The sequence below is a fragment of the Mandrillus leucophaeus genome, unplaced genomic scaffold (genome assembly GCF_000951045.1).
Source record: "Mandrillus leucophaeus isolate KB7577 unplaced genomic scaffold, Mleu.le_1.0 Scaffold465, whole genome shotgun sequence".
Taxonomy (NCBI): domain Eukaryota; kingdom Metazoa; phylum Chordata; class Mammalia; order Primates; family Cercopithecidae; genus Mandrillus; species Mandrillus leucophaeus.
In genome coordinates this window covers 2645970-2785954 of record NW_012104976.1, presented here as the reverse complement: position 1 = coordinate 2785954, position 139985 = coordinate 2645970, and the positions used below count along the sequence as shown (strand labels likewise).

Genomic DNA, 139985 nt, shown 5'->3' with positions numbered 1-139985 from the left:
GGGTTCAAGCAATTCTCCTGTCTCAGCCTCCTGAGTAGCTGGGACTACAGGTGCCTGCCACCACGTCCAGCTAATTTTTGTGTTTTCAGTAGAGATTGGATTTCACCTTGTTGGTCAGGCTGGTCTCGAACTCCTGACCTCAGGTGATCCACCCGCCTTGGCCTCCCAAAGTGCCAGGATTACAGGCATGAGCTACCATACCTGGTCAATTTTTTTTTTTTTTTTTTTTGAGACTGAGTCTCACATTGTCACCTAGGCTGAAGTACAGTGGCACGATCTTGGCTCAACATAACTTCTGCCTCCTGGGTTCAAGTGATTCTTTGTGACTCAGACTCCTGAATAACTGGAATTACTGGCACACACCATCACGCCCAGCTAATTTTTGTATTTTTAGTAGGGATGGGGTTTTGCCATGTTGGCCAGGCTGGTCTTGAACTCCTGACCTCAAGTGATCTGTCCACCTCGGCCTCCTAAAGTGTTGAGATTACAGGCATGAGTCACTGTACCAGGCCATAAAATTTCTACTTTTACTGAATATATCCTGCACATATAGAAGGAAAAGAGAAACAAACACAAAAGTGAAAACAGGTTCTAGAAAAGTAATAAAAGAAAAAATCTGGCCAAGCATGGTAGCTCATGCCTATAATCCCAACACTTTGGGTGGCCGAGGCAGGAGGATCAAGTGAGGTCAGGAGTTCAAGAGCATCCTGGGCAATAGGGCAAGATCCTATGTCTACAAAAAGAGAAAAGAAAAAGAAAAAATTCCTAGCTACCCTGTCATATTAGGGAAGACAGATTGATGAAAAAGAAATACAGGCCAAACAATACAGATTGTTTACTAGCTACCATTCAATTGGGGGGAAAAAAAGATTATAAGATTATTATAAGATTATAAAAAAAGTTACAACAAAGCAAAAATGAGTCTATTTCTTGACTTCGACCTTATCAGGATGACAAACGAACTACCAGAACAACACATTTTGAGAAACAAGGGAAGGTATATAGTTACCATCAGAACAGAACCTAGAGGTTGTCAAATAAAGGTTGGTATTCTGACAGACTTTACAGTTTTGGATAAGAACTATTCCTGGCTTCATTTTGTGTGCCCGTTTTTGTTTTCCTTTTTTTTTGCCTATCTTCCCTCCTAATTTATCTTGGGAAACTGCCTTAAATACTTGTTTGAACAAGGTGAAATATATAAAAATAAACACAGAGAGAAATCAAAGCAAGTTCACTGGCAGTCTGTCATTATCAGTGGTGTGGGGGAATTATATTGGGAATACGATTAACATACAACAGTAGAATATACATTTAAAGAATAATGTAAGTGAAAAAAGTAAAGCAAAATTGTGCAACTCTTTGGGCATCACACATGCTTAAGTCTTGGATTACTAATCATTTACATCTTGTAAAGTTGGTATCATCAATAATCTATAAGTGAAAGAAAAAAGAATTTATAAATTATAATTTTAGTTTTTTTGGAGGGACAGAATTTTGGATTTTCTCAATAAAAATGGGACAGAACAGAAACTGAAATGGAAAATGAATTCCATACCAAAAGTATTATTTTGATAAGTAAGATACAGATATAGGTAAGTAGTAAGATACAGATAGATCTTAGAATCTTTTTAAAAGAATTTTCTCTTGGGATAATTTTTAAAAATCCAAAGTTAATATTGTTTTTACCTCCAGCAAGCTCTTCTAGACTTGGTACATGAAAAGAAAACTCAGCACAAGTCATTTTCTTTCTTCTTTAGGTGTGAGGTTGGACAAATAGAGTTACTCTTGGTTAATTATCACAAGAGTCCACAGTGCACCAAGTATGAACTGCTTCTGTTTTGGAAATGAACCTTTAGCATTCAAACATATAAACAGAACAAAAGGGCATTTAGGTTTCTATCTTCACAAAAAGGCAAACACAGCTTCTAGTATTTAATATTCCAAGTGAGAAACAGACAAGTGACCTTTTAATACTTATACTTTATTTTATTTTAATTTAAAATTTAAAACTAATTTTTTAATAGAAACACGATCTTGCTATGTTGCCTAAGCTGATCCTGAATTCCTGGTCTCAAGCGATCCTCCCACCTCTGCCTCCCAAAATGCTGGGATTACAAGTGTGAGTTACTGCTCCCAGCCAATTCATTTTCTTTTTTAAAATCATATAGCTGGAGTGAACATCCAATTTTCTAATGGTTGGTCTAAGGAATATAGGTCTTGAAGCAAAAGGTACTTATTAGGAGTTTATGGATAAGTGTTTTTAAATGGTTGTAGATAATAGTACATATAGGATTTGTACAGTACATATAGGATCGCAAGTATTTCTATAATAGATATGTGTTTTCTATTCTATATTTCACATTTAGGCCAAAAATTAAATGAGCTCCTTAGACTATCATTTTGTCAAAATAAAATTTAAATTACAAATACGAATGGAAACTTTTATGGAATGATTAGCCTTTGAAATTCAAATTTTTATTTTCATTTACAAATAAATATACTTTCGTGGTAAACAGATTTAATGTTCAATTCTGATAATCTACCCAATTATAATTTGATAGTTAAATATATGCTTTTCTATCATTGCAACTAAAAAATAAAATATATGCCAAGTATACTTTGTAACAAATAAGTACACATACACAGAGATTAGTATCTTACCTTAAGTGTTCAGTGATGAAGTGTGCAACCAGAGGGAGATAAAATGAAGGCAGGGAAAAATACAAGTAATATGAGGTAGACAGGTATCCTACTCCAGGCCAATCACAACAGGGAACACAGACAAGACTCTTAAGGGTGTTTCTAAGAGTACTGCAGGAGTTCTCATTAAAATTGTTAATAGAACACTTCATTAATCTGAGTGGCCTCTGCCCTTAACATGCCTATTTAGCAAGTGGAAAGGTGATCTTCAGTCATCTGAAATATTCTTCTAAATTTTTTTTTCTAATTTTCCAAAGATTCGTAGGTTGTTTAGAAACTGGGTTTCTAGTTCCAGTACTTTTCAACAACATATCCTCTATAACCATTCTATTACATACATTTAGGATGTTACATTTACTTCAGTACTTTATCAAATACCAGCTTTTATTGTTCTTGATTTAATATATGTAATCTAATCTCCCAAATATATATAACTGTTTATAAAGCGTCCCAAATCTCTTTTTTTTTTTGAGATGGAGTCTCGCTCTGTCACCCAGGCTGGAGTGCACTATGGCACCATCTTGGCTCACTGCAACCTCCGCCTCCCAGGTTCAAGTGATTCTCCTGTCTCAGTCTCCCTAGTGGCTGGGATTACAGGCGTGTGCCATCACGCCCGACTAATTTTTTGTATTTTAGTAGAGACGGGGTTTCACCATGTTGCCCAGGCTGGTCTCAAACTCCTGAGCTCAAGCAATCCACTTGCCTCGGACTCCCAAAGTGCTAGGATTACAGGCGTGAGCCACCACGCCCGGCCCCCGAATCTTACATAATCATACTTAAATTATTTTAAACATAGTTTTGTGTGAGGAAAAGAGAGATCAGACTGTTACTGTGTCTATGCGGAAAAGGAAGACAAAAGGAACTCCATTTTGATCTGTACAAAGAAAAATTGTTCTGATTGGAGATGCTGTTAATCTGTAACTTTAGTCCCAACCCTGTGATCACAGAAACATGTGCTGTATTGAATCAAGGTTTAAGGGATTCAGGGCTGTGCAGGATGTGCCTTGTTAACAATATATTTGCAGACAGTATGCCTGGTAAAAGTCATCGCCATTCTCCATTCTCTACTAACCAGGGACATGATGCACCACGGAAAGCTGCAGGGACCTCTACCCGAGAAAGCCTGGGTATTGTCCAAGGTTTCCCCCCACTGAGACAGCCTGAGATATGGCCTCGTGGGAAGGGAAAGACCTAACCGTCCCCCAGCCCCACACCCATAAAGGGTCTGTGCTGAGGAGGATTAGTAAAAGAGGAAGGCCTCTTTGCCGTTGAGATAAGAGGAAGGCCTCTGTTTCCCACATATCCCTGGGAACGGAATGTCTCCGTGTAAAGCCGACTATTCGTTCTATTCTGATACAGGAGAAAACCATGCTGTGGCTGGAGGGGAGATATGCTGGCAGCAATACTGCTCTGTTACTCTTTGCTACACTTAGATGTCTGGGTAAAGAGAAACATAAATCCAGCCTATGTACACGTCCAGGCACAGTACCTTCCCTTGAACTTATTTATGACGCAGATTCCTTTACTCACGTTTTCCTGCTGACCTTCTCCCCACCATCACCCTGTTGTCCTGTCATACTCCCCTTTCCGAGACAGTGAAAATAGTAATCAATAAATACTGAGGGAACTCGGAGACCAGTGCCGGTGCCGGTCCCCTGGGCCCACTGTTCTTTCTCTATACTTTGTCTCTGTGTCTTATTTCTTTTCTCAGTCTCTTGTCCCACCTGACAAGAAATACCCACACGAGTGGAGGGGCAGGCCCCCTTCAGTTTTGGGTTGAATAATTTATAATTGTTCAGGAATGAGACAGTTTAACTTTTTCTTTTAAATAATTTCAGATTAACAGATATTACATACAAATAATTCCTGTATATTCTTCACCAGATTTCCCAAATGTTAACATTTTATCACATTCTTTATCAAACAAACATTGGGTACTTATTTATGAACACGTCAAAATCTGCACAATGAGTAGTATATTCATTTATAATGATAATAAAAGCACTTTAGATATTTTTGCTGGCAGTAGGAATAAAAACACAAGTTAAAATCCAAATGTAATCTTAATTGTATTCCCTTTATTATCTCTTTTCTTTAGTAAAAAGTTAGGTCAGTTGTTTCTGTTTATTTATGCCCCTACCAAAGTAGAAACAAAGTCCAATCCTGGGAGGATGTAGCTTGAATAACTGGTTTAGAAATGTACTTATTAGGGGTCCTTACTAGGGATTTGTGGATAAGTGTTTAAATGGTTGTGGATAACAGTGCATACAGGACTCTCAAGTATTTCTATAACAGATATTTGAGCTTTCTACTCTATATTTGACATTTAGACAAAAAATTAAATGAGTTCCTTAGCCTATCACTTTTTCATAATAAAATTTAAATTATGAAGGCCCGCCCAATCCTAAAATGAGGTGAACTTCAGGCAGGGTGATGGCACTGTAGGCAGTGTGGTAGCACGTGTATGTGTGTGTTGGAGGTGGGGAGAGGGTTACAGTTGGAGCTGAGAAAGGGGTTAGGTTCTCACATAAACTCCAGGAACACAGCCTTGGGCCAGATAGAGGCAAACAATATTTTCCTGCCTAATTGGTGGGAGGCGATGGCCCAGAAATAGGGTCTAGAAAGGAAATGGAGCTGCAGAGGTTAACACCTGAAGGGGTAGACCAACTATCGCAACTAAACTGGTTACCATTTGAGTGCACACTGTGTACCAGACACCGTTAGACACTGTGCAGACATTCTCTCAACTTTTCACAACCATGACAGATTGTGAGACAGGTTGTGGGTCTTCAGGAGTCGCGGGCATCCCTCAGACACAGCCGCACGGCCTGCATGGAGTTCGCTCCTGCAGGAGACCACTCGCTCGGGCTCCAGCATCTGCTCACCCCCACGCAACCTCCCATAAAGGGTGGGGCGCAGCAGGCCTGAGTGAGTGGAGTTCCTGGCTTCCAGCACTCCAGTTCCCACCTCATTCACTCGCGCGCCCCCTCCCGCGAGGAGTCGAGAGCTGCAGGCTGAGAAAGGGAGACACCGCAGCCCCAAGAACCGCGAAGGGGTCTGAGAAATATCTTGCTTCAACTGCACTCCAGCCTGGGTGACAGAGCAAGACCGTCTCTATAAAACAAACAAACGAATATGAAATGTGGCCGGGCGCGGTGGTTCACGCCTGTACTCCCAGCACTTTGGGAGGCCGAGGCAGGTGGATCACTTGAGGTCAGGAGTTTGAGACCTGCCTGGCCAACATGGTGAAACCTGGTCTCTACTAAAAGTACAAAAATTAGCCGGGTGTGGTGGCGGGCGCCTGTAGTCCCAGCCACTTGGGAAGCTGAGATGGGTGGATCTCTTGAGCCTGGGAGGTGGGGGTTGCAGTGAGCTGAGATCGGGCCACTGCACTCCAGCCTGGGCGACAGAGCAAGACTCCGTCTCTTACAAGAAAAAAAAAAAAAAAAAAAAAAAAAATACAAAATGAAATGTGAAATTTCAGTGATTCTGCATTAGGAGTTAATTGTTCCTGCCTTTTAATACCACTTTTCCCCTTCTTTTTGGACAAGGGATGCTGCATTTACATTTTGCATTGAGCCTCACAAATTACACAGCTAGGCTTGCTGCTGAATATGGCAGTGAGGGACATGCTATACCAGTCCTGGAGCTTAGTCACTGCCCAGCCCCTGTGGATCAAATGAAGTGTCAGACTTTTTATCCCCGAAATTGTCCAATCTATGGAGCAAAGGAGGGTTTAAGGCACGCTCTATCCTAAAATGATGTTAACTATAAAATAAGACTAGACAGCTTTACTAGTTTTTGTGGTTTACCTTATGAAAACAGAAGTTTGAAACCAGAAAAATCAAACCAGTTTATTCCTTTTTAAAATTTCTTTGGGAGGCCGGTGGCTCAGGCCTGTAATCCCAGCACTTTGGGAGGCCGAGGCGGGCGGATCACCTGAGGTCGGGAGTTCGAGACCAGCCTGACCAACATGGAGAAACCCTGTGTCTACTAAAAATACTAAAAAATTAGCCGGGCATGGTGGCGCATGCCTGTAATCTCAGCCACTTGGGAGGCTGAAGCAGGAGAGTCGCTTGAACCCGGGAAGCGGAGGTTGTGGTGAGCCAAGATCGTGCCATTGCACTCCAGCCTGGGCAACAAGAGCGAAACTCGGCCTCAAAACAAAAACAAAAACAAAAGCAAAAAACAAAACAAAACAAAAAACTTTCGAAGAAAAAAACCCCACCAAAACTAGTTTACACTGCTTAATCTTTTTTTTTTTTTTTTTTTTAAGTAGAGACGGGGTTTCACCATGTTAGCTACGATGGTCTCGATCTCCTGACCTCGTGATCCGCCCGCCTCGGCCTCCCAAAGTGCTGGGATTACAGGCTTAAGCCACCGCGCCCGGCCTACACTGCTTAATCTTAACTCAGGAACCGGTCAAGGAACTAATGGTGGGAGGCGGGGGGATGTAGGAGGAAACTTAGGAAAAAGAAATCCTCCACAGGTCTCACTTGTGACGTGTTAGCCAATTCCTGGGAGGCAGAAAGGGTGCGCTCCCGAAACAGGTGCAAAGGTGGGGAGGAGACCTGGGCGTGCTACGGAATAACACTGGCGTCCAGCGCAAAGGTTAGAAACTTCGAGTAACCTTCCCGAATATTTTCACACACAAGGGTTTTGAAGGCAAAAGTAGACACAGGATGACAAAACACTCAGGCACACATCCCACCCGTCACCCTCACCACACACTCGGGACCAGGTTTAGACAGCTCAGCAAACGCGAGACCACCGGAAACGACCCGGGCTGAGAGGCTGTTTCCTCGCATTTCTCATCCACTCACAATTGACCGCACATTTTCTTTTTGTTATTTGCCGAAATGTTCTTGGCTATTCCACTCACCGAATCCGTCACGCAAGCAAAACACCGGAGTCCCGATCTCCGCCTACGCCAACCCCGCCTCCTCAGAGTACGCGAGCTACAGCTCCGCCCACGTTAGTCGCTCCTCCCTGCGCGGCGAGAAACATGGCGCCCCCGCGTCGCGTCTCCTCCCACCGCTCGCCTTCTTCCCGGGAGCTAAATTGTATCGCGAGATTTCTGCCTGACTATTACTTGGGCCGCGGGGATATCCCACCCTTTTCTTCCGCGCGATTGGAGGATATCGGCTAGTTTTCTGGAGTTGGAGGACTGAAATCGGAAGGGTGGTGTGTGCAAATCTCCAGGACTCACGCACCAGGCCAGTCGCAGGTTTTGGCCCGAGGCCTGGGTTACGGGCAGCTAGTGCGTGGTTGGGGCCGGTGTGAGGCGGTTTTAGGTAGGTTGCCAAGAGGGCAAGGCCGTCTGGGCTTGTTGGGCAGGGGAGGCATTGCATATATGGGGTTTCGGCCCCTGCGTTGTTCCGGAGGATCGAGCCTCGGAAGTCGGGTCGAGGGGGTGAAGGGATCACGGTTGCAGGCCACTCCGCGCCACGCGGCTGGTATGAGGCCCACAAACGTGGTTGTAGTGTGGGCGGGCTTCATTATATCTTGAGATGGAGGTGTTAAAACGTGTTGCAGACAAGTTTAACCTTCTTACGTAATTTAAATGATTTAACCTTCATATGTGAGGTACCCATTGATAGCGCCGGTTTCCTGGAGGTTAGGCGCTGCCCGGAGAGACGCGCTGGTGGTCACAGAATTAGCTCCGGGTAAAGCGCCGCTTTCTGCCCACGTGGCCTCTAAGAATTGCAGAATTCCAGCGGAGGCATCGACACCCAAGTAGGAGTGTCTTCTAAACACTAAGAAAAAAGTGATTCTTGAGCTAGCTTTATTTTGATAATCCCTACTTTAAAAAAAAATTAACCACAGGTATACCATTAATGCATGGGGCCAAATTTTTGTTGAATTCCGTTTTTGAGCATTCGATATATAATGACTTCGTAGAATCTTGTACTTAAGAAAGCTAATAAGACGTACTACCAGAAAATTACCACAGGGGTCCATTGGGCATTTAACAAATCTGAGCTCTTGGTAACCTTATCGTTTTATATTTTAAATATTTTGCTAGTTCATTCTAGGATTTATATGCAATGACTCATATTAGGTCCCAAGAAGCTACAGAATGAGACAAGAGATTGACTAAGGCAAGTACAATAGTGAAATAAGTAGTTATCTTTAATTTTTGTTGCCATGCCTATTGTTTTTTCTTTTTTTTTTTTTTTTTCTGAGACAGGGTCTTGTTCTGTCGTCCAGGCTGGGGTGCAGTGGTGCAATCTCGGCTCACTGCAACCTCCACCTCTGCTCAAGCGATCCTCCCGAGTGGCTGGGAGCACAGGCACGGGTCACCACACCTAGCCAGTATCTTAAGAATTTTTTTGTAGAGACAAGGGTCTCCTTGTGTGCTGAGGCTCACTACATACAACTTCCACCTCCCAGGCTCAGGTATTCCACCTACCTCAGCCTCCTGACCACAGGCGCGCGCCACTAGCCCGGCTAATTTTTGTATTTTTTGTAGAGACGGAGTTTCACCACGTTGTCCAGGTTGGTCTTGAGCTCCTGGGCTCAAGCGATCCGCCCGCCTCGACCTCCCAAAGTGCTGTGTTACACAGGCCTGAGCCACCCAGACCAACCTGTTTTTGTTTTTTCTTTTAGCTCACAAGAAGGAATCTTTTTCTTTTTTTGGCATGTTGTATACTCTCTACCATGGGGATGAAAACACAAAGAATTATGATAGTTTATTGAAAAAGGTTGAGAATTCAGAACTTGTCAGTTTCCACCAATAATGGCAAAGATACAGTATGACAAAGTTCAGTTACTTAAATGAATCTAGGAATGAAGAATCTAGGAATTATAATGGAGAGGTGATCAGGAGTTTAAAATGGTCTGTTGATTGGAGATCCTTTTCCTGGTTTATATAGGGCACATTTTGCCTTAGGAATTCCCTCTTTGATCTTGGAAAATGGTTTTTAATTTTACATTAATACTGTATTGGTAATTGCACGTTAGTAAGTGGCTAATGATAAAACTATTTTCTGCTTATATTGAAAGATGCTTTTTTTGGAAGTGACAGTACTTTTTTGGAATCTTGTTCCATTGAATACAATTAGAGGGTAAAAACTGAAAGAACCTGTGAATAGAATTTCTGGATTTATTTTTAAAGAAATTGATCTGAAATGGATAAGAAGCTTAACCCCGGCAAATGATTTTACCTAAAACCAGTGGCATAGTCTGACCATGTTGAATACTATAGTAGATACTTTGTCAATATTTAGGGAAGCTTTGTCACATTTACTAAATTTCATAATTTCAGAAAACTGTTATAAAACAAAGCAACTGATGGATAAATCAGGAATAGATTCTCCTGACCATGTGACATCTGATGCTATGGAACTTGCAAATCAAAGGTAAGTGGGTTTTTACTGGAGAACTGAGTGAATTCAATCATATTTATTGTATCTGAATTATGAGAAATTATTGTATATAATGAGTGACAGTAAAGATGATTTTCAGGAATTGGGAAAGAAGGAAAACCAGATTTCACTGACCTTCCAAGTTTATCTAATTAATGTAGATTGATAATAGCATTGCAAATACTTTAAATTCAAAATGTGAATATATTATAATGGGACACATTCTTCAAGAAAAAAATGTATTCTTTGGGTCATATTAGCATCTCTTCCAGACTACCTCTTCCTGTTTCTGTCTGGTAGGCTGTGTTTGTTTTACTCACTCTTAGCAGTGAACCGAACCATACAGCCTTTGTGGAGCTCATACCTTATCTTGAAAGATACATAGTTTTTTTCTAAGCTGAGCACAGTGGTGCATGCCATTAGTCCTAGCTAGCTACTTGGGAGGCTGAGTCAGGAGCATCCCTGGAGTTCCAGGAGTTTGAGGTTGCAGTGAGCTGTGATTGCACCACTACTCCAGTCTGGGTAACAGCAAGACGACGTCTACAAAACTCTTTTTAATAAGAGCTGTAGCTTTATGAGCTATTTAAGTAGGATGGTCAGCAGAAAGGCAGCTGGTTCTGAGCCCATCCTTTAAAAAATTTTTAATTCTGGATATGTTTTCCTGAGTTGGTCTTGGAAGAAATGTACATTTGGGACTGGGTATTACTAGTAATAAGCATTCAGTAAGAAAGGAAGAGGAAATTAATTTTTTTCTCATTTTTCTAGTGATAACTCTTCTGACAGCAGCTTATTTAAAACTCAGTGTATCCCTTACTCACCTAAACGGGGGAAAAGAAACCCCAATCGAAAATTTGTTCGTACACCTGAAAGTGTTCACGCAAGTGATTCATCAAGTGACTCATCTTTTGAACCAATACCATTGACTATAAAAGCTATTTTTGAAAGATTCAAGAACAGGAAAAAGAAGTACAAAAAAAAGAAAAAGAAGAGGTACCAGCCGACAGGAAGACCAAGGGGAAGACCAGAAGGAAGGAGAAATCCTATATCCTCACTAATAGATAAGAAGAAACAGTTTAGAAGCAAAGGATCTGGATTCCCGTTTTTAGAATCAGAGAATGAAAAAAACCCACCTTGGAGAAAAATTTTAACGTTTGAGGTGAGTCAGCATTTTATATATATGGCTACACATAAGTCAGATGCCCAAAATGATTTGTTGGCCAGTTTAGAATTGTCTCAGATATGCTGGGAACACACGTCTGCAATTTCGATACTCTTCTATACTGACTTCCCCCTAAAGTCCACCCCATCCTTTAACTGAAACTTGACTTGTATCTCTTCAATTACTACTTTGGCCAGATTTAAAAGATAGTGCTCCAAGGCTCTTTGTATAAAATGCTTTGATCTCATCCCATCTCAGGTCTTAAACACAACCCTAAAACTCAGTAGGGATAATAAAAGCTCACATGAAATTATTTTTGCAGTAACCTAAACCAAAACCACACATGCCTTATGTTCAGTGGATATTCTTAAGGCCTAGGTGTTTCTAAGCCAGTCATCTGAAAAATACCCTAATACTTAGGAGTAGACTTTTTTAAATATTTGAGAGTTGTATGTTGAATGAATGCAGAGTTTCAGGTTCTTGCCAGAACCTGAAATTTTATCTGGGAGGATTAATACATGTTAATCTCTTCAGTTAATCTCTTAAGGTGATTAAACATTAGAAATCTTATTCCCGTTTTTACATTTTAAAATGCCTTTAGTAAGTCCCAGGCATGACAAGATATGTAGTACTTCACTTTTCCTTGGTACCAGCTTAGGTAAGTTTATAATTGTAATGTGAATTTTAATAAACAGCATTTGATATATCCACAAGTGGGGAGTAGTTAAGATAGCAAATTCAGAGTCTTTGGTAAGGGGGTTGTTGAAAATTGGCACTTGCTGGGTTGTGAAAGAAAAATCTTGACATACATATGGTGTTTTTAATATATAGCAAGCTGTTGCAAGAGGATTTTTTAACTACATTGAAAAACTGAAGTATGAACACCACCTGAAAGAATCATTGAAACAAATGGATGTTGGTGAAGATTTAGAAAATGAAGATTTTGATAGTCGTAGATACAAATTTTTGGATGATGATGGATCCATTTCTCCTATTGAGGAGTCAGCGTAAGTGGAATCATATGAAATAGGTTATAAATTAAATTTTATGTTAATTGCTTCATATTTTGCCTTTAATATAGTTATACTTAAATAATGAACAAAGATAGAGTATGACACTTGGGATTATTACAGTTGAGCCAAGCTTAGCACACAATACATCTAGAATTCTCTAGAACACAGCATTCTCAAATTTTGTTTGCTTGACTAGTATTGCAGTTTCAGTTTTCAGAGTGGAATATACAGCTAATGAGGTCATAGAAGATTCTGTCATCTCAATGATGATAAATTTTAATGTTACAGAGCAGAGGATGAGGATGCAAAACATCTTGAAGATAATGAATGTGATATCAAATTGGCAGTAAGTGACTTTTTTTCTGTTCCATTTTGGGAAGGCAGGAGTTGGTTGGTACAGAAGGAATTGTGTTTAGTTTTTCTCTTACACTTCATTTAACTTTTGAAAAGCTCAGTAAGTTTGCTGCAGGAAATGCAGGAAGGAAAATACTAATTTTTTAGAGACTTGATAAAGAACATGGGGTTTCCAGTACTATTTTTAATAAATAGCATTCTGATACGTAATATTGCTAGTTAGGATATCAAATGAAAAAATAAGCAGATGTTAATTTAGATTTTTAACATCTACATGTAGTCTCTCGGTTATCTGAAGTAATCCAGGGCACTCAGCTATATGTAATTACTAAGCCATTTGAGTTATTGCTTAATCCATGATTTTTTTGTTTGTTTGTTTTATGCAGGGGGATAGTTTCATAGTAAGTTCTGAATTCCCTGTAAGACTGAGTGTATACTTAGAAGAAGAGGATAGTACTGAAGAAGCTGCTTTGTCTAAAAAGAGAGCTACAAAAGCCAAAAATACTGGACAGAGAGCCCTGAAAATGTGACAGGATCATGAATGTCAAAGGTGAAGCATATAGAAAAAACAACTTCATAGAAATGAATAAAGATGATAAATGTGGAGATATATATACCAGTCTGGTGGTGAAGAAATGCTGAAACCCAGAACTTTATAACAAAAAAAATTTCAACCCTGTGAAGAAGTTTGTGAAAGAAACTTGTGAAGTAGTAATAATTAGAGGAAAAAACCATTAAAACACCAGAGAAAATACATAGAAAAATTTGAAAAATTGTCAGTTGATTTCTGAATAAGAGCTTACAGGTGTCCTGTGAGTATTAAAACAGTGAAGTGTAGTGATTTTAATTTTGAAAAGAAAATCTTAGACAAAATAACTTGACACCCAACCATCTTGAAGAGGGTATTTGAAATGCTCTTATTCCAGCTTTGTTCAGACATGACAAAAGTGACCTGTCAGATGTTTAGTATTGTAATAACCTCATTTCCCTTCCCAAATTTAGAGTATCTTTAACACTTTTTTTCTTTTTTTTTAAAGACAGTTCTTGATCTGTCACCCAGGCTGTAGTGCAGTGGTGCAGTCTTGGCTTACTGCAGCCTCTGTCTCCTAGGTTCAAGCAATTCTGCCACAGCCTCCTGAGTAACTGGGATTATAGGCGTTAGCCACCACACCCAGCTAATGTTTGTATTTTTAGTAGAGACAGGGTTTCACCATGGTCTTGAACTCCTGACTTCAGGCGATCTGCCTGCCTTGGCCTCCCAAAGTGCTGGGATTACAGGCGTGAGCCACGGCACCTGGACTAATATTACTTTGAACTACCATTTTCACTTTATTAGTTCAAGAAAAGGCATACACATTTATTTAACATGTACACACAGGGAGGACCACAGTGATTACCCCAGTGTTCATTATTTTGATCACCACGATAAAGCTGACTACTCTATGTAGTGCATTTTAGGACTGCACTTAACGTATGTTTTTGTTTAATGTGGACAAAGACTTATGGATAGGTGCAAAAAATAAATCCTCTTTTGCAACCCAGAACTCATTGTTCAGTATGAGTTTTGATACATATAAGAAGGGATATTATGATACCTGAGACAGTTATAAAGGTTGGTTCCAGGCCAGGTGCAATGGTTCAAGTCTGTAGTCCCCACATTGAGGTGGGAGTATTGCTTGAAACCAGGAGTTCAAGACCAGCCTGGGCATCTCCACAAAAATTGAAAAATTAGCTGGGTATTGGGGCATGTGCCTGTAGTTGGAGCTACTCAGAAAGGGGAGGTTGAGGCAAAAGGATTGAGCCCAAGAATTGGGGGCTGCACTGAACTTTGATGGCATCACTACTCCAGCCTGGGTAACAAAGACAGACCCTGTCTCTTAAGAAAAAAAGGTTGATTCTAGGACTGTAGAATAGATAAAGAGCATGGGATATGAGGGAAATCCTCAGCAGTATTAATTTTGCATTCCAATTTCATGTTGACGATATATATGATGGCTTTTTGTTTTAAAGGCTTTTATTGAGAACATGATGTCTGGAGTTAAAGGTATGTCTCAATTTGAGTTGCCACATATTTATGTGTGGGAAACAGTATGTTGTCAGAGCAAGCAAGTTTCATTTTATTCAGAGACATTTCTACCATACTTTTAATTCCCAATTATATCGATTTCTGAAAAGAAGAATCCTAGATTCTTCTTAGTGATGTGTCAGATTCATTTTAGTTGCAAGCATTAGAGGGTTCTGAATTTGTTAGTTTGTAGCAATAATCAGAACTTTGGAATTCCTACTTGAAGCCTACAACATTATTTTGTATTAATGTACAATCTAAAGTGAGGTAGAGGATTTTATGGTTTAATGCAAGATATAGTATAATAAAAGATTACATAGGTCATAAGAATTCATAAATTTGAATGATGCAGAGTTTGATTAAAAGTTATATAATGCCAAAGTCATAACTTACAGGCACATTTTCCTGTATTTTATAATGGATGACAACTAATTTTGAGCCAAGAATTAAAATTTGTTGAAATCTTTGAAATGGGAAAACAACATCCTCTATTTGCAGTATTGAAGTTCATAACAACAGTTATGCTTTAAACTTAAATCTGAAGTTTAAATCCTTTTCCTTTGGCTCATCTACAGGAGCTACTTGATGGTATTTATTTTTATTTTTCATTCCTCTGGCTCCTAAGCACAATGTGATTGTGAAATTACTGTTTTTGTGATTAAGGTGGTAGGAAGTTTTTACAGTTTGCAATATTGTAAGAGCATATTGCAGTTTCTGCTCATAATTTTTTCCTATGGAGTGTTAGACTTTGTTATTTATATATATAAATACTAGCTGGGCACAGTGGTGCCTGTGGTCCCCAGCTACTCTGGAGGCTAAGGCAGGATAATCCCTTGAGTCCAGCGGTTCGAGGCTACAATGAGATGTGATCCTGCCACATCTCACTGTAGCCTCAAACCCTTGGGCTCAAGCGATTCAGCAAGAATCACACGATTTTCAAAAGACACGGCAGATCCTGTGTCTTTAAAAAAAAAATCAAAACCTTGTAAATAGTGGTTGAGGTCTATCCCGATGGGGCTTTTCCTGTAGCCTGCACGTCGTTGGAAACGCCTCATAGAGTAACTCTGTGGTTTTACTTTACTCACAGGACTATTGTTAGATCTGTGGGAAGGAACTACAAGACAGTTGCTAAAAGTTTGAAAAAGACAGTTACTAAACGTTATGAAAAACCAGATAATCTACTTTTTTACCTTAGGTATTGGCATATACCACACATCTGTACCATTCTTGAGTGATCGCTTAGGTAAGTTTTAATTGGTGACAGTATAATCTTTTGGGAAATATGATTACAGTTCAGATGATGAATTTAACTGTTCAACTGCTGAATGATAAGGGCATGAACTAAAACTTAATTCTGACAGAGCTGGATGTGGCTATATAAAACTGGATCTTAAATTTATACTTGGGTATTAGTTTTAATAACTGGAAATATATCCTTTCTAAATCTTTAATTGGTACTTTCTATAGGAATGAATGTGATTTGAACTCATTCATGTTGAGAGGTAAGTAAAATATTTAACTTTTAATAATCAAGGACTCAAAAGATGAAAAATAGAAATTAAGTACACCATCCCAGTATTTCAGGTATAACACAGAATTAGTAAGATACTGGCAAAAATGTTACTATATATTTGTATAGAGAAGGAAAATGAAGAGACTGCATGTCTAGACCTACCAAATGAAATTACCTGTGTTCTTTGCATTGTTATTGAACTGGCAGTTACACATACTTCATCCTAAAGTCACGTAAACCTGTATGGATATGTTGAATCAATAGGGATATGAATTACATTAAAAGAGGTTTGTGTAACTGGCAGTTTGAGCAACAGTGAGCTTGACATTTGTAGTCTGCTTGATCTGTTAAGTTACATGTATATATTCCATCTGTAAGTTATATAGACTGGGCAAAGATTAGGAAAAGACTAGAGTTGTAGCTTAAAATACAGTTAATGCAGCTTATTACAGTGACAATTAGAAAAAAAGGTCAAATTATTGTACTTGTTAAAGGAACTTGAATTTGAGAGGTTTGTGAAAGCATTTCTCAGTAGAAACATTGCACATTTGGGAATACGAATATGAATATGAATGTGACAGTTCAGTCATAATTGCACTGCATGGTATCTGCACTCAGCAGTTTACTCCTGCTAGGGTGTTCAAAGGTCAGTGCTATAGAAATTCAGTATCTGGCATCGTTGGTTTTCTTGGCTTTGTGCTTGTTAAACCTGGTATTTCTATTGATACAGTATTTGTATAGGTTCCTCAGTGTTCAGTTTGATATACTCTAAAATAGTAAGCAATGCTTTTCTTTTTCCAGGGTGTCAAATTGAGAACCAGGCAGATCCCCACCACCTACAATCAAAAGGTAAGATTCTCTGTTAATATTGATTCTGCTTGTTTCCCTCTATTGGTAGCATTGCCAGCGTAACAAGGACTTCGTACAAATACACTACTAAGCTTTAAAGAAACTTCTACAATGCCTCATTCTAGATGAGAATGGGCACTGTTGATCATCATGGTGTCCAAAAATAGTTAATGTGGCTACATTGAGACAGGTTATGCTTCCATCACAGTATGCATATTGCAGTGGTGACAATGAGACCTGTAACATTTTGCCATGCTTATGAGTAAAATATGTGGGAGAAAAATGTTGACTTTTCAATATTAGAAACAGTAAGTTTCTATTGTTTGTTATTATTTCGATATTATTTCGGTATGTTTCTGTGTTATTCTATATGTTACTTCTAAGTTTCTATGTTATTATTTAGGTAATAAGGAATTTTCAGCTCTTAATAGGACCACTTTCTTTTGTATGCTATCTATTGACTGAAACATTGTAATGTACATGACTGTGTCTTGGATCAGGTGTCAAAATATTTGTACTTTGTACAATTCAACTTCTAGGACCCTAAAGTAAATTGGTTGAAGAAATTAGATCCCAAAGATTCTTGGTAAGTTACTTCATTACTTAAAAGGCCACGCAGGTTATTTTGTTGAATACTAGCTTTTCTCCAAGTGTTATTTTAGGTTATATTTATTTATCTAGTAATGCTATTGCAACATTTGTCACCACTTAGGAGTAAAAAAAGACTAGACTTACATTATTACGTGTTTAAACTTGATTATTAACGATGTTATGATGATGGGCGAAATGTTCAACTGCTCTGAACGGGCTGAATGAAAATGGCCTTTCTGAACATCCATTTACATTAAATATTCCATTGTATTTGAAGGTAAAAGTTAACCAGAAACATGATCATAGAGAAAATTCGGATGTGAACAGGCATGGGATCATTGTTTTAAAAAAATACCTCTTGGTTTAAATAGCTATTTTAAGCATGGAATTTTTAATACCTTAGTTGGGGTGCCAGGTTTTAGGATAATTTGGAACCTAAGCAACCTCATTCGGAAAGATAGATTTCTGTACTTAATAAATATAAATTTGAAATTCACATTTTTCCATAGGTGAATTTTGAAGTCTTCATCAGTATACCCATATTAAAAGGAGATGACAGAAGCCAAAGTAATTATGGCAAGTAATGGTTTTTATCTTAACCATAAGTTATTTGCTCAAGGGTATAATGGTCATTACCAAGGCTTTTAGAATGCAGTTTCTCATTTGCTGTGGACATGACCATAAAAAAATTTCCCAGTAGGTTTTCTATCTGCTACTTTGCTAGCAATCAGCTTATTGGGAACAGTTGATTAACTGTAATAGAAATGCAATACAAATACAATGTGAACTACATGTGATTTTTCTTTTTTTTCTAATAACTTTCATCAGTAATCAATGAGATTTTAAAATTCTGCTAGATCTCTTGAATCATGCAAATGTGCTTTGCCTTTGTATTGTAACCCTTGTGGGATGCTAATAACCAAGCAGTTTGTAGTAGAGTTAACTCAGGCTGGTTCTAGGACTCATTCATGTTCACTCACTGTATAATCATCTCTGGAAATGTAAAATTTACTTTTATATTGTTATGTAGGGCTGACAGGACAGCTGGATCAGTTTCATTAAAAAGGTATGTATGCATTAGAAAAGACATTTGTATAGGTCATTTCAAAGAGGGCTCATGAGGCTGTGAAACCCAGAGCTCTTAACGCTGTGACCAAAGATGGAAGTTCTCTATAGGATGCCATAGCACTCCTATGTTTGGTGCTATGTTTTCCTGAGGAGATATAAAACTTAATAATCCACGATTGTTGAGATCCACATGTGAGAGTTTTAAAGGTTAATCAAAATTTCTCTTCTTCAGGGCAAACTTGAAGATCTTTTGACTCCAGCTTTTTAGGGGATCTAAAGTGACGTTGATGGACAGTGGAAGAAATCACAACATGGAATTCCTTGAATAAAAATTTATTGACTTTAAATAATTTTGTCTAATGCTACATATACATAATTTAAAAAAAAAAACCTCTTTACACTGTTTCTAGAAAGTCAGCATGTATTTCTGGCTCGAAGTTTCTCTAGTGTTTTCTGTGGAAGGAATAAAAATTTAGTTTCAGTTGTGTACTTAAGGCTTGAAAAATTAAGTCCTTCCCCCTCAGTTACACTCACCTTATGGAATTCTTTTGCCCTTGCTCTGTTTTGGGCATAAGCCTCTTGTTTTGCTTTTTCTTCCTTTTGTTGTTTCACTTCAGCTAGTTGATTGTATAACCTGTAAAGAACTTACATAGAATTAGAGACAAACATTGCAAAAAGTGAATCACTAAAAAGAAATAAAATAAAAATAAAATCAACCTTACCTTAGACCCCTTTGGTGCCTTAGAACCTGTGTGGTCTTTCTGTCTTCAGGAAAAGATGCTCTGACTTTATTCACGCCCTTTAGACGACTCACAGATGAACCTGAGGAAAGAAAAATAAAATCAAGTTGTAATCAGAAGGCTTTAAACATTTCAGGGAGTTGTTGAAGATTTTAAAAATTCAACATACTTATAGATGGTTTCTCTTTAACTGTTTTGATTTGAGAATTTTCAGAGAGACGAATTTTATTCCTTATTTCTTTCTCCCTCTGGTGGGATCTCTCCATAAATGATTTTTTTCTCTTTATAAATGCTTCTTGTAAGCTCCCTGGTATAGGTGTAAACCTTTGAGGGGTGTCTGTTGGGGGGAAAGGAAATTTATGACAGAAATAGGCAAAGGATCTGCTTTCCATTAGAAGTGTGGAGACCATTCAAGGCTTACCAGTAGATGCTGTCCTTGGTTTTTCTATGGAAAGTTCTGATACAGCTGGATAATCTGAGGCTTCTGTTTCTGATACAAGAGGCAGAAACTCACTCACCTAATGGCAAGAAAGTTGCACGTTTTATTCAACTTTTTAAATGCGCCCCCCCCGCCTTTTTTTTAAGAAGGGGTCTTGCTCTGTTGTCAGATTAGAATGCAGCGGTATGATCACAGCTCACTGAACCCTCAGTCTTAGCTGGGTCTACAGAGACCCGCCACCATGCCTCATTTTTGTATTTTTTAAGGGATTGGGCTTTGCCTTGTTGCCCAGGCTGGTTTTGAACTGGGCTCAGGCTCTACTGCCCTCACACCTCTAGGCCTCTGTTTAGATAGCTTTATTCTTACTGCCTCCCTACTACTGTAGTAAAATTACCAGTTGTTCTGAATCATTTTTCAATATCTTGGAATAAGTTTACGTAAAACTTCCAACTTGGCTCTGTAGTTCTGCCAGTCTCGGAGACAGCCATAAATTGGAGTGGGGATTGAAAGAAAATGTAGTGGTTGACAGAATAGTGAAAAAGTTTAAGACAAATTGAGAGTTGGTGGGGGTGTCAGGTTAGTTAAATCCATAGCATAATTCCCTCCAATGAGTGCCTTCTGATAAGTTGTAAGAGACAATCAACTGGTTTGCTCATAATGGGATAAAATAGAAGGAATGCTTATTAAATTTACCTGAAAGCTGTTTTTTGCTTCATTCTCACTCTTTTCTTCTAGGGTTAAATTTGCAAAATCTGTTTTAGCAATACTGATATCACTGTTGCTTACTAAAGTTAGTTCTGGTTCTTCCATTATACCATGGCCAGTTTCTGTTTCCTGTGAACCACAATTAAAAGGAAAACCACGTCAAAATAGCCTTAAAACACTTAAAACTAATAATTTTGTATATAATGCATTTTTTGCAAGTGTATATAAATGTGAAAATGGAAGAAGAAAAGCAGTAATTGGCAAAGAGCAACAGATCAGATTTCCTTAGGCTTCTGTAACTCCAGCATTCAGTTGTAGAAATACTGGAGTCAACTTTGGGGAAGAGATGAAATAGTGTGACAATGGACTGAAAGTATCTACCACAATGATTACAAACCTAAATGCTTGTAGTGTTGGGCAAAAAATACAAATGCAGGTTGGCTGGGGCTGTGCAGAACTGTATCCTGTCTAAAGGGAGCAGGGGTTGACTGGGCTGCTGCCAAATGTGGGCCACTGACAGCCAACAGATTATAAGTGTTTCAAAGGAAGTCTCTAAACACTGAACAAGAACAAAAGCAGCCAAATAAAACTAAACATGGTTTAGTTGTAATTATTTTCAATCTGTTGTGCTTATTTGTGGAAGGATAAACTGCACATACTGCTAGATGAAAACCAGTCACCAGTTGACTGGTGTTGAAAGCAAGCAGATTATAAGTTGCTTAGTATGAGGAGCAGGGTTCCAATACTTATTCCAATAATGGATTACATTGCAATGAGGCTCAACACTGAAAGTGCTGAAGCACAGGCAGAACCACCATTTTTCAGGGAAGTTGGAGAAAGGATATCTGAATTGGAAGAAAAAGAATCTTTTGTAAAATACAATCAGAAGACAGCTTTCAAATTTTTAAGTTTCTTCATTATGCTGGATATTTCCAGTGATCACAAGGAATATTAACAAGTAGTTTTGCTTGTATTTTGTTTCAGGTTTTTCCTGCCAGGCATTGTGGTGTGTCCAAGCTACTTGGGAAGTTGAGGCAGGAGGATCCCTTGATCCTAGGAGTTTGAGTTCAGCCTAGGTAACACAGTGAGATCTTCATCTCTAATATTAAAAGAAAAATATTTTTTCCCAAAAAGGAACTTAAATGTTATTTATACAACACTGATTTCACTTACCCAGACTGGTATAGAGCTCTGTAATGAAAATGATCCAGAACTTGTAAAAAGCTCTGATTGACCTAGTTGAGATAGTTTTTTGGTGATTTTTGGAATGTCTGTTTCAGCTAAATTCTCAAAACATTTTTCATTTTGAGTAGTTAAGGAATATGGTGCCTGAATTGAAGTCCCCATCTCCACTGTTCTTACACATAATCGAGAGTCAATTTCCTCTATCTGTGGATTTATGTCTAAAACCCTACAGGTTTCATTTTTATTATCTTCAGTGAGTCCTTGACTTTGTAAAATTGTAACAACCCCTCTTTTTGATAGTTCTTCAAAGCCCATCCTTTCCTTTCTGCTTTCTAGTTGGTGTTTTATTGAGCACTCAGTAGAGTTAGAACCACATGGAGTGCTATGCTGTACATTTAACTGATCAAATACATTAGCTTCATTAGATGAACTGTAGACTGAACTTAAGTTTCCTACAGAAAGCTGGAAATGAACACTTTTTTTCTTGTTTTGTAGTATTTCAGTATGTTCTTCAGAGGAGTAGTTCTGATTTTTCATGCCTTGGGAAGAATCCCTTGCTTCAATGCTAAAAATACTTGGTAGATCAGCATGTTGGCTCTCCTCCTGTGAAGAATATTCTGGCAGAAGCTGTTCAAAACATTGTTCAGATCCTGCATTAAGAAATTTAAAAACCAGTTAATCATTGTTACATGTTGTAAAACTTGGATACTGACGGTCTAATAGTTTGTCATCCAATTGCAATTGTAGGCATACAAGTTGATGTGTATAAACATGAATACAAAGATAAGCATGGTCATAGTGATTTCTCAAACTACAGCTCACACCAAGTTTTTTTTTTCTATTAATATTTAATAAGGGCAATATGGCTATAAACTGAAGATGTTTTTCCTTTGTAAGAAGTGAATATGATTTTAATAATAGAAAAGAGAATAAAGCATCCATGTGTCTTTATGTGTATATATAATTTGTACATCCTTGTGTATCTCAATCATGTATGTATGTATATATAATTGTACAAAAAGCTCAAGAAGAATACTTGTTTTCTATGTTGTCAGGCTGGTCTTGAACCCCTGGGCTCCAGGGATCCTCCTGCCTCAGCCTCCCAAAGTGCTAGGATTACAGGCGTGAGCCACTATACTTGGCCTAAGAATACTTAAAACGGCTGGGTGTGGTGGCTCACGCCTGTAATCCCAGCACTTTGGGAGGCCAAGATGGTGGATCATCTGAGGTCAGGAGTTTAAGACCAGCCTGACCAACATAGTGAAACCCTGTCTCTACTAAAAATAGAAAATCAGCTGGGTGTGGTGGCACATGCCTGTAATCCCAGCTACTTAGGAGGCTGAGGCAGGAGAATCGCTTGAACCCTGGAGGCAGAGGTTGCGGTGAGCCGAGATCGTGCCATTGCACTCCAGTCTGGGTAACAAGAGTGAAACTCAGTCTCAAAAACAAAACAAAAAAACCAAAAAAAAAAAAAAAAATCGTAAACTGTTAACTATCATATAATTATTGAGGTAAGGAAATTGAGGAACAAGAGGCAACACTTTTCCTTTTATTTGATAATGTTCAGTATTGTTTAAAAAAAATGCATGTATTACTTCTGTAATTTAAATATTTTTTTTAACACCCAGGATAGGGGTGAGAACAGGGGTGAAGACAAACCAAGAGGTGCTAGGCTTAATTTCTAAGGAAATGGATGTAAAAAATCATGAAAAAATTAACTTTTTCTGACTTAGTCGTACATACCCCCAATATTTTCTGTAGCAAAACTGTGTGCTCCAACATGAGCCAAGTTAGTGTCAGGTTGCTGATTCGGGCTTGTGTTAAGAGAAGAATCCATGCTGCTCCTCCTCAGCGCTGTGAAATAAACTGTACTTTTGGATGATCCAGTAGCACAGTGGCTTTCAGATGAAGAATCTGATCTCTGGCAGGAAACAAAAGGGAAAGGCTGAAATACTGATTAGGTATTACCAATTGAATCAATAATCACTGTGTTCCTTTGGTATTACTCTTCCTTAATTACTACTTTACTATGACAGTAATGATTTGCTTTTTCAAATCCGGTTCTTTTCAATCAATATGAAAGAGACTTTAAAATGTCAGGCTATCAGGAACTGGAAGCAGAAAGACTCAGGTTTAAATCTCAGCTCCTTTGACTGTGTAGGAAGATACTTTAAATTTTGCAAAATTGTATTTACCTTACTGTTTAAATATGTTCCACAATTAAAAGTTGTTATCAAGCCTTTTATGGCATCATACTCCCTAGGTGGAGATAGGTGGATAGGACAAACAAAATTCTAATGCAGCTGTTTTTTTTTTTTTTGGAGACGGGGTCTCACTATGTTGTCCGGGCTGGAGTGCAGTGGCATGATCTCAGCTCACTGCAACCTCTGTCTCCCAGGTTCAAGTGGTTCTCAGTCTCCCAAGTAGCTGGGACTACAGGCATGCCACCACACCCAACTGATTTTTGTCTTTTTTTTAGCAGAGACGGGGTTTCACCATGTTGGCCGGGCTGATCTCAAACTCCTGTCCTCAAGCAATGCACCCGCCTCAGACTCCCAAAGTGCTGAGATTATAGGTGTGAGCCAACCACACCTGGCCCAATGCAGCTGTTTTCAAACTTGGTTCCACATTAGAATCACTTGGGGAGCTTAAAAAATAATAATAATAATTAATACTATCCGAGCACTCCCAGAGACTCTGCTTTAATTGGTCTAGGGTGTAGTCTGGGCAAGAGGATCTATTTATTTATTTATTTATTTATTTATTTTTTATTTAAGTTTTCCATGTGATTCTTTTTTTCTGTTTGTTTCTTTTTTTAAAGACAGGGTCTGGGTCTGTCACCCAGACTGGAGTATAGCGGCACAATCTCAGCTCACTGCAGCCTCTGTCTCCTGGGCTCAAGCGGTTCTCCCACCTCAGCCTCCTGAGTAACTGGGACTCCAGGTGCCCACCACCAGGACTGGCTAATTTTTGTATGTTTAGTAGAGACAAGGTTTTGCCATGTTGGCCAGGCTGGTCTCAAACTCTGGGCCTCAAGTGATCTGCCCGCCTTGGGCTCTTAAAGTGCTGGGATTACAGGCATGAGCCACTGTGCCCGGCTTTCCATGTGATTCTAGGTTAAGGTTTAGAAGAACTCTTGTTCCAGTAGGAGAAATGCCTTAAAACTATTTTTAGATATTCACTGCAATGGGACATCTGCTTTAATATACCTGGTAAAAGTCTCTGTTGTCTGGAGAAATCCCAGAGGATGATGATGATAAGTCAAAATCTGGATGTGGTTCTAAGGGTTTAAACAGCTGATGATGCAAATTAGGAAAAATGTGTTCCAATTCTGGAAAGTCAAGGTCAACTGTTGGAATTTTTGAGGGAAAAAAACCATAAATTTATTTTTAAGGTAAACACTAGAAAAGGAATATTAAGAACATATTCATAAAAGCTTATTTTCAGGTAACTCCAGTGTAACAAAAACTTCAGTTTTCCCCCCATAATCAGCAGATGCTTTAAAGTTAAGTCCTATCATGATTATTTCAAAGGTCCAAAAATATGGATCCTCTCAAGTGACCAAAACTTTTTAAGTTTTATTTTTAGAGAAATTTAATTTTACATTTTTTTTTTTTTTTTAAATAGAGATGGGGTCTCAGTGTTGCCCAGGCTGGTCTTGAAATCCGGGGCTCAAGCAATCCTCCTGCTTCAGCCTCCCAAAGTGCTAGGATTACAAGTATGAACAAACTTTTGACAAATACAAACTTCTATTTCTATAGCCTTATGAGGCCAATTAGGATCAACAGGACATATGTAACCATTGCTTCAGTATAAGCTTAAAAAAGGAAAAAGGCTGACTGTATTCAGTGTTACTATGGGCCAGACATTGTGCTTTATGTGCACTATCTCATTTAATCTCTAACATTCCTCAAAGATGAAAAAGTAACTTGCCCTTGGTTTTACAGCTAGGAAATGGTCAGGCTATGACTCAAATCCACAACTGTCTGATTTCTGAGCTCCTGCTCTTATTTATTAGTAATACTGTCTCAGCTGTAATAGTTAACTCTGCAATGGTAAAGGAAGATTTGCTAATTAATCTCCTGTACACGTGCCTCAGTGAGTCTAACTGGTTCCAGATCCCTTTTCTCACTAAATGCCCTCAATATTTTCTGTGGTATAACGGTGTTGTAGCAGGCCATAAGAACTTGAAGCTCAAACAATCACTGCATAAAATTAAAAATGACGAAAGGTGAAAACTTGAAAAATAATTTTACCCCGTAAATCTGTTTTTTCAGGTATCAAATTTGCTTCATTAATGTACTTGTCTATCATTTGCCGAAAGTGTGTGTGACCACATGTAGTTTCATCCACTGCAGGCAACAGAGATTTATGAACGTCTGAAGAGTTCCGCCACTGATAAATATCTTGTGTTGAAGGAACTATGGAACTTATGTTTGTTTCCTGTTCTTTACTGGCAGTAGATTCTTGCTTGCTATCATCCATGTGCTCTGAAAATGACTCTGAAAATTGAGTTTAATGAAAATATGTAAATAGGTCAGGCGTGGTGGCTCACACCTGTAATACCAGCACTTTGGGAGGCCGAGGCGGGTGGATCATGAGGTCAAGAGATGGAGACCATCTCGCCAACATGGTGAAACCCCGTCTCTACTAAAAATACAAAAATCAGCTGGGCGTGGTGGTGCACACCTGTAGTCCCAGCTACTCTGGAGGCTGAGGCAGGAGAGCCGAGATCACGCCATTGCACTCCAGCCTGGCAACAGAGCAAGACTCCATTTCAAAAAAAAAAAAAAAATGTAATTGACAGCGACACTATATTCCTTTTAATGTAATATTCCTTATACACATACTGTACTGGGTACTTCCTTACAGACATATTTTAGTGGAGAGGCATGGTGATACATGTTGTTAAGAGATCAGTACAACCATGAAATTTGCTCAGATAGGTTTCTACTGAATGGAAAAATATATTAGCAACTGCTTCTCAAAAGTGTTGTTGGGGATCCACAGAGCATCCCTGTTACTTCCAGTAATGTTTAGAATACCATACGCTCCAATCTTTTGCTGGGTGTGAATATTTTATTTTATTTTTTGAGACAGGGTTTCACTATGTTGCTCAGGCTGGAGTGCAGTGGCACGATTGTGGCTCATTGCAGCCTTGACCTCCCAGGCTCAAGCGATCTCCTTACCTCAGCCTCCTGAGTAGCTGGGACTACAGGCACATACCACCACACCTGGCTAACTTTTGTATTTTTTGTAGAGATGGGGTTCTACCATGTTACCCAGGATGGTCTCAAACTTCTGGGCTCAAGTGATCCTCCCACCTCAAGGTGCTGGGGGGATTATAGGCATGAGCCACCACGCCCACCTATACTTTACTTTTGAGATTTAGAGGAACAGTTCCCCAAGGTGTATCACGAAAAACCAATGCTTCCTTCCATCACTGTACTGCAACTCAACTGGTGCTGGTCTTTCAACTTATTTATAAACATTTTGACCTTATTACCTGGATCTGTAAGGCTCAAATCTGTGTTTTCATAACTTAAAAGGCTTCCAGTGGAAACAGTTACTGAAGATAATGGCTCATGAGAAAGTGTTTTAGCCTAGAAATTAAGGGGAATATCAGATCACAATGTAGCAAGTAGTATGCAGGAAAACTCCAAATCACCAACCCCAGCAGTTGTCATTTCTGAGCTCAGGTCAAGTGTAGAAACCTTCATAGTTACAAAGATCAGTAGTAAAACCTTTTCATCATTGCCCAGAAATGATTAGGCTTTCACAGACATACATACGCACCCCCCCACCCTCAATCTCATTCATTCCTACAGCTGTTATCTTTATAAACACATGTGCATGCACACACACACACATACACACACCCACACACACACACACCCCCAACATATGCCCTTATTGTTTTACATTGTTTTATAGTTTTGCTTCTCAGAACTGTAGAGATCATGCATCAGGTAGACTGGAAAGCCTTCTGATGCTCAGATTTGGCTAGTTTCATCATTGATCCACTTCAGTAAAAGCAGATCTCAGATAATACGGACTTTAATGTTATAATATAGCTTCTGTAAACTAAACAGAAGACAATATCAAAGCCAAACAGCTCTAAAAATCGAGTGAACATTAAGACATTACTAACCTTATCATCTGGCTTCACAGTTGGACCCAAATATGTATGTTCTTCCTCCACAGCATAACTTAACACTGCATGATTTTCAACAACAGATTCCTTCACCTTAACTGAAAAACGGATTTTGGAGTTCAACATGGGAGAAAAATATAGTTGGGATAGGACAAATCAAATTCTTAGCACCATAGGACACTATTCCCTGCTTTTCTACAATCTACTGTCTCATTTTGCTTCTTAAAGTTGTATTTTCCTAGATGAAAGAAAAAATTCACCTTATTTGTTAAAAACATTTCACTAGTCAGTTTTTCCTGGAAAACTGTGGCTATTGTTATTTTATGAATAAAATGCTTTAAGAAATTTGAATATTAGGTCTACAAGCTAGAAAAGAACCAGTGTGATGAGAAATGCTTTTGCCACTATTTTAAGTGGAAAAGCAAGAATATTAAATCATAAACACAGTATCGTCCTAAAGATGAGAAAACATGCATATAAAAGAGACAATAAAGAAAACACCAGTGCCAGGCACAGTGGCTTACACCTGTAATCCCAGCACTTTGGGAGGCTGAAGTGGGCGGATCACTTGAGCTCAAGAGTTCGAGACCAGCCTAGGCAACATGGTGAAACCTCATCTCTACAAAAATTACAAAAGTTAGCCCGGCGTGATGGCAGGCACCTGTAGTCCCAGCTACTCAGGAGACTGAGGTGGAAGGGCGGCTTGCTTGAGCCTGGGAGGCAGAGGTTGTAATGAACCAAGAATGTGCCATTGCACTCCAGCCTCTGCAACAGAGCCAAACTCTGTCTCAAAAAAACACACCAAACTGTAGCCAGTGGTTGTTTATCAATGGTAGCACAAGGAGTAATTTTTACTTGTACTGTACCTTTTAGTGCCTTCTATTATTTCATTATTTTAGAGACAGAATCTTGTTGTTTCCCAGGCTGGTCTTAAACTCCTAGCCTGAAGTGATCCTCCTGCCTTAGCCTCCTGTGTAGCTGGGATTATAGGCATGAGCCACTACGCCCAGCCTTTTTTTTTACAGCTTTCTAAATTCAAAATGAACGTATGTTATTTTTATGATGAATTATTCCTAATTATATTTGATATATTAAAACATTAAAATTATACTTTCTGTCTCATATTAACAACTCATGTATTATGAGCTTATTTTCCTTCTTATTCCAAGTGACCAACTGACACTTGTGCGAAAGCTCACCAAGACATATTGTAGTCTGTGGCTCTGAAAAATACAATTAAAACTGCTTCACTGAATATAAACAAAATTCTGCTTCATAATCTCAATATTAGAAGGTATGCACATTAGCGGCATATTTCTTAAATGTTTAAGAATTATTAATCATTCATTTTATTTTTTTAAAGACTAATCAAGTGCAGTAGTGAGAAGAGGGAAAAGAATATAACAAAGAGTTCGATCTGTGACTGTAAATAATCAATTGAGATAACTCATTACATTTGGACCAGGAGAATTAGTTTTCAAATGTAGACCTAGTAAACAAACAGATAGGCACGGTGGCTCACCCCTGTAGTCCCAGCAACTCAGGAGGTTGAGGTTGGAGGATTGCTTAAGGTCAGTAGTTTCAGACCAGTCTGTACAACCTAGGAAGACCTCATCTCTACAAAAAAATAAAAAATTAGCTGGGCATGGTGGCATGCTCCTGTAATCCTAGCTATCTCGGAGGCTGAGGCAGGTGGATGGTTTGAGCCCAGGATTTTGGATTTTGAATGAGCTATGACACCACTGCACTCCAGCCTGGGCAACAGTGTGAACAACTGTGCCTTGAAACAAAACAAAACAAAAAAAACAGGAAAAAATAATAAAATAATAAAATAAAAATTAAAAAAACCTCACACACACGTACACATCTATCTGTGAGTACAGATATTTATTCATAAAATAATATATATTATGGTTAATGAAGCAGAAACAAAGCTAATAGCAAATCTTTGTCTTTTTTTTTTTTTGAGACAGAGTCTCACTCTGTCACCCAGGCTAGAGTGCAGAGGCACAATCTTGGCTCACTGCAACCTCTGCCTCCCAGGTTCAAGAGATTCTTCTGCCTCAGCCTCCCGAGTAGCTGCGACTAGGTGCGCACCAGCACGCCTGGCTAATTATTGTATTTTTAGTAGAGATGGGGTTTCACCATATTGGCCAGGCTGGTCTTGAACTCATTCCTTGTGATCTGCCCACCTCGGCCTCCCAAAGTGCTGGGATTACAGGTGTGAGCCACCGCGCCTGGCTGATATTTGTCTTTAAATACAATATATTTTTTGGATGACAGGGTCTTGCTCTGTCGCCCAGGTTGGCTGGTGAAATTTTATAGTGAGATTTTATTTTTTCTTCTATTCGTAAGCAGCTCATTTTAAAAGCTAACTGGGAAATGAGAAGCTAATCTGGGTTGTTCAATTCAATAATAATAATTACAATTATTTACTGTTATCTGTAGTATATCTAGAAGACTCCCTCAGTGGAGGGATGAATGAATAAGACAGCATTTGTGTAGTAGTAAGAAGTGAAAAATAAAAGTGAGAGAAAGGAGCAAGATCAGAGTCACTGAAGATGTTCAAAGATTCAGTGGGTAGGTCCCTGAAAGCTGAAGAGAAATAACTGTCATATTTGGGATGTGGTTCACTGATAACAGTTCCTAAAAAGGGAAAGTGACATAATGAAAGTAACACCTTACTGTTCTCTTTTCATGCCATGCAGGAAAGCACCATTTCCTGTTTTCCTACAAAGGCAGACAGTACAAAGCTTGCAGTTAGTGGCTCCATCTTAAAAAATCTATTAAATCAAGGTGTGGGGTGGAAACAATGGAACAGTAGTAACAAGACAGACCTTTCTAAAATGGAAACAATCTGGGCCAGGCGTGGTGGCTCACGCCTATGATCCCAACACTTTGGGACGCCAAGGTGAGAGGACTGCTCAAGCCTAGGAGGAGTTCAAGACCAGTCTGGACAGCACAGTGAGACCCTGTCTCTACAAAAAATTAAAAAATTAGCCGTTGGGGTGGTGCATGCCTGTAGTCCTAGCTACTCGGGAGGCTGAGGTGGGAGGATCAATTTAGCCTGGGAGGTCAAGGCAGCAATGAGCTGTGGTTGTGCCACTGCACTCTAGCCTAGGTGACAGAGCAAGACCCTGTCTCAAAATAGAATAAAATAAGATTGAAACAATCTGAATCTGGGAATGATTCTGAGAAAGAGAAAAGGTGTCCCTGGTATCCAGGAGCTGACCAGACACTATCAGGCAGGCCCTGGTGTTCTGTTAAACATCAACAATTCCATGGAATGCCAATCTCAGAAACGGCCACTCTGTGACCATGATAAAGAAAAAAAAAATGAGACCCTTTGTAACCACATCTGAACATAGACAAAACCATGAATACTGTCTAAACCACAAGAATGGCCAAGCATTCCCTCATCCTGGCTAATAGGAGTGACTGCTGCTGTTTTACCAGTTACAACTTTAGCTTCACTTCCATTCATACCACCTCCTAGATAAGAACTTTTCAGGTACCGAAACAGAATTACTCTTGCTTCCTGACAACATCCAATATTAATAATCAAAAAGCCCTGTTTCCTCGAATCCTTCTCCCAATCCCTTAAAACAAGCGCAAATCCTGTAAGTCCTTTCTAAATATCCATTTACTGAGATGCCTTGTGGTTGCCCAGGGTATGCATTCCCCCTCACTGCAACAGGTCAGACACTCAGCTTTGTTCAACTATAGTTGTGTTCCTCGTAGTCTTTAGCTAGAGGATATCAACGAGTAGAATAAAAAGAAAATGCAAATATCCATTGTGTAAATAAAAAAGAGTAATGCCGGGGTGGGGTGGGGGTAGAGCAAGAGAGATGAATAGAAGCTTCCACCAACTGTCCTCATCACAGGAACTTCAAAGTTGGCAACTGAGGTGGGAAATTAAAGAAAAATAAAATTAAAGAGAAATAAGCTTTCCTGTATTAGGCTGACTTGTCCCAGAGGCAGCAACAGGCACAGCCCAGACCCAGGAAAAGTCTTAATATTATTATCTAATGTGCTCTGGAGACTCTCCCTCCCAGCACTCCCTCAACATAAGGAGAAGAAAAACAAGTTTTCCTTTGTTTTATAGTATGAGTTTATAGATTCTTGTTCTCTGTAACTAATAACTTCGAGTATTCTGTTTTTTTTTTTGAGACGGAGTCCTGCTCTGTCACCCAGGCCGGAGTGCAGTGGCGCGATCTCAGCTCACTGCAAGCTCTGCCTCCTGGGTTCACACCATTCTCCTGCCTCAGCCTCCCGAGTAGCTGGGACTACAGGTGCCTGCCACCACGCCCGGCTAATTTTTTTGTATTTTTAGTAGAGACGGAGTTTCACCGTGTTAGCTAGATGGTCTCGATCTCCTGACCTTGCAATCTGCTGGCCTCAGACTCCCAAAGTGCTGGAATTACAGGCGTGAGTCACCGTGCCCGGCCAAGTATTCTGTTTTATCTAAGAATTACAACGAAGGTCATGAGAAGCCTAAGCAGGCCTGAACTACAGCTGTCTGGGCACCATAGTGAAGGTTATGAGATAAACCAGTGCAAGGCTCTTCAGAGCAAAACTAGATAATGGACATCCGGGCTGCATAGCAACAGTTTATGAACCTGTTACAATTTGATTAACTGTCTTTGTCCTGCCTCTGTATCCCTGCTTTCACGCTGCTGTAAGCTTGCTTCGAGCTAGCCCACCCTCTTTTGTGAAGTGTGTATAAAAGCCAAGTATTGTCTTTGTTCTGCGCCCAGTCTTTGGACATTGAGTCTGCTGGGTCTGAGTGCACTCAATAATAAAGACATCCTCCTGTATACACCCCAAGTACTGTATACATCCTTCTGTATACACTCTCTCTTGTCCTCCTGTATACACCCCAAGTACTGTATACATCCTCCTGTATACACTCTCTCTGGTCCTCCTGATTCCGCAACAGCAACTATATAAAAAAGTACCTTCATATGAACCAAAAATCAGGTGAGCAATCACAGTACTTGGTTTTCACTTCATATCACTGACAGAGGCACTGAAGAGGACAGCAAAGACAGTCTTGAAATGCCAACACCACCCTTCCCTCATCTCCAGACAGTGGCCACATGGTGCAGAAAGAGAATCTGCATGCTTGGGGGAAGGAGAGCCCAGCCATTCTGGGACTTTGCATTGGAACTCAGTGTGGCCAGCACCAGGCAGAACTCAGCAAATGCCCATGGAGGGAGCATTTAGACCAGCCCTAGCCAGAGGGGAAGTACCCACTCTAGCAGTTGGAAGTTGAGTTTTGGCAAGTCTTGTCACTGCGGGCTAAATTTAGTGCCCTGGAGTCCTAAATAAACTTGAAAGGCTGTTTAGGCCACAAAGACTGCAACTCCTAGGCAAGTCCTAGTGCTGTGCTGGGCTCAGAGCCTGTAGACTTGGAGGGGTCACACGACCTAGTGAAAACCAGCTAGGGTGGCGAAGGGAGTGCTTGTGCCACCCCTCCCCAAATCCCAGGCAGCACAGCTCACAGCTTCAAAAGAGACCCCTTCCTTTGGCTTGAGGAGAGAAGGGGGAAGAATAAAGAGGACTTTGTTTTGCAAACTGAATACCCACTCAGTCACAGAAGAATAAGACACTGGGTGGATTTATGAGGTCCCCATACTAGGACCTAGCTGTTGGATGACATTTATAGACACATCCTGGGCTACAAGAGAATCTGCTGCCTTGAAAGGAAGGATCCAGTCCTGGCAGGACTCATCACCTGCTGACTAAAAAGCCCTTGGGTCCTAGCAATGGAAGCCAGGTAGTATATGCCATGGGCCTTAGGTGAGACTCTGAGACATGCTGGCTTCATGCGTGACCCAGCATATTCATAGCTGTGATGGCTATAAGAGACTCCTGTTTGAGAAAAGCAGAGGGAAGAATAAAGGGGACTTTGCCTTGCAGTTTAGGTACCAGCTTGGCCACAGTGGGGAGTAGCACCAAGTGGGATCTTGAGGTCCCCGATTCCAGGCCTTGGCTCTTAGATGCCATCTCTGTTGCGAGAAGTCAGGGACCTCGAACGGAGGGACCGGCTGAAGCAGCGGCAGAACCACATAAATTGTGAAGATTTCATGGACATTTATTAGTTCCCCAAATTAATACTTTTATAATTTCTTACGCCTGTCTTTACTGCAATCTCTGAACATAAATTGTGAAGATTTCATGGACATTTATCACTTCCCCAATCAATACTCTTATGATCTCCTATGCCTGTCTTTAATCTCTTAATCCCGACATCTTCATAAGCTGAGGATGTATGTTGCCTCAGGACCCTGTGATGATTGTGCTAACTGCACAAATTGTTTGTAGAGCATGTTGTGTTTAAACAATGTGAAATTTGGGCACCTTAAGAACTGGATAACAGCGATTTTCAGGGAACAAGGGAGATAACCTTAAAGTCTGGCTGCCTGTGGGCCAGGCAGGACAGAGCCATATTTCTCTTACTGAGGGAAGAGAGAGACCCTCTCTTATTGTTTTATATTGTTTTATACTCAGTACCTGTTTTAAGAAAAAAAAACAAGAAAGTGAAACCAGACGGGCAGCCTGGCGCCAGGCTCGAAACCAGGCCGGGGCCTGCCTGGCCTAAACCTAGTAGTTAAAAATCAACTACACTGTATAGAAGAATATTGTGAAACTCCCTGTTCTGTTCTGTTTCACTCTGACCACCAGTGCATAAAACCCCTGTCACATATCCCTTAGATTGCTCAATCAATCACGACCCTTTCATGTAAAATCTTTAGTATTGTGAGACCTTAAAAGGGACAGAAATTGTGCGCTCGGGGAGCTCAGATTTTAAGACGGTAGCTTGCCGATGGTCCCAGCTGAATAAAGCCCTTCCTTCTACAACTCGGTGTCTGAGAGGTTTTGTCTGCGGCTCATCCTGCTACATTATTACCGAAAACGGGTAAGAGAAATGTTGCTGAATTCTTTCCCCAATAAGGAATATTAATAATAAACAGCCACAGGAAAAGACTGCATTCCCAGGGTGGGGCCTCTAAAATGGCTGCCCTGGGAGTGTCTGCCTTTATGCAGTTGTAGATAGGGATGAAGCACATCCTAGTCTCCTGCGGCGCCCCCAGGCTTGCTAGGATTAGGAAATTCCAGCCTGGCAAAGTCTCATCAGACCGGTTCTCTGCTCTTGAACCCTGACAATGCATGCACAGCAGGACATGGAAGTTCATTAGTGATTCTAGTTTCTCCCTGACCTGCTGCCTTGTGATCTTTTGTTGCCCTTGAAGCATGTGATCTCTGTGACCCACACCCTATTCGTGCACTCCCTCCCTTTTGAAAATTGCTAATAAGAACTTGCTGGTTTTACGGCTCAGGGGGCATCACGGAACCTGCCAACATATGATGTCTCCCCCGGATACCCAGCTTTAAAATTTCTCTCTTTTGTACTGTCTCCCTTTATTTCTCAGACCGGCCAACACTTAGGGAAATAGAAAAGAACCTATGTGAAATATCGGGGGCTGGTTTCCCCCAATACTGAACCTACCCTGGGTCAGAGAGGAGGAAGCCCACTGCCCTGAAGAGTCCCATGCCTAGCAGCATTCACAACAAGCTAACTGAAGAGCCACTGGGCCTTAAGTGATTATCAGTAGTACCATGACAGTACTCTCCATAGGCCTGTGGTGGTGGTGGACAAGGGGAGACTCCTTTGCCTAGGGAAGGGAAGGGAACAGTGGAAAGGACTTTTGGTTTTGGTGCCTGCTTAGCCACAGTAGAGTACCCGACAGAGTTCTAAAGATTCTGATTCCAGGCACTGGCTCCCAGACAACACCTCTGGATTTGCCCAGGGCCACTTGCTGCCCTGAAGGGAAGGATGTAAGACGAGCTGGCTTCACCACCTGCTGACTGCAGAGCCCTAGGGCCTTGAATGAAGGCCTTGATGGTAGGCAGGTAGTGGTTGCAGTGGGCCTTGGCAAGAGAGACACTATTTGTTTGGGAGACAGGAAGGTAAAGAATAAGTCTCTGCTGGGTAGTCCAGAGAATTCTTCTGGATCTTATCCAAGACCACCAGGGCAGTACCTCTATGAGTCTGCAAGAACTACAGTGTTACTGAGCTTGTGGTATCCCCTAATGAAGACATGGCTGCAGGGACCAAAAACTTAGATCACAACACTGAAGCCCCTTTGAATACTCAGAAAACTGTACCAAGATGGATGTGTACAAGCAAGCCCAGACTGCAAAGACTATAAGAAATACCTAACTCTTGGCAGGGAATGGTGGCTCACGCCGGTAATTCTAGCACTTTGGGAGGCTGAGGCGGGTGGAACATGAGGTCAAGAGATTGAGACCATCCTGGCCAATATGGTGAAACCCCGTCTCTATTAAAAATACAAAAATTATCTGGGTGTGGTGGCACGTGCCTGTAGTCCCAGCTACTTGGGTGGCTGAGGCAGGAGAATTGCCTCAACCTGGGAGGCAGAAGTTGCAGTGAGCTGAGATCGTGCCACTGCATTTCAGCCTGGTGACAGAACAAGACTCCGTCTCAAAAAAAAAAAAAAAAAAAAGAAAAAGAAAAAAATACCTAACTTTTTAATGCCCTGGTACAAATGAACATCTACAAGCATTAAGACCATACAGGAAAACATGACCTCGCCAAACTAAATAAGGGACAAGGGGCCAATCCCAGAGACACAGATATGTGACATTTCAGACAGAGAATTCAAAGATAGCTGTTTTGAGGAAACAAAGAAACTCAAGATAACACAGAGAAGGAATTCAGAATCTTATCAGATAAATAAAATGAAGACAGTGAAACAGTTAAAAAGAATCAAGCAGAAATTCTGGAGCTGAAAAATGCAATGGACATACTGAAGAATGGATCAGTCTCTTAATAGTAGAACTGATCAAGCACAAGAATGAATTACTGAACTTGAAGACAGGTTATTTGAAAACGCACAGAGGAGACAAAAGATAAGAGAATTAAAAAGAATGAAGCACGCCTACAAGATCTAGAAAATAGCTTTAAAAGGGTAAATCTACAAGTTATTGGCCTTAAAGAAAAGGTACAGAGACAGGGAGAGAAAGTATGTTCAAAGGGATAATAATAGAGAACTTCCCAAACCTAGTGGAAAATATCAGTATTCAAGTACAAGAGGAATAGAGAACACCAAGCAGATTTAACCCAAGGAAGACTACCTCAAGGCATTGAATAATCAAATTCCCAAAGGTGAAGGATAAAGAAAGAATCCTAAAAGCAGCAAGAGAAAAATAAACAAATAATATACAATGGAGCTCCAATGTCTGGCAGCAGACTTTTCAGTGGAAACCTTACAGGCCAGGAGAGAGTGGCATGACACATTAAAAGTGCGGAAGGAAAAAAACTTTTACCCTAGAATAGTATATCTGGCAAAAATACCCGTCAAAAGTAAAGGTGAAACAAAGACTTTCCTAGACAAATAAAAGCTGAGGGATTTCATCAAAACCAGACCTGTCCTACAAGGGATAATCAAAGGGGTTCTTCAATAGGAAAGAAAACATTAGTAAGCAATAAAAAATGATCTGAAGGTACAAAAATCATTGGTAATAGTACACAGAAATACACAGAATATTATGAAACTGTAATTGTTTTGTGTAAACTAATCATACTTAAACAGAAAGACAAAAAGATGAACAGATAAAAAATAATAAGTACAACTTTTCAAGATATAGACAGTACAATAAGACATAAATAGAAACAACAGAAAGTTAAAAAGCAGGGACAGAAAGTTGAAGTACAGGGTTTTTATTAGTTTTCTCTTTGCTTGTTTATGCAGTCATTGTTAAGTTGTCATCAGTTTTAAATAATGGGTTATAAGATATTATCTGCAAGCTTCAGGGTAACCTCAAAAACATACAACAGATACACAAAAAACAAAAGGCAAGAAATCAAAACATACCACCAGAGAAAATCACCTTCACTAAAACAACAATAACAACAACAACAAAACAGAAGAAAGAAAAGTAGGAAGAGAAGACCACAAAATAACCAGAAAACAAATAACAAAGTGACAAAAGTAAATCATTACTTATCAATAATAACATTCAATGTAAATGGACTAAACTCTCCAAGCAAAAGACATACTGTGGCTGAATGGCAAAAAAAAAACAAGATCCAATGATCCAATGATCTGTTACCTACAAGGAATACACTTCACCTATAAAGAAACACAGACTGAAAACAAAAACATGGAAAAAGAGGCAAATGGAAACCAAAAAACAGCAGGAGTAGCAATACTTACATCAGAAAAAATAGACTTTGGCCAGGTGTGGTGGCTTATGTCTGTAATCCCAGCAGTTTGGGAGGTCCAGGTGGGCAGATCACCTGAGGTCAGGAGTTCGAGACCAGACTGGCCAATGTGGCGAAACCCTATCTTTACTAAAAATACAAAAATTAGCCAGATGTGGTGACACATGCCTGTAATCCAAGCTACTTGGGAGGCTGAAGCAGGAGAATCGCTTGAACCCAGGAGGCGGAGGTTGTAGTGAGCCAAGGTCCTACCACTGTACTCCATACTCCAGCCTCGGTGACAGAGAAAGAAAAAAAAAAAGACTTCAAGACAAAAACTATAGAAAGAGAAAAAGCAGATCATTATATAATGAAAAGGGGTTAGTTCAGCAAGAGGATATAACAATTATAAATATATATGCACCCAACACTGGAGCATCCAGATATATAAGGCAAATATTATTACAGCTAAAGAGATAGCTAGACCCCAGTAAAATAATAGCTAGAGATCTCAACATCCCACTTTCAGCATTGGACAGATCTTCCAGACAGAAAATCAACAAAGAAACATTGGGCTTAATCTTCACCATAGACCAAATGGACCTAATAGATATTTACAGAACATTTCATCCAATGGCTACAGAATACATAGTCTTCTCCTCAGCACATGTATCATTGTCAGAGATAGACCACATGTTAGGCCACAAAACAAGGCTTAAAACATTCAAAACAAACAAACAAACAAACAAAAAAACTCAAATAGACCAGGGGTGGGCACGCCTGTAATCCCAGCACTTTGGGAGGCTGAGGTGGACAGATCACTTGTTCCTGGGCGGTCAGGAGTTTGAGACCAGCCTGGCCAATATGGTTGAAACTCCATCTATACTAAAAATACAAAAATTAGCTAAGCATGGTGGCACATGCCTGCAGTCCCAGTTATTCGGGAGGCAGAGGCAGAAGAATTGCCTTAGCCCGGGAGGTTGAGGCTGCAGTGGGACAAGATCGTGCCACTGCACTCCAGCCTGGATGACAGAGCTAGACTCTGTCTCAAAACAAAAACAAAAACAAAAACAAAACTGAAATAATAACACTTATCTTTTCTGACCACAGTGGAATAAAACTAGAAACCAGTAACAAGATAAAAACTATACAAACACATGGAAATTAAAGCAGTAGGTTCCTGAATGACCAGTGGGTCAATGAAGAGACTAACAAAGAAACTGAAAATTTCTTGAAACAAATGATAATGGAGACACAACATACCCAAACTTATGAAATACAGTAAAAGCAGTACTAAGAGGGAAATTTATAGCTATAAGTATCTACATAAAACAAGAAGAAAAATTTCAAATGAACAACCTAAAAATGCATCTTAAAAAACTAGAAAAGCAAGAGTAAATCAAACCTAAGGTTGGTGGAAGAAAAGAAACAATAAAGATCAGAGGAGAAATAAATGAAAGGGAAATGAATAAAATAATGCAAAAGATCAAGAAACCAAAAATTGGCTTTATGAAAAGATTTTAAAAATTGACAAATCTTTAGCCAGACTAATTATAAAAAAAAGGAGAAGACCCAAATAAATAAAATCAGAAATGAAAAAGGAGACATTATAACAGGTACCGCAGAAATTTAAAGGATCATTAGAGACTACTATTAGCAACTATATGCCAAAATTGGAAAACTAGAAGAAATGAATAAATTCCTAGACACATACAACCTACCAAGGTTGAACCATGAAGAAATCCAAAACCTGAGTAGACCAAGAACGAGTAATGAGATCAAAGCTGAAATAAAAAGTCTCCCAGCAAAGAAAAGCTCAGGACACTATCACTTCACCACTGAATTTTACTGAACACTTAAAGACAAACTAATACCAATCCCACTCAAACTATTCTGAAAAACAGAAGAGGAAGAAATACTGCCAAACTCATTCCGCAAGGCCAGTATTTCCCTAATCCCAAAACCAGACAAAGACGCAATAAAATAAAATTTACAAGTCAATATCTCTGACGCATACTGATGCAAAAATCCTCAATAAAATACTAGCAATCAAATTCAACAACACATTAAAAAGATCATTCATTACGACCAAGTGGAATTTATCCCGGGGATGCGAGGATGGTTCAATGTATGCAAAACAAACAATGTGATATATCCTATCAACAGAATGAAGGACAAAAACTACATGATCATTTCAATGGATGCTGGAAAAGCATCTGATAAAATTCAACATTCCTTCATGATAAAAACCTTAAAAAACTGGGTACAGAAGGAATATACCACAATAAAAGCCATATATGACAGACCCACAGCTAGTATCATACCAAATAGGGAAAAACCTGAAAGCCTTTCCTCTAAGATCTGAAACACAAGGATGCCCACTTTCACCACAGCATTTTTATATGCCAAAAGCACATCACCTGAAAAACAAATCAAGAAAGTAATCCCATTTACTACAGCTACAAAGAAAATTAAATACCTAGGAATTAACAAAACAAGTGAAAGATTTCTACAACGAAAATTGTAAAAGATTGATGGAAGAAATTAAAGGGGACACACAAAAAATGGAAAGATATTCCATGTTCCTGGATTGGAAGAATCCCAACATTATTAAAATGTCCATACTATCCAAAACAATCTGCAGATTCAATGCAAGCCCTATCAAAATACCAATGACATTCTTCATAGAAATAGAAAAAAAATCTTAAAATTCATATGCGACCACAAAAGACCCAGAATAGCCAAAGCTATCCTGAGCAAAAAGAACAAAACTGGAGGAATCTACCTAACTTCAAATTATACTACAGAGTTACAGTAATCAAAAAAGGATGGTACTGGCATAAAAATAGACACATACAGATCAATGGAACAGAATAGAGGACCCAGGAACAATTTCATACATTTACTGTGTACTCAGTTTTGAGAAAGGTGCCAAGAACATACATGGAGGAACAGAGAGTCTCTTCAGTAAATGGTGCTGGGAAAACCGGATATCCATATACAGAAGAATAAAACTAGACCCCTGTCTCTCACCATATACAAAAATCAAACCAAAATGGATTTAAGATTTAAATTTAAGATCTCAAACTTGAAACTACTAAAATAAAACATTGGGGAAACCCTTCAGGTCACTGGTCTGGGCAAAGGATTTCTTGAGCAATACCCCACAAGCACAGGAAACGAAAGCAAAAATGGACAAACGGAATCACATCAAATTAAAAAGCTTTTGCACAGCAAAGGAAACAATCAACCAAGTGAAGAGACAACCAATAGGATGGGAGAAAATGTTTGTAATTACCCATCCATCTGGCAAGGGATTCATAACCAGAATATATAAGGAGCTCAAACAACTCTGTAGGAAAAAATCTAATTATCTGATTAAAAAATGGGCAGAAAATCCGAACAGACATTTCTCAGAAGAAGAAAATGGCAAACAGGCATATGAAAAGGTGCTCAATCAACACCAATGATCACTAGAGAAATGCAAATCAAAACTACTTTGAGATATCCTCCCAGTCCAGTTAAAATGGCTTTTATCTGAGACAGGTAATAATGAATGTTTTGCAAAGATGTGGTGAGAAGGGAACACCGTTGGTGGGAATGTAAATTAGTACAACCACTATGAAGAGCAGTTTGGATGTTCCTCGAAAAACTAAAAATATTGCTACCATATGACTCAGCAATCCTGCTGCTAGGTATATACCCAAAAGAAAGGAAATCATATGTATACTGAGGAGATATCTGCACTCCCATGTTAACTGCAGCCAAGATTTGGAAGTGACCTAAGTGTCCATCAACAAACAAATGGATAAAGAAAATGTGGCACACACCACAATGGAGTACAATTCAGTCATAAAAAGGAACAAGATCATGTCATCTGCAATAACATGGATGGAACTGGAGGTTATTATGTTAAGTGAAATAAGCCAGGCACAGAAAGACAAAGTTCATATGTTTTCACTTATTTGTGGGAACTCAAAATTAAGACAATTGAACTCACGGAGATAGAGAGTAGAACAATGAGTTATCGGAGGCTGGGAAGTGTAGTTGGGGGTCGTTTGGGGAGTGGGGATGGTTAATGGGCACAAATAAGCAGTTAGATAGAATAAAATCTAGTATTTGCTAGCACAACAGGGTGACTATAGTGAATAATTTCATTGTACATTTTGCAATAACTAAAACTGTAATTGAATTGTTTCTAATTAGGTATAAATGCTTGAGGTGATGGATATCCCATTTACCATGATGTGAATATTATACATTGTATACCACTATCAGACTATCCCATATACCCCATAAATAGGTACACCTACTATGTAGCCACAAAAATTAAAAATTAAAAAATAATCTGTTTTATTTTAAAATGTCAAAAATTATAGTTCACTGAAAATTATATCCTTTACAGTTATTTTAATCCACAATTTAAAGAGGAGATATTGAAGTTAATTTTTTTATAAACCCTCAAAAGAATATCCCTTTCCTTCATCTCTCATTCCACTCAACTATAGATACAAGTAAGATATCAATTATCTAAGTAGATGTACAGCTAAAATAAAAATAAGTCTGGCTATAAAATGTAACTTCTCTCTTTTTTTGAGACGGAGTCTCGCTCTGTCGCCCAGGCTGGAGTGCAGTGGCTTGATCTCGGCTCACTGCAAGCTCCGCCTCCCAGGTTCACACCATTCTCCTGCCTAGCTGGGACTACAGGCGCCCACCACTACATCTGCCCATTTTTTGTATTTTTAGTACAGACAGGGTTTCATGGTGTTAGCCAGGATGGTCTCAATCTCCTGACCTCATGATCTGCCAGCCTTTGCCTCCCATAGTGCTGGGATTACAGGCGTGAGCCACTGTGCCTGACCAAAATGTAACTTCTTAAAAGATGCCTTACAACTAATAAAATAGTACTACAATTATGCTTTGTAGGATCAGTACACAAATTATATATAAAATATCCTCTGTTATATATATATAAATTCAGAAGTGAGAAGATTAACATTGGCTGTCTTTGGGTGTTAGGATGAAGTGATTTAAATATTTTTCCTTGTAATTATCTTTATTTTCGAAATATTTAGAAATAAACATAAACGAGCTTATTTAGAATGCCCACAGATAGACTTTTTAAAATATTTAACAGTACTTAATTAGATATGGATTGTTACAAATAAGCTTAAAGATAAAATTTACGGATGCTGCCAATTGTATAAAACTCATACCTTGATAAACTTCTTACTGGTATTTAGTAAAACAATTTAAAAGCAAAATTACTCATTTAACGACTGCATAGAAAAATATAGTAAGGGTGCATCATAACGATTCCATTAACAGCAGTAACTAAGGTTATTTACCATTTTTCACCATTACAAATAACAAAATAATAAATATCTTTTGTCCACGTATCCTTGTGCATACAATTCTACTTTCCATTTATTTCTCACCTGCTTCATCATAGTCATCACCACAGACATTCTCTTGGCCAACCTGTTGAAGACAACTAAATGGATCACAGGCCAATGGGCTCCCAAAGAAACTTTGTTCTCGGCTTATTGAGACTCTCAGGGGGTCTCTGTCTTGATAAATACCTGGTTTACCTGGGGGAAAAAAAAATTTCCACTTCAGTTTCTGGAACTATTAATAGCTAGAACTAAAGTACCAATTTAGATTATGGGTAGAAATCTAAACCCCTAAAGACTTAAAGTACATAGCAAGAAAATAATTCCTTATCTTTCACAGTCAAGCTTTTACATTATTTGTACTCAATTTTACTAAGCTTTTAATGATGCTGCTACCTCACCACATCAGATTATGCCCCAGTATTGACTAATCACAAAGAAAATTCATGGAGAATTTACTAGCCATTATAACATGCATTCACAATTTATATATAAAGTTCAAAAATAACCACAACTAATTTGTGGTATAAGAATCAAGATATGGTTTAGAAGAGAGGGGATGATAACTGGGAAGGTAAAAGAGAAGTGTTTACTGGGTTCTCTAATGTTCCACTTCTTGACCTGGTGGTGTTTACATGGGTGTGATTATTACAGTGATAAACCACTGAAACAAACATGATTTGTGCACTTCTTTGAAGGTTATATTTTGATAAAGCATCCCCCCAAAAGCTGGGGAATTAAGGGTGCTAGGCACTACTACAAAAGGACTACATGCAGCAGGAAACTAAAAACAGAACATTTAAGACTATGTACTTGGAAGAGTTATATCCCTCTCCTGAGATCCCTGTCCATCAACAACATCTCCAGAGGAAACTAAAGGTTTATTCTCCGGAGAAACCGAATCTGATACACTCTGGGGTCCAGGGGATCAGACACAGAAAGGAGGCAAGAGTGGAAGGGGGTGACAGAATGCCATAAGGAAATCAGAGGGCATTAAAACAAAGTCTGTATCCTCAATCCAGATCTCCTAGGTCTGGCTCAATAATATCAACAGCCAGGCTTATATCAAGCTTAGAAGGTATTTCTTTGAATAAACTAAACTTCCCTCAAGGAATGGAATGACAGATACTAAGGTGAGCGTCCTCTCTACAAAGCCATACTTTTTCTAATAAAGTCCAACAGCATATATGGCCCCTCACCCTGACAAAACCTCCAACTGGCCTTTTAGCATCCCGTTCAAATATGAAGATAATAGAGGAAAGGCTCTAAAGTATAAGACAGAGACAACAAAAATGAAAGAACTCAAACAAAAAATATAAAACCCCAAACCAAAAAATCCACTATAAATATTTGAAGTAGATATTCTGCATCCATGAAACAAACAGCAGGATGCTATAAAAAAGGAAAATAATCAGAGAAAAAGAGTAACCTTTTAGAAACTACAATTTGATCAAAAGTTCAAAAGAAAAGTCAGAAGACAAAATTAAGAAAATTTGCCCAGAAAACAAAACCCAAAGAAAAAGAAATGAACTATAAGAAAGAGAAGAAAAAATGGAAAGCTCAATATAGATCAGTATTTCTCAACCTTATTTTTATCATCCCTTAAGGAGTCTTTTTAGACTTTTCCTTTTCAAATTGCCTGTATCCCCATTCAGTTTTAATAACCACAAATATACTGCGTATCTGTTTATGTATATTTGTGCTTTGTATATATAAATAGTAAAAGTTTTTTTCACCTCCCCAAGAACCAATTTTTATCCCTGTAGGGGGAAAAACACCCTTGTTAAGAATGCATAGAATGGCCCATAAAACTTCCAACTAAAAGGTGTTCCACACAAAGAGAAAATAGTGCAAACTACATTATACTGAGAAGTATTTAACTGAAGTAGTAGAAAGTGGAAAGACAGACACTCTAAAAAAACTTTAAGCAAATTAAATAAAGAAGACAATTTACTACACGAAAAAAAGTTTAGAAAAATAAAATATAATCACATAATATACTAATGAACTCAGCAGTGAAAAAGGTCTATGTATCACCATAATGATAATTTAGCTTAACTTTTGCTTAAACCCACTGCAACTATGGAAGTAAATACAAGAAGAAATACTTAAAAGACTTGAAAAGTAACTGCCTCTGGTGAGTGGTATTAAAGGGTGTGTAGGGGGCAGGAAGAACTGCTGTTTCATGTTATACCTTTGAGCGCTATTTCCCCTTTTAAATTACTTGCATGTAATATGATGATACAAGTATTACCCTAAGAAGTATGGTAAAGGCTATGATGAGAACAAGACTTCATGAGAAGGAAATCTGAATAAGTTTACCAAACAAATGACACTTACTAAGTCTTGGGAGGAAGATCATGAGGGCCCGGTAGTTCACCTACTGGGGGTTTTGGTAGGGATTTTAGTTCACCTACCTAGGGATCTTGACTTATTTAGACTTATTCCTAGACTTAAAAGAAACCACTGCAGTCTCAACCCCCTGAACTTAGGTGAGTCTCAACCCCCTGAGCTTAGGTGAGTCTCCCATCTCAGCCTCCCAAGTAGCTGGAACTACAGGCAAGCGCCACCATATGGGGTTTCACTGTGTTACACCAGGTTGGTCTCAATCCTCCCATCTTAGCCTCCCAAAGTGCTGGGATTACAGGTGTGAGTCACTGCACCTGGCATACCTCCCTTAATTCTTTCAAATGCTCAGAAACACAGGTACAATATTTTATAGCTGAAGATCAAAACAGCTAATATTAACATTACAGCTTTTTTTTTCAACTACTATACTAATGAGGATACTACTTCTAAGTACCTTTCTATTGATAAAACTAATTTTCCCCTTTAAAAAATAATTTATTTTGATAAATTTGATCGAGAAAATTATTTAGTGAATCTGAATTCTAAAAATAATTATGAAATTCACATAAGACTATTTATTAAGAATTACAGGGATGGGTGTTTTAATATTTTTTTCTGACACCTGCATGTAGAAAGTAGTACAGTGAATAAATAGATCTGTTCTAATTGACCATAAAGCCAGGATTTAAGCATAATAATCCTATAAAAATACAAGAAAAGAGCAGTGAAAGTAGGAAAGTAGAAAGTGACAAAGGAAAAGAGAAAAAAAACAACCTGAGTGTATCCTAAAGAAACACATTTAGAAGGCAGACATGAAAGGAAGCAGAGGGAACAAGAGTGTCAGAACACAGAAAATCAGAAAATTTTTGTCTACAATAAGTTGGTTTCCCCATAAACAAGATAAAGAAACTGTATAGTCATAGTTATTACCCATGCCACATTTCCTTAAGTCCAAATTTTAAATACTGTTTACATAAACCATTTTTTCCTTTTCATGAAAGTCAGTCTAGGTTTCTTTTTTTTTTTCCAATCTCCCTTTTCTGCTATAAGTTCAACAAAAAACATTTTACACTCTGAAAAAATGTAGACCAGGTGTGGTGGCTCACGCCTCTAATCCCAGCACTTCGGAAGGCTGAGGCGAGCAGATTATCTGAGGTCAGGAGTTCAAGACCAGCCTGGCCAACATGGTGAAACCCTGTCTCTACTAAAAATACAAAAATTAGCTGGGTGTGGTGGTGGGCACCTGTAATCCCAGCTACTCGGGAGGCTGAGGCAGGAGAATTGCTTGAACCCTGAAGGTGGAGGTTGCAGTGAGCCGAGATCATACCATTGCATTCCAGCCTGGGCAACAGAGCAAGACTCCATCTCAAAAAAAAGTAGAAAACTGGCAAATTATTTAAAAATCTTATTTTATCAAACCATCTATTTACCTAGTAGAGAAGTTCTGCCACTTGCTGGTGACTCTACTTCTTGTATCGCACTAAGTTCATGCTGGTTTAAGTCCAAACCACACTTGACTTTTGCTACAGGTGGTTTTGAGGATCTTCTCCCCAGATCTCCTTCCAGATGCTCACCTATTAAGTCAACGACAAGGTTGGGTACAATACAAAATCTATTAACATACTTCTAACTTTTCTTTAACTAACAAACTACAGGGGACGAAAACAAGAAATAATCAGTGAAATAATTACAATCAAACACAATTATCTTACCACTTTGCTTGGCACTAGTGTCGTCTGAAGCCAAATGATCATCATCAGAGTTGTTCCTATCTGCATGCCTAATGTTTTCCTGATCATTTCCTGCTAGATCTTGTGTGTTAGGAAACCACTCTCTGAGCTGTCCCATCTTCTGGGTTTTTAAATCATTTTCAACTGTGGGCTTACTTATCTGAAAAAGTGGAGATGAGGGTGGGGAAACACAAGTTGGGGGATCATGTGAAGAAGTATTCATTAGATTTTTATCTCCCTTCTTAAATTAGAAAGTCAACCAAATAAACAGTTCCATCAATCACACTTTACATTTTTATCTATATATGAAAAATAAGATATGCTTCTAATGCCAAAAGGATTTCCACTGAAAATACAACCATTTGGCTGGGTACTGTGGCTCACGTCTGTAATCCCAGCACTTTGGGAAGCCAAGGTGGGCAGGTCACCTGAAGTCAGGAGTTCAAGACCAGTCTCGCCAACATGGTAAAACCCCATCTCTACTAAAAATACAAAAATTGGCTGGACATAGTGGTGCGTGCCCATAATCCCAGCTACTTAGGAGGCTTAAGCAGGAGAATCACTTGAAACTGGGAGGCAGAGGTTGCAGTGAGCCGAGATCGTGCCATTGCACTCCAGCCTGCAGCCTGGACAACAGAGCAAGATTTCGTCTCAAAAAAAAAAAGAAAGAAAATACAACCATTCACAGCCTTGGACTTAAAAACTTAGTCTCCAGCCAGGTGCAGTGGCTCATGCCTGTAATCCCAGCAGTTCGGGAGGCTGAGGCGGGCAGATCATGATGTCAGGAGATTGAGACCAACCTGGGCAACAGGGCAAAACCCTGTCTCTATAAAAAATACAAAAATTAGCTGGGCCTGGTGGCACATGCCTGTAATCTCAGCTACCCGGGAGGCTGAGGCAAAGGAATCGCTTGAACCAGGGAGTCAGAGGTTGCAGTGAGCCAAGATGACGCCACTGTACTCCAGCCTGGTCACAGAGCAGGACTCCATCTCAAAAACAAACAAACAAACAAAAAACAAAACAAAACAAAAAAAACTTAGACTCCACTGCATCTTTCCATAAGAGATTATATTTGAGTATTTCCCTCTGCTTTTCTTTTGCCATTACTTTTCCTTTAAATGACCAGTAAATCTCTAGACGTTAACTCTTCCTGAACCCAACTTAAGCTTCTTTTCTACATTAAAGGATTTGTAGAATTCTATTTAGACTAAATAATAAATTTAGGAAGTAGCCTTTCATTTATTTATTTTTTTGAGATAGGGTCTCCCTCATTACCCAGGCTGGAGTACAGTGGCATAATATGGTTTACTGCAGCCTCAACCTCCTGGGCTCAAGTCATCCTCCCATGTAAGCCTCCAGAGTTGCTAGGACTAGAGGTACATGCTACCATGCCTGGCTAATTTTTGTATTTTTTGTAGAGACAGGGTTTTGCCATGTTGCCCAGGCTGGTCTTGAACTCCTTGGGCTTGGGAGAACCACCTGCCATGGCCTCTCAAAGTGTTGGAATTATAGGCCTGAGTCACCATGCCCAGCGGAACTGGCCTTTTAAAATAAAAAGGATACATTCAAATTTAGAACATACTCTTGTCTCCCCGGTAGGGCAACTATGAATGAGTCACTGGGCCAGAGTCTTATGAACAATTCAGATATAAGCAGCAGGTCCAACTCTACATCAGCCTAAAATCATTGCCAGTTTTACAACAAGCCATAATAGTGTCACTTGAGAAAAAAGGATGGTATTGATTTTGATTTGTATATAAATGTCAACAAAGAGCACAATGTCCGTTGCTGCATAAGATAAATTCTGCTAACCAGTTATTTTTTACAATTTTAATCTTACAGTAAGCTTAAAATGCATTAAAACAAAACTCCAAAATAAGAATCTACATTGTTTTGTGGTGTGTTTGCATGTGAAATTAACTGAACTTCGGGCCAGGTGTGGTGGCTCACACCTGTAATCCCAGCACTTTGGGAGGCTGAAGTTGGTTTCAGACCAACCTGGCCAACATAGTGAAACCCCATCTCTACTAAAAAAAAAAAATACAAAATTTAGCCAGGTATGGTGGTGCACGCCTGTAATCCCAGCTACTTGGGAGACTGAGGCACAAGAACCACTTAAACCCAGGAGGTGGGAGTTGCAGTGAGCCGACATGGTGCAATGCACCACAGCCTGGACAAGAGAACAAGACCTTGTCTTAAAAAAAAAAAAAAAAAAAAAAAAAAAAAAAAAAAAAAAAAAAAAAAAAAAAATAAATTAATTGGGCTTCACGTAACTCTTAACCTCATAAATACCACGTGGGTGGATTGATTTTTGTTTTAACTTCCATATCATTTAGGGTGGAAAATCAAAGCACAGTTAAGGTCAAACTACTTATTCTCAATAATTGAAAACTTGTAATACTAGTATTAAAAACTGATTTGGGTTTAAGCTTCTATTGTTTCATTATTATTCAGGTTTAAAACATACCTGACTGTCTTTAAAGAAATCCTTCAAAGTCTCTTCATGTTTCTGTATCTGCTGCTGCAATGCTGTTTGTCTCTGTACAAGCAATTTTTCTTGGGCTTTCTGGCTATAATGCAAAACTTTTCTTTGTAGATCCAACTGCTTCTGAAGTCCCAAGTTATCTTGCTGAGCTAAGACAGGCTGTGAAAAACTCAGAAGTCTATCCTGAAACCCTGGGATCACAGGACCACTTGGGGGAGCTGCATATTCATTCTGGGATGAATACAATTCACAAGTGCTTTTAGGTTTAGCTTCTGCAAAAGGTAGAGGAATAAACGAATGCTCTGTTTCCTTGGGTAGCAACAAAGAGGGGATAGTATGCTCAGCAGATTCACTTTTGTTCAACTTCCTTTGTTTGTTTAAAGGCAGTTCTTCCTGGGGTTTCTCATAAGAATACACCACTTCCCTTTGTGCATCCAATTGTGCTGTCAAATTATCTTGCTGAGGCAGAATAGGCTGTGATAAACTCAAAAGTCTATCCTGTAATCTTGGGATCTCAGGATGACTTGAGGGAACAGTATCATTACTTTTGGTTGGGAAAGACTTCTGGGTTCTTTCAGAGTCAACAACAGGCAGTACTACCTGGGATAAGAATGAAGAGGAGCTAACTTGTTCAGATGATACTCTTTTCTCCAATTCACTTAATCTTTGCAAAAGCAATTCTTCTTGGACTTCATGTATAGAGCGAATGACTTTCTTCTGTGTATCCAACTGCTGTTGAAGTGCCTGCAAATCACCATGGTGAGACTGGATAAAATGCTCAGAAGATACCTTTTCCTCAAATTTACATGGTTGTGACAAAACCAGTTCTTTCTGGGTTTTCTCAATAGAAGGAAGGAAATCTGTCTGTGCATGCAAGTGTTCTTCGAGTGCAATCGAATTATCTTGTTGAGGTAAAACAAGATGTGATAAGCCCAACGGCCTATCAGGCAATGTTATCTCTGAGGGTCCTGAGGATACCATATTATCACTGTTAATTGAACATGGTTCTTGGTTTCTTTCAGATTCAGCAAGAGGTAATGAGGTGAGTGAATGCTGTGGTACCAGGGGTAAGGAAGAGGTGTCAACCTGCTCAGGAGATATTCTTCCTTCCCATTCACTCTGTTGATGTAAAAGTAATTCTTCCCGAGCTTCTTGTCTAGCTAGAATGATGGCTTCTCTCTGTGTAGCTAACTGTTCTTGAAGTGCCTTCAAATTATCTTGTTGAGGCTGGATAAGTTGCGATATCCTCAAAAGTCTATCTTGCAATTGTGGGATCTGAAGGTGGCCTGAAAAAATTTTACTTTCACTCTCTGTTAAAAGAGGTTCCAGGATTGTGCCAGACTCAGCTGAAGCTAACGAGGTAAATGAAAGCTGTACCAACTGGGGTATGAATGAAGATGAGCCACTTTGTTCAGAAGCTGTGTTTTCTTGGGTTTTCTGGCTGAAATGAAAGGCTTCTTTCTCAGTGTCTAGCCATGCTTGGTGTTCCTCCAAATTATCTTGTAGAGGTAGAATACATTGTGAAACTCTCAAAAGTCTTTCCTGACATCTTGGGATTTTAGGATGGCTTAAGGGAATGGTAGTGTCACTCTTGATTGATACACATTCCTGGAATCTCTCTGATTCATCTACCTGGGAGAGGGATGAAGAGGTGCCAGTCTGTTCAGAAGAAATCCTTTTCTCCAATTCACTTTCTGTGTGTACAAATTCCTGAGTTCCTTCTTTAGCACCAAGTATTACCCTTTGTATTTGTGACTGTTCTTGGAGTATTGTCAAATTTTCTTGCTGTGGCAGGCTATGCTGTGGGAAACTAAGAGACTTATCCTGAAATGTTGGGATTATCAAATGACTGGAGGGAACTACATTCTCCTTCTCAGATAAATAAAGCTCCTGAATTCTCCTAGGCTCAGCTTTAGCAGAAGCTTGTGAAGCAACTGAATGCTGAACAACCACTGGTGAGGATGAAGAGCTCACTGGCTCAGACTTACTGTCCCCCAAATCTCTTTGTCTATGTAAAAGTAATTCCACCTGAGCTTCATGCCTAGCCTGAAGAGTATCCCTCTGTTTAGTCAACTGTTCTTGGAGCAACTTCAAACTATCATGTAGAGGTAGGAACTGCTGTAGGAAACTCAAAGACCCATCCTGAGATTTGGGGATGTCAGATTGGCATGAAACAAGTCCTTTATCGCTCTTAGATGAATATTGCTCCTGTGTTTTTCCAGATTTCGTATCAGTAGATGGTAGTGAAGTAAATGTATGCTGAGCTACCTGAAATGGGAAAGAAGAGGGCTCAGCCTGTTCAGAACATACTCTTCCATCTAATTCACTCTGTTTATGTACACACAATACTTCCTGGGCTTCTCGCCTAGCCTGAAGGCTATCCTTCTGAATACTCAACTGCTCTTGGAGAAATTTAAAATTATTTTGCTGTGATAGGATAGGCTGTGAAAGACTCAAAAGCCGATCCTGAAGTTGTGAGATCACATGATGGTCTGAGGAAACTGCAGTATTATTCTTGGTTGGTGAAGATTCCTTCATTCTCCCCAAATCTGCTTTGGCAGAAGGCAATAAAGCAGATAAATCCGGAGTTACCAAGGGAAGGAATACCGAGAGGCCAGTTTGCTGTTCCAATTCTTTCTGTTTGCACAAAAGCAACTGTTCCTGAGCTTCCTGTCTTGCCTGAAGAACTTTCTTCTGTAGGTCTAACTGTTCTTGGAGGGCCTTCATATTACCTTGCTGGACTGTGATATTCTCTGAGGGTAGTAAAGGCCTATCATACATTTGATTGATTATAGAATGGCTTGTGGAAACTGTACTTTTGCTCATGGCTGAAAAGGGTTCTTGAATGTTTCCTGATTCAACTTTAACAGGCAGAGAACTAAAAGAATGCTGAGGTACCAGTGGTACAAATGAAGAACGTCCAGTTAGATGGGAAGATATATTTTCACTATTCTCTGAGAACAATTGTTGGGAATCTAAACTTTGAAAAGTTGTTGCCCTAAATGTTTCAGATATTTTTCTAGCATCCTGTGATATTAGCCGCCTGTCATGTGACAAAGCCCTTGAAAGTGTCTCAGAATTTTCGGGGACCAATTTATAGTCTCTCTGTTGTGTTTCAGTCTGAGAGAATTGCCTTAGATGTTCTTGTGATTCTAAAGACTGATTGGTTAAAGTATCTGAAGCTCCTGATGTTTCTGCTGTTTCCACCTGTCTTTGTGGAAAGTGATTTTGTTTCGCTACTTGAAAATGATCTCGTTCTAATTTGGAGGTCTGTACAGGTTGTACGGGTTGGTATTTGTCAGGACTCAACTTGAGTCTCTGACCTTGATCCCAATGCTCTGATATAGCAGTTGGTCTCTCAGATTTCCATGACGGCACTGATACGACAGAATCAGTTATCAGTGATGGAGCTGACATTGACGGGCACCTTCCTTTTAACATAGTTTGATATTCAAGTAATCGCTTCCTGGCTGTTTCAACAGACTGCCTGTGTAACCTAACAAAAACAAAAGCAATTATTCTTTTTTAATGAAAAACAAAAAGCCCCATATCTATACATTAAATTTAACAAACAGCAATCTAGGATTGGCAATACTCATGGTGAAAAGAAATTACACTCACACTGTCCTTTAAGAATGGCAGTTCTAAATGCCATAGTTCTAAGGAAATCCAAATTAGATCTTCATATAAATGAAATAATAAATCCTAAAAATGTAGCCACATATGATCACATACAAATTATAATCTAGCTAATACCTGTTTTGTTGTAAAAGCTGATGTTGATAGTTACGAATCATCTGCCTATGACTATCTTCATCAGAAATTACAGCGCATGATGCTGGAGCAATGCCAACCTAATAAAAGACAAAGTTACTAATTAAAAAGCAAATTTAGAAAAAGTATTGAGGTATTTTTTACATCCAGTTCTATAATTGTAAACTTCTATACAGCTTTATTTTTTACAAAATGACTGGCATTTCTATTGGTAAGAAATGAACTAATCTGTCATTCTCCTTTAGTGCAGGTCCAAAAGCTCAACGTACACATTACCTACAAACCATGTTGATATCTATTAATATCCTATAGAAACTGAAAGATGAAAGCCGTAACTGATGCAAATTTATTCATATATACATACATTATATTAAAAAAAGACCAAATAAAAATTATAAAGGCATTTTACTCTTATTATTATTTTTTGAGATGGAGTCTCGCTCTGCAACCTCCACCTCCCAGGTTCAAGCGATTCTCCTGCCTCAGCCTCCGCAGTAGCTGGGATTACAGGCACGTGCCACCACGCCCAGCTAATTTTTGTATTTTTAGTAGAGATGGGGTTTCACCACATTGGCCAGGCTGCTCTCGAACTCCTGACCTGAAGTGATCTGCCCGTTTCGGCCTCCCAAAGTGCTGAGATTACAGGCATGAGCCACCACGCCTGATATCCATTTTACTTTTCTTAAATGCTACAAGTGCTCATATTTTCTTGCCCCCCTCACCAAACGATTTATGTAGTGATGAGATTTTCTGCATCCTACCCCAGTCGGTTGAGTTTTTTTTCTTTTTTCTTCTTCCAGCTGAGCCCTGAAGCAGTCAGTTTCTAATCTTAATTTTTGCTGTTCAATTTGTTCAAGTAATTCCAATTGCTTTTGCTTCTGCTCTTCTATTTCCATTATCTAGGTAACAAAAATACTATTGATCTATTAACAACAAACTCATACAAAGGCAAAGCTAACACACATTCCATTTAAAAGAAATTAGGTTTCTTCACCAAGAGTACCAATTTTCAAAGAAGTAAGTGGTGATGCTTTATCTCTGTTGCTGTCACTGAATAGCTGTTGAACAGCTATTCTAAGTAGTTTTGAAGTTTTAGTAGAGACGGGGTTTCACCATGTTGGCCAGGCTGGTCTCAAACTCCTGACCTTGGGTGATCCGCCCACCTAAGCCTCCCAAAGTGCTGGGATTCCTAAACTGGGGATGGGATTAAAAGATGGGAAATGGGAAAAAGGGATAGAAGTAAAAAAAGGCAGAAGGAAAAGAAAGAATAAATAAATAAACTATTTCTACTTTCTGAGCACACAGGGAAACCGTGATCACCACTGAAGAACTACCCTGAAGTAGCAAATGATGTACAGCCAAATTCTATGTTCACACATTTAATAGTATAAATAATAAGTAAAGAAATTAAATATCAATGCCTCCTAAAATACTTTGATTTCTTAGCCATACTCATTAAGAGCTATAGTTATCTAGAAGCAATGAAAAACATTCTGTGTCTTTTTTGTCAGGCATGGAACAGAAGAAAATGGCAGAAAGATAACACATAAACTCTAATATTATACAAGCACACTCATACTCTAAGTAAGAACGTGTTTGAGTTCATGAGGACAAAACTAGCCTGCCAAATCCAGCACCTTAGTCTCCTCCTATCTGCAATTTAGCTTTTGTGGTTTAATTACTCAAGGTTAATAGCAGCCAGAAAATCTTAAACAGAAAATTCCAGAAATAATTCATGTTTTAAATTATGCACTATTCTAAGTAATGTGATGAAATCTTGTACTGTCCTGCTCTATACTGCTGAAAACATGAATAATCCCTTTGTACAGCATATCCATGCTGTAAACTGGACCAGGCCATTTGTTACTTAGCAGCCATCTTTGTTACAAAAACTTGCCTGTTGCAGCATCACAGTGCTTGTGTTCAAATAACCCTTATTTTACTTTGTAATGGCTCCAAAGCACAAGAGTAGTAATGCTGGCAATTTAGATATGTCAAAGAGAGTCTGCAAAGTGCTTCCTTTTAGCGAAAAGTTGAAAGTTCTCAATAAGGAAAGAAAAAGAATTATAAGCTGATTGTTAAGATCTATGGTAAGAGTAAATCTTCTATCAGTGGAATTATAAAGCAGGAAAAATAAATTCACCTATAGTATATACAGAAATCAAAAATCAATATTATCTGCAGTTTGGTACTATCAAGCATCCACGAGGGGTCTTGGAACATATACCCTGTAGATAAGCAGGGACCACTGTACAGTCCCTGACAGACAGATAAATATTTACTGAATAAGTAAAAAAAGGCATGCACGTTGTTTTATTACATAAAGAACTAGAGATAATGAACAATGATCTTGTTTTCAAAATAAAAAATGTTTTGACCTGATTCTTTGCCTATTCCTAGTTAGGCAACAGTGGCTTAAACTGAGTTCCTAGACAGCTCCTCTTCCTTACTCATAAGAACCCCTGAATTTAGATTGTTTACAGTTCTGTAGTACATCTATGACTGTACTATCCATACAGTGGTTACTAGCTATATGTGACTATTTAAATTTAATTAAAATTAAATAAAACTTAAAATACAGCTCCTCAGTTACACTAACAACATTTTGAGTACTCAACAGCCCATGGGGCTAACAAGTACATACTGGACATAGATATAGAACATTTCCATCATCACAGAAAGTGCTACTGTACAATACTGTTCTAGACTATTGACGAAAAAAATTTTTTTTTTTTTTGAGATAATTTTGTCACCCAGGCTGAATGCAGTGGCACAATCTTGGCTGACTGCAACCTCCGCCTCTTGTGTTCAAGCGATTCTCCTACCTCAGCCTTCTGAGTAGTTGGAATTATAGGTGCGCACCACCAGGCCCAGAGAATTTTTGTAGTTTTAGTAGAGACGGGGTTTCACCATGTTGGCCAGGCTGGCCTCAAACTCCTGACCTCGGGTGATTCACCCACCTAAGCCTCCCAAAGTACTGGGATGACAGGTATGAGCCACTGCGCCCGGCCTGAGAAAGTGTTTATCTGAGAAGAAATATTGGCTCACGGAATTATCATTCCCCAGCTGTATTTCTGAAAAAAACTAACTAGGACTATAAACTGGCTTGCTTAGTAATAATTAGCCTCCTTCAAGGTAAGTTGGGTTAAAAAATATTTTATTAAAAGTAGATGAGACCAAAATTATAAGTTAAGTAGATTTTTCTCTTTTTTTTTTGAGATGGAGTCTCACTCTGTCATCCAGGCTGAAGTGCAGTGGTGTGATCTTGACTCACTGCAACCTCCATCTCCTGAGTTCAAGCAATCCTCCCACCTTAGCCTCCCGGGTAGCTGGGACTACAGATGTGTGTCACCACACCTGGCTGATTTTTGTATTCTTAGTAGAGACATGGTTTCACCATGTTGGCCAGGTTGGTCTCAAACTCCTGGGCTCAAGAGATCTGTCCACCTCAGCCTCCCAAAGTGCTGAGATTTCAGGCATGAGTCACCATGCCTGGCCTAAAGAGGTTAAAGTTTAGCTTGGGCAACACTGCAAGACCTCATCTCTACTAGGAAAAAAAAAAAATTAGCTGGTCATGGTGGCCCATACCTGTAGTCCTAGCTACTCAGGAGGCTGAGGTTAGAGGACTGAATTGAGGTGGTCAAGACTGCAGTGAGCCATGATCATGTCACTGTACTCCAGCCTGGGCGACGGAGCAAAAAAAGGGGGTTGTATATTAAAAGTTTTTCCTCTAAAGTATTATTTTTCAAAAAACTTGTGAGATTACAAAGCCCATCTGAGTGTCTAATATTATGACAAGGACTTGTTAATTCAACAATTATTTATTGTATACTTGCTATGTACAAAGCATTGTATCAGAAACTGTCTAGGATAAACTGAATTTTTTTAAAGAAGATAGTCTCTGCTTTTTAAAAGCTAATAAATTTTATAGGGAAGATCTATACAAATATATAAAATATAAAGCAGACAAAATAAGGGTTGAATGAGCAGTATGAGCAAAGACAACATGCATTTTATCAGCTAAATGTTTGTGTAAGACAATGTCAAAAACATGATATCAAAAGTAGCCAGACATCAAGACAAATTTCATTGGCCAAACAAAATTATATAATAGTACCTAGGGGAAAAAATAAACCTTTAAAAATAACATTTCAAATTACCTGTTTCTGTCTTGCTGACATTCTAATCCTGGCTGCTTCTTCTTGAGGATGAAGTAGGACTGAACTCTGAGCTACAGTTGTGATAGGCAGAGTCTCATTTATTTCTAGGGGAATGCCCCAAACAAAAATTAGTTTCAATAATTTAGAATTTTGACACCACTATAATGCCCTTTCTTAATATATCACATGTAATTTTATTTAAAACAAACAAACAAACAAACAAAAAACACAAGATGCCAGGAGTCTAATTTAATTTGAGGATGTGATAAAAAGAAATACCTTGTTCTTTTCCAGAGTTTGTACCACACGAAAGTGGTTTATCTTCACTGGCAAGTGGTCCAGACTCAATTGTTAGTGTATCACTTTCAACAACTGTAATAGATAATACCACTGTTATTATGAATATATCATCATTGTCAAACTTAAAGCAAAATAATAAAATTCTGGTATTAACAGATTCAATCTAGGGCCATCTGAATGTCTCATCTAGTTAAGATCCAGTCACCTTCCTGATGATCAGATACATTTCTCATTAAACCCAAGCCTAAAAACAACAGGGATGAAAGACTGAAATTGCGAAAACGTGAAGAACTGATTTAAAAGATACGCTGATAAGGTTTCAAACACAGGAGAAAAGCATAAACAGAGTGGAAATAACAAGATATCAAAGTTAAAAAAGAGAAGCTAACAAAATGTCAATGTATCTTTGATATATTTGGATACTAGGTTTTTAAAAAATAATTTGTGAAACCAGAGCAGAGAAGGAAGTTAAAGCAATTTGTTCTGATCATAATTGGGTAGCCAGATACTCTGCATGGAGCTATCCGTTCGTTCACTTATTAATTCATTGGGCACCTACTTATGCGGCAGATGCTAGGGATACCACAGTGAATGAGAAAAGGCCTCAAGGAGGCTTTACAGAGTAGGTGGCAGAACCATCATATAATTATCCCAGAAAAAATTATAAAATTAGAAATTGTGGGCCGGGCACAGTGGCTCACACCTGTAATCCTAGCACTTTGCGAGGCCGAGGTGGGTGGATCACGAGGTCAGGAGATTAAGACCATCCTGGCTAACATGGTGAAACCCCGTCTCTACTAAAAATAGAAAAAATTAGCCGGGCGTGGTGGCGGGCACCTGTAGTCCCAGCTACTCGCCTGTAGTCCCAGCTACTCGGGAGGCTGAGGCAGGAGAATGGCGTAAACCCGGGAGGCGGAGCTTGCAGTGAGATTGTGCCACTGCACTCCAGCCTGGGCGACAGAGCAGATACTCCGTCTCAAAAAAAAAAAAAAAAAAAAAAAATTAGAAATTGTGATAAGTACTATATAAAAAGAGTGAAGGGTTATACAATAGAGTATAATAAATAATAGATTTCTGGGCAAGATGAAATTTCTCTGAGGAAAGGATATTTAAGCAGACACTTGAAAGGTAAGGAAGAACCAGCCAGGTAAACAATGTGAAGATGTATAGGAGATCTTTCCAGACAGACCAAAGGGTATAAAAGGCCCCATGAGGATAAAGAAACAAACCTTGGCCCATTCAAGGAACTGAGAGATTAGTGTGCATGGTTTTAGTAAGGCAAGGGGGGGAATAGAGCAAGATGAGAATGGTGAAAGCCTGCTCATACAGGTCCTTTATATTTTTTGTTTCTTTTGAGACAGAGTCTCATTTTGCCGCCCAGACTGGAAGACAGTGGCGTGATCTGAAGCTCCATCTCCCAGGTTCACACCATTCTCCTGCCTCATGCTCCCGAGTAGCTGGGACTACAGGCGCCTGCCACCACGCCCGGCTCATTTTTTTTTTCTTGTGAGATGGAATCTGGCTCTGTCTCCCAGGCTGGAGTAGTGGCGCGATCTCGGCTCACTGCAAGCTCCGCCTCCCGGGTTCACGCCATTATCCTGCCTCAGCTTCCCGAGTAGCTGGGACTACAGGCGCCCACCACCACCACGCCTGGCTAATTTTTTGTATTTTTAGTGGAGACGGCGTTTCACCGTGTTAGCCAGGATGGTCTCGATATCCTGACCTTGTGATCCGCCTGCCTGGGCCTCCCAAAGTGCTGGGAGTACAGGCATGAGCCATCGCGCCTGGCCAGGCCCTTTTATCAAAAGAACTTGGTCATGGATTGACTATGAGAGTCCCCTTTTTTGGATTTCAACACCATATTCTCTCCTACTTCTCTGGCCACTCCTTTTACTGACTTTGCTATCTGCTCTTTCTCTAGCCATCTTCTAGATGTTGGAATCCCTCAGATGGTCTTACAAGCCCTCTTTTCACTAAATTATTTCCCCTCCAAGAGGTTTTCTATGCCTATGGCTTTAAATATCATATGTATGTCTAGATTCCAAATTTACCTCTCTTGCTTTAAATTATTCGATTAATTCAACAAATGTTAACTGAGCACCTATTTTGTACAAGGCAGCAGTCCAGACTCTGGGGACATAGCAATGTACAAAATCAAAGTTCCTATCCTTATGGATGGGTGGGGTAGGCATTAAGACAATAAGCAAAATAAGCACCAAAGTCACTTTACTGGGCCTATCAGATATTGATAAGAGCTATGGGGGGAAAGCAGGGTAAACGGGATAGGAAGTGAAAGGTGTGGAGGTTGGGGTAGAGGTGGGGAGTAGTAGAAGTGTGCCATTTTATATAGTCAGAAAAGGCCTTATTGAGAAAGGGATAGTTGAGTAAACATGTGAAGGAAGTGAGGGAGTGAGTCAAGGAAATACCGGAGAAAAAGAGAAGTCTAGTCAAAAAGACTAGCAATTGCTAAGACCACGAGTCCTATGTTTGCTGTTTGAGAAACAGCGAGCAAGCTGGCATCTACAGTGTAGAAGATGGGGAGGGAGGTATGGCAGGCAAATGAAGTCAGAGAGGTAGTGGGTATGGGAGTAGTGGTGGTGGGGGTGTATGTATGCAGGTCATATAAGGCTTTGAAACCACTATAAACTCTCTGGTTTTTACTGAGTGAAACTGACAGTTACTGGAGGGCTTCATCCAAAGAAATGACATGAGATTACTTGCTTTTAAGAGGACCACTGTGTTAAGAGACGATAATAGGGAGGTGCAAAGGCTGACAATAGCAGGCTACTACAAGAATCTACCCTAGAAAATGAACATGGCTTAAACTAGGATGTAGGTGGAAAAAAAAGGTTGGACTATGGATATATTTTGAGGGTAGGGCCAACTGGATCAGCTAATGGTTTGGACATAAGATATGAAAAGAGGGAACCAGAATGATTATAAGGTTTTTGGCTTGAGCAAGGGAATTAACATATTGCCAGATACTGAAATGTGGAATACTGTAGGAAAAGCAGGTGTGTGGTGGGAGGGGATATCAACAGGTCACTTCTGAACAAATTTAAGATATTACTAGATATACGAGAGAAGGAAACAGTTAAATAAGTAGGCGAGTTCAAACAGGAAGCCAAAAATAGAAATGCACACTTGGGAGATATCAGCATATAGATGATAATGTAAAGTGTGACATTTGAGATCAACTAGGGAGTTTTGATATAAAGAGAAGGGACTTGAGGAATGAGCTCTAGACTAAGCATATCCACATGGAGATGTGGATAAACAGCAAAGAAAATGCAACAGAAAATAGTAAAGTAGGAAAACCAAGGGAAGGTACTGTCAAGGGGCCAAGGGAAGAAAATACTTCATGGCTTCCTGTGGGACGCAGGATAAAATCCAAAACCCAAATATAGACCACAAGTCACTTTTCTCAAAAGCACAGAAGCAAAACATTTCTATACAAATCCAATCGCATTTTAAAAATAATCGCAATCATGGAGATACTTGAATTATATGTGAACAGATACTTTATAACTTCTGGAAGTACAGTTAATAGCCTGTTTTTCCTATCAGAAAATTATTTAAAATTAGCAAATAAGAAACTAAGTATCTGGTGGGAATACAACATGCTCAAAAGCCATTAACATGTTCATATATCCTTTGATCAGGGGTTATTCCTTAAAGAGTCCTTCCTAAGGAAGGAAATAAAGATGTGGGCAAAGACTTCACTAAAAGGATGCCCGCTGTAGCACAAAAATGCCAAGAAAAATCAGAAAACAGCCTGAACATCTCAATAAGGAACTGGTTAATTTTGATTCATCGATCAGATTGGAATGAATATATGTAAATAACAATACTAGATTAAAAGTGGTCTGAAAGAAGATTAAGGGTTTTATTTTTTTTTATTTTTTATTTTTTATTTTTTTTTGAGACGGAGTCTCGCGCTGTTGCCTGGGCTGGAGTGCAGTGGCCGGATCTCGGCTCACTGCAAGCTCCGCCTCCCGGGTTTGCGCCATTCTCCTGCCTCAGCCTCCCGAGTAGCTGGGACTACAGGCGCCCGCCACCTCGCCCGGCTAGTTTTTTGTAGTTTTTAGTAGAGACGGGGTTTCACTGTGTTAGCCAAGATGGTCTCTATCTCCTGACCTCATGATCCGCCCGTCTCGGCCTCCCAAAGTGCTAGGATTACAGGCTTGAGCCACCGCGCCCGGCCTAGATTAAGGGTTTTATAATATTTCTTTGTTGCTTTTAATTAGCAGGATTATGTTTTGTTCCTTTTAACTGCTATTTGATTTTTCAGAAATGAACCTACTTTTGAACAACTTAAAAGGGTTTATATAAAATGAGACTCTTAGAGAGAAATACCTTGTTCCTGCCCAGAGGATAATGTTCTCTCTTCACTGGCAATTGTTCCTGACTCAACCGTTGGTGCTTTACTCTCAATTTCACTAACAGTCGTAATCATTTCACTTTCATCCTCAGACATGGATTTAATTGTCCAGAGAGATTTTTGGCTTCGGATCTTATTTAATAATTTTTTAAAAAGAACTTTTGAAGGAATCTGTTGGGTCTTCATTACCAAGGGAACTAAAAGAAAGAAAAAAGGGAAAAAACTTATTTAGCATCTATTGTATTACCAGACAAATTGTTCCATCTTATATTTGGTCACTGCTATAACCACTAGTTAAAAGCACAATTTTATTTTCCTCGATATTTACAATTTAACAGTGTACATGACAATGCTATTTGATGCCAATCATTATAACCAGAAATAATTTTTCAAATGAAAATAGTAAAAGTGCCAAAATTCAGGTATTTTCCAGAAACACGTATGCAACACAAATTTCAAGCCTAAAAAACTTAACAGGAAGATGTTTATTTTGCTCGTTAAATAACTGAATAACTTCTAATTAATTTGCGGGTAAGATTAATATTGAAAATATATGCTGTGAGGTTCTATAGTCTACACTAGAAAACAGTCCCAAATATGGTTCTGTGCTTCTTAGTGAGCTACAGAGGAAAACATCATAGCTATGAAAGCAAATCAACTGCTCCCAAATTATTCTTGGCACTATCTGGGAAAAATGTCCCCCACCCATCTTCATACAGAGATCCCTTCAGTTAAAAACAAAAACAAAAACAAAAAAACAACACAAGTATTTCTTCAAACATTTTCCCATGCAGGCTGATAGTTTAATGCCAAAACTCAGTATAATACGAACAGTTCTCTAAGAGGACAAAAGTGTGATGCAAGTATATATTTCTCTGGCTTAGTTAAGGAATAAAATTTAAGAATACCTTGAAGAGGTTGAAAATGGGCAGATTGTAGTTTTGTCTAACTTACACTAAAAAAAAAAAATCCAGGCCGGACGCGGTGGCTCACGCCTGTAATCCCAGCACTTTGGGAGGCCGAGACGGGTGGATCATGAGGTCAGGAGATGGAGACTATCTTGGCTAACCTGGTGAAACCTCGTCTCTACTAAAAATACAAAAAAATTAGCCGGGCGTAGTGGCGGGCGCCTGTAGTCCCAGCTACTCGGGAGGCTGAGGCAGCAGAATGGCCTGAACCCGGGAGGCGGAGCTTGCAGTGAGCCGAGATCGTGCCACCACACTCCAGCCTGGGCGACTGAGCAAGACTCCGTCTCAAAAAAAAAAGAAAAAAAAAAAATCCAATTGAGTTATAATTTACAAAGAACAAGGTGCACAAAACCTAAGTGGATAGCTTAATGAATTTTACATGTCGATGTAACACCTTTCAGATTATGTGTAACATTACCAGGACTAAGGTTCCTTCATGTCCCTTCCCAGTCAATACCCCCCTAAAAACAGCCATGACTTTAACCCCAAGATCACAGATTAGTTTTGCCTTTTTTTTTAAAACCTTCATATAAACATGGAATCATATATTTAGGTGTTATTTTCTGCCTGGCTTCTTTCATTTACCATTACTCCACATCCCACTCGTTTTTAAGAAGTAAATTCATTGCTCATATTTAAAAGTAAGGATTTTTAAAAACAATGAGATTCCTAACTTCAAACAAACAGCTTGGCAACACCAAGTCAATAAGACCAAATAAGATCAGCAGGAGCTAAAGTGTAACTGTCCCTTTAGATTAGGCAAGACTTCCATTGTGACAAACTAGATATTGAATGATACTCCCAATGGAAATAACTGAAAAAGTTGCATAAAAGAGTAAAAACATCTTCTTTTTTAGATGGAGTTTCACTCTTGTTGCCCAGGCTGGAATGCAGTGGTGCGATCTCGGCTCACTGCAGCCTCTGTCTCCCAGGTTCAAGCGATTCTCCTGCCTCAGCCTCCTGTGTAGCTGGGATTACAGGTGAGTGCCACTACACCCAGCTAACTTTTGTATTTTTGGTAGAGACAGGGTTTCACCATGTTGGCCATGTGGTCTTGAACACCTGAACTCAAATGATCCTCCCACCTCGGCCTCCCAAAGTGCTGGGATTACAGGTGTGAGTCACTGCGCATGGCCGTAAGAATATCTTTTTAAAGACACTGCTGGCTGGGTGCAGTGGCTCACATCTGTAATCCCAGCACTTTGGGAAGCAGAGGCGGGCAGATCATGAGGTCAGGAGTTCGACACTAGCCTGGGCCAACATAATGAAACCCCGTCTCTGCTAAAAATACAAAAATTAGCCAGGCATGGTGATGTGTGGCTGTAGTCCCAGCTACTCGGGAGGCTGAGACAGGAGAATCGCTTGAACCCGGGAGGTGGAGGTTGTGGTGAGCCAAGATCGTGCCATTGCACTCCAGCCTGGGGCAACAGAGCAAGACTGTCTCAAAACAAACAAACAAAAGACACTGCTGACCTAGCATGAAAAGAAAAGGTTCTGCAGCGGACAGAAATGAAATTTAAGTGGAAAGCTTGGAGGGAAGGCAAGTCAGTCCTGAAAACCATCTTCTGCCAAACTTACGCCAAAGTCAAAACACAGTAACCTTAAGCCACTGCTGCTTTTTTTCCCCCCAGTTGCTGGTAGTAACCTTAGGCTTCTGTTTGGACAACAATGTAGGCATAGGAGACGTGAATAAGGCCTAGAGCCCTTACTTGAGGAGTCTAATGGGAGGCCTACATTAAGTTGGAATCCCAAAAGGCTATGTTCAGGGTATAGGGCGAAGACGATAAGAAACCCTGAGTGGTTTTAAACAAAGGCAATACCACTAGATATGGGGCAAAAATAGCTTAAATCCGTGAAGAGGACTTGGTCTTTAAGGAGACATGCAGGTAAAAGGAAAGTGTTAAAGGTAACTCCCAGTGGTCTGGCTTGGGTAACTACAGACTGTGATACCATTCACTAAGATAGAAAAGATAGGTAGAGACTGTTTCAGTAGGCAAGAGAAGATCATAAATTTATTGCTCGACATGGAGTTTTAACTATGGGACGGTCAAGTAAAAAAGTTCAGAATGTTGGAGATAGAGATGTTTGAGAGATCAAAATTTGTGCTATCCATCATTACACACAAAGTACCTAGAAATAACTGAATACCAGTAGGATCTCTGATGATCTGACAAGTCTGTGCTGACCTTTGTTGTGCTGAATCTCTACTCACTCAAATAGGGATGGCACCAGATTCAAGAGGCCAAATAAGAGATCCAGAGCTAGTCAATGAGATACGGGGTTTCACTGAGGGCATACATACAAGGGGGAGTCCAGTGGCAGCAGGCTGGACAGAAGAACTGCAACTGCTTGCAAAAAGCATGCCGTTTAAATAGCACTGTCACTTAGTACCCTTTTCCTAATGACCTCCACCTGACGACTTTCATTCAACCCAAAACTTGATACCTTGATCCTCTGTGTGGCTCATGTTCCATAGGATGGGACAGGGGCTCAGGTATTCCTCATAGACAAGAAAGAATCTCCAGGTTGGCTATTCCCAGATTCCCTAGCTTAGAACACACATTCAGGTGTGTATGCCACATAGGGTCATTCTCAGGATATGCTGAAGTTATTGCTATCAGGTATGTTTACCATACCATCTTTCAAATGAATTCAGAATTGAGCACCTAACTCAAATAACCTGAAAATCTTCAGATCATCTGTACGTCTGAATAAACTTTCCTCCTACACATATGAAAAAGGATCATCAGTGATGGATATATAAAAACATTGTTTCCTTTAGCTACCGATCCCATCAGTATTACTCATTGCTTGCACTTAAATCATACCAGATTTTCCTAACTGCTGGCTAATGGTTAGCATTTCTTTTCCTGTGAAATATTGTAATATTTAGCTCAGAAGGGTTTTTACCATCTGTTTCACTAGAACATATTATTTCAGCTTCTGTCACTGGAAGGTCTTCAGCTGCACCCAAATTTTCTTGTTCCATTGAAAGGTTCAGCTCTTCATCTTGAATCTGATCAGTCACAGTGGGCAAGGGCTCTGGTTCAAGGTGCAGAATCAGATTCCCTTTCACCTCTTAAAAAAGAAAAATAGAGACATGTTTCCATTCCAAAATGATTAAAAATAACTGGATCACAAAATTGCAAAGGTCACAGTAATGTCTCAATCTAAACTATGGGGGGCCTCCTTCAAATTGAGAACTCATTTCAAGATAAAAACTGCTTTATCATTACAAACATATTTTCCCACCAAAACGTTAAAACCACTACTGAAAGCCCTACTGAAAATATCTTACTCCTGTCTGCATTGTACATATCTTCAAAGGCAAATTCCAATTCTCTCTGCCAGTCTTCTTTCATTTCACTGCGTTTGTATGGAAGTTCAACTAGTTGTGGTGGCATTTGTGCTACAGTCTGTCTCCTACGTGCCAGGTCCTCTTGCTGTAGCTGTTTGAGTTCTTTCATTAGTTTCTCCTGATTCTTCAAGAATAAAGAGAATTAACAAAAACTGAGTCACAAACTTTGTATGGTAATATTAACAGTGTTGCAGGTAGGGGAAATGAGGATCAGGGTCTAAGCTTCTCTCCTCTCCTCTATTATTTGTTCAGCCAACAGACAGACATTTACTCATTCAACAATTATTTGTTGAATACCAGATACCACATTAAGTGCTAGGGACACAATCTCAACCCTACCCTAGTTCCCTAGTAGTAAGACCAACAAACAAGTAGTATTATGTTATAAGTACTCTGAAAAAGTGGTACTGGTTAGGCCATTAGCTGCAAAAAGTGTCTGCCAGCTACAGTTTTCCATTCTGAGGAAAGTCATGAAGTTAATTTCTATATAAGTTACCATGGCTCTCGTGATGTATTTTGTTCCAGTTCTCCATATACCTATCTGAGGTAAGCACCAAGACCCAGAGTTGACTGTGGCTTAACATAGAATATTTCTTGTTACCTCACATTCTTATGAATTTCCATTATTAAAGGAGATCTGAATATATTTCTTTAAGCTTAAAGAGTATGGCTAATATGAAAGTTTAATCAGTGTTTTAGTGAGGTTATCTAATGGAATTTTGGTGGTAGAAGGAAGGAGAACAAGGCAAGAATTCTCATTTCTTGCGATAAGGATTTAGCCAGACAAAAGTGGGTGAAAGACAATGAGTCCATGTAAGAAAAAACTGTAGCAAAACAGTATGGAGACGAAGGCATGGGATATTCAGAAAACAGTACACTGTTCACTATAGCTAGGGTATGTAAGGCAAGGATGATTAGGGAAAGAAGATAAAACTGGAGAAGCAGGTAGAAGTCAAATATTAGTTAATATAGACACTAGAAGGAAATAAGGTCCCAGGCCACAATACAGTATGCAGCAAAAAGGTTCAGATAGGAAAAATGAAATCCTCTATTAGCAGTGAGATTGCATGGTTTTTAAACAACCTTCTTATATAAGGAACATTAAGTCTACTATAACATAGAGAAATCCTGCATTCAAAAAGTGGTAATGGGCCGGGTACAGTGCCTCATGCCTGTAATCCCAGCACTCTGGGAGGCCGAGGCAGGCAGATCACCTGAGGTCAGGAGTTTGATAACAGCCTGGCCAATATGGCGAAATCCCGTCTCTACTAAAAATACAAAAATTAGCCAGGCGTGATGGCACGTGCCTTAAATACCAGCTACTTGGGAGACTGGGGCGGGAGAATCGCTTGAACCTGTGAGGCAGAGGTTGCAGTGGGCCGAGATTGTGTCACTGAACTCCACTCTGGGCAACAGAGTGAGACTCTTTATTAAAAAATAAATAAAAATAAATTAAAAAGTGATAACATATATACATTACTTATTCTTTTCTAAAGTTTTAACTATTTTGTCTTTTGAGGATGAATTTTTTTGCCATGCCCTGAAAAAGAATAAAATTATAAATGAACTTATTTCATTTGTACTAAGATTCTAATTATCTAAAGTTATTTCAGTAAGTATACTATTTTAGCTCACTGCAAGCTAGCATATTTTTTTTTTGGATTATTTATAACAATGACCCCTACCACTAACATTTACTGAGCTTATAAAATTCCAGGTACATTTCTAAAGGCTTTACTAAACTCATTTAATCCTCACAAAACAGATGATCAGGAGAGGTGTGGCAGGGGAGGTTAAAAAACAAAAAACAAAAAAAATCCAGCCAGGCTTGGTGGTCCACACCTGTAATCCCAGCACTTTGGGAGGCCAAGGCAGGCATATCATTTGAGGTCAGGAGTTCCAGCCTGACCAACATGGTGAAACCTTATCTCTACTAAAAATACAAAAAAATTGGCCGGGCACAGTGGCTCATGCCTGTAATCCCAGCAATTTGGGAGGCTGGGGAGGCGGATCATGAGGTCAGGAGATAGAGACCATCCCTGGCTAAGATGGTGAAACTCCATCTCTACTAAAAATCCAAAAATAAGTCAAGTGTGGTGGCATGTGCCTGTAGTCCCAGCTACTCGGGAGGCCAAGGCAGGAGAATCGCTTGACCCCGGGGAGGTGGAGGTTGCAGTGAGCCAAGATCATACCACCGCACTCCAGCCTGGGAGGCAGAGCAAGACTCTGTCTCAAAAAAAAAATTAGCTGTGTGTGGTGTCGCGTGCCTGTAGTCCCAGCTACTTAGGAGGCTGAGGCGGGAGAATTGCTAGAATCTGCAAGGAGGAGGTTGCAGTGAGCCAAGATCCCGCCACTGCACTCCAGCCTGGGTGACAGAGTGAGACTCCATCTAAAAAAAAACACATGAAACAGAACTCAGAGAGTTTAACTAATCTGCCTGAGATCAAACAGCTGACTGGTGAAGGAGAGAGATAAATCCTGGCAGAATGACTGTGGAGCCCACTTGCTTAACTACTAAACACTACTGCTTTTATGGAAGAATCTGTTCAATTTATGACTGCTTTTTGTGTCTGTTTTACTATAGGTTTAAACCTTAGATGGGGAGAATTACTGATAATAATTCAGACATTCAGTTATTTTGATCATAATTCACTCCTAGTTTATAAAAGCTAAAAATTTAAGGGAGAAGCTCATGATTTAGTTCAAACTATAAAAATAAACTTTCATAAGAAAATTTAATTTCCAAAGCATTTTTAAGAAGTACTTAAAAACTTACTCCTAAGATGGGTATTTAAAACATCCAAATGCATTAGTCAAATTCAGAAAATAAAATCAGACTTCTAATAAGATGAATCATTTTTATGCAATCTTCCCACCTCAGCCTTCTCGGGAAATGAGGTGCCAGGCTACAATACAGTCCCAAATTGGGACTGACTGTATTGACTCTGTAGTCCCAGGTCACCATGCCTGGCTAATTTTTGGATTTTTGGTAAAGACAGGGTTTCGCCTTGTTGCCCAGCCTGGTCTTGAACTCCTAGGCTCAAGCGCTTTCGCCTCCCAAAATGTTGGGATGACAGGCATGAGCTACCTTGACTGGACTTGACAGTCACTTCTTAAATTTTTTTTGAGACAGGGTCTCACTCTGTGGCCCAGGCTGGCGTCCAGTGGTGTGGTGTGATCTCAGCTCAAAGCAATCTCCTTGTCCCGGGCTCAGGTGATCCTCCCCCCACCTTGGCCTCCCGAGTAGCTGGGACCACAGCCGCACACCACCACGCCTGGCTTATTTTTCTGTTTTAAGTAGAGACGGGGTTTCTCCATGTTGCCCAAGCTGGTCTTAAACTTCTGGGCCTACACGATCTGCCTGGCTTGACATCCCATAGTGCTGAGATTACAGGCATGAGCTACCATGCGTGGCCTATGGTCACTTTTTAAAAGCTGCGGTAGCAAGGATCATGACTTTATTTTTGAAACAACATTCTACAAAACCAGAAAGTGCCTTGCTCAATGCATATTTAATGAACTGAATCCTCAAATTTATAGAGCACATATGCTACTTAAATAATTAAATTAGGAAAGTGATTTTTTTCCCAGGTTGTTTTTGGACATATTGAAATATTAAACTTTTAATAAATTCATTAGTAAAATTTTTAGAACAGCAATACACTGGGAGAATAGCTTAACCCAATCAGAACTTGAAATGGGAGGGCAAAGAAAGTTGGGAAACTTGAAATTATATGAATCAGAGACTATATTGAACACCCACCCTTCCCACCTTTCTTTGAGCTCATTCACTAATCAGTCCTGCAATGCTATTAGTAAGTCCATCAGTAATGGTCACGGGTAGAATTTAAGTCTTACTTGAGCCAAATGGATCTTCTTCATCGCTTGGAATCCCCGTACATGTGCCTTTTCAAACCGTTCCATTCTCTCTTGTGCTGCCTGTTTTTGTAGCTCTTCCAATCGTTTAGCTTCCTCTTCAGCAGCCAAATGAGCATCTGGCTAGCAGTCATTAAAAAATTTTAGGCAAAAGTTTTAAAGTGTGAGACAAGCAATAACTAAAAAACAAAACAACCTTGAAATCATGTTTTCTACATATATAAAATTAAATATAAGAAGAGTTATATTTTAAAATGCCCACAATTATCAACGGCATGTATCTATGAAAGTGATCAAATTGTTAGTATAAAGTTTTATGAGTTACTCATTTTAAACCAGATTAGGTTATACTCCTCCAAACATATTTCTCCATCACTTTGTAAGAAAAGAAATCTCTTGCTGGCCGTGGTGGCTCATGCCTGTGATTCCAGCACTTTGGGAGGCTGAGGTGGGCGGATCACCTGAGGTCAGACTGTCCAACACGGTGAAACTCTGTCTCTACTAAAAACAGAAAAATTAGCCAGGCATGGTGGTTGGGCACCTATAATCCCAGCTACTCAGGAGGCTGAGGCAGGAGAATTGCTTGAGCTGGAGAGACAGAGGTTGCAGTAAGCTAAGATTGTACCACTGCACTCCAGCCTGGGCGACAGGACAAGACTCCGTCTCAAACATAAAAAAAAAGGAAACCTCAGGCCGGGCTTGGTGGCTCAAGCCTGTAATCCCAGAACTTTGGGAGGCCGAGACGGGTGGATCACGAGGTCAGGAGATTGAGACCATCCTGGCTAACACGGTGAAACCCCGTCTCTACTAAAAACTACAAAAAACTAGCCGGGCGAGGTGGCGGGCGCCTGTAGTCCCAGCTACTCAGGAGGCTGAGGTGGGAGAATGGCGTGAACCCGGGAGGCGGAGCTTGCAGTGAGCTGAGATCCGGACACTGCACTCCAGCCTGGGCGACAGAGCGAGACTCCGTCTCAAAAAATAAAAAAAAATAAAAAAAAAAAAAAAAAAAAAAGGAAACCTCATTAAAATGACAGTATTGAAAGGTAAATACCCATAAATCTCATTAACATAAATAATACAAAAAGAGAAAGGGGCACAGAGTCTGGATTTACTTTTTTCTTTTTTTTTTTAAAGAGATGAGGTCTTGCTATGTTCACCAGGCTGGTCTCAAGCAATCCTCCCATCTCGGCCTCCAAAAGTGCTGAGATTACAGGAGTAAGCTACCACATCCAGCCTGGATTTACTTTTATTATCTGAATATTCACTTTCAAGTATAGGTAAATATTCTAAACGTAACCAGCAGTAAAAGTCTTTTTCTGTCTTTTGTATGTTGAAATTCTGCCAGCCAGTTGCAACAATTAATGACGACCAAGAAAGCTGTTAACTTCAAGTGTAAGATTATTAAAAATTCTCAAATGGTGAGGTAAAGAGGTAAATAAATAGGTAAAGAGATTGACGGTTAATAAATTAACAAGGAGTACACTGGCCAAACAAATTTATCAAAAATATATCCTCTTTGAGCCACTAAATATTCATGCAAAACTAAATAACATCAGGCAAGATCAAAAAAGTTAGATTAAATCAAAATTATAATCTCTAGAAGTATTTAGTATATCAATATGTATATTAAATAAAATAACCTCTGAGAACAATATTTCAATCCATTTCAGCCATGAGGTTTTCAAGAAAAAAGTTGTTTATGAATTCTTCACATCTCTTGAAGATAAATTAAAAGCAGTATGTCAATTTTGGTAAACCAAAATTTTAAAGAAAGGAAAAATTTCAAAATAGCATACAACATGAATGGTAAATATCAGCCCAGATATAAAAAGTCATATAAAGGATATGAATAAAGGGTCAGAGAAAAAGTTAGGGACCACAAACAAATTTTGTTCTTATTGATCATACTTCAAAACAAGATTTGTAATACAGCTTTAGGAATATAGACAATCCCCTATAGATTTGTGTCAATGTAATTAAAAACATAACCATAAATCTGGTTGAAATAATGTTAGATTCTATTTTCAGTATTTGAAGATCAAAGATATATGAATGATAAATGCTATTGATAAATACATTTCTGCATTTTGCACATCAGATATTTGGACAGAAATCTTTTTAGATACAATAGAGCATGGAACATCGATGATGAATTTAACTGATTCAGCTGCACTTTTCTGCAGACATTTCTGGGTCTCACCACAAACAATATAGTGAATCTGATTCAAGAAATATTTTCAGAATGCAAAATTCATTTGAAAAAAGTGCTATGTAACTGTCACTGACAAAGAATAGACATGATGAAGGCTATGAATAAGTAACGTAGGACTTCTAAGCATATGATGTTTTGTTTAGTTGTGTGTAGAGGTAGCGAATGTAACAAAGCAAAATGTAGACAACTACTGGCTGTAAGTAGGACTACAGCAGGTCACTTTCATAATTCTTCTTCAGCCAAAGATATATATTATGACATACAAGAGATTTTGGAATTACTTTATCAGGATGTTAAAAACACACACACACAGGACAAGACTCCGTCTCAAACATAAAAAAAAAGGAAACCTCAGGCCGGGCGCGGTGGCTCAGGCCTGTAATCCCAGCACACACACACACAATAGCAGCTCTTATGTGCTAACAAGTCTGACTGAACAAATGAAAGTTTGTTTGCAGAAAGCTGCTAAAGAAAAATACCCAAACATATATGCCAAGAGTGCAAATATTTTTTATATGATACCTGCTATAAAGATCATATCGTTCTCCTCCAGGGAAGATGCTAAAATTATTGTGCATGTGAGCTGAGTGCAGATGAAAACTGAGGTAATTTTATCTTGAAAGCCAAACACATTAATCATCACATTTTAAATCCAAGGTTTAAGGACAGATTTTTCCTAAGTGATGGAGTAAAGCAGCAAATAAAAGAAAATATTCGAATAAGAAGGTGTACAGTAATAAATCTATTTCTGGAAATATTCAGAAATCATATCTCCAAACTACACAAAGCTTTAGTTTGTGGGACCACTTTCATAAAACTGTTAGAAATAAAATTTGTTTGTGGTCCCTAACTTTTTTCTAACCCTTTATCATTGTAACTACTGATCTAATTTTTAAGTCCAAAAATTGAAAAGGAGGTAGGTCTTCTAGTTACTATCAAAAAAGAAAGCTTATGGATATTAATTTGATACCAGCAGCACCCTATGCTGATGGAGTTAGGTAAAAAAATAATTCATCATCAATCTTAGTTAAAAGGTAACATCTTTTTAATATCACAAAAATGCAGTGAATAGTAAAGCATTTAGCAACAAATTGAAGTTATTGTTCCTACATTATAATGTTGAAAATGAAATAATACTTTACAATTTTAAATAAATCTCAGATTTACTCTTGCATCTTAGAAGTTCATTCTGTGATATTCATTTTAGTTCTTAACTGAATATTGCTTTTAATACCTGCTATTAAGCAGTCAACCAAAATGTGTATTTGTTGCATTCTAAATGCCACAGGAATGTTATAAAATTTATTTTCCTAGTAGCCAAATATATTCAACATGAAAAAAATTAAAACCCCCATTGACACAGAGAAATAGCAATTATAATAACAATATATCATTTGTTACTCTTAAGACTGGCAATAATTTTTAAAACACAATATTCCGTGCAGACAAGGTTATGGTAAGGTGGCCATTCTCCTATGTTGTTGATGCTTTTAAAAAGCAATTTAATGATCTGTATCAAATGTTACACAGTTTGGAGCCAATACTTTCTCTTTTAGGAATTTATATATAATCAGAGATGTGGATAAAAATGTGCAAGATAATGATTACTTACAGAAGCAAAAAATAATGATTAAATAAATGGTACGATGAAATATTAAGTGGCTACTAAAAATCATGTTTTGAAAAGTGTGTATATGTTTATATTTAAATAAAAGTTATAATGAATTTATTAAAACATTAACCATATTCCACTTTGATGACAGAACTGGTGTTTTCCCAATAGTTTACACTTATGTGTATAGTTTCAAATTTTTCACAAATAGCATGTAATATTTTACGATTGAAAAAAGCTTTAAAATCTGTTATTTTAAAATATAACCATTTAAATAGTCAACTAGTTTCTTTAATTCATACTAAACCATCATATGCCTGACATAAAAATTCAAAGCATTTAAAAGGTTTTTGATTATTATTACCAATTGTACAAATTTTGAAATCTGGGAACACCATAATATAATTAAGATATAATTCAATTCAATGCACACAGAAATAATAAATCGAGGGCATGAAGAAACAATAAGTCAATCACCTGTTTTGTGTCTGTCTCTCTACTCACAAAAGTGTGAAGATGGTGGTAGGTAGAACTATTGGTTTTGACTGCAGAAATTCTTTTTACTTCAATGTTCTGGAAACGAGAACATAAAAAAATAAGTTAAAAGCATTAATTTTCACTGAAAGCTGAATCCAATGCAAAAAAAGTTATTTTGTATTTTATTGAGTTCTCCGCATCCAAAACATGCTAAAATCTGCTCATAATGAAATCAAATTTTTAGTTAAATTACTTCAAATTTTAATAAAAGTACCAGACTCATCAGTATTTCAAATCATCTTCAAGGTGTCGCTAACTAATCAATGTGCTTTATTCATCTCAATTTTTAAGTTATATATAGAGAAATTTCATCTTTAAATCTCCTGAATCTATTAGAAGGGCTTATAGGCCATCAAGTGAAATGAAAATCATTTCATTATATTTATAAGAAAACAACATGCCTCATTATGTCCTTTTCCATATCTAATCACAAAAATTCTACTGTAGTTCACACCAGTCTTATTTTCTCAATGTTTAATGATGTATTTTGAGTTTTGTTCCTGAAACACTTGCCAATATATTTAAATTACACTTATTCCAGAACAAAACAACTCTCAGAAGAATGAAGTAAACTACCTTCCCCCTTCTCTTTCCTGTATTTTGTAGTAAAGGCAGATTCAACCCATCACAACCTATCACACACTGATGTTAATTAATTAACTAAATTGACAATATTAAGTGCCTACTATGTGTTAAACATTACACAAGGCATTGTGAACGACAATGAGAAGTAAAATAAAAGAATGGCTGCTGGCTTCAAAGAGCTCACAGTAACAGTTCTAACAACTAGAAGTTCTAACAATTACACATAAGTTAAATAATAAACCATGCATTTTACAGATAACATGATGAAAAAAATATCCAGAAAGAAATGCTAACACTTCTGCCGGATGTCTTCTGTATTATATCCTAGTAGTGAAAAGTTAGCAAAGTCCCTCAACTTTTCTGTCCCTCAGCTTCCTTAAGAAAAGTGGATTTATAGCTATTGCTATACCATATGATCATTGTGACAATTACTGTGAGAATCAATTAATGTATAAAAAGCATTTTTAATTTTTTTAAGGCCTGTTGACAAGGCCAGAGTACAGAGGCATGACCATAGCTCACTGCAATTCCTGGGCTCAAGTGATCCTTATGCTTCAGCCTAACATAGCTAGGACTACAGGCATGTACCATCATGCCTGGCTAATTCAATGACATCACGAATGCAACACAGGTTGGGAGGGAGAAAAGTTTAAATAAGAATAGGTTCAGAATTAACCAGTTTTAGCTATAACATATATGAATGTGGAATGATGAGGAGGACTCAAGTGAAAAGAAACAATATAAAAGACAAGAAGGGGCTGGGCGCGGTGGCTCACACCTGTAATCCCAGGACTTTGGGAGGCTGAGGCAGGTGGATCACTTGAGGTTAGGAGTTTAAGACCAGCCTAGCCAACATGGTAAAACTCCATTTCTACTAAAAATACAAAAATTAGCCAGGCATGGTAGCGCACACCTGTAATCCCTGCTGCTAGGGAGGCTGAGGCAAGATAACTGCTTGAACCAGGGGTCAGAGGCTGCAATGATGCAAAATGAGCCAAAAGTGTGCCAAGTGTGCCACTGCACTCCAACCTGGGTGACAGAGCAAGACTCTGTCTCAAAACAAACAAACAAACAAAAAACAAACAAACAAAAAAAAAAAAAGAAGGGGGGATTAAGAAAATCCAAGTAAAAGTGAACAGGCTAATGTAAGCAGAATTAGTTGAGTAGTTTTTAAGAACTTTTTTCTTATCTGAGAAACTTTCTCTTATCTGAGAACTTATTTCTTACCTGAGTAGCTTTTAACAAGTTTTTAAGAACAGAGCCCAGTATTAGCGCTGTTAAAAAGCTGTGGCCAGGCGTTGTGGCTCACACCTGTAATCCCAGCACCTTGGGAGGCCAAGGCAGGCAGATCACTTGATGTCAGGAGTTTGAGACCAGCCTGGTCAACATGGAGAAACCCCTTTTCTACTAGAAATCAACAATTAGCCGGGCACGGTAGCACACACTTGTAATCCCAGCTACTTGGGAGGCTGAGGCAGGAGAATCACTTGAACCCAGGAGGCAAAGGTTGCAGGGAGCCGATCTTACACCACTGCACTCCAGCCTGGGTGACAGAGTACGACTCTGTCTCAAAAAATAAAAAATAAAAAAAAGTTTCACAGGTGATAAATGTACAGCCAAAGTTGAGAATTACCTAGACCAGTCAGAAGATAACTAATTGGCAAGTACCTGGAAATACATCCAGATATGTACAACAGAGGACCTTATTTAGGGTCTTATCATTCAGGTAAAGAATTAAACTGACCACTAATGAAAACATTAACTAGCATATATATACACATATACATATATATATTTGAGACAGGGTCTTGCTATGTTTCCCAGGCTGGTCTTGAACTCCTGGGCTCAAGGAATCCTCCCACCTCAGCCTCCTAAGTAGCTGGGATTAAAGGCAGGTGCCACCACACCCAACTTTAACTAGTTAATATTAAAGTTCAGTAAGAAACTGGTCACAAAACAAAAATTCAGAGATGGTAGTACACATTAGAATGCTTCACTCTACAAAGAATCTTAGTAGCTGTTAAATCAATGCCTTGAAAAAAATAAACCATAGGACTCTTGACAAGGAAGAACTCTGAAGAAAACAAGTCTCTAAAATTATGTAATTTGATATACAAATGTGAGTCAGTTTACACATTTTAAAGCACCAGTACTTCCAGAGTAAAGGCAATTATGTATAGATTGAATTTGGAATCCTCCCAAAATTGGGATCACAATTTGAGATTTCAATTACTATGAATCCTTATTGATTATAACAGGATTTCCAATGAATTGCACCTAAGTTTTTAGTGAAATCAGTCCTTAGCCTGGCAGAATTAGGATGATCTGTTAATAATTTAATCACTCAATTTACTTCCCGTGTTCTATCTTCCAGCCTTAGTTTTGCTCCACACTAACTATTTCTAGCTTTATCTACCCAAGTACAGGACAAAACCAGCCTTCTACTCTGCAGTAGCTGACACTGGCTCATGCAGCAATGGAAAACAAGAAAAAAAAATGCCAGGCACTGTGGCACATGCCTGTAGTCACAGCTACTCAGGAAGCAGAAGCAGGAGGATTGCTTTAGCTCAGGAGTTCAAGGCTGCAGTGAGCTATGATGGCGCTGGTGAAGAGTCACTGCACTCTAGCCTGGGAAACACAGTGAGATCCTATCTCAAACAACAACAAAAAAGGTGTAAGCAAGGGAAGAATAAAACAAAGCTCATTTTTCTCTTGCATCTGGTATAGATATATGAGAAGTCTTCATAGCATCTCAGGGTTTTCAATATGAATTTCATTCTTTAACAGACCTATGAAAAGACTGTGGTTGTTTACATTTCTAGACTTTAGTACATAAGTAGTTAACTTTAACAGCAAGAACTCTGAAGAAGTATATTCATGGGAAGCTAAGTGTCACCGTAAAAAGATCATGAGTTTTATAGAATTTGACGTTGACATAAACTCTGGTTCTCGCACTTACCTATTAAAGGACTTTGGTTACGTTACTTAAACTCTGACCTTCAATTTTCATCATTTGTTACATGGAAATATCTAACATGCAGGGCTAATGTGATTAAATTACATACGAATAAAAAAAACCTGACATAACTAAATTGTTAGGTACACAAGAAGTATCAATTCTCTTCACCATGTAAACAGCTCCCTCAAAAAATAATATTTTCTTAAATTAACTAAGGAAAGACCTTGGTTTGAGAAGACTAAATAGTCTAGGTTTATTTCCTCAGGCTTCTCAGCATTTCTATTTTTATCTGCTTGAAGAAACAGTGATACAGATGCATCTATATCCTGTGTATGTGACACAGTGTTCTTATATGGTGCATTTCCCTGGCCCCCAAATACCCCACAACCTAGTTTTTCCCAAACCACAATCCTGTCCCTCCCTTCTATGTGATAAATTCACAACCATCTCAAGACATTCAGAAACACTGCCTTATCCCAAACACCTTTATTGGCTTGGCTAATGGATTTTTCTAAAATAATGCCTTTTAGTGAAACAAGAATGCAGTCACCCAGATCTTATTTGTAAGTACCATTTCTCCACTAAAAAGAATCAGGGGTCTTTGGAGATACCAGATACGGGACACAGTAAATTAAGCCAGAGTAAATTAAGGTCATTTGCTGAGCCATTTGCAAGGAAATGCTCATGGAGTCACGGGGATGCAAGAAACAACTTCAAGACTCTCCTGCTGACCAAATTTCAGATATTACAAACATCAGTGAGAAGAAAAAGAATAATGACTACAATTGAACTATGTAATATTGAGTAAAAAACCTCCACAAGTTAACAGTGATAGTCACAAAAGAGAAAGGGAAAAAAAAAACCCATTTACCACCAATGGCATTGATTATTACACCAACTCTTCACTCTGAAAACTGGCAGACGGAAAAATGAGGAATATGTCCTGTTTTCTTAAAAGGAACTAGGCTGGGTGCAGTGGCTCACACCTGTAATCCTAGCACTTTGGAAGGCCGAGGTGGGTGAATCATCTGAGGTCAGGAGTTCAAGGCCAGCCTGGCCAACATGGTGAAACCTTGTCTCTACTAAAAACACAAAAATTAGCTGGGCATGGTGGTGGGTGCCTATAATCCCAGCTACCTAGGAGGCTGAGGCAGGAGAATCGCTAGAACCCGGGAGGTGGAGGCTGCAGTGAGCCAAGATTGCACCACTGCATTCCAGCCTGGGTGACAGAGTGAGACTCTGTCTCAAAAGAAAAAAAGAACTAAATAGTTCATGCCCACTGATATAACTCATGCTTGTCAAAGCACTTACAGAGATTTGTTTGCTTTTTATAAATTTTTGACTTTGGCTTGTTATAAATACTAAGAATTAATACAAAGATAATCAAAAGGCAACATGGATAATATATTGCCTAGCTTTTATCGTGTCACTTTGTACTGAGGGAGTGACTGAAATACGACTTTTACGTCTGAATTTTGTTGGATCAAATGTTACATGGTAGATAGCTCAACGTAAAAAAGCAGGAAGTCTGACAAACTGAAAGGTCTAAGAAGTGAATATCTGGTACTTATGCTTATACAGAATATACTTGTATGTGCAACTATATTAGACATCCCTGTATTTGTGGGTTTACTTCTATTTAATTTTTCAGATAAAAATAACTAGGTAATTTTGACAATCATCCAAATAGCCATTTCAATAACTGTAACAAGCTAATGTGGAGAACAAATATTTTAAAAATTTTCTGCTTTAATTACATTTTTAAAAAATGTAATTAAAACAAGCTTCAAATCACAAAAGCACACATTTTACTCCCATAAAAAATAGATCTCTCTTTTTAATTTATAACATTGTTTTCCTCTTTTCTTATTAAAAATCGCACTTGGATACTTTATAATCTTATGCACATTTATTAATTTAACTGAAACTTAATTTATCTGTAAAATACTGACCATTTAAAATAAGCCAAATTCAGAGTGTGGGAAAGTCTAGAGGACAAATAGTCTAGCTTTTTTCCCCCAACAAATAAAGGGTATTTTTTCAAAAGGCAGAATTATTAAAAGTTTTTTCAAAACCAAAACCATTATAGTTTTCCAAACAACAAAATTTTTTTGACATCATTGAGGAAGGGTGAACAAATACTGGGTATTAAATAATATTGGACACAATATTAGTATTATACTAAGAAAAAAGTCCTTATACATCAGAGATACACACTAAAGTATTTATAGGTGAAATGATATCTAGAATTATTTTAAAATACTCGATATATTCCTGTAAAAGTTTTTAATTGTACAAGAAGACTTGTACAATTAAGTGGTAGTCATTCTGACCTCCAGTGAATTATAACAGTCAAGAATAATCATGACCTAGTTCCTCTTAATACTCGAACTCACCTCAAAAAGAGTTGGAGGAGGAGGTGGCAGACTTGTAATTTTGGCTGATCTCTGTTTTTCCACAAGCAGTGCTTCCTTTCGAGCTTTTATATGCCTTAAGAAACAAGAGATGTCATCAATTAATCTACCAGTGATAATATTACAGTACAACTCTCTGGGTTAAAAATATACAAGTCATAGGCTCCAGAAATCCTCTAGTCTGATTCCACAGCCTCAGTAAGCTTTACATGTGTGAAGAGTCTATACACATGTTAAGAAAATGTTTAGAAATTGAGAGAGGCCTATCTAAAGACAGAAAGCTCTATGGTGGGGACCAACCCAAGAAACTTACAATGTTCTTCAGAGTGAAAAAAAACCCAGAAATTTTGTTAAAAATGGCCATTGCTAACTAGTAACGGGGCCCTTAATTTTTTACTTTCCTTCACTCATGTTTCCTGTGAATGGCCCTTTAATTTTTACAACATGCAAAAAATACTGATGACTTCCAGAGTCTACAACCTTTTTTAATGTTATTAATCACATCAATTTTTATTTCATGTTTACATCAGAGACAGACATTGGTTGACATGCATTCTGAACTAGCCATACATTTCTTCAGAAACTTAGTAACTGCTGCTGAACTCAAACTATAACTAGAAAAGAAAGCTCATTAGTTATTATGTTCACCTAAGCAAATCACTCCGTCCCCAGCATTATTTTTAAATCAAGTTTAACAAATGCAATGAATATGCTACTGTGATGTTTAATATTTGCTTACACAGTATCCTATGTATCCTCTACTTTCAATCATGTTAGTTTCAGTTGAGATTATAGTAAAAATTATTACTTTACCAGGTTTTTTGTTTCATTAATATTTCTTTTTTATTTTTCTGTACTTTCAGGGCTTCTTTATGCCTCAAATCTGCTTTTCTTTTCCTTTCTGCTGCCTGCTGTGCCAGAGCATCCAAATCAGGTTCCTAAAAATATACATTACTTAAAATGTCATGTTAAACAAGAATAACAGAAATGTATCTCGTATGATGTCAGAAGTGATTTATCAATTTTGTCATCTTCTGTCTACATACTATAGCAGTGTTTCCCAGAGCATGGTAACAGCACCACTGATGATATGCCATATTAGGGGGGACAAACACAAACATTTTAATGTAAAGTTAATGCAATCAATTAACCTATTATTACAAAAATATAAATAGGATATCGAACTACTTAGGACATGGTTAAAGTAAGTAATAAAAGAGTCCATCTAAATTAAAATGTCAAATATATAGTGATATGGGTAGTTTCCCAGTAAGGGCAAAAATTGTGAACATGATATTCAAATGACAGAGGTTTGGGAAACACTGCACTAAGGCACAAAGTGAATGTGGCACACATAAAACCACAAAAATCTGAGTCAGAACTTAATGACTATTACTAAAAACACAGGCTAAAACCAAGCACCATGAAACAGACTGCCTCAATCTTTAAGATAGTTTCTTCCTCACTAGTTGATATCAAAGATTTACTTTTTTTGTAATTAGCCTGTTTATTGTATGTGACTGATTCTGGGACTGTAGTATTTCCACATCATAAATCACAATAAATCAAAATAATGGGGCAGACTTACCATGAGTTTCTGAAAGTCATCAAAAAATGTTTGCTATTAGTAAATGAAATCCAAATGTATATACATTCAAACCACATGTTTAAGGGAAATATACTGAAATGAGAAATCTGAATTCGCCCCACCAAATCTCTCTAAAATGCCTGAGGTGGACAACTTCTGAACATTATTATTTCCCCAGATAGAGGAGTACTGGAAGAGAATAATGCTAATTTAAACATCATAGGAAGACCAATTTTGTTTGACATGGATTTTACTTGAAATAACTCTTAGTAAGAAATGAGCCTATTATTCACAAATTCCATTAAATTTATAAAAAAGCTCAAGCTGCCTCAAAGAAATTCAATACATGAAAATGTTATCAGAAAAGCATTCAACAACTATAATTTACTTTTGACTAATATTACTGCCACAACTGGGTAGTCAAATAAGATCTCACATTTTCTTTGGCCTGTCGATGTCCCTCTCCCATACTTCTCAAACTTGCCAAATACAGTTTTTCCAAGTTCTGTATTTTCTGAGTTTGTGATTCTTCCCATTCTGCCCTTAGCTCCTCTGCCAAACGTGTAAATTGTTGATTTCTCCTCTGTTTTATGTCTTCTCTTATCTGTAAGGCGATATCTCTTTCTTGTTCTCGAACCTAAAGAATGCGTATTTAACAGGTTATATGAAAGGAAGTTCACTTAAACTTTTTTGAAAAGCTATTTGGAAACAGGAACTCAAATGAATTCTCTTAAGTCTGTCAACTCTCCTTGATACTCATCTTGTATTAGATAAGGACTATTTAAAGCAGAAAATCTGAATGTACAAAAAGTAAAAATCTCAAGACTATATCTAATGTCTCCTAACTGATAGCTTTTATTCAGCACCCACTCCCAAAAGGACTGCCATTATCACTCTAATAACCTATAAAAGCTAAAGTGATAAATATGATTCAATAAAATCTATAGCCCAGAGTATAGATAGAGCCAGGTGAGAACTCCATTTCTGTTGTACATCATCTCTGATTCTAGACAGAACGGTACCTGAAACATACTTCACAAAGACTTTAAAAACACTTCTAGAAAAGGGTTATCTACAATTTCCTGATAAATTTGTTTCAGCAGCTAATAATCTTTCCAATTAGTGTTCTTCAGTCATTTAAGCTTCCTGTTATCAATTAGACCATTTTTAAAAAAGATAAAGAGCAATTTTCAATATTTGAGTTAAATAATACCTATCTTCCAACTCTTCTACAATCTGCTTACCATCTCAGCCTGTTTTTCAAGTGTTCCAAAACTAGTTAATACTGAAGAACCAGGGCTCTTGCATACCCAGACGAGGTTTTTAAATATAACATTTAGAACATTCTAATGTAAAAGAATACAAGTAATTTGAGGAAGAAAGGAATTTAAAACTTTATTCCAAATAAGTCATACCTGTAGCAATCTTAGTTTTCGTCTTCTTTCATAATCTTCCTTCAAAATGAAGGCTTCCTCATTAGGACTCAATCTCAGCTTGCGAGCATTCACAACTTTTCTTTTCATTTCTGTGTACTTCATGTATGACAACTCTGAATTTAAAAAGGAAAATGTCTATAAAAATAATGTAACATTAAAATAGGGCAGCAAAGATCAGAATTTTGTTGTTTTGTTTTTTTTGAGACAGTCTTGCTCTGTCACCCAGGTTGGAGTGCAGTGGTGTGATCTCAGCTTACTGTAACCTCTGCCTCCTGCTTTCAAGCAATTCTCATGCCTCAGCCTCCAGGGTAGCTGGGATTACAAGTGCCCGCCACCATGCCTGGCTAATTTTTGTATTTTTAGTAGAGATGAGGTTTCACCATGTTGGCCAGGATGGCTCGAACTTCTGGCCTCAAGTGATCCACCTGCCTCGGCTTTCCAAAGTGCTGGGATTACAGGCATGAGCCACCATGTCTGGCGGGAATAATTTTTAAAATTCGTGTTAATATTTTTGATATTTAAAGGTTTATATACATGCAAGGAAAATTTGAGTAAATGAAGTCCAACTTATTTACAAACAGCAATTATAAATTCACACTTAGATCAGTGATACTCAGAAGGGTGGGAAAGGGGAAATGAAGACTGAATCAGAATTACTCAGGAAAGTTTTCTCCCATCTATAGCAGATTGTCTACCTTGCGTATCTGGACCTGACTTATTGCTGGTTAGCATTTCCAGAGGTTACTGAGCTTAAATGTGAAAAAGCACAAAGACCTAAAAAGATGTTAGCATAGAATAAATGTTTTCAAAACTACAGTTTGACACTTTAGAACTTTTATAACTTGTTCATAACTAGCAAAGTTGCTACAATTTCAAGGGTTCTTCATTCCTAGATTCAACTCCCAGTCTACTGTATATAACTTGATCACCAAGTGTCATTGTTGCCTCTTGAAATCACATCAATCCCATGTTCTATACTCTACAGTAAACAATTCTTCAATAATTATAGTGATGCAAGTTTTACATGAATGACCTGCTCGGCGGTATCAAGTGTTCAGGTTTCCAGATCTATTATTCTTTTCCTTTTTTTTTTTTGAGATGGAGTCTCGTTCTGTTGCCCAGGTTGGAGTGCAATGATACAATCTCGGCTCACCACAACCTCTGTCTCCTGAGTTCAAGTGATTCTCCTGCCTCAGCCTCCTGAGTAGCTGGGATTACAGGCATGCGCCACCACACCCAACTAATTTTTGTATTTTTAGCAGAGACAGGGTTTCACCATGTTGGCCAGGCTGGCCTCGAACTCCTGACCTCAAGTGATCCACCTGCCTCGGCCTCCCCAATTACTGGGATTACAGGGGTGAGCCACCACGCCCGGCCCAGATCTATTCCTCTGTTGCTACTGTTCACACTCGGTGTTCTCTCTCTCCTCCCTAGGTTATAACATGCTCCTTTTTGGGGGAACGAGACAGAAAGAAATGGAATAAATATGAGAATCTATAGTTCTATAATTTGAATACCCACCTCAGGTAATTCTGATATTAACTGGCTCCCATTACTGCCATTTCCAAAAAATTAGACACTTTACATCAGTACACGACCATTTTATCTGAGACAAGTCAACATTTCTCAGGTCTCCCTCACAACGACCAGGCAGGCAATCTGTCACTGAATATTTACATCTTTCTGAAGCTGGCTTAAGCCCTCCTTCTTTTACGAAGCTGTCCTCTGATAATTCCTGTTCCAATTTCCCACTCCTGATTTGCCCACCTCTAATACATTATTACCTATACATTCAGAAGGGGACAAATTTTACGTTGTCTTGGTATTATCTCCTGTAGTTTTTCAAAAATTACATTTTGCTCTTTCTAGTTAGATTCCTAACAATTGAAGGACAGTGGCTATGGGTTTTTTAATAAAAATTTTAATATTCAATTAAATTTAAAAAATAACTACCATATTAATATTTCACATACTATGGATGGACAATGTGTTCAACCAGGTGTAAACACAATGGGGCTAGGAGACTGTGGGGTTACCTAACAGGGACTAATACCTTTCCAGTGACTTCTCCATCAGAATGTAAGCTCATGAAGGCAGAATGGACTTATTCACCATTTTATGTCCATAGCCTAAAAACAGTGTCTCGCCCATAGGTAGTTACTTCAGTAAGTGTGTTGACTGACTGACTCAATAAGTTAATTCATGTAAAGTGCTACAGAGCTATACGTAATCATCACTATCTTCAATAAGACTCTAATGCCAAAAAGGAGGAACTGCTTGCATTAAAAAATCTTTTAATGCATCCTACTCATCTAATATTCACACGGCTTTGGTAAAGGTAACTAAAGTACTGATTATATTTTTCACGCTATACATGAAGAAACAAGGTCTCTTGGGTTAAAGGACTTTCCCTGAGTGACAACATCTAGTGGCAGAGCCAAGGGAAGAATCTGGTTTCCTTATTCCAAATGGCTCCTAACTTTCCAACACACAAAAACGTGGAGTGGCGAAAATTTTATTTCAGCTGTGGTTGAGAGTGAGACTTTAAAAAACAGAAAAGAATTTAACAAAGAAGAAAAAGGAACAAGATTAATCCTCACAATGTATCTTTATTATTTTGTCTGAAGGTCTAAGAATTCACTCATATTTAAATAATTAAGACTAATTTCTAATGAATCTCATAGACATAATATCACTGAATTTTTAAAAAGCCAGATCCAAAAGAGTACAATAAAATTGATTTATATAAAGTTCAAAAACAAGCAGAACTAATCCATGAGAGGTAAAAATAAAGTTGCCTTACTGGAGGTTACTGACTCGGAGATGGCACAAAGAAGCTTGCTGGGGTACTGAAAATATTCTATATTTTGAAATGTATGATGGTTTACACAGGTGTATACGTATGTAAAAATTCCTCAAATGGTATACCCAGATTTGTGTGTTTTATTCTTCTACTTTAATATACAAGGAAAAAACCCTAATATTTCAGATTTTAAGTATTCATTACTTCATCTCAGAGGATTATCCAAAAACATACATACATTTATTATTTTTAAGCTCCTAAAATGCGATAGAATAACTGTTTCCTCGTGTGCTTAATTTTTAAATTTTTAAAACTTTTTTAATTGGAAATTTCAGGCTTAGAATTCCCATTTGCCCTTTCAAAATCTGAATAGTAACACTGCCACAATATTTTTTATGGTATTCAATTTTTGTCAGTTATCACACTAATGTCTATTTTCTGGACCAGGAGCCAATCCAAGGATAACACATTGCATTTGTTGCTGTATAACTGTGGGTCATCTAAAAAGCAGATGCTAAGATGGGAGTCAACCTGCAAATATTTTCAGACTTCAATGTAAGTCTGACACTGAATGGAGAGAAGTAACAATGGGTAGACCCCTTTTAGCCATGCACTATAAGAAAGGTTCAGCAAGGCCTGTGGGAGATCCTCAGGAACAGGCCTGCCACTGTCAGTGGCTAGGAGCAGCCCATGGGAAGCATGGCCTCAGTGCAAATGGAGATTTCAGAATGCAGGGGATTAAGATATGTGAGTTACATTCTCATAATGCCAACGTTATTATGTCTCCCTTAATCTGGGACAGTTTCTCAGTTTGTCTTCAAGACCTTGTCATTTTTGAAAATACTGGCCAAGTACTTTGTTGAATGTCCCTCCATTTAGATTTGTCTAATATTCTATGATTAAACTGAGGTTATGTATTTTTTGGCAAGAACACCACAGAATTGATTACGCACCTTTCTCAGTGCACTGCTATCAAGAGGTAAATGATGCTGAATTTTGGTCACTTGGTTAAGATGATGTCCTCCAAGTTTCTCCTCTGTAGTTACTACTTTTCCTTTCTAAGTATCTCATAAAGACAGAGTGGAGGCTACAGAAACATGCTTTTCATCATACTTTTGCCCAATGACTTTAGTGTCCACTGATGACTTGTCTGAAACAACTACTGTGGTGTTTACCAAATAGTATTATTTCCATTATTCCTTCTACAATTATCAATCGGAGTCCTGCTGTAAGGAAGTTTTCCCTGCTGCCCCATTTACTTGTTTATTAATTATTTATTCTTAGTAACACGGATTTTTAAATTCTACATTTTATTACTATCCAACATTGAAGATGATACTATTTATCTTGCAAGATGTCGTCCTGAGGATTAAATGGCTCCTGGTACATAGTAATCACAAAATTAACACTAAACTTGGAAGATCTGGGTTCAAGACCCAACACTGACACTCATTAGCAGGAAGATACTAGCCAAGTCATTTAAGTCGCTTTGTTCTCGTTTTCTTAAACTGTATAAAGGGAATAATAATATCTTCCCCAACAGGTTTGTTCCGACGTGACTTAGCATGAAGTCTTCAAATACACTCTAAGTATTAAAGACTCAAAAGTTTACCATTGTTTTAGAAGCTGAGTTTGTGACAGCATTGAATAACTGAGAGATTAATGTGGCAGACACCAAAAGAGAGCGCGCTCTCTGCATGAAACGATTCCAGGCAAGGCTCTTAACAGCTACCAGGTGGCAGGCCACGGCCGCGGGTGATCCGGGGGAAGCGCCCCTCCCCCGGCACGGAAGCGCCGGGACAAGAGAGGCTGCGGGGAAGCTCTCGCGACCCGACCCCAGGAGAGCGCGCAAAGCCTCTCGCACTGAGCTGCCGGGTCTGGGCCGGACACTCCTTACAGCCGCCAGCCCGACCGCGGGCAGGGCCCACGGCCTGCGGAGCCTGAGAAACGCGGGCCGTACCTGCGTTCGCAACAAGGCGCCTTCCTAGAATCCCCTTCCTTCGGAGCACAATCCCAGCTCCTGGGCTCGGGGAGCCGCGCTCCTACGGGGCGACTGGGAAGCCGGCGCGTCCATCACTCACCTGAGAACCCCGAGCCTGGACACAGTAGCCGCAGCTCAGAGCAAGCCGGCCTGGTAAGCTCCTGCCCATCAGCTGCCCAGCAGCCGTTTCTGCGCCTGCGGGAGAGCCATCGCCAAGCCGCCGTCACTTCCGTCATTCAAACCGCCCGCCAATGGCGGGACTAAACCGCGGGAATAGGCCCGGTCCCGCCTTCCTCGGGGGCAGCCTGGAAGGCCGCGCGGTGTTAAAACCCCGCGCCCCGCGCACGCGCACAGGCACGCGTCAGTCCCGGCCTGCGTAGGGGCCCATTATTTGTCACACCTGTTGGGCTTTGACGTTTTCCCCTCTGGGCCGCGCTCGGTGACTCGCGCCTGTAATCCCAGCACTTTGGGAGGCCGAGGCGGGGGGGATCACTTGAGCCCAAGAGTTCAAGACCAAGTCCTTTTAAAAACATGGTGAAGGCCGGGCGTGGTGGCTCACGCCTGTAGTCCCAGCACTTTGGGAGGCTGAGGCGGGCGGATCACAAGGTCAGGAGATTGAGACCATCCTGGCTAAGACGGTGAAACCCTGTCTCTGCTAAAAATGCAAAAAAAAAAAAATTAGCCGGGCGTGGTGGCAGGCGCCAGAATGGCGTGAACCCAGGAGGCGGAGGTTGTAGTGAGCCGAGATTGAGATCGCGCCACTGCATTCCAACCTGGGCGACAGAGACGCCGTCTCAAAAAAACAAAAAAACCATGGTGCTCTGGTGAAACCTCACCATGGTGAAACCTCATCTTTACAAAAAATACAGCAACAACGAAAATTAGCCAGGCGTGGTGGTGGGCGCCTGTAATCCTAGCTACTGGGGAGGCTGAGGCAGGAGAATCGCTTGAACCCAGGAGGCGGAGGTTGCAGTGAGCCGAGATCTCGCCAGTACTGCACTCCAGCCTGGGCGAGAGAGCCAAAGCCTGCCTTAAAAAGTGCAGAGCCATGAGGGTGACTTTTGTTTTAAGGCCCCATCATGAAGGTATCTTGGGATATGCATCCTTTTCTGTACTGATTACGGAATTCGTTGGTACTATTATGTGCAGTTAATGTCTTATAGCTTTCATTTAAGGCCTCCAGCTCATAACAATGAGCCTTTATGTTACTCTGTGCCTCCAGAGGTCCAGTGCACGGAGAGCACCTCACGGATTTATCTGCTGTAAATAACCAATAATCAGGTGATGAGCACAGGTTAATATTTATTGAGTATCTGTTATGTGCGGAGTACATTATGTTAGGTGCAGGGGAGACAAGGGTGAATGGATTACGATGCCTGTACTAGATTTTGCAGTCTGGGTCATGGGGGTTAAACATATCAGGAATCGAAGGATTAAAAATGGGGGATGGGGATGGGAAGTTGCTGACACGATCAGATCTGGCTGCACTGTGGAGAAAAGGTCAGAGGGAGTGAAGACAGAAGGCCGGATACTACTGCAGGAAGTGAAAGAGAATAGCAGTGAGAATGGAGAGAAGTGGGTAGATTGAATAGGAAGCCAGACATCAGGAATTGGTGGTTACCTGGTTATGGGAGGCAAAAGAGGAGAAAACAAGGGTGATGCCCAAGTCCCAGATACCTAGCACCTGGGTAGATAGTGATAACATCCTCCTGGAACACACAGGAAGAGAACCAGGAGGGAGAAGTAATGAGTTACACTTTGAATATTTTGAATTTGAGCTGTTTATGAGATATCTAGACAAAGGAGGCATTTCAGAAACTTAGGACACAAAATTAGCAGTACTTGACAAACAATTGCTTGTGAGATTGAGAGAAATGGGAAAGTGAAGTTAATTTCATACGCCACTAGCTTGGGTAGCAGTGTTGATTCTTGATTGTAAAGGGAGAAATCAAAAATGGGAGTTAAGTGGGCAAGGTGATGAGCCAAGCTCTGTGTATATTGAACTTCATGTGCCTGTAGAACATCCAGTGATGTACTATAAGCAGATGAATACATTGGTAGATACCCCACAGAAAGAACTAGGCTAAGCATAAAGGGATTTCCTTGTTATATGAGTAATAACAAAAGCCAGTGAAATGGATGAGATCACTTAGGGAGAGTTTGCAGAGTGAGAAGAGCAATGAGCAAAGAACCAAACTCCGAGGAACACCAAAACTTAAAGGGATGGAGTTGGAGGAAGGAACTGTCAAGTACAGGAAGAAATAATGTGATTCCATCTCAGATTTACAGATCAGGATACTGAGTTGCAGAGAGGTTCAGCAACTTGGCCAAGGGCACATTTAAGTCAAGGGTGAACCAGGACTAGAATTCACGTTTCCCTCCCAAATATTAGAGTTCTTCTCAGCGTCTCTCCCCGTTTCCTGTCACATTTATCTTGAAGAATAATTGTATTCATTTAAAACATTTTTCAGCATCCTCCATACAGACACAGAAATACTCTTCCACACCCAATAAAACATGTGCATATTATTTCATGCCTTGGGCTAAGTTTAGGGTCTGGACATGGGTTTCTGCACATGCTGCCCCATGGCACTTAGGAGTTCTTATTGAAATGAGCTGTTTATAGGGCTCTCTGTTGATTACATTCTAAGTTCCTTGAGAACGAGGCGTGCACTTTGTTCAGTTGCCTGGCATAAATGAACAAAGCTGAATAGATGAACAAATTATATGCTTCACTTCCTCAACCTGCATCCTGGGCAGAAATTCTACACTTGGAGATTTTGAATCGAGGCTTGTTCTGTTTTTAATAGAAGGCAGTGAGGAATCAAAGCCCTAGTGGGCTTAGAGTCAGAGCATCTGTCTTAGCATTACCACAGATACTTTGTAGCCATGGGACCTCGATCAATTGCTGCCAACCAAACCAACCTGGAATGTCCAACATGGGTCACTTACTATGCCTGGCAGTTGATATTGGCTGGCAGCTGAGAGCTCAGCTGGAACTGTGGACTGGAGTGTCCACTCATGTGGACATCTCTATGTAGATTGGACATCTCACTCCATGGTGGCTGGTTTGGAGAGGCAGCATCTTAAAAGTGACCGTTCGCAGAGAAAGAAAGTGGAAACTGCAAGTCCTTTAAACGGTGAGGCAGAGAACGAGTTGTAGTAAGTTGTACCACATTTTATGGGTTAAGTAACATGGAGCCAGCCCAGATTCAAGTGACAGGGAAATGAACTCCGTCTCTCAATGGAGGCAGTGACAAAGAATTTGTAGCCATCTTAATCCACCACTATTTCTTAGTAATACTTCATCTCCCCTCTCTATAGGGTGGTTGTGAGACTCAAAAGGCATGAATCATATGAGAGCACTTTGTAAACTCTAGCGGGGTATACACATACTAGGTAGTTTAGCAGTTATTTTATTTTATTTTTTGTCCAGCACCTTTCTCTTCTCCTCTGGTACAGACCCAGACCTCTAGGCCACAGGTAGGCATGTGACCCAGACTGGACAAATCGCAGTTCTTGTTTCCATTGCCATTGTGACCAACGGAGGTTTGGGTGCATGACCTAATCGGGGCAATCAGAGTATTTCACAGGAATTGGCATTGGAGACAGCAGAGACAAATATTTTCCTCTCTGGGCTCATATTAGGAAGGAAACCTGGAGCTTTCCCAGGTGGTCCGCCACAAGCTGGTCTGAAAGAATGAGTGTGACAGCAAGGAGCGCAGAGGGAGAATTCGGATAGTGTTCAAGTCCCTGGATCTAGCCATCCCTGAGGTCAGTATGCCTGCCTATTCTGTAGCAAACTGGTAGCAGCCATTCAATCTTTTACTGAAGCTGCTTTGAATGGGAATTTCTATTTTTTTTTTGCAAGTTAAGAAGGACTGTAGATTTTTATTTAAATTCTCATAGACAAACAAATTTGGATGTCTTGGGAGATAGTATAGAATAATGTTTAAGATCTTGGCTGAGCGCAGTGGCTCACACCTATAATTCCAGCACTTTGGAAGGCTGACGCAGGAAGATTGCTTGAGCCCAGGAGTTTGAGACCAACCTGGGAAACATAGGGAGACTCGATCTCTACAAAAATATTTAAAAATTAGCCGGGTATGGTGGTGTGCACCTGTAGTCCCAGCTATTTGGGAGACTGAGGTGGGAGGATAGCTTGAGCCGAGGAGGTCAAGGCGGCAGTGAGCTGTGATTGTGCCACTGCAGAAAGTAAAGTTTGGGCAACTGAGTGAGACTCTGTCTGAAAAATAAAAATGTTACATAGAGTTCTTCCAATTGGATTTAAATTTCTGGCTAACTCTGTGACTTTGTGCTAGTTACTGGACTTCTTTAAAAGTCTGTTTCCTCATCTCTTAAAGAGATGAAGTAAAAGTACTCAAAAGGTTCTTGTGAGGTTTAAAGCTCTGAAAACAATGTCTGGCACAACATGTGCAATAAATGTTATCTTTTTTGGCTTTTATTTTAATACATTCATTTTAGAATACAAGAGAGGGAAAAAAAACCTCAACTCTTAAATGTGTTTATTGGTGTTTTGAATTTGATTTTTTTTTTTGGTAGAGATGGGCTGTTGCTTTGTTGCCCATATTGGTTTCAACTCCTGAACTCAAGTGATCCTCCCATCTTGGCCTCCCAAAGTGCTGTGATGACAGGCATCAGCCACCACACCCGGCCTGGTTTGATTTTTAATTCAGTTTTTTTGTAGAGTTTAGGCCTAGGAAGAGGTATGTATATTTAGTTTCTAGTATTGTTAACCTATTGAGAATGAACATCAATAACCAGTGAACAAGAGGGAGAATTGTCCTCAGCAGTAATGACATTAGTGTCACTGGTTTCTGTGTAATGCTGCCACTCTTCAAAATGCAACTGAAGCCATTTAGGATTGAAACAGTTTAAGATGTTTCTCTGGTGGCAAGGATTTCACTGTTTCATCTTTATCCACATCCAATATAAGTAAATGATATTTAAGTGGGGAGGAACCCTCAATAATTCTTATGTATAAAAGCCAGAAAACACGGGGATCTCTGCAAGAACAAAAGTAATCAAAGAACTTCCATCTGATCATCTGCTCACTGCACCCTTTCTTCATAATATACACACCACAGGAGCTTAACAAGTGACAGTATCTTAGTAGAATAATTTAGAGCCACCACCAGGAGTGAGATTAAGAGTGCCAGGCAGGAGAGAAAGGATGGGCTGAGAAAAACTTTTAAAAGCTGTAAATATTTTTTAAAGGTATGGGGTAGGGGTTGAGCCAAGGAATTGAGCCACTTGCTTAAAGACAGTAAGAAACAAGGGAGATAATAGGGAAATTCACTGGTTCTGTTCTATCTTTTAAATCTTTCCCAGCACATTGCTAATATGCTGCATATCAAAAATACTAACACCTGTTAAGACATAAGTTTGTAGGGTTTGAGTTTCATGCTTAAAGAGAGAGAGCGAAGTCTAGGTAAAAAGAAAAAAAAAAGAAATCATATATAACCCAAAAAAGTACATAGCTATTGAGGAGGCTTGGGTAGGTCGGGGAAGAGTTTTGAAGATGTGTGTTTGAACATCTACTTGACCAACAGTTAACCTCTGAAGCTCAATCTCTATTTATAAAATAGGGATAAAAATACCAAACATTTATTAGGCACCGTGTGTGCCAGAAATATTAATACCTACCCTATCTCAGAGTAGTTGTAAAGATTACATTTTAAAATTTTGCGTTGTAAAGATCAAATAGAAAATTTGTAAATATCTTACATAGAAACATATAAATAACTATAAAAGATCCTCCTATGATTTGGCCACCAGTCCAGACTCAGGGCGGGTCACTGCCACGCCACCATTTCTTTGTTACTGCCATTTCACTCACTTGAACTAATCCAGGTTACAGAGAACAAGAACATCAATCAGTTCTGTTTACTTAGCATTCTCTTTGTCCAAAATTATTTTCATTTACCTGTGAACATAACTGTAACCTACACCCTTGCTACCCAAAGGGTGGTCCAAGGACCAGCAGTGTTGGCATCACCTGGGAGCTTGTTAGGAATGCAGACTCTGAGGCTTCTCCCCAAACCTGCTGAATCAGAATCTGTGTTTTAACTAGATGTGCAGGCAATTTGTATACACATTAAAGTTTGAGAAACACTGTTCTACACAAAGCCCTCTATGAGGTAAATAAGCTCGATGCTGTACTAGACATTTTGGAATCAACAGGTGAATTGGTGATATTTCCTAATCACAAGCTTAGTTTTCTGACTGCATTATAACAGACCCCTCAGTATCAGTCTCCTAGGTACAGATCTTATCTCTTCGAGTTACTATGATGTATTGTTGTTCAAAGGAAATTTTGTCTCTTTAGCTTCCTCCCTCTCAGTATTATCTACACATCTGCTCCGGCCTCAGACACTCTGGGGGTTGTTCTCTTCAGCTGTCTCCTTGCATTTTTGCTTTTCCCTCCTTGGGCAGGGTATCTCATTTCTACCCCAAACATTCTCTCTCTCCTTTCTTAAAAATTGTAAAGACTTCCTTTAATAGTTTGCTATGGCTGCCATAACAAAGTCCTGCAAACTGAGTGACTTAAACACCAGGTATTAATTATCTCACAATTCTGGAGGCTAGAAGTATGAGATCAAAGTGTCTGTTGGCAGGACCATATTCCCTCTTAAGATATTAGGGAAGGGTCTGTTCTAAGCCTCCTGGCTTCTGGTAGTTCCTTGACTTGTAGATGTGTCATCCCAATATCTGGCTTCAGCTTCAGATGCTGTTCTCCGTGTGTGTGTGTGTGTGTGTGTGTGTGTGTGTGTATGTGTCCAAATTTCCCCTTTTTCTAAGGACACCAGTCATATTGAGTTTGGGGCCCACTCTACTCTAGTATAATCTCATCTTTAATTACATCTGCAGTGATCCTATTTCCAAACAAAGTCACATGCAGAGGTGCTGGGGCTTGAGATTTCAACATATGGTTTCCTGGGGAACACAGTTAACTCCTAACACTTCCTCCTGAAGCTAGTGCAAGGATTATGAAGTACTTGAAACAACTCCATTTGTTCATATAACTCCCAACTCAGGATTTCGCAGTATAAAATCATAATATTTTGCATGGGCAAAGTAGGTGGGAATATTTGCTTCTTATTAGTGTGGAATTACTGTTGTGTGACTCCAAGTGTTGCCCCCATCTTCCTAGCATGCCTGCTGTGCTGCTGGCTTATAATGTGAGCTTCTCTATGAAAGGATGATTCCTGAGAGCATCAAGCTAAGTATGCACTGATAAGTAGTGAGATAAAAATGCCCTTCCCTTCATTTCTGCAGATCTAAAACCTCCCAATCTTTCAAGGCTAATGTTGTCCTATGAATTTTAATGTCTACCATTTTACTGAGTCCTTAAGTAGCCTGGTATTACTTGGCTCAAGTGACAGAGCTGGGGTTTTTATCCAGACATTTCTAACAGTAAAGTCCATACCCTTCCCATTCCTTTCTGCTCATCCCACTGTATTTGACTCCACCCCAATCACTCAATGTATTATTCCTTTTTTTTGCACTGCTCTAAAGAAATACCCAAGATGGGGTAATTTATAAGGAAAAGAGGTTTAATTGATTCACAGTCTGCATGGCTGGGGAGGCCTCAGGAAACTTATAATCATGGTGGAAGGGGAAGCAGGCAAGTCTTACATGGGTGGCAGAAGAGGGAGAGAAGCACAGAGGAGGAACTTCCAAACATTTATAAAACCATCAAATCTCGTGATAACTCACTCACTATCACGAGCACAGCATGGGGAAAACCGCCCCCATGATTCACTCACGTCCCTCCTTCGACACATGGGGATTGCAGGTCCTACCCTCAACATGTAGGGATTACAATTCGAGGTGAGATTTGGGTGGGGATGCAGAGCCAAAACATATCACTCAATAAATATTTACTGAGTTCTCGTGTGAATAATGCTTTATACTATATGTGTTTCTCTTCTAGCCAGCTGTGATCTGTCTGTATCCTGAACTTTCTCTGCTAAACTTTAATCACACCTTCTACCTTGAAGGAAACCGCATCTCTACGGGGCTAGAACAATAGGTAGTCCTCAATAAATATCTGATGAACAAGTGAAAGAATATATGTACTCACAAATAATAGACTGTTTTTCAGATCCGTGTTCTGATTATTGTACTATGATCTAGCTGAAAAAATAATTCTGGGCTTTAATTCATTGGCTAATAGGGAGGCCTTTTCCCCTATATGTCTGATTTGATTAAACTTTGGCTATAAGAGTGTGCCTGGTATTACCCTCTTTTACTTGACTTGTTCCTGTTGAGTGGCACCTGATGACCCAATTTTGAAGTCAGATCAGTTGCATATGGTCTTATCACCATTTCAGACATGCACCACACATTACAGAATCACCTTTTCTGGAGCTCCCGGAGTCCCCTCCAGCATGTTGCATCTCCCTCACACCATGTCTGTGGGTTCCACATTTGGGCTCATGTTGACCTTTCTCCATTAGATAAAGCCTTTATCCTACTTCCATTAGTTGAAATCTCATCTCCAGTAATACTTACCAAGTTTCAAGCTTCTATTCTGCCCCTACCTCTTCCCCCACTTTCTTTTTCTCTCCCCTCCCATCTTTGCTCCTAAGACTTCACTATTGGGATTTCACTTTTGGGATTTCCCCCAAGCTCTCTGATAGGGATCTATGCATCCTGCACCTTGTCTCCTCAGCTTTATTCAAGAGCTAAGGACTTCACAATCTAATGTCATCAAGCCACCAGGCCCAGGTCAGTACCTTTTCAGTAAATGCCCCTCTTTCGCCTTCAACCCTAGTCACAGCACGCCATTCTCAGGAAGACCTAATGACAAACAAAACCATGAACGTTTCGCTGACAGCAGAATTATCACCATGATGCCCATTCTACAGATGACAAAATTCATGCTCAGAAAGACTCTGAAAGGCTAAATAGCTTGCCTGTTATTACTCATCTTGTCAACCACAAGAGGAACATTCAATCCCTGGTCTTTTGACTCAAAAATCTAAGGGTGTTTTTGTCAGCACAAATGCATACTAACATGTTAAAAAAGAGTCACCTTTTGGGCTAGGAAGTTTTGCATTCCTTTCCTTCAAGAACAGTATGTTCCAGGCCAAGCACAGTGGCTCACATCTATAATCCCAGCACTTTGGGAGGCCAAGGCAGGCAGATCACTTGAGCTCAGGAGTTTGAGACCAGCCTGGGCAACACAGTGAAACCTTATCTCTCTAACAATAATAATAAAAAAATTAGCTGGGTGTGGTGGCATGTGCCTGTAGTCCCAATTACTCAAGAGGATGAGACGGGAGAAGATCACTGGAGCCCGGGAGGTAGAGGCTGCAGTGAGCCGTGATCACACCACTGCACTCCACCTTTTTGAGACCCTGTCTCAAAAAAACAAAAAAAGCTATGTTCTAGTTTTATGACATCTTCCTCTGTTCTAAGGTATGACTCCTAGATAAACATTTATGATTTTTTAGGGAGCAGGGGAAGCATTTTTGCCACCTGTGCCTTCTGCTCCTCACCCCTCAGATAGCCACGGGCCCCTCCTGATGACTCACCTTTATGGCTAGCCTGTCATGGCCTCTCCTGACCCTCATCTACTCTGTGTCTTATCCCTCAGGCTAGCTAGTTCAGGCTGAAGGATTCAGTTAGACTACTGTTTCTAGGAGCATGTTTGCATTTTAAGAAAGACATTCAAAACCTTAACATAAGGAAGCAAGCAATGGGCCAGTTTAGGCACTGTCCTGCCTTTACATGGTAGTGACAAGGCCAGTAGTAGCAGATGCAGCGAATACCTCAGATGAATCCTTTATGGGTATTTTCTTGCAATTCCAGTTGGAAAAAAAGTGGCAGAAATTATAATGTCTGCCACTAGGGGGCGGATTAGCCAAATTTTGGAGTATCTGTGGGCAAGTGAGAAGACTCAGAAATGTTTTCTTTTCCTATTCTCACAAATTCTCCTGCATCAGACAAGAGAAGACCAGCATCACCAGTAATAGGAAAAAGCAAAGGCAGCCGCATTGCTACTGGCAAGAGCAGGGTCCCCCATTGTCATCCTCTCGAAATGTGTTGTGCACAAGGGTAGCACACCCACATAACAACAGCCTGGTATTCAGTACCTGTTACGTGCCAGGCACTGTGCTAGGCACTTTACCTACATTGTCTTCCTTGATCCACATAGCAGTTTTCTGAGGCAGATTTTTCAAATCATTATTTTACAGGTAAAGGAACAGGCTTGTGAAGGTTAAATACATTGCTCGAAAGCAAGCAGCTAATACGTGGCAGAGCTGGGATTTGTATTGCTGTTTGTGGGGAGTGGTAGATGGGTTAAGGAGGAAGTCTTGAAAGGGCTTGATATTAAGTCACCATTCAAAGCCTCTAACAGAGCTTCAGCGAGAGGCACTGCCTGTCTTAGGCAGTGGCTCTAAGGAGAGAAAAGAGTTTTAAGCGTATTATGTGTGTCTATTGTAAAAAATAATATGGAATATCATAAAGAAGAAAGCTGAAACTATCTTCAAGTCTTATGTAGATAAAGCACTTTTAATCATTTTTAGTCAGGATTTGACTATGCTAGTTTTTGTTTTGTTTCGTTTTGCTTTTTATTGTGCATGCATTACCATGTAAATAAATATAGAATCTTCACTAGCAATTTTAATGATTGCATTTTGTTCTGTTGGACTTAGACCCCTTAAATTACTAACCCAGTACCTACTGATAAACTTTTTATTAATTTTCAGGTTTTTTACCACTATAAACAATTGTGTAATAAATTCTTTGTATTTGCTTCTTTCCAAGGTATCTTCTCTTCTATTGATTGGATCCCATCCTGTCTCCCTTAATCAAACAGTTGTCCTTGCTTTTCCTTTGCCATTTTTTCTCTCTCTGCCATACTATTCCTTTAGCCAACAAATATGAGATAATCTCCCATCTCATTATTATGAGATAATCTCCCATGCCACCTCTTTGGGCCAGGCATGGTGGCTCGCGTCTGTAATCCCCACACTTTGGGAGGCTGAGGCGAGCAGATCACTTGAGGCCAGGAATTTGAGAGCAGCCTGGCCAACATGGTGAAATCCCATCTCTACTAAAACAAGCCACAAAAATTAGCAGGGTGTGGTTGTGCATGCCTGTAATTCCAGCTACTTGGGAGGCTGAGGCAGGAGAATTGCTTGACTCCAGGAGGCGGAGATTGCAGTGAGCCGAGATTGCGCCACTGCACTCCAGCCTGGGTGACAGAAGGAGACTACATCTTTAAAAACAAACCAACCAACCAACAAAAAAAAACTTCTTTGATGTCACTCAACCTCCAACTCCAGCCCATTTTCTTGTTTCCTTAGACACCTGGAATGCTTGACCGAGTTGTTTATTCTTTCCAGCCTTGCATCATCTTTTCTTGCTTCTCCTAAACCTACTCCATCAGGTTTTGTCCACATTCCTCCACAACATAGTTCTTGCCAAGGTCACCATGACCTCCATGTTGTCAAGCCCTTGGTTTGTCCTCCAACTTCATCTCCCTTGATCTGTGAACAGCACTCGACACACTGATCATTACTTGTTGGAATTCGTTTGCCTTCCAGGTCACCACTCTCTAGGAGGCTCTCCTATTTTATTGGCCACTGCTCTTCAGTCCCTTTTGCCTGTTTCTCCTTATCTTCCTGACCTCCAAATCTTGGACTACCGTGGGATTCCCACGGTAGTCTTTTCCTTACCTACATTTGTTCCTTAGGTGATTTCGTCTAGACTCAGGACTAAATCCCAGCACTCTACTCCCACATATATATCTCTAGCCTAGACCTTTCCCTGAACTCCAGATTCATAACCCAACTGCTTGCCTAACATCTCTACTTACATGTCTAAGGCACATCTCAAACTTGACAAGTGGGAAGCCCTTGATTTTTCTAAGTCTACCTCACCCGAATTCTCTTCCTTGGGCTTCCCCATCTCAATAAATATAATACTAACCAGCTGCAAATCTCAGAATCATCCTTGACTCCTTTCTTTTACAACACACATCTGTATGGTGAGGAAATCCTGATGGCTCTATCTTCAAAACATATCTAGAACTCAACCACTTTCAGCCACCTCTACTGTCCTCTCCCTCGTCATATCTTATCTGGATTATCATGGCTTCCTAAGTGGCTTTTCTGCTTACCAAGAAGTCAGAGGGTCTTTACAAATTCAAGTCATCGCTCATCACTGCTCTGCTCAAGGCTCTCGGGTTCTGCCTGTCTCATTGAAAGTAAACTTCACGGTCTTACTATGGCTGACAATGCCCTGCATTATCTCAGAGAACTGTCCCTCAGCCCCATCCATCCTGCTTCAGTTTCCACCCTCCCTCACTCTGCTCCAGTCTCACTGGCCTCCTTGCTAATCCTTAGACACACCAACATGCTCCCAACATGCACCTGTTGTTCCCTCACTTGGAATCATCTCCTCATGGGTATCTCTATGTCTTGTTTCCCTGGTTCCTTAAAGTCTCTTCTCAAATGTGTCCTTAACAGAGAGGCCTTTCCTAATCACCCTGTAGGAGCAGGACATTCCATCTTCTCTTGCCCTGACCATTCTCACCACCAACACTACCACCACTACCCACCCACCCACACATACACCTCCCCACCACACAAACACACACTTTTTGTCATTTGTCTCCCTTGACTATAATGAATGCTTCCTTGCTTATTTTGTTCTTGGCCCAGTAGAGAATATCCCTAACTCCTAATCTAATGTAAGAGCTCAACAAATATCTGTTGGATGAAATAATGAATATTCATCTTCCAGTGTAGTTATCTTTTTAGGATGGGTTTTTAGGAGTGGGATTACTGACACCAAGGGTATGAATATTAAAGACATATTTGACATATTCGACCATCTGTGTTCCCATCAACAGAGTACTGTTGACCCAACTCAAAATATTTGCCTATCAGATTACTAAAGACGAAAAAGTATTGACAAAACCTATCAACTTTGTCAATACTTTTCATCTTTAGTAGTCTGATAGGCAAATATTTATATTTTAGGGTTATTTGAATGTTTTTCTGTATATATTTCATGACCATTTATATATATCATTTGTGTGAATTCCTAGATTATATTCTTTGTCCACTTTTCTGTTGCAATTATTTCCTGTACTGACTTGTTCTTTCTGTGTTAAATCTTTGTTTAAATTGCCATTTTTTTCAGTTTAGCGTTTGTCTTTTCATCTTATTTTTGGTGTTTTTGCCAAAAAGAAGGTAAATTTTTAATGCAAATTTATTCATTTTTTCCCTTATAGTTTTTGATTTTTCCAATAAGAATATAGTTATGTGAATGAATAGTTGACTATTGAGCCTGCTCAGGCTTTCTTGGTAATGTTTTTTAAGCATATTCTTTCCTTGGAGATAAATGTCTTGATAAAGTTTTTTATCATGAGTCTAGGTAGAAGGAGGTGGTACAGCACTACCTGACCCATCAAATATACAGTCCCATGAATCTGGGGAGTAGGAATGCTATACCAAGGCAAAGTGACATGAAGCCAATTACTTGGGGAGTTCAGGGAAGGGTGAGCTGACACAGTTGTTATACATCTATATGTAAAGCAGGTGCCAGAGGGAGAATATTGTGTAGCTCCCGGAAATTGTGCACTCACAAGGTTCTTCTCCAAGGAGAGACATGTAAATGAAAACAACTACACAGGTTCTGGAGAAACAGCAAAGTTTACACTGACAGGCTTCTCAGGCGGTAGAACCAAATATCCAACAGCAATTTCCCTTGTTTCCTCAGCAGTGTTGGCTGACATATATCATCAGTAAGTGGTGCTACATATAAGCACAGCTAAGGCAGCTGTCTCCCTCTCATCCCCCTGTGTATCAGGCACTAAAGATGTCCTCAGGTGCAGAAACAACACTTCCTGGTTCCAGTATAAATGGGGTGAGTTAGGGTAGCTCTTTTGTCCCACAGATGGGTTAAGGTGTACTGACATATTTATTCCTGGTAAATATGGCTGCTGGTAGAGGCCCTGGGTGGCCTGAATCCCCAACCCTTACTCCTCAAAGTACTGTTTGTGGACTAGTAGCATGGACATCTTCTGGGAGTTTCAGAATCTGCATTGTCACAAATGTCCAGGTGATTTGCCAGGAAGTCCAGAAGCTGTGCCCAAAACAATTGACTCTGGTTTTGAACAACACCATCCTTTAATTCCACTTTAATGTATTATCATTCTTTATTTCTTGATTGTGAGAACATTTGGAGAGCACTGATTATTATAATCAGACCTAGGAAGATGATCAAATAATGTGGTTGCTGCTATTGTTTTTTAAATTGCTCTGTTGTCTGGAAAAGTATGGACACTATTTAGCACTTGATTTTGTGGGCTTTGTAGCCCTCTCTAATTGTTCACATGTAATATAAAGCTTGCCCCTTCTTAATGAGATTGTGAGATCTTAAAGAACAAGGACTGTTTTATCTTACAACCCTTCCTCATAATTTTTTGATACCATAAAGTGGTGTTTTGCAAACTGTGCTTAGGAATCACTGTGGGGAGAGTGTCTTGTTAAAATGCAGATTCTTATTCAATAGATGTGAGATTTGGCATGTCAAGCAAGCTCTCAGGCGATGCTGATACTGATGGTCCACGGACCACACTTTGAGCAGCAAGGTTATAGGGTGTTCATTTCATTCTCACAATGTGTTTTTGAGGAAGGTGACTTCGATATTATCCCCATTTTATAGATGAGGTACCTGAGATACAGGAAATTAAAGTCGTGCCCAAGATACCATAGCTAGTAAGTTATGGAGTTGGATCTCCCATGGTGTTTGCCTCTTACAACCCATTCTTCCTTTGCACAGTAAAGGATAGAGGCCAATGGAGACTGGCCCTAGAATTGCTAGAGGCTCCAGAACAGCCTGGGGTCTAAGGCAAAAATTTTTTATCTCCTCTTTGGATGGCCATGACTCAGATAGTACGTTTTAGACTGGCATTATGGTGAATAAGAGTTTTGTACTGGGGGTATATTTGGACACTCTCTCAGTGGCTGCAAAATAAGTTTTACCTGAGATGCTTATTACTTTACATCTATCCATCCTGGATCACTTGTAGCACTTTAAAAACATAGATTCCTGGGCTCCACCGAGAAGATACCAAATCAGCATCTTCAGAGACAGGAGTTCAGGCATCTGCATTTTTTTCATTTAGAAATTTTTAAGAGACGGGGTCTTGCTATGTTGCCCAGGCTGGTCTTGAGCTTCTGGGTTTAAGTGATCCTCCCATCTCAGATGTGCCACCACACCTGGCTTGGCATCTGCATTTTTCAAAGCACCACATATGATTCTAATGGATGATGAAGGTTTCATAAAAATCACTGCACACTCTCTGTGGAAGAGCCAATAATTATTAAAACTTACTGTAGGCCTGCTAATTGTTCAAAGTGTGGATAGAGGACCAGCAGCATTGGCTGTACTAGGGAGCTTGCTACAAGAAGTGAGAATCTCAGGCCCCAACTCACATCCACTGCATCAGAACATGCATTTTAATAAGATCCCCAGGTGATTTCTATGCACACAGAGTTTGGGAAGCACTGCTTTACATGCCTAATCTCGTTTCACTTTATCTTTCCAGCAAATTACAAGGTAAGTTTTCAGATGTGTGGGTGTTGAGGTCTAGGGAAGTTAAGTAATCTGCTAGTAAGAATTTAAACTTGGCTCCACCTGAGTCTAGAACCCATGTTCTTAACAAATATACCAGTGATTCTCACAATTTAGTATATAGAAGATTTACCTAGGGAGCTTATTAACAATATTGATTCCTGAGCTTTCTCCCTGAAATTCTGATCCAACCCATCTGAGGCAGAGCCAATTAATCAGCATTTTAACCCTTCCATCCCAGGAACTTTGAGGGAGGAGACCACAGAACACAATTTGCAAAGCACTGGCACTTTATTATATTTACTGGAAGTGCTTTTGGGGAGAGAACTACCCTATATTTTCAAAGCACTTCAAAATGAGAGCTTGACTGACAGTAATAAAGATTTTTTTTTTTTTTTTTTTTTTTTTTTACCAAGTTCTGGATTGAGATCCCCTGTGTACCTCCAGATCTAATCCCAAGCTTTGGGAGAAAGCATGAAGGAGGCCGGGTAAGGTAAAGACCCAGATCTGTTCGAGAATAAACCCAAAGGCTTCTTTTTCACACTTTCCAAAACTTAACACAGGCAGGGACGTTGGTTACCTTTTAAAATTTTTATTAGATTTCATGTATAATTTAAATCACTGGGTGGCTGTAACTCCTGCTAATAAAGTGTGTACACCCTGAACACAATAAAAATCAGCCAGTACAGCAGAATGGGTCTGTTCAGTGCTGAACCCCTCAGGGCATGACAAAGTTAAAAAGGGAGGAACGATAACTAGCCACAGAGGTGCAGGATTTCTCCTCTTGAATTTTATTTCGACAAAATACATTTTTAAAACATGTTTTGTTTGACATAAGACTCCTCTTCTGAAGACCTCAGGGTGCTCTGTATACACACACATACACGCATGCATGCACACACACATGCACATTCCCATTGCCTTCATCTGATGCTCACCATGAGGATGTACAAACCGGAAGAGAACTAAAGTGAAAGAAGTAGAATGAAGGCCGGGTGCGGTGGCTCACGCCTGTAATCCCAGCACTTTGGGAGGCCGCGGTGGTCAGGAGTCAAGACCAGCCTGGCAAACATGGTGAAATCACATCTGTCCTGAAAATACAAAAATTAGCCAAGCACTGTGGCACATGCCTGTAATTCCAGCTACTTGGGGGGCTGAAGCATGGGGATCATTTGAACCCGGGAGGCGAAGGTTGCAGTGAGCCAGGGTCATGCCACTGCACTCTAGCCTGGAGGAAACAGAGACTCTGTCTCCAAAAACAACAACAACAACAACAAAAAAGTGGAAAAGATCAGTAGTGGTAAATTACTTGCTAAGACTCTCCATTTTGAGTCCACCCAGTCGTTGTTGTTGTATATATATATATATAGACAGAACATTTGTTACACTCTAGGCCATTTGGTAGCTATTTAAGTGGCAAATGGGAGTATATCACAATCTCCACCCTAAAGATACCATGCTCATCCTGTAGCAGTAGGATAGGGACGGGAGGAAAAACACACATGTACACAATTTTAACACGTTAAATTAATGGAGGCAATGCCTCCTGAAAATAGATCTCCCTGGAATTTATCTGTTATCAATAAGGAGGAAATCTGGGCTTGGAAAATGTGATACAGTGAGCAGCCAGCAATTCTGGAATGCCTCCTTACTCTGTGCCAGACACGCTCCACAGCAACTGGCAGTCTCTGAGTAGTTATCCCAGACTTGCAGATGAGGAGGGGAAGCCCAAAAAGAGTTAAAAACACGCCCATGGTTACAATGGGGGAATGTGGCATAGTTAAACCTATGCTGTCAGACTCCAGAGCAGTTTTCTTCCGATCTTGCAATCTTATTTCCATTGTTGAGAAGGTGATAAAGAGAAGAAATGAAATCCACACATGAAGAAAATTTGACATAGAAAAATAACACCTCTAATGATTACGGCTGGGTTTTTGGAAATTCAATTTTGTAGTATTGGATTGAGTTTGGTAATTTCCTAAATGAGTAGAATGATGGCCTGGGTAAGGCCGGGTGGTTGATTTCCTTTTATAAGGTCTAAAAGAGATCCATGTAATGAGAGTCCACCCCAGCCTTCCCATATGATAGTGCTTAGTTTACTCAAAGGTGACCTCAGTATCAAGTAGGATTATAGATTCTGAGATGATATTTTGTTAAAGGTTTTAACTCAGAAAGATGAAATCAAGGGTCTCAGAACAGGACATACTACTACCCAGGTGCTGAAATCATCAAAAATCACAATGCTTTTCCCTGTAACTATCTTTCCTCTCTGAAGATGAAGGTGTGTTGGGGCTGGAGTCAAACCTGGCAGCCTATCTGTTTGAAATTGCTGTATGTGATGGGAATTCAAGGATGTGTGAATCAGTTATGCTATAGTAACAAATGAGACCCCCAAATCTCAATGTTTATGACAACAAAGGTTTATTTCTCACTCCTGTTTCCAGCATGGCCAGCTGCAACTGTGTTCCACATCTCTGTTCTGAGCCCAGGCTGATGGGCCAGTCTCTTCCTGAAGCATTCCCTGTCGTTGAGACCTGGGGAAAAGAGATGGCAAACCATGCTCTGGTTCCTAGTGGCACTTCTCACTTTTCATTGGCCATGTCAGCCTTAGCTACTCTGGAGTTCTACAGGGAAGGCTTCTATAATTCTCACAGAAAGGACAATCAGAATATTCGGTGGCAAGTAAATCCAACTTACTGAAGTGAGTCAAGGGTTTTGAGGAACACATTTGGGATCTAAATTCAGGGGTCAAGTACAATGCGTGAGAGCAGGGCCATAAATGAAAGGGAAGACCAGTAAGGCTACAATCCACCAGAACTGAGGAGCACAGGGATTCAGAGCAAGGGTGGGATCCAGTGGGACTGCATGGACACCCTGGGCAGTTTTGTTCCCTGATCGATGCTAGCTGGGACATGGATGAGCTGGCTGGCTTAAAGGTTCACAAATGTGCAGACTTTGGAAACACAACTTGTTAGGGTCCATCTGAGTAGTGTGAACTGTCCATCTGGTGTTTGCTGACCCTCATTGCGTTGTTTTCTGCTACTGATCACTGTGGGGAAACTGAGGCAGCATGTTATATCAGTGAGGGTTCTAGAACATTTCCCCTTAAGCTAATCATTTCTGGGCATTGAGTACTTCTTTCTTAAAATAGGTAATTTATATTGGATGAAAGCCTTCCAACCCACTTTAAAGAATTTTTGATTTAAAAAATAGCACAATTAGGAGAGCCTTGTGGATAGCTACTTGTCTGGGATAACTGGTGATATATGAGGAGAAATAATCAAGAATATTAAATTAGCTTTGTTTTTCTATTACTTGGAGCAATATCAAGCTAAACTCTGCTACCTAGAGGAAAAGACAAAGAATCAGTGCAAACAGGAACTTGGATTAGGCAAAGGAGCACAGGATCCAATTCTTCCCCTTTTAGACCTCGAGAAAAAGTATAAGTGAGTTTGGTTCAGCAGTTTTTACTGCTCCTTTATTTAGTGTTCATCTCATGAGTTTGGAAACTGTGCCTCCTCTGCCTTCTTGCATTCCACTCAATACACTACCCAGATTTGCCTCTCAAATCCTGTCTCAGTGTCCCAAATCTCTTTTTCCCACTATTGAAATTACCGTTTAATTTCTTTGTTTAAGAGCACTACCTGAGGAATCTGTGAATAGACTAACTCAGAATAAATGACTGGTAACCAGTCAATATGTTACTCTTCCTAGGAAAATCTGCATTTAAAATCTTCCCAAAGACAATGCATCAACTAAGCAAATACTGCCGTAATGGTGGAACATGCAGCAATGCAGCTTGCTAATAGGGGAGCTGTTTTGTTAGGGGCCCCTCCCTGGTTTATTTCTAGTCTCTTCTAAATAACCTGCATTTATGAGCACCCAACTTGACAAACAATTCAAGCAGCCCAGCTGCTGGTGGCTTCTGCATAGTACTGTACCACTTTTCTTTTTCTTTTTCTTTCTTTCTTTCTTTTTCTTTCTTTCTTTTTTCTTTTTTTTTTTTTGAGACAGAGTCTTGCTCTATCCGCCAGGCTGGAGTGCAGTGGCATAATCTCAGCTCCCTGCAACCTCTGCCTCCTGAGTTCAAGCTATTCTTATGCCTCAGCCTCCTGAGTAGCTGGGATTACAGTAGCCTGCCACCACACCCGGCTAATTTTTGTATTTTAGTAGAGGTGGGGTTTTGCCATGTTGACCAGGCTAGTCTTGAACTCCTGATCTGCCTGCTTCAGGCTTCCAAAGTGCTGGGATTATAGGTGTGGGGCACACACCTGGCCCCTGTACCACTTTTCAGCAAGATAGTTGTGAATCTGGTTCTCAGGTGTCTATGCCTGCATGGTCAGGACAAAACTAGTCATTGTAACACTAGTTATAATTTATCATCAGCCTTCATGATTTCCCAAGCACTTTCACATGGATTAACCTAGTTAATATTCAAAAATCCTATGATGGAGGCAGTGCAGGTTTATTATCCTCGATTTTATGGATGTGGAAACTGACAGAGGGATTAAGTCACTTACCTAATTGACTTCTCTATACCCAGTCCAGTGATCTTTCTTCATGTAGTGCTGCTCCTTCAGCCTCTGGCATGGCCTGGACTGCTGGTGCTTAGAGTTTGGATCAGGTGGACGAAAGTGCAAGATGGCAGGGTCACATCATCTGTCAAAGCCACTGATGTTTGGTATACCTAGGACATGGCCACAGTGTTTTACCACAGGGCATCACCTGGTCGGGGAAGGTTCCTATATTATATTGGTATTCTGCATCTGTATGGGTATTGATTTATTTCTCAAAGGGCTCTGTCTGCCTTCTATCCAATTATGTTACTAATCTTCATCCCAGTCCTTTGAGGATTTTTATCCCAGTGCTACAGAGGTGCCGGTTTCCAGGGTTACCAGAAATCCATAGATTAAAGCCTTTCTCCAGCTTTCTTGTCAAGGTCCTTATCAATAGAATTTTTTTTGTTCATCTTCATTTTTTGGATGGTGTGTCTCTTACAACTTTTCTCCTTTACTTCTATTTGCAGTTAATCTGTTAAGAATAATCCCCGAGAAGCTGCTTTGTGTAGAAGATGTAAAATAAATTATAGACACTGTGTCCTCAATGATTGTCTAAACAAAACTCAAGCAACCCTACATCAGGGCCAATGTTGTGAGGTGGAAAGTGCTCTGCTCTTGAAACTAGCAGGTCTGGGGCCTGTAGGATCCATCTCAGCTTGTCAGGAACTAACTGTATGATCCTGACCTAGACCCATAATGGCTCCTGGCTGAGTCTGTTTTAATAACTGCCATATTGGTTTGGGAGGCTTTGATGAGATGATTCTGTCAAACAGGGCTTCTCAAACTTTAATGGGCTTTGGAATCACCTCTGAGAAATCCAGGTTAAAATTCAGATTCTAGGCTGGCTTATGCCTATAATGGGCTTTGGAATAACTTCTGAGAAAACCAGGTTAAAATTCAGATTCTAGGCTGTGGCTTATGCCTGTAATCTCAGCACTTTGGGAGGCCAAGGCGGGTGGATCACTTGAAATCAGGGGTTCCAGACCTCCCTGGCCAACATGGTGAAACACTGTCTCTACTAAAAATACAGAAATAATTAGCAGGGTGTGGTGGTGCATGCCTGTAATCCCAGCTACTTGGGAGGCTGAGGCATGAGAATTGCTTGAAGCTAGGAGGTGGAGGTTGCAGTGAGCCAAGATCATGGCATTGAACTCTAGCCTGGGCAACAGAGTGAGATTCCATCTCAAGGAAAAAAAAAAAACCAAGAAAAAAATGAAAAAAAAAATGCAGATTCTAAATCAGCAAGTCTGAGGTGGGGCCTGAGATTCTGATTTCTCCTGGGTTCCCAAATGATGCGACCAAGGTTGAGAACCACTGTCTTGGAATGGCTACAGCCCGCAATGAGGGTCTGAAAACTGAGCAGGGGGGCGTGGAACCATAGCAGCTTTTAGAAAACTTCCCCAATTCATCTTCCTTGATTTTTAAGACCTGCCACAAAGTAGGGTTTAAATGCAACATTTTTTTTTCTCCTTATTACAGAAATAATGAGTGGTATTTGTAGACACAAGGCTAACTCACATCTCAATACTTTTCCTGGCTGACATTCACACTGATTTACAGTGCCAGAGGCTAAAGGTTTGAAAATAGCCCAGCATCCTACCGCACAGGTAGCTAAATTAAACCTGATACGCAGGACCTGTGTGATTAGAATGATGTACTATTCCAGTCTACCTCAAAAACCTGTCAATGGGGGAGTATTGGAGGATCAGGAGGAAGCCAAATTTGGGAAGTGGAAACTGTATTGCAAAAATACAGTCTCAGCAACTAATGACCCATCAGATAAATTATTTGGGACGATAAGAAAGTTTCTGTTTCAATTTGCCTTGAAGTTCAATGGATTCTTGACCCAGAGAAAAACCTTCTCTTTTGCCATTTGGAGAAAGTGGTCAAAGTCTGTGACAGTTAATAAGTCCTTATGTATTCCCATATCTAAGCCCTCCTTCCTAGCCCCAGGTACTGGACAATCTCAAAAGGATTGTAGACTAATCATGCAGCTAACCCAAGACATCATCATCTCCAGAATGATATGAGCTAAAATTGTGCAGTGCTTTGTGGTTTAAAAAGCACTTTCACTTACATTATCTCATTTCATCCTTATGACTATTCTTTAAGCCAAACACTATTATCTCCATTTTCAATTCTGGAGAATTTATGTGATGTGTCTAAGGTCATACTGTCAGTGGCAGAGCTGGAGACAAACCCATTTTTTGACCACTTATTTATTGTTTTTTTCCCACAATAGTGTGTGTATCCTTGTTCTAGGATACTATCTTTTCAATCCTGGACTCACATTAGAAGCTTTTAAAAATACTGATGCCTGCCCTATTTTAGGTCAATTAAATTAAATCAGAATCGTTGGGGCAGAGCCAATATCCATCTGCATTGTTTCTTTTCCTTTTCCTTTTCCTTTCTTTTTTCTTTTCTTTCTTTTTTATTTTTATTTTTTAACTCTGAGAGTGATTCTGATGTGTATCCAGAGGTGAGAAATCACTACTCTGGAAGAAGTTTTAGGGAACTTTTTTTTTCTTTAAAAATAAAGTATCTGTTTATAGAGCCAGATATTGACATGATACTTGTTTTTTCTGTGTGAATAATTTCTGGCACCTAGCTCAAATGTCTGACAGACTGGGGTAAAGGAACCAAAATTAGTGAGCCTCTGCTATGAGAAAGGTGCCCTACTGATCATTTTACTGCTCTGTAATGCAGTGTAATTAGTATTAGTGTCACCGCCTTGTTTGTGCCATTTGTAAATATCAGGCTGAGATTTGAACCCACATCTGCTAATGCCAATGCCCAGATATGTTCCACTGTGCCAGTGGTTCTAAACCTTGGCTGACAGTCTGGTTGCCTGGGCTGGAGTAAGGCCCAGACACTGATGTGTTTCAAAAGCCTCCCCAGTAATCCTAAGGTATAGTGAAGGTTGAGGGTCACTGCCTTGCACTGTTTTACCTTTGCAAAGTGCTTCGAATACACTTGTTGAGCTTGAAGGGTACGGGGCAAGGGCTTCCTTAGCCATGTAGACATATATATACATGTACACACATCAACCTACACACATCTCTCTCCATCCCTCCACCCCAAGTTAGAGAGAACAAAGACTTTCATTCCACAAGAACACATTTTAGAACAGAAAATTCAATCAGGTGAATTCACATGTCAAGCTTTTCCTGAAAGCAGAGAGAGGGGAATAACTTTCTTCTGTGGTCCTGGGGTTTCTGAAGGGTGACTCAGCCTCAGGACGTGGCACAGAGTGGGTAGGGGAAGATGCAGAACATTGAATTGGGCCACAAACACAAACGCGGACATCTTTCCAGTTCCACCCCAAGCCAGTCTGCACTAGGAACCAGCCACATCTCGGCAAGACGATGTGATAATTTAGACCAAACAGTGTAGAGAATGGCCTTGTGACTGGGAGATCATTAGGAAGTTTAGGAAATGCCTTATTAACTCCCTGGGAGTTATGCATTAGTATAACTCTGGGAGAATGCATTAGTATTTTGAGGGAAATAGAACAGATTTCCCATTGGATTGGGTCCTGGCTCCACTAATCTTCAGTAGGTCCCATGTACATATTCAAAACTGTCTGGGGCAGTAGACATGCGGACACATTTCAGGTTCAGGTGAAGCAATTCTTAGACACTGTCTCTGCTCCAAAAGCCATATCCAAGTCATCATTGTTATTCAAGATTCTAATTAAGTGCTTCAGAATTGAGAGAGAGAGAGAGAGAGAGATGCTTGCACCTTCTTTTCCATTAGTATTCCTGCTGTGTTTGAAGAAAACACCATATAATTTTTACATGAATGTTTGAAATTTGTCCAAATGAAAAATTATTAGTCAATTTCATTCACTGGATTGGTCTGAACCTTAGTTGAACCTAAGACTCCAACTTCAAGATGCCAGACTAATCTCTGAAGGTCACAGTTCAATGACATCAACCTTAAGAAAGGAATCCTTACAATCTAGATTAGGTTGGATCTGAATTATAATTATAATTATAATTATAATTATTATTATTATTATTATTATTATTTTTGCCAAAGATTATGTGCTGCCTAAATAGAAGGAGACTTGGTACTTTAATTAAAAAATTTGGGTCTCCTAAGCCAACATTTCAGAAAGGGCCCCCTAATCTCTGTTAATAACTGAATTCAATTCAAGAAGTATTAACTGAAAGAATATTTAATTGGTAGATTGAAAATGGAGTGAAACATAGGCCTATTCATTTGTTCACTAAGCATTAATCATGCTGTCACTATGTGCCAGACACTGACCTAAGCATAGGGGTAAAGAATTAAGCAAGTTTCTTCCTCCATCCTAGGGAGTTCTAGTGCAGTGGGGAGACTCACAATATTTCCTCAGCACCCCATTGCAAAGTAGAAGCAGTATTTTCGCATCTGGTATACAGATCAGGAGAAAGAGAGAGAAGGCAGCTGGCATGGCTGTCCCCTTGGTGAGCTCTCCCTTGCTCCTTCCTCCTGTGGACTTGAGCCACACAAGGAGCCCGACGTTAATATACCCAGTCCGTCACCACCTCCTGAACAATTAAAAGGTTTAGCTGCAGTACTTTTTGGCACTCTGAAGGTAGTGATAATACTTGCTAACTTCCCCTGTGGGGTTAATTCATTTCATAACTAAGAGGAGGAAGAGGATCACTCTGATATGGTGGTGACCTCTTGGTTGGTCTCTTAAAGCTATGGAGACCTCTTTCTGGATTCCAAACCTTACAAACCATTTTCATGGTGCTAATAAAGACATACTAAAGACTGGGTAATTTATAAAGAAAAAGAGGTTTAATGGACTCACAGTTCCATGTGGCTGGGGAGGCCTCACAATCATGGTGGAAGGCAAAAGGCATGTCTTACATGGCAGCACACGAGAGAATGAGAGCCAAGAGAAAGGGAAAACCCCTTATAAAATCATCAGATCTTGTGAGACTTACTCACTACCATGATGAAAACAGTATAGGGAAACTGCCCCCATGATTCAGTTATCTCCCACTGGGTCCCTCCCACAGCACATAGGAATCATGGGAGCGACAGCTCAAGATGAGATTTGGGTGGGGATGCAGAGCCAAACCATATCACAGGGACTGATTGGGTAATTTCACCTAGACAAGGATGACAAGTCATAGCAAGAGGAAATTCTACCATTTGCCATTCTTTTATTATTATAATGTAACTCACTTAACTGGAGCAAGAATACTGAGTCTTCACCTTCTACCCAACCAGACATAGATTAGGACTCCACCAGACCAAAGAGAGGGATGGGAAAGTAGGAAGTAGATTAGGACTCCACCAGGCCAAGGAGAGGGATTGGAAAGTAGGAAGCATTGGGGTCTGGCCATGAGGCAAATCACCAGGTTTGGGTATGTCAAAGACCTGTGACAGTGGGATATCAGTGGAGAGGAACAGACAGAAGTCAGGTGTCCAAAAGTCTAGGTAGGGGCCAAAGCGTGAATGGGCATTTCTGGTCTGAAATAGGTTAAAAGTGAGGAGCATAGGGAACCCAAAGGGCTGCTGGCTACCAGGGTCAGCAGCAGACTGGGAGTTCTCAGAGGTGAAGAATGTTTGTTATAAAGCAGTCTTGGCAGGAGTCATGTCCGCATTTGGGTGGACCCAGGGCCACAGATGGGAGCCAAGAGCTCAGTGAGAAGAGAACGCAGCTGGTTAGGGCAGAAGAAAGTGGAGGCTACAGGTTGCTAGCTTTCTGGGTTTCTGCTCATCAAAGAAGGGTGTATTTTTCCATACATATTCTCAACCTCATTGTTGCATTTATCCCAGTATATTATTTTTTTCTTTACTTTTTATCTCACCAGCTGACTTCAACGCTTCCAGAGCAGAATCTGCAAGCTTTTGCTCCGCACAGGTGTGGCACACAGTAGGTGTTGTTTGCTTTGCCTGATTCCTAATTTAGGGCTCTGGGGTTTCCATGTGGATACTCAAACCCTTAGAAAGGACACCTCTAAAAATTATTCAGGTGCTTGTTGCTACCATTGTCTGTGACAAAAGGGTTCACGGTGGCTTGCAAGCCAGTGGCATAATGTTTCAGACCTTGCTTTTATGTTCTGCCAAAATATGCTAATGAGGTAATATTTATTGGGAACTGCTGCAGGGTTGGCCCCATGCTTATGGTGCAAACATCAGTAAAAATATTTGAATTCCTGTTACCGTCAACCCATCTAATTAAGTAAAATCATCCCCTGAAGAGGTAACTCTTCTCATCTTCCTGATTATGGGCTGAGAGATTCAGAACTCAGAACTGTGAGAAATGAATGTTTATTGCTTAAGCCACCCCATCTATGGCTTCTCCCTGATTATGAGCTGAGAGCTCCAAATATTCTGCTCCCATGACTCTTAGTTGGATTTTTTCCCCCAGACTGACAGTCTTCTAATGAGGTATGGCATTTTTTTTTCCTAATTCCCCAAACACTGTGATACAGTCAGAATAACATTATTGGCTGCCTGTCTAATCACATTGGTGGAGAAGGAAAAAAAGAATGAGTGGAAAAAGGAGATGATCGGAGTGTGTAGCAAGGGAGAAAAAAGAGAAATAGAAAGAGGGCCGAGGGAAAATAAGGAAAGTAATGCAAATCTTCTTGACAGTTTGAGGTTTGCCTTGTTCAGAAAACTGTTTAAATCCTTCAAAGTTTCTTTTTCAAACCAGTCCCCTGTCAGAACTTGAATCATCTTTTCTGCCTGGAACACAGGCTGTAGGAAACTTAAAAGATATAAAGTCTACTTATCTAGATAATTTTCCTACTTTTGTGTGTGTGTGTGTGTGTGTGTGTGTGTGTCTGTGTCTGTGTGTGTGTGAGCATTCGCCCATGTCCCTTAGTAAGGCTATGGCAAGCACTTTTGAGTTCAAAAAGCAAACATGAGCTCTCTTCTTATTTGTTCCCAGTACGCAAGCTTGCTGCAGTTTTTTTTTTTTTTTTTTTTTTTTTTCACTGTAGGATGGCTTATTGGGATGGCTGAGAGGAGGACAATAATTGTTATTTATTTTCAGGCCATCAGTTAGCCAGGGAAGAGGGGGAGAGAGATGATTAATTTTTTTATTTCTAGAATTGCTTTGTAAATTTTGAATGGAAAAAAAGTCCTGGCTGGGCACGGTGGTTCACACCTGTAATCCCAGCACTTTGGGAGGCTGAAGTGGGAGGATCACCTGAGGTCAGGAGTTCAAGACCAGCCTGGTCAACATGGTGAAACCCCATCTCTACTAAAATACAAAAATTAGCCAGTGTGGTCGTGCATGCCTATAATCCCAGCTACTCAGGAGACTGAGGTAGGAGAATCGCTTGAACCCAGGAGTCAGAAGTTGCAGTGAGCTGAGATCACGCCACTGCACTCCAGCCTGGGTGACAGAGCAGACTCCGTCTCAAAGAAAAAAAAAAGATCCTGCTATGTACTGAATGTTTGTGTCTCCCCTCTCTCCTTCAAATGTATATGATGAAATCCTAATCCCCATTGTGATAGTATTGGAAGATAGGGCCTTTGGGGGTTAATTAGGGTTAGATAAGATCATGAGAGTAGAGTCCTCATGAATGAGGTCAATGCCCTTAGAAGAAGAAACACAAGGAAACTTCCTTTCTCTTTCTGCTCTTTGCCACATGAACATAGAGTGAGAAGGCAGCCATCCACAAATCGAGAAGCAGGTCCTCACCAGACACCCAGTCTGCTGCTGCCTTGATCTTAGACTTCCCAGCCTTCAGGACTGTGAGAAATGAATGTATATTGCTTAAGCCACCCAGTCTATGGCAATTTTTTATGGCAGCCCAAGAGGACTAAGACATGTCTCTTTCTCCTTCTGTCCTCCTGAGCTTCCCTGATCCCAGTGAAGCCACCTTTGCAAAATTATGACAGACAGTGAAAGAGATTTAACTTAACTGACTCCATCTTGCTTTTAACCTTCAAGCTCTCCTTGTTTATTCCTGGGTGTAGGCTGAACTAACTTTGGGAGAAACAGTTTATAGTTTAAACAAAGATGGTAACAACCCTTTCCCAAAGCAGACCTCCTTCTTGGCTGGGGACTAGATTGCCTTTGTAGGACTAACATTAGCCACAAGATTAGATATTATGCTTTAGGAGACCAGCCAACATGGTGAAACCCAGACTCTACTAAAAATACAAAAATTAGGTGGGCGTGATGGCACATGCCTATAATCCCAGCTACTAGGGAGGCTGAGGCAGGAGAATTGCTTCAACCTGGGAGGTGGAGATTGCAGTGAGCTAAGATTATGCCACTGCACTCCAGCCTGGGTGACAGAGCGAGATCCCGTCTCAAACAAACAAAAAAAAAAAAAAAAAAAAAAGGGTGAACTGAAAAGCCAAAGCACAAGGTCCTAGGAAGAAGAGAAGCAGAATCCTCGAAAATGGAATCTACAGTTGTCAGGGCTTTACTCTCTCTCTCTCTCTCTCTCTGTGTGTGTGTGTGTGTGTGTGTGTGTGTGTGTGTGTGTGTGTGTTGGGGGAGAAGTGGTGAGAGAGAGTAAGAAAGAGGTAATGTCTGGATATTCCTGATGGTTACTTTTTTTCTGGCGGCTTTAATTATGCTTCCTCTACTTTTCCTACCTGCCCTTCTTTACCATCCTCCCAGGGTTTCCATGTGAATTCTCAAACTCATCGAAAGAACATCTCTAAAAATTTTCCAGGTGCTTATTGCATTACTTTTTTTATTTCCCCTCAGCCTTCTTTCTATCTCTCTTTTTTCTTCCTTGCTACACACTCCTATTGTCTCCTTTTTCCACTTTTCCTTTTTTCCTTCTTTTCTCTGTTCACAAAAACCATTAGACAGGACAGCCTAATCACTTCCCTAACCCTGGGATGACATGAGGTAAGGAGAGGATAGAAATTCCATGTCACATGGAAAACTCTTCAGTGGATGTGGGGGTGACAGGAGGTAATAAAAGCAAGCAACAGAGAGTGGAAGGAAAGGTAGTATTGTGCTGGAATTGAGAGTGTAGGTTTTGGACACACCTGGATTTGAATATTAGGGTTTGCACACAGCAGCCATGGAATCACTTAACTTCTCTTAATGTCAGCTTTCACATCTATAAATGGGAAGAAATTAGATTATGTATTTAGAGCATTTAGCAATGCTATATATTTAGTTAAAACTCAAGAAATGTAGACATTATTAAGTGTGAGATACTGGAGGGCAAAAGCATTGAAGGAGTAGTTTTTATATGAAGGTGCATGAGAAATGAGTTGGGCACAGCATGAAAAGTATGAGTCCCACCTGCTGCCCATCCTTGTGTCAATTCTCTGGGCAAACCTGGGGACTGCTGAATGGGTTGCCTCCATCTGAGAGAACTTCGGGGACATCTGGCGAAAGGCAGATGAGCAGTTACCAGGGGTTCTGTTTTGTGAAAACAATGCCTTACATCTCGGCTTCAACTAGATGACCCCCAATGTCCATTAAAGCCTGATTTAAAAAAAAATACACATGACACAAAATCCAAAACCTGCAAAAGAATTAAGTACAATTAAAAGGAAGTCATCCTTCCACTCTGTTCCAGTCTTCGGGTCCCTCTCCCCAGGAGCAACCACTGTAACTAGTTTCTTATATTTTTAACTGTATTTTAAATGTTCTAGCCTCCAAAACCCCTTTTCAGAATATCCCATTCTCCTTTACGCATGCATTAAAATCTAACTTTTAATGTTCCCTTTTATACGACTTGAGAACTTCCATGATTGTCATAGCTGGTTCAATGATGACCCTGCCAGCTGTTCACAAGGAGGGTATACAGAGCTCTGGGGAGCACCCAGAATGGGAACATGGATAGACAGGAACACACAGCATGTGCAGGTGGGGCCTGGCATCAGTCAAGAGAGTCCTGCCCACCTGCTCTCCCACCAGAGACATTGGCTTCCTGCCCTTGTGGCCCAGATCATGTCTATTTCAGCTAGATAATGCTGAAATAGACAGACACAGTGTGGTAAGGAGAAAGGGGAGGGAGAGAAGTGCATACATGCCCAGAGGTTAGTGGGCAGAGGAATAGAAGGGATGTTTTATTCTGTTCAAAGAGCCTAGAGAGAAGTCCTATAGGGCCAAGAGGAGGAAAAGTTAAACTAGAAAGAAAAAGGAATACGGAGGACAGAGTGTCACCCACAATGGTGACTGCAAAACAGAAAATGTAAATGCTTTCTCCTCTCCTGTTGTTCCAAAACTACCGAATTTTATATTCCTGCCAATGGTGGCTTCATTTGTTCTGCCATTCTACATGGCACTATCCTGTTCCAATAATACAGTATATGTTCATTGTTGATTTTGCTGAAAAACCCCCACAGGGCTGCTCAGCTCCAGCTTTTACAGCATGGTCTGATTTCAGTAATTTTATAAGGCAAACTCATTAGAGCTAAGGTGGGGGCCCACAGAACAGATAAATGAATAGTCTGCTAAGCTATCCATTTAAAATGGCCATAATAAAAATGTTAATAAACATCAATATTTGTACCATGGTTTATGATCACTTTTAACGAGCAATTCTGTGTGCTCTTTGAGTGATTTTCTTTAATAGATGACTTCCCTGTTGTCAAATTTGATCTTGACTCAATGCGATTATGCCATCCCACTATGTCTGTGCTTGAGTTAAAAAGCCTCTTGGCTGAGTTCCACAACTGAACTCAAAAGTTGAGAAGTTGGACGTCTTAGTGACTTTTATAAGTGGTTGTCACCTTAATGCATAATTTGGGGTGGAGGTTGTTGCTAATTTAAATTGCAGATTCCATAGAGACACCCCCAATTCTAAAAATTGCAGAATTAACACCTGCTTGGATGAATGACTAATTTGGACCCTCCAAAATCCATTTCTGAGCCAGGACTATCTGGGTTGGGTGTCTGGACAACTACTGAATGTTAATTTATTTTCAACTTTATATTTGGCTCTTTAGACATTGACTTATTAGGCCACCAAAAATTCTTTAAAAATAGATAGTGTCGTGTAAACCAAAGGTTTTCTTCACTCATTGACTCTGTTTCCTCATCTGTAAAGTGGGAGTGATGATAATCTCTACCTTTCAGAATTATATACAAAACACATACATATATATGTGTATATATGTGTATATGCATATATGTATTTGTATCTTATTTAAATAAGTTACTATATACTAAGTGCCTAACAGTGGTGCCTGCTGTGTTAACTATCATAATTACTCTGGAGTGGCCCATCTAGGATTTTCCTGAAGTTCCTCGCTCAGATGTGTAAAAATAGTAGGCTTAGTTTTGTGTTTCCCTTAGTTTTGTGTTTGCCATGTCTTTTGCATAGTTTTGCAGGTGCATGCAGATCGTGCAAGCCAGAAATAATCAGATCATCTACCACCAAATGATACTTCTCCAGGGTTGTTTGGTTTCTCTCTGATCTCTTTTTACTTATCAATTCTTGCCGACACAAATTTTTTACAGTAAGGGCTTTGATGGGGAATGGAGTGTTCTGTTTACTGAAAGATAAAGATTAACTTAAAATTAGCTATGAGGCCTCTTTTGTCCATATCTTGTTGAAAATATTTCCAAATGAGCAAGTCTATTTTCTTGTCCTCAGACAGTTCCAGGAACATGTAAGTTCGTCTTTCAGTGCTGATGGAAGCTCTTGGAGTGTCTGGGTCATTGCTCTGAACACTGGCTTTCATCACACAGGCCTGAGAATCTAGAAGCTGAAGAGCAGGTGTTGGTAACTTGAGCCACAGTTGACACTGAGGCTAAAGTTTCTTTGGGCTTACTGTATTATAATCATGTCTTACATAGTTTTGTGTTGTAGGTACTCAAGAGATGTCTGTTTGGTAATTGCATCCTTGCTCCCTGAGATCCCTAGCCTCTCCTGCCACCTCCCCCTCTCCCATCTTTTTCCAAAAAACACTAAAGACAGCTTACAAGGACTCCTAAAATATAAAGAATGTGTGAGACATTACTTAAGAATAAACCAGCATCAGTCATGTCTGCCCTTTCTCCCTGCTGTGTGGCCATGTTTCCACTGTGGTGAGGCCAGTTCTGCTGTCACTATAGATCGCACCAGGAATTGGGGGCATGGGGTGGGCAAAGCAGTAGCTGAACATAGCAAATCAGATTCTCTCTCCTGAAAGAGAGACAGTTCTCCATGTTGGGTGATGCTGTTTCTTCCAGAAACTTCCCTTCTTGGTGTGGTTAGAAGTAAATCTTGTTATGTCCATTTTAGGGTACTGGGGCTCAGAGAAGTGAGGTCATACAGATTTGGGATTTGAATTCAAGTTTGCCTGACTTGATTGTCTAGAATCCTGTGCTAAACAAATATGGCAGCCACTAGCCACATGTAGTTATTTAAACTTAAATTTAAGGTAATAAACATTAATTTGAAAAATTTGGTTTCTCAGTCACACTAGCCACATGTTAAGTGCTCCATATCCACATGTGGCTAGTGGCTAGTTCTTACAGGAAACACACTCAAACTCAAAGTGTTTTCCTCTGCTCTCACACTACCAACAATAATCAATACAGAAGACCTCTATGACCAAATGTATGGGGGTTTTTCCTCACATACTTAAGCAAGCAATTAATTTTGCAGTGGACATCAGCTGGGTATCCTCCAGTTCAATCCTGATGCGCTCTACCTGGGAGATAGCCTCGAAAACCACATGTTGAGGGCTTAGTCCCACAGGACTGCCCCCCACTTCCACAGGTCACAACTCCAGGCCTCAGGAACTTCTGAACAGTGGTCTTCAAGTTGGGGTTCCCAGGATACCCTCTTTGGGTCAGATTAATTTGCTAGAGTGGCTCATAGAACTCAGGGAATCACTTATGTTTACTGGTTTATTATAAAGGATATTACAGAAGCTGCAGATGAAGAGATGCATAGGACGAGGTATGGGGGAAGGGGCAAGGAGATTTCATGCTCTCCACAGGCACACCACCCTCCAGGAAACGCCATGCGTTCAGCTATCCAGAAGCTCCCTGAACCCTGTTCTTTTGGGGTTTTATGAAGGCTTTATTACATAAACATAATTGAATAAACCATTGGCCATTGGTAATCAACTTAACCTTCAGCTCCTCTTCAGAGGTTGGGGATGGATTGAAAGTCCCAACCCTCCAATCATGCCTTGGTCTTTCCAGTGACCAGCCTCTATCCTGAAGCTACCTAGGGGCTGACAGCCATCAATCAATTATTAGCATACAAAAAGACATAACTTTGGAGTTTCTAATAATTTTAGGAGTTGCATGCCAGGAAACAGGTTCAAAGACCAAACATATTTTTCAGATATGCAGAATTAATAGTTACTATTATGAACAGTGCAAATATAGGACATTTCCATCATTACAGAGAGTTCTACTGGCTTGGACTCTTAAAGTGGAGGACTGAGTTGTAAACTAAAAAGTATTTGAGACAGGTCTCAATTGATTTAGAAAGTTTATTTTGCCAAAGTTAAGGACTCGCCCATGACACAGCCTTGGAGGTCCTGATGACATGTGCCCAAGGTAGTTGGTGCACAGCTTGGTTTTATACATTTTAGGGAGACATGAGACATCAAGAAATATATGTAAGATGTACATTGGTTCAGTCTGGAGAGGAGGGACAACTCAAAGTGGGGAAGAAGCTTCCAGGTCATAGGTAGATAAGAGACAAACTATTGCATTCTTTTGAGTTTCTGATTAGCTTTTCACCCAGTGTCCAATTTACAGGAATCATCACTTATGCCTTAGTCTGGTTTAGTGAAATAGGGCAAAGGAAGCAATCAGAGATGCATTTGTCTCACGTGAGCACAGGAATGACTTTGAGTTCTGCTTCTCCTTCGTCCACAAGTAATTTCCTAGTAGGTAAATTGTGATGAAGGTATATAGCTTTTTACTCTTTGTACCTATCTTATTTAGGAATAGAATGAGAGGCAGGTTTGCCCGCAGTTCCCAGCTTGACTTTTCCCTCTGGCTGAGTGATTTTGGGGTCCCAAGATTTACTTGCCGTTCACAGACTCAAGCTCAACTTCAATATTCTATGCATACACAGATTTCCAAAACCCAGGAGTTACTAATAGTCAGCATTGTTTCTTTTTCCTATGCCATCAACACATTTTCAGTGTAGATGAAACACCCTGCCATTGGAAGAAGATACCATCTAGAATTTTCTTAGCTACAGAGGATGTCAAGGCCTGACTCTCAATGGACAGGCTGACTCTCTTGTTAGGGGCTACTGCACCTACTTTAAGTTGAAGCTAGTGCTTATTTAGTATTCTAAAACTCCTAGGGCCTTTAAGAATTACGCTAAATGTACTGCCTGTGCTCTATAAATGGAACAACAAAGCCTGATGACAACATATTTGTGTACAGCATGGTTTATTGAATATTTTAAGTCCGCCATTGATGATACTTACTGCTCAGTGAAAAAGATTCCTTTCAAAATGTTAGTGCTTATTGACAATGCATCTAGTCACCCAAAAGCTCTGATGGAGATGTACAAGGAGATTAATGTTGTTTTCATGCCTGCTAACACAGTATCCATGGATCAAAGAGTAATTTTAACATTTAAGTTTTATCATTTCAGAAATACATTTTGTAAGGCTATATAGCTGCCATTCATAGTGATTCCTCTGATGGATTGGGGCAAAATAGATTGAAAACTTTCTGGAAAGGATTCACCATTCAGAACATTCATGATTCACAGGAGGAGGTTGAAATATTAACATTAATAGGAGTTAGGAAGAAGTTGATTCCAATCTTCATGGATGACTTTTTACAAATTATTTTACTGGTGAGGCATGGTGGCTCATTCCTGTAATCCCCACACTTTTGGAGGCTGAGTCAGTAGGATTGCTTGAGCTCAGGAGCTCAAGACCAGCCTGGGAAACATGGTGAGACCCTGTCTCTAGAAAAAAATACAAAAATTAGCCAGGTGTGGTGATGTTGCACCTGTAGCCGCAACTACTCAGGAGGCTGAGGTGGGAGGATCACTTGAGTTTGGAAGGTCAGGATTGCAGTGAGCCATCATTGCACCACTGCACTCCAGTCTGGGCAGCAGAATGAGACCCTGTCCCTAAAAAAGAATACAATAAATAAATAAATGAGTAAAATTATTTTACTGATAACCCAGATCCTCATGAATGACTTGCAGGTGCTCAAGACTTTAGTGGAGGAAATAACTGCAGATGTGATGGAAATAGCAAGAAAACTAGAATTAGAAGTGGAGCCTGAAGATGTGACTGGATTGCTGCACTCTCATGATGAAAGTTGAATTGATGAGGAATTGCTTTTTATAGATAAACTAAGAAAGTGGTTTATTGAGATAGAATCTACCCCCGGTGAAGATGCTGTGAACACTGTTGAAAGGACAAGAAAGGATTTAAAATATTACATAAACTTAGTTGCTAAAGTGGTGGCAGGATTTGAGAGGACTGACTGAAATTTTGAAAGCGGTACCACTGTGGGTACAATGCTTTCTAACAACATCACATGTTACAGAGAAATCTTTCACGAAAGGAAGAGTCAATTGGTGTGCAAATATCATTGTTATGTTAAGAAATTGCCACAAACTCCCCAACCTTCAGCAACTACCACCCTGATCAGTCAGCAGTCATCAACATCCAGGCAAGACTCTCCACCAGCAAAAAGATTACGACTCACCAAAGGCTCAGATGATCCTTCACACTTTTTAGCAAGAAAGCATTTTAAAATTAAGGTATGTATATTGTTTTATAGACATAATGATACACACAATTGCACAATTAATAGAGTACAGCATAGCATGAACATGTCTTCTATATATACTGGAACACCAAAAAAATTCATGTGACTCACTTTATCATGATAATTGCTTTTTTGCAGTGATCTGGATCCGTACATGCAATATTTATGAGGTACGCTTGTATATACTCTAGTTCAGATTTTAGCAGAATAGTTTAGGATGGGCTTTAACTATTTCCTTCATGATCTTTTATCTGGGATAAAGTGCATACAGGGCTCCTCATTCTTCTTGGTGATCTTCTGTATAGCTATTAGTTCATTTGGACACCCTCTCAATACATACACACACACACACACACACACACACACACACTACAGTCTAAATCCATACTGATGAAATGAAACATATTTATAATTACAATATGGTCCACTAAAATGCTCTTGCCCATGATGGAAGTAGAACATTATATTGTTATGCAGAGTTTTGTCAATCTCTTTAAAACATTTCTGTGCTGCCTTAGTGAAAAAAAAGGTGTCAATTTTGGCCATCTGTAAATTAAAGGCCACCAGTTGGATACTTGGAATACCTTGCCAAAGCTTGAAAATTAAAGTTATTTGTTTAGTTTTTACTTTGGGGGACAAGATTAAATTCTTCGGCTGGGTATTCTTCTAGATATTCTGAAATCGTACTCTGAGGAAAGGCAGCAGGAGACGCTATTGTCCTCTGCTCCTCGTGACCCCGTGGGCCACAGAAGGATTGGAAAGGGCAGAATTACTCTAGTATTTACAAACAACTAATACATTCTACACAGCACTACAGCACTCACCCTCGTACTCAACCAGCAACGTATCACTCAATGTCTTTTCTTGGAGAATGCCAGGAGATTCTCCCTGACCTCTAACATCAATTTAAACTTGGATAATGAGTTTTCTTCTCCCTTTTTTTCTTTTTCTTTCTTTCTTTCTTTTTTTTTTTTTTGCTGAAACAGTGTTCTGAATACTATGTCTACTTAGTACAAAGTCTTGAATAGAAGCTTTTGTGATAAGGCTTTGGAGCCTAACAGACCTAAATGGAAGCGGAAGCTAACAGTATACCCATGAGCAGTTTACTCAGTTCATTCTACAAATTTTAACTAAGCACAGATCGCATGCCAGGCACTGTGCTAAGTTTGAGAGACATGAAAATGAGTAAGATGAAATTTCTCCCTCTTGGAGTCTAGTGGAGGCTGTCAGAAAAGTAAACAACTAATTACCGCACAGCATAGCATACCAGCTGTCATCCAGGTGGCTGTGGGAGCTGAGGCCCAGGGGAGGGCAAGGGAAACGTTCTCAGAGGAACTGAGTAATAACTGAATGAGTCCTGACGAGTGTGAACCCGAAATGTCTGTGACAGGTCTCAGTTAATTCAGAAAGTTTAATTTGCCAAGGTTGAGGACACGTGCCGTGACATTGCCTCAGGAGGTCCTGACGACATGTGCCCAAGGTGGTCAGTGCACAGTTTACTTTTATACGTTTTAGGGAGACATGAGACATCAATCAACACATGTACGATGAGCATTGGTTTGGTTTGGAAAAGGCGGGACAACTCGAAGCAAAGGTGGGATTGAAGTGGGGGAGGGGGCTTCCAGGTCTTAAGTAGATAAGAGACAAATGGTTGCATTCTTTTGAGTTTCTCATTAGCCTCTCCAAAGGAGGCAATCAGATACACATTTATCCCAGTGAGCAGAGGGGTGACTTTGAATAGAATGGGAGGCAGGTTTGCCCTAAGCAGTTCCCAGCTTGACTTTTCCCTTTTGCTTAGTGATTTTGGAGCCCCAAGATTTATTTTCCTTTCACAAGGGTTAGCAGGAGGTAACTAGGAGAGAGCCAGGGCTGGTTAGAGAGGACAGCGTTTGAGGTGGAGGAGAATAACCATCAATAACAGGGTGATAGGAATACCTAACACATGCAGCTGGTGGCAGAATTAATGGAGAAAATGTAGATATGTAAAGTTCTAGCCCAGTCCGTAACAGGTGCTGAACCAATGCAGTTCAGGAGGCCCATCCTCTCCCTCTCAACCACGGTATTCTCTCCCCTACTTTCCTCTTTGTGGCAAAACTGAACTCTGGACTTAGCAGGCTTCCCTATGGTCAGTGTGCATTTAGAGTCTGCCTAAGATCATGTACTCTCCCCTATGTCAAAACTGCCCTTATTTTGTACAAGTTAATTGCAGAGGTTACAAGGGGATTTGGCCACCTTCTTAACTTTTCCCCACAGCACATGGCAAGCACTAGTGAGTCCACGAATGCAAATAAAAGCACTATGCAAAGGTTTGAGTGTGCTGGTACTTGTGCTGAATTATTCTCTGCGTGATCATTTCAATCACTGTTATTAGGCCCTGTCATTAAATATCACTGATGTTTCATGACAGCCCCTCAGTTGGATTCCGGGCACAAAGGAAAAGATTGGGGTGAGTTGGTGGCAGTGGGCACACCAAATACAGAGATGTCTGTGCTTGGGAAATGGTGTCATCCTTCATGGCTGTTCACTAATACAAAATCTTCTCATTTATATACAGAAATAATGAGGCAAAGGAGAAGCTTAAGAAAAAAAGAGAGAAAATAAGCAAAAATACTATAGATCACTTAGAAAGCCACAGTAATTTACTTGTCTGCTTTTCTTTTCTGGAAAGATTTTTGTCTGTCCACCTTGTCATACATTACTTAGGAACAGTGGAGTTAAATTGGTTTTCGGTTTGTTCCACCTCTATTAGACCCCTGTGTAAACAAGAAACCACACTGGATTTCCTCATACTCTTAGCTGTATAACAGCCCCAAGAAACCAGGTTTTCAGTTTCCAATTGACCACAATTCTGGGGCTAACAGATCAGCCATGGCAGGGAATTGCAAGCAACTTCCTGGCCCTGCTGCTGAGGGATTCTCCACACTTTCTGCCTCCAGGCTGCCTGCTGGGTTAAGCAGAGCCTGTCCTTCGTGCCCCTGACACGTGCAAAGTAGCCAGAGGGAAGGAAACCTTGGAGGAAATGTGAGTTCCATTCTCACCCTTGTCAGAAAGGAATTTTTCCTCTGGCCTCTGAGAAGGTCTGTGAAAGTAAATTAGGTAGAAAATTACTTTTTGACAAACTTGACTGAAGCTGTGAAAGTCGTTCTGCTTAAGTTTGAAAAGTGATTGGAACTGAAGGGTTTTTTTTCTTTTTAAAAATGATACTTTCTCTCTTTTCTAAAATGATACTTTCTCTCTTTTCTTTAAAAAAAAAAAAAAACCAGATTGTCCAAGGGTAAAGAATAAGAATTCAGGTAGACTGTGAGCACTTTTCTAGTTTGTTTGATTCTGATGAGGAATTCTTGTCTTCATTTGCATGTCATTACCCAGGCCCTCTTGGATTTTCTAGGCATTCTGCATCAGTATGTAGAATTTTCTATTATTTCTCATTGCAAATGTATCATGTTTATGGATTAAACAGGCATTCCTGCTAGTATTAGAACAATACAACCATCATGTTTGAGCTATCATATCTATGATTATTTCTGTTATCTACTGTTGGGTAACAAAGCACCCCAACATTTAGTGTCTTGAAACAACAGCAATTCATTATCTTCCTAAATCTTGTGGGTTGGCCAGGCAGTTCTTCAGCCAGATGTGGTGCTGTCTGGGCGCTCTTACAGCTTCATTCAGCTGGCAGATGGACTAAGCTAGAGAGTCCCTGAAGGTCTCTCTCACATGTCTGGGACCTGGTGCTGACTGTCCACTGGGCGCCTCTGTTTTCCTCCATATAGTCTGCCTCTCCACATAGGTCTCATCCTCCAGGGCCTCTCATCTCCAGAGGGTAGCCTGGACTTCCTTACAGTGTGGATAGATTATTCATGCCTCCCCTTTTTAGACCATATAGGGTAACTTCCTGACATTGTCATGACATCTGTAAACTGCAAACTGTTGTGGTGCCGGTGGGAGTGTAGCAGTGAGGAAGGATGACCAGAGGTCACGCTCATCACCATCTTGGTTTTGGTGGGTTTTGGCCTGCTTCTTTACTGCAATCTGTTTTATCAGCAAGGTCTTTATGACCTATATCTTGTGCCACCCTGTATCTTGTGCCAACCTCCTGTCTCATCCTGTGACTTAGAATGCCTTAATCATGTGGGAATGTAGCCCAGTAAATCTCAGCCTCTATCCTATTCAAGATGGAATTGCTCTGGTTCACACACCTCTGACAAAATCTTATCTAGAATTGTAATCACCATGTGTCAAGGGAGGGACTTGGTGGGAGGTGATTGGATCGTGGGGGTGGATATCCCCCTTGCTGTTCTTGTGACAATGAGTGAGATCTGGTTGTTTGATAAGTGTCTGGCACTTCCCTGTTCTCTCCCTCTCTTTCCTGTCGCCATATAAGATGTGCCTTGCACCCCTTTCACCTTCTGCCATGATTGTAAGTTTACTGAGGCCTCCCCAGACATGCAGAACTGTGAGTCAATTAAACCTCTTTCCTTTCTAAATTACCCTGTCTCAGGCATTTCTTTATAGCAGTATGAAAACGGACTAATACACAGCCCTTTTTGGAGACATCCACCACAATGGTAAATGCATTTGAACTGATGCTTAAAAGTTTGTTCCAGGAAATTGAGGATTGCCAGTATTATTGAATGAATCTGGATAAACTGATGGTAATTGATAGTGATAATAAGTATAGTTACTCTTCATTAAATGCTCCCTTAATGTGTGTTAGGTGTAATGTTAGGTGCATCATTTCTATCTTCTAGAAAACAGCATGGAAAGATGGTATTGTTATACCCATTTTACATATTAGGGATCTGAGGCTTAGAGACCCAGTAGTGCAGGGGTTCCCTGCAGCAAGTTGTGAAAGGCGCAGAATGGGGCATCCTACCTCCAATTTCCTCAAGTATCCAGCCCTCCAGAGTGTCCCAGCTCAGCTCCTCCCTGATCTGGGCCACATCAGTCAAGACTCACTGCTTCCTTTCCCTATCTGAAGGTCTCTTATGTTCAGACTCTTTCTAAGCCTGCTTTCTGCTCACCAACAAAAGGTACTAACAGGTTTTTAGTTAAACTTCTTCTATCAAATATGTTGCTCCTTTAAGTTGACAGCCTTGACTCACCCAGTTAAAATTTTTCCTTAAGAAGGTACTTAGCCAAGAACAGGCAGGAGAGAATTTTGAAGAATTTAGAAGAGTACAAAGAGCTCACGATTAGCCTCCGCTATTTGGAAGAATGGCTATGCCAGCAGGGTGGGTTATGAATAAATGCAGAAGGAATGGACCCTTTGAAGAATGGTTCTGGACAACCAGCCATACATATGAAAAAGCACAAAATTAGATTCCTACTTCATTCCTACTTCAACACAAAAATAAATTCCAGGTGAATTAAAGGCCTAAACGTAAATAAGCGAAGAGGATATGATATTATTTCTAGGACCTTACGTGTAGACAAGTATTTCTTAAAGTAGACACCAAAGCTCAAACCATATTGAATAAACTGATTAATTCAAATGATATTAAAGCTTAAAACTTCTGTGAAGTTGAAGATGTGAATACCCTACAGCCCAGTACTTGTATGGTTATTGGTTATAGATAGATCTAGAGAAACTCTCATACATAGGCATGAGGAGGAGTGCAAAAGTTTGTTCACTGAAGCATTGGTTATAATATTAAAAAAATTAGAAACAGTCTAATTGTTCTACAGTAGGAGAATGGAAAAATGAACTGTGGTTTATTCATATAATGTAATAACATTTAGCAATTAAAATGAATACACTAGATTTATATGTAGCAACAGGGATAAATCTCAAAGTCATGCTGAGTAATAAAAGCAAGTGCAGAGTGTATATACAGAATGATGCTTTGACGAAAATTTTAAAATGCAGGAAATGACATTAAATATTTTTAATATGGCTACCTGCATATGCAGAAATGTATCAAAAGTAAAGGAGGATAAACACCAACTTCAAAACAATGGGAACGGGGGAGGTAACTGGCATCATAAAGGGAGGACTTCATTGTATCTTATGCTTTGTTTTTTAAAAGGATTTAGATTAAATGTGGCAAAATATTATCCTATGTTAAATCTAAGTAGGAATAACAAGTGCTTTTATTACATTGCTTACTATATTTTTCTTATGTTTTAAACACTTTATGTTTTTAGAGCCCCTAAAGAATGGTATCAAGTCTGTGAGGTCCAGGTCAATATGAAAGATAAAATTTGGAGAATGTAGATTGTCTTTGAAGTTGCAGCTTGTGAAGTACCTGGTGGCCCATCAGCCTGCCATCTCAGGACCATTTCCTTTGAGCCCAGCCCTGGTCCAGCTGATAATGCTCCAGCCTCTCTCCTGCTTCCCCTGACCTGTCTTTGCGGTACTTTCTGCAAGCAGAAAACAGGTTGAACCCTCACTTGTCTCTACTTACTGTTCCCAGCTACCCAAGCTGATTCCTATTTTCCTTTTCATGCTTAAAAATTCAAAAATCAGAGATGAATAATGAGGATGCTGTTGAAGGAGAGGAAGTCCAAAAGGCCTCACTTCTTAGAAAAGCTTTATGTTTTTCAAGGCTGTGTCATCTACATTATTTCAGTGGCATTGCACATCAACCTTGTAGACAGAGCAAGTATTTTTATTTTCATATAACTGATGAAGAAACTGAGTTATTGCAGAGCTAAAAAACATTAAAATAATTAGTGAGATGGCCGAAATAAGAAGCCGGTCTGAAGTCCCATTATATAGGCTCTTCACAGTGTAATGAATTGAGTGTGGTGTGTGAGTAATATGGTGAGCACAGGTCTCCAAGGGGGCATTCGGTTGAATTGTGTCCCTACAAATAACATGTTTAAGTCCTAACCTCAGTACTGTGAATGTGACCCTATTTGGAAATAGGGTCTTTGAGATGTAATCAAGTTAAGATGAGGTCGTACTGGGTTAGGGAGGGTCCTAAATCAAATGACTGGTGTCCTTTTAAGGGAAACACACACACACACACACACACACACACACACACAGAGAGAGAGAGAGAGAGAGAGAGAGAGGAAAGAAGGGTATTTGAAGACTGACGCAGAGATTGGAGTAATGTAGCTATAGCCAAGGAACACCAAGAATTGCTGGGATCTGCTAGAAGCCAGGAGAGCAGCTGGGAGATGATTTCTCTTTCAGAGCCTCCAGAAGGAACTAACCCCATGGCCACCTTGATTTAGGACTTCTGGCCTCTTGGACTGTGAGATAATAAATTTACATTGTTTTAAGGCACTGAATTTGTGGCAATTTGTTATGGCAGCTTTAGGAAGCTAATACAGTCACCCAGGCTTGGGGTGATCTGAGACAATGTAATGCCTCAGCTGAGAACTGAAGGGCTAGTATAGGGATGGTTTGGGGAATGTGCTCAGCCACAAAATATGGAAAACCCATCCAAAGCAGCTTAGACAAATAGGGTTTGTTTCTTTCCCATAAAAAAGCGTCCAGAGATAAGCAGTGTAGGGCCCTTGCTTAATGCCACAGAGGACCGGGCCCTTCCTGTATTTCCACTTTGCTATCTCTAGGTTGTTGATGTCTTTTTTTTTTTTTTTTTTTTTTCTTTGAGACAGGGTCTCACTCTTGCCCAGACTAGAAGCACAGTGGTAAGATCATGGCTCACTGCAGCCTTGAACTTCTGGGTTCAAGCAATCTTCCTGCCTCAGCCTCCCAGGTAATTGGCACTACAGGTGTACACCACCATACCCAGCTAATTTTTAAATTTTTTATAGAGAGGGGTTTTCACTGTGTTGCTCAGGCTGGTCTCAAACTCCTGGGCTAACGTGATCCTCCTGCCTCGGCCTCCCAAAGTGCTGGGATTACAGACAGGCATAAGCCTAGTGCTTGGCTGTTTGTTGGGGTCTTTGTCCTCATGCTTGTTGCCTCATGATCGAAACATGGCTATGGAACCACCCAGCCATGCATCTGCATTCCAGGCGGAAAGAAGAAGAAAGAAAATGAGAGTCTTTTTCAGACATCTCTAGCAGACTTCTGCTTGCATTCAATGGCAGAACTGGCTTACATTTCATATGGCTGCCCCAGCTGCAAGGCAGGGAAACAGGAATTTGTATTTTTAGCTTTCCAGCCTCTATAATAGAGGAATACAGCAAGGAGTTGATCACTGGTGTTGAGTAAGCCATTTTGCAATAATTGTCATAGGTGCTGTATCAATAAATTTTAGGTCTGGCAGCATATAACAAGAAACCCCAAATAATAATAGTTCAAACACATGAGTCTGGCTGTAGGCAATCTAGGGCTGGTATGGAGGCTGCACAATCATCAAGAAAGCATATTTCTTCTACCTTTCTTTTCCTTCATCCTCAGCATTAGCTTCCATCCTCATCATGGACTCATAATCCAAAATGACTGCTGAAGTTCCAGTTACCACTGTTTCATCCCAGAAAGCAGAGTGGATGAATAGGGAACATAAGATTACGTACAGTCATCAATTGTCCTTTTGAGGAGTCTTCCAGTCAGTATCTTCCATTATATTTCGTTGACCAGTATTAAAGAAAAGATGAGAAATGCTGATTTTACTTGAATAAAAACAGGCTGTCTCTGTAAGGAAGAAGAAAACAGATATTAGGAAAGCAGTTAGGAACTTCTCCCTCATAGGGCACACACGTTTCATGTCAAGTGGGAATCTGGCCTTGTTTGTAGTGATTCCTAGAGCTCTGTGTTAGAAAGGATTCTGAGGCAGTGATCCAGGCTCAGTGGGTAGGGTTCAGTGATTGATTTGGATCTTGATCCTGGTTATGAGCGTGGAGGTAACTTTGTAGATACATATGTCTTGAATTTGCATTTCCTGGATATGGCTATGTTAGCCAGTGAATGTGGAGGTTAAAAAAAATAAAAGGAACACAAGATCCTGACAATCCTTCCTTACTCACCTTGTAGCTCCTGTGCATAAGCACAATGCCAGACATCTTACTGGTCACTGTGGAACAAGTGGTTGTTGATGGATTTCTCTTCCTTTGGAAATGGTAGGGGAAGCTCATTTGCTGGTGATGGGGGTGACTGTGGGAAGATGTATTGATTTGCTAGGACTACTGTAACAAAGTCCCGCAGAGTGAGTGGATGAATAGAAATGTATTTTCTCATGGTTCTGGAGACTAGAAGTCTCAGATATATCAAGGTGTCAGCAGGGTTGGTTTCTTGTGAGGGTCATGAGAGAAGAATTTGTTCCCGGCCTTTCTCGTTTGCTTATAGATGGCCATCTTTTCCCTGTGCCTTCACATCATCTTCCTTCTGTCCAGGTCTGTTTCCAAATCTTCTTCTTCTTTTTCATTTTTTTTGAGACAGGGTCTTACTCTATCTCAAAAAAGGTTGGAGTGCAGTGGCACAATCATGGCTTACTGTAGCCTTGACCTCCCCAGGCCCAGGTAATGTTCCCACCTCAGCCTCCTGAGTAGCTGGGACTACAGGCATGTACCACCACACCTGGCTAATTTTTGTACTTTTTTTTTTTTGTAGATACAGAGTCTTGCTGTGTTGCCTGGGGTGGCCTCAAACTCCTAGGCTCAAGGAATCCACCTGCCTCAGCCTCCCAAAGTGTTGGGATTACAGGTCTGAGCCACTGTGCTTGGTCTCCGAATCTTCTTCTTATGAGGACACCAGTCATACTGGATCAGGAGCCACCACAATGACTTCATTTTAATTTAGTTACTTCCGCAAAGACTGTATCTTTTTTTTTTTTTGGTGGAGTCTTGCTTGCTTTGTCACCCAGGCTGGAGTGCAGTGGTGCGATCTCAGCTCACTGTAACCTCTGCCTCCCGGGCTCAAGCAATTCTCCTGCCCCAGCCTCCCGAGTAGCTGGGATTACAGGCTTCTGCCACCATGCCCGGCTAATTTTTTGCATTTTTTTTTAGTAGAGACAGGGTTTCTCCATGTGGGCCACACTGGCCTCAAACTCTTGACCTCAAGTGATCTGCCTGCCTCAGCCTCCTAAAGTGCTGGGATTACAGACAGGCATGAGCCATAGCACCCGGCTACAAAGACTTTATCTCTAAACACAATCACATTCTGAGGCACTGGGAGTTAGAGCTTCAACATATGAATTCAGAGGAGGGACAGACAAGAGTCAGTCCGTAAGAAAAGATGTTGTTTTCCTTTCTGTCCAAACAAAAATGCATTCCTCAGATGGAAAGAGAAGCTTGAGCTATTCAATGACTATCCCCAAAGAAGTCTCCTTTATACTAAAAAAACTGATTTGAAGACTAGAAAAATTCAGTCTCATCTGTTAGGTGATGTTGGGTGGCAGGAAACACTGTCAGCTTCTTAAGTTCATGCAGCATTATGTGTGGTAGCAGAGTTGTACTATGGGGACCAGGACTGGGAGTTTTGTCAGGTGAAAAAGGACTGGAGCGGTAAGCCCAGAGGGCAGAGAGCAGGTCCTGGGAAGTGAGCTATCGCCAAGAGGAGTAAGGCACCCCAGGCTGAAATAGGGAAAGTTTGGAGGTTGTGAGGCTAGGCTGTGAGTGTTTGAGGGTGTGGACTCTAGAATCAGAGATCTGGGTTTGAACTCTGACTCCACTTCCTGCTGCTTACATTAACTGGTCAAATTACGTGATTTCTCTTAGCTTCCATTTTCTCATCTCTAACATGGGGGCAACCTTCTACAGGTGTGGGGAGGAAGACAATGTATAAAAAGTATTATCATAGTAACCTTTGGTGCATAGTAACTGTTCACTAAGTGGTGAGAGGTCAGATGCCTGGAGTGAGGAGCAGAGAGAATACCCTAGACTGAAGTCTGGGCAGCCAAGGCTAGGATCCAGTCCAGGGGTGTGGCTAAGGTCCAAACGAGTCACATGGAATTTGAAATTACAAGAATGTTTTGAGGGTCCACAACTATCTAAGGTCTTGCTGTCCCAAGCCAGAAGTGGTTTAGATTAGGTTCCTTGAGGGCAGGAATAGTGTCTGGGTCTTTTGGGATGTGTGTGTGTGTGTGTGTGTGTGTGTGTGTGAACTGCCATTAACTCCTAGTGCCTGGTCCTGGCCTGACACTCATTTAGTCAACAAATAGCCCCCTTTGCATATGTTATTTAATTTAATCACCATATGCTATATATCAGGTATTATAATCCCCATTTTTAATATGAGAAAACTAAGGGTTAGAATGGTTTAGTAATCTGCCTAAGGTAATGCAACAAGTTAGGGTCAGAGGCATGATTCAAACTCTGTTCTATCTAACATCAAAGACCATGCCCTTTGCACTGCAAACTCGGGATGTCTACCTGAAGTGACCATCCTGTGTGTGCACAGACAATGCAGTAGATACCAGCTGGGGGTGGAAGGGGGGTGACAGAACACTTTCCTTAGTGGCGGAGGTTATCCCCTCACTTTTCTTAGTAACTGTGCTATCCATCTGCTATGGTCTGAATGTTCATGTTCCTCCAAAATTCATGTTGAAATCTAATCCCTATTGTGATGACATTAACAGTAGGGCCTTTAGACTTTGCCCTCAAAAATGAGATTAGTGCTCTTATAAAAGAGGCTTGAGGGAACCATTTGCCCCTTTCACCATGTGCAGTCACAGTGAGAAAGTGCCATTTTTTAAGGAGAGTGTGAGCCTTCACCAGGCACCAAATCTGCTGGTGCCTTGATCTTGGAATTCCCAGCCTCCAGAGCTGTAAAGAATACATTTCTGTTGTTTATAAATTACCTGGTGTAAGGTATTTTGTTCTAGCAGCCCAAATGAACTAATACACCTTCTCATTATTTGTTAATAAATTTACTCATTTATTAACAAACAGCCCTTGCCCTACTAATCATGGGGGTATTATAGGTGCATTACTCAGGCTACGTCAGTTATATTATATTATCAATAATATATCATTTCCCTGTCCTTAGGGATTATCTATGTATAATCATGTAGTTCAAGTAAGCCAAGAGCCCTTCCCTGGAATTTTCAACTACACCTGGAAGACAGAAGTTCTCTTTCCTTTAGGATCATTAAGCTAGGAGGCTGCAAGCCCAGAGTGGTCTGTGCCATGTACCTTGCTATGTGAAGAAATTCTACTTGTAACAAAGTGAATGAAGCCAGAATGCAGAAAGGACCAGAGACAAGTTGGACAGACAAAGTCCCCAAAGCATTTGAATCCCTAGATATACATATCCCTAAGCTAGCTCCATCCTTTCTCTTTCCATGGCTATGTAAGTCACAGGGAGGAAGATAATGTATATAAAGTATACAAAGTACACATAATATATACTTTATGCAAAGTATATATTATACTTTGGTATACAAAGGTAATACATTACCTAGTTTACCATGGCAGAGCTGGATATCTGTCATTCTCAAGCAAAGAATCTAGATAGTTTCCCAATAGATGGAATATATATGAAAACACTTTCAGTAAAATTTTTATATGACTAGTGGGATAACTAATCACTAAGTGGTGAGAGGTCAGATGCCTGGAGTGAGGAACAGAGAGAATACCCTAGACCAAAGTCTGGATATTGATCCAAACTTGATCCAAAACTTGATTTCTAGGTTTATTTATTAAGGATGTTTTTCAATCTATGGTTTCCCCTTTTTAAAGAGGTTTTTCAGAGTAGTAGGTAGCCTATAGCTATAAGCTGGTGATTCCCAAAGAAAGACATCAGACTTCTCACTGAGAAAATACTTTAGGACCAGAAAACAGTATAGTATCAGTATTAATTCATATAGGGAAGATTATTTTGTAAGTGCCATTTAAATATTTCTTTTTAAAGTAATCTTATAGCTTTGAACCTTTTTTTCTATACAGATGTGGAGTACCTTTGATGGGTTTCTAACAATGTCAAATTCATGACTTCTACTTTTAAGTCTGTGATATTTAAGATACTTAAAAAGCATTTACATTTGAATCTAGTTATTAGACATGATGGCCAAATTATATTTTAGATGAAACATTCCCTAAATTAGCTGCTCCCAACTATATTTATGAGAAAACTTTATATTGTGACAATATATGCAAATTCTATTCCTGGTAAGGTGATGACATTGCTAATAGCAGAGAACAGTGGCATGACAAGTCTATTTTCTGACAGGAAATACGAAGAAACACTTGCAGTTGAGGTTTTGTTTGCCCTTAAAGTTAATAAATTGCATGATCTAATAATAATTAATTGTGCCTTCCCTCCATCATAAAGCTCTTAAAGCATTTCTCAATCAATTAGCAGCTCAGGGACATTATTATTACTGGACATTTTGCAAAATGAATGTGTTCAGAGTGAATACAGAGTAGACTTTACTGCTGAGCAGCTCAGGGTGGGCCTACGTCACAAGCTGAGCAAGCAGGCTTTGAAGCTTATAAGGAAAGCTTTCAATGTTTCACTAGCTTACTGGCAAGGTTTCTTGGTCCCTTGCTTTTATTTTTCACATATTGCTCTTCTCATTACTTACGCATTTCCCATTAAATCCAGCGCTGCAGCTGAGATCTGGTTTTTCTACATTTCCAAGTTGCATTGCTGGATTGCTGTCTTTGATAAGATAAGCTAAATACATATGCCCAACTAGTGCAAAGTCCAATACTGCATAATTATCCAGTATATTTGGTTGGCACAGGCTAGCAAAGCCAGGTGATTTAGGTCAGAATGTATTTTAGATTAAGGTCATGCTGGAAACCCACAAAGACTTATGGGCCAGATTGAAACATTCAAATGCCACCAACTTCTGTTCTGGCCCACTGAGAGGTTGTTGAAGCCTTACATGATTAACTATTTGCTTATAGCAATGGGTGACTAAAAAGGTGGTAAAATGATGTGGTGCAGTTTCCCCGGCACCTTTACGTGTAGACTCTACCTGTGACTTCTTTGGTTTATATGGTATTTAATTTACATGGTATGTTGAATCAAACACAGGTCTTTTTGTGAATCCTCCAAAAGGGAGTTTTGAGGTTGCTTGAAAGGCCTTCCATCACTTACTCGATTATCTGGAGGCTCTCAACCTGACTGGTATTGTGTTTTATATTTGGTAGTTTAAATAAAGGAAGGCCCCAGGAGCCTGGAATGCCCTATGATGCCAAACTGAGTTATACTCCTCGGCTCTCTTCTCTTAGCCTCTACCTTCAGATGACAGAAAGGCCATGCCTTAGTAATCAGGAACAGTATGATAGGCTGAATCATGTGCCCCCTCCCCAAAGATGTCCATGTCCTAATGCTTGGAGCCGCTGCATGGCACCTTACCTGGCACAAAAGTACTTTGCAGATGAAATTAAGTTACAGGTCTTGAGATGGGGAGATTATCCTAGATTATCCAACTGGGCACTAACTGCAGTCACCTGTATCCTTTTAAGAGGGAAGCAGAGGGAGATGTGACACTGACAAATAAGAAGGCGAGGTGGCCACAGAGGCAGAGACTAGAGTCATGCAGCCAAAAGTCAAGGAATGCCCAGCAGCCACCAGGGCTGGAGCGGCAAGGAATAGGTTCTCCCCTGGAGCCTCTGGAGGGAGCCTGGCCCTGCCAACACCTTGATCTGCAACTTCTTTCCAGCCTTCAGAACTGTGAGAGAGGAAGTTCTGTTGTTCTAAGCCATCAATTTGCTGTAATTTGGTATAGTAGCCATAGGAAACCCATGCAAACAGTGAAGTATAAGCGGGGAGAGAGGAAGATCCTCGGTCATGCCAGGACCTGCCTCAAGTTAGGAAGTGTAGAGAATATACTGTGGTCCAGGACTGGCCTCCAAAAGAGCCTCAGACTGACTGTTTGAGTCCAACACAAAAAATATTTTAGTGGGGAAAAAAAAAAAAAAGAATGTGAGCCTGAGACTGATGGTAGGAGTTTGGGGACTTCACAAACCTTGGGTTATACCCCAAACTACAGACTGTCCATTCACTCAAATCTGGGATTGCGGGTGTATAAATTGCTAAATGCTAATGGTCTGTGGAGGGATATATTTATCTGGCTTTCCTTTATCTCAGCTTTGCTTTTATCTGACAGAATTTCACTGTCAGAGTTATTTTATCTATTTCCCCTACTCTGTTTTTGGTGGGAGACTTTTTTACAGCATGGTTTTTGAAATTGCATAACTGAATACTGAAAATCTTCACAAAACCCAGCATCTTGCTAGGCCTTTTGGGCAAAAAGAAAAGCCTGGCATCGGCAGTGAAGGAAGATGGCAGCCCAGAGCTTCCCCACGCCATT

The 139985-nt window shown here is 39.9% G+C and overlaps 3 protein-coding genes and 1 pseudogene across 5 annotated transcripts in view; 2 read left to right on the top strand and 2 right to left on the bottom strand.

The window, feature by feature from the left end:
- The window catches only part of LOC105550127 (chromosome unknown open reading frame, human C11orf54), a 21218-nt gene extending 13502 nt beyond the window's left edge, over positions 1–7716 (bottom strand). The window contains exons 1-2 of one of the 3 annotated variants that reach the window (XM_011995012.1): positions 7583–7716; positions 1687–1833 (exon numbers count right to left, since the gene is read on the bottom strand). In XM_011995012.1, coding sequence (XP_011850402.1) covers positions 1687–1741 — 55 coding nt within the window. In that variant the 5' untranslated portion in view covers positions 1742–1833; positions 7583–7716. Of the gene's footprint in view, positions 1–1686; positions 2652–7582 lie in introns of those variants that run through there. The other 2 variants (XM_011995013.1, XM_011995014.1) reach the window with 2 other exon arrangements.
- A 56-nt stretch (positions 7717–7772) lies between these two features.
- TAF1D (TATA box binding protein (TBP)-associated factor, RNA polymerase I, D, 41kDa) lies at positions 7773–13357 on the top strand. The gene is made up of 6 exons (XM_011995010.1): positions 7773–7994; positions 9968–10061; positions 10833–11223; positions 12058–12233; positions 12528–12585; positions 12980–13357. Exons 2-6 carry the CDS (start codon positions 9994–9996, stop codon positions 13121–13123), a joined length of 837 nt encoding a protein of 278 aa, XP_011850400.1. The 5' UTR covers positions 7773–7994; positions 9968–9993; the 3' UTR covers positions 13124–13357.
- A 5639-nt stretch (positions 13358–18996) lies between these two features.
- On the bottom strand, positions 18997–89259 carry CEP295 (centrosomal protein 295kDa). The gene is made up of 30 exons (XM_011995011.1): positions 89135–89259; positions 84230–84363; positions 83251–83451; positions 82040–82164; positions 81209–81302; positions 75209–75304; positions 70890–71030; positions 66972–67155; positions 66584–66751; positions 62681–62902; positions 58304–58396; positions 58025–58128; positions 54626–54763; positions 53847–53944; positions 50073–53586; positions 47588–47765; positions 47306–47449; positions 43572–43724; positions 27900–28000; positions 27255–27351; positions 26005–26250; positions 24958–25079; positions 23492–23669; positions 21737–22398; positions 20552–20692; positions 19841–19937; positions 19589–19756; positions 19402–19501; positions 19214–19313; positions 18997–19132 (listed from the first exon to the last, which is right to left on the bottom strand). The coding sequence occupies exons 2-30, from the start codon at positions 84350–84352 to the stop codon at positions 19094–19096; spliced, it is 7827 nt and encodes a 2608-aa protein (XP_011850401.1). The 5' UTR covers positions 84353–84363; positions 89135–89259; the 3' UTR covers positions 18997–19093.
- A 50697-nt stretch (positions 89260–139956) lies between these two features.
- The window catches only part of LOC105550124, a 705-nt pseudogene continuing 676 nt past the window's right edge, over positions 139957–139985 (top strand).

What these genes read in the sequence shown, in the direction of transcription:
- CEP295 (XM_011995011.1), bottom strand. Translation starts at nt 84,352, where the DNA reads ATGAAGTACACAGAAATGAAAAGAAAAGTTGTGAATGCTCGCAAGCTG. An exon ending in AGAAGATCCATTTGGCTCAA is followed by an intron (nt 67,156 to 70,889) that starts GTAAGACTTAAA and finishes TTATTCTTGAAG; the next exon opens with AATCAGGAGAAACTAATGAA. An exon ending in CAGCTTTTACAACAAAACAG is followed by an intron (nt 53,587 to 53,846) that starts GTATTAGCTAGA and finishes TGTTTTTGTTAG; the next exon opens with GTTACACAGGCAGTCTGTTG.
- TAF1D (XM_011995010.1), top strand. Translation starts at nt 9,994, where the DNA reads ATGGATAAATCAGGAATAGATTCTCCTGACCATGTGACATCTGATGCT. An exon ending in GAAAAATTTTAACGTTTGAG is followed by an intron (nt 11,224 to 12,057) that starts GTGAGTCAGCAT and finishes TTTAATATATAG; the next exon opens with CAAGCTGTTGCAAGAGGATT. An exon ending in AATGTGATATCAAATTGGCA is followed by an intron (nt 12,586 to 12,979) that starts GTAAGTGACTTT and finishes TGTTTTATGCAG; the next exon opens with GGGGATAGTTTCATAGTAAG.